Below are 144,179 nucleotides of genomic sequence, written 5' to 3'. Positions count from 1 at the left end.
GAGATAGAGATCTCTATAACAGGAAAGAATCAATGATTAGATGCTTAAAGCCTTGCATAAGATCTTAGTGAATGAGCTAAGTGAAAGTCAGCCACTCAAAAAACAATGTAGGAATGGTCCCGTCCCAATGGAGAGTGAGAGGAGGTAAAGAAAGGCAAAAGCACTGCCTGCTTCAAGAAGTTCAAAGACTACGGGGATCCCCAACATACAAAAAACTGCAAACGCAGGCAAGAGACACATAGTGAGAGAGGCAGAAAGAAACAGAAAATAGAGAGAAGTAAGGATATTGAAGAAGGCATAATATATACATAAAAGAGAAAATGTTTAGATAATGGCTAACAAGCAGAAACATCTTCAAAAAGATAAGACTTTGGCTAAGATCTGAAAAAAGCTGGGCAAGCCAGGACACAGTTATAATGAAAAGTGTAAAAGACTGAATGATTCAAGGAAAATCAAACTAATATTCCTGTATCTTTATTCAGTAATCCAAAAAAAAAATAACATGTCCCATCACAAGGAAAAGGAATAAGGCATCAAATGCCATCTACAACTGGAATTGAATCTGCTCCAGTTCCTCCTGAATATTTCTCAACTCTTCCTGCTCTGGGCTTCACTTCAGGCAGGGCTTCTTAAACGTTTCCCACTTTTAGCCTTTCACCTGAGAAATTTTAATGCTAATTCATATATGGAGATATAAAAATTAAGTATAAAATCCAACAGTTACTGATAGCAATTCATAATTTCATGACAACTACATTCAGTTACCAGGCCCCGAATGGAATTGTGACAATTGTTTAAGAACCATTAACCTTAACTGACTCAAAGGTATAGATCGGTATGAAATTAATAGACAAGAAATTCTGATGCTGAAATATGTTGTCCAAAAAGTATCTGTAAGCACATATATGGCAGGTATTGGTTACATTGGAAGAAGATGGGAAGGGGATACTTTTACTTAGTCTATCACTGTCTTGAGGAATAGCATGTTTGGCATATAAGCCTAGATCTGTTAATGAGCACAGGAATTGCCTCCTGTCTAATGACTTAACCTGGCATGTTGAGAATCAGCAATTTCTCACTGGATTGGGAAAGCACTATGACAATAAAGACCTCTGGCTTCTGTTCTCACCTTTTCCCTGTCCTGATCCATTAACTTTCCTTAATGTTTCTCTCTATTGAAAAAATGGGACAAAATAAAATGATGCAAATACCACTTATTGAGAATACGGGCTCTCCTGTCCCTGTTCTCAGATGCAGAGTCTGCCATTTCAGAAATCAGTACTGATGTGCAAACAGAGTTCTTTCAATCCTGGTTTCTACCACCTAAATAAGGTGATCCCAAAGGATTTTTCCCTACTTCCGCATGGTCCCCGATCCTGTTTGAGTTTAATAATACATGTGATTTAGTTCCTTCTTACATTAAAAATAATGCTCTCTATATGATGCTGAAGAAGTGTTCCCTTCAGGAACAACAATATTACCTAAGCAGCATCAAAATAAGCTGGAAAAAAGACTTCAGAGTTAGACAGCAAGGGTTGAGATTCTTATTCTCCTTCTTGCTGTTCATGATTCTTTGGGTAAATCTTAGCTCTCTGGAAATAATTCATTCTGCATATTCATACTGGAAATCATGGAATTTTTTTGGGAAAATCACAGCATTTCACAAGCATATTTTCATATTTTTACCTTTAGGTCACCTTGAGTTTGGCAGCAAGTCACCTTCATAAGGTAAAGAATGCTGTCCTTGGATGACATTCTGGGGATAGCCTACCTGCAACTAACCGGAATTGGATTCCTGGGGAACTTAACTCTCCTCATCTTAAACAGCTTTACTTTCCTGACTGCTCATACAGTAAGACCCAAAAATGTAATTATCATCCAGTTAGCCTTTTCCAATGCCATGGTACTTCTCTTTGGGGGAATACCTACCATAACAAGGCTTTGGAAGGTAAAATGTGTCCTGGACAGGACTGGGATTAAAATCATTACATACATGCAGAGGCTAAGCCGGGGTCTCTCCTTAAACAGCACCTGCCTCTCGAATGTCTTCCAGGCCATTACTATTAGTCCCAACAAATCCATGTGGGCACAGCTGAAAATTAAAGCACCAAAGACCATCATTAGATGCATTGTTCTATGCTGGATCTTCCATCTGATATTCCATATGCATATATTTCTACGCCATGATATTCCAAAGAACAGCACAGTCAGTAAAGATGGATGCAGGACTGGGTATAGAACTCTAGATGTGTATAATAATAATCATATAAAATTTCAAATTATAACATTTGTCCATGACACTTTCTTTGCAGGTCTCATGACTGCTTCTAGTGTCCATATGGTCTTAATCCTATATAGACACAGGAGAAATCTTAATCACATACATAGTAAGAGCACCTCCACAAAAATATCCCCTGAAATGAGGGCAACCAAAGCTATCCTGCTCCTAGTGGCCACCTTTGTTTTGTTTAATACATTCAGTCCCATTTGTATAATCTGTATGTTGTATTTTAAATCCATAAATGTGTGGATGACACATACCTCAGCGCTACTCGTTCTTTGTTATCCAATAGTCAGCCCATTTATACTGGTCAGCATTAGTAAGCAGGTCCCCAATTCTTGTGCTTGTTAAGCATTTGAAAAGTTACTGAATCTCCATTATCATGTAATGCCTATCCATATAGAATATGTACAGAGGATTCTGGGATGATGGCATAGTAGTTCAAAAATTTCCAAGTTCTTCTGATTTCTTGCACAAACTTGAGTAGTTAAGAACAAATGTAGAGCATGAAAAAAACATTCAAGACTGGGAGCAGAATTGTGCCCTCTGGACAACTAGAGCAGATTGAATATATTTTCAAAATATATCCAAAAGAGTATAAAAATTATTTAAATTTATAAAGAAATAAGAAGAGCAAGGAATACGATGAAGGGCATAGATGGGATTGGTATAAGGTGTGTAGACTATGCAAATTGGATAAAGAAGGAGGAACAGAGTAGGAGTAAGAGAAAAAAAAAGGGAGTGAACCTTGGAGGGAAGATTGTTAAAGTAGTACCAAGGCAAAATAGCTGGTAATAATAAAGCAGAGGAGTCAGCAGTGAAAGAAAATAAGAGATGCAAACAAACATAATAATGATCCGCACAATTTATTACCAAAAAGTGAGGATTAATTTCAGTCACAAATAAAGCTAAAACAGGTTTATTCTAAAGAGAAAAATTGTGCTATAGGTCAACTATATTGACCGATATTGATTTAGCTTGCTTAAAATAGCTGGATAATATAAGGCTAAGTTGTAGCAAAATGATGTCTTGGTAGATTTAGAAAAATATGGAAAGTGTTGAATTTACAAAGGATGATGTTAATCATGTTCAGAGAGACAGGACAAACAAGCTTAGAATGGCATTACAGAAATGTCTACAAATGCATTTATGTCTATGAATATAGGGATCTATTTATATGGATGTGTACCTCTCCCTATATATTTAGTACCACTTTTGAACTTAGAAAAAATTTTCTTTGTTTCAACTGGCCACAGTCTAGGTTGCCATGCACCCATTTCAATCCATTCATACTTGAACTTAGAACTAAGAATAACAAGACCAATTATAAGAAATATATAGGTAATCAAAGCAATTTCCGTATATTGGGTACACGCATACATATATGCATACAGGTCTATGTACATACATATGAACATATTATGTGTATACCTATATATACATACATTCATATAGGCAATCATACACATGTCTTCTTAGAAAGGAGTTAAGCTTGAAGAGAGGTTTACATATGATGTGTTTCTAAAAAGCAATTTAGGAAAGAGGTTTTTTTTTAAAAGTACTTATCTCATATGAAGGAGGTGCTAAAAGAAATGTTACTGAGTAAATAGATAAGGTATTCCCTGCAGGAATAGGTTAAAGACAGAATACATCATGTGTGTCTCTGTGTGCTTGTGTGTGTATAGGAGTGTGTGTTTGTATCTAAAAGGCATAATTTTTTTTTATGAATTTATGGAGGAGAGGGAATATAGTAACACTGATTGAAATAGTATAGATAGGTGTGTAGATTAATAGAAATTGGATCAAGACCATGGGAAAAGGTGAGTGGGATAAGATAACATATAACAAATCAAGATAGAAGGTAAAAGAAGAGGAATTGGGAGAGGAACAAACGCAAAAATAATGATTAAGAGTACAATTATTAGGAAAAAACAAGGGTAAATGATCATTGATCTCAAAGTTAAAGCAAAAATAGATTTATGAAAAAGAAAAATCAGAGAACTACATTAAATGATGGCTCAATGTTGCTTTAGAGTATTTAAAATAACTATATTAGAATGTTTTGGGACATAGCTGTGATGTAGGAAATGATGATGAATTGTTAGATTTAGGAAAATATGCAAAGACTTGTACTTATGAAGGATGATATGATCCACCTTTTAAAAAGAGAGAACAAACAAGCATAGAACTGCCTCATATTGATGTATATGAATGTATATCTTATATATGTGATGATTATAGATATCTATATATGTGTGTATGTATGTAGCAGATGTATATATAAACATGTCTACATTTCATTGAAGTCTTCTGAAGGCAGGGCAAAAAAGGAAGGGAAAATAGAGCAATTCAAAAGGTGCACAGCAGAGAACAAAGAAAACTTACAAGGAAGCAAATGAATAAATCTGAACATAACATAAAGTATTTGTTACATATTTCCTTCAAAATGAAACTTATTGTTTCATATTCTGAATCTTCTCTTATATTCTTCTATGCCCATGAAAATGTATTGATTTTTCTGTATTTTTCTTTTTTATTTAGAATTTAACTTTCAAATAAATAAAATTTTAAAAGAGAACTGGAGTGAAGAGAGAGAATATGATGGACCAAGTATGAATAAAATCAGATTGGATTAGAGGAGGTAGGGAAAAGACACTCTCCACAAATGGCCTCTATTTATAAAGCACCAAGATGCTTGACTAGGAAGATAGGAGAATTTGCTTGTTTGAAACAATTCAGAAAATTCTTAAAGATTTGTCAGAGGCACTGGTGAGAATGAAAGAGTAAGTGGATTCAGAAAGCATGAAATATTTGCCTTTTAATTTTGAAGGGAACAGCTGAGATAACAGATTAAAATTATGCATTAAACTCAGTCATCATGGTATCTCAATTTTATCCAGTTCTTTTCATGAGCACATGATAATACAGAAAGCAAACTTGGGGAAAAGGATGGATGAAGACATGGAGGAGGAGTAATGGAGGTCAAATTCACAGTTCTAAGAAGCAGAGAATAAATGTATACATACTGCTGAGATAATCAGAAATCACAAATGTCTCTTCCCTTTGTAAGCATAGTTCTTGAACAAAGTGATATGTTCCCAAAACTCAATGTTGCTATGTCTTCAAAGGTTGTGTATTTTCACAGGTGAAGAAAAGATGGCCATGCAATAGTGTATGAAGGTTGTAAGAATTCTGAACATCTCAGAAAAAAATGCTTGGAATGCCCAGTTCACTTGTCTAAAGAAAGATACCCAACCTAAATATTGGGCAAAGCCATGTGATCAAAAATGGCAATCGGAAGTAATCATGATTTTTTTATTAATTTTTATATTTAAAACATTTTCTTTGACAGTACATATGCATAGGTAATTTTTTTACATTATCCTTTGTACTCCCTTTTGTTCCGAGTTTTTTCCCTCCTTCCCTCCACCCCTTCCCCTAGATGGCAGGCATTCCCATACATATTAAATATCTTATAGTATATCCTAGGTACAATATATATGTGCAGAACCGAAATTTGTTGTTTTTGTTGTTGCAAAGGAAGGATTGTATTTGCAAGATAAAAATAAACTGGGAAGAGAAACAAAACAAAACAAAACAAAAAAAAAAAAAAAAAAAAAAAAACAACAACAATGCTCACAGTTTACATTCATTTCCCAGTGTTCCTTTTCTGGATGTAGCTGATTCTGTTCATCATTGATCAATTGGAATTGGATTAGCTATTCTCTATGTTGAAGATATCCACTTCCATCAGAATACATCCTCATACAGTATCATTTTTGAAGTGTATAATGATCCCCTACTTCTGCTCGTTTCACTTAGCATCAGTCGATGTAAGTCTCTCCAAGCCTCTCTGTATTCCTCCTGTTGGTCATTTCTTACAGAACAATAATCCATAACATTCATATGCCATAATTTACCCAACCATTCTCCAATTGATGGACAGCCATTCATCTTCCAGCTTCTAGTCACTATGAAAAGGGCTGCCACAAACATTTTGGCACACACAGGTCCCTTTCCCTTCTTTAGTATTTCCTTGGGATATAAGCCCAAGAGTAGCACTGCTGGGTCAAAAGGTATACCCATTTTGATAACTTTTTGGGCATAATTCCAGATTGCTCTCCAGAATGGTTGGATTCTTTCACAGCTCCACCAACAATGCATCAGTGTCCCAGTTTTCACACAGCCCCTCCAATATTCATCATTATTTGTTCCTGTCATCTTAGCTAATCTGACAGGTGTGTAATGATATCTCAGAGTTGTCTTAATTTGCATTTCTCTGATTAATAGTGATTTGAGTAATCATGATTTTTGCCAAAGTGAAATTAGCCATCCTGTGTGTAGTCGATTGTTCAAGGATCTCTCCCTGGAAGTTGCAGAAAAGTGTTTTATTTCACATGTACTGAGTCCCAGCCAAACTCTCATTCTGATTAAGGTTTTTAAATAGCTGGAGATATTCAACCCCATTTAAGAAAATGAGCTATCATTTTTTTTTCCTTTTGGATCTGATTTTTCTTTCATATTTGTGGAAATATGTGTAGAAAAATTGTCCATTTTTAACATATATTGGATCACTTGACAACTCAGGAGAGAGAGGAAAGAGGGAAAATATTTGAACTCAACGTTTTGTAGATGTGAATGTTGAAAATTATCCATGCATATATTTTGAAAATAAAAGGCTATAATAAAAAAGGAAAGAGATCTAAAAAGAGAGGACAGAAACACAGCATGTGGTACCCATCAATTGGGGAATGGCTGAATAAATGATGATAGATAAAGGTAATGGAAAGCTATTATTTTATGAGAAATGGTGATTAGGATGATTTCAGAAAAGCTTGAAAAGATTTAGATGAAATGATGCTTAATAAAACCAGCAGAATCCTGAAAACTTTGAACACAGCAAAAGAAACACTGAGTGATGAAGAACTGTTATGGAACTGGCTCTTCTCAGCAATAGAGTAATCCAAGATGCTTGCAAAAAAGATTTTAGATGGAAAATTCCATCTGCAGAAAAAGAACTATGAAGACTGAATAAGGATTGAAGTATCCTATTTTAATGTTTTTCTTTTGTTTTGTTTCTCATAGTTTTTCTCTTTTGTTCTGATTTTATTTCCCATGGAAATATCTTTAAAATGATTATACATATACAAACCTGTAAAAAATTATTTGCTCTCTTGGGAATGGGGAAAGGAGAAAAAAATGGAACTCCAAATCTTCTAAAAATGAATGTTAAAAACTTTCTCTACATGTATTTGCAAAATTGAAAATTAAAAAAAAAATTGTTAGTACATATTTGGTGTATCTCTCCACATCTCCTGTTCCAGAATGATTTCTAAGATTTAGGGTAATGATAAGCACTAACCACACACAGCATACAAACATACATACACATAATTTATATATGCATATATATATATATACATATATATATATCTCAATAATTTAAAGGTTAAACTATTTACATCCCTAGGTAAGAAAATAATATCTATAAATCTTGAGAACTGTATTTATTCCTGGAGCAGACAGTAGTGGACATCACAGGTACAGAAGGTATAATTCTGAATGTACTCTGGTGTGACAACATCAAAGAAAGATATTATAAAAGGTCTGTACTAAAAGAGGACATGGGAGGTGTAATAGGACAAATTAGATCACATGAAGAGGCACAAAAGACCTATTTGAACCATTGGAAAAGAAGGGGATGAGCATTGTCTGAAGCTTGATCTCATCACTTTTAATTTTAAGAGGGAATAAATTTATATATCCAACTAAGTTATCTAAATATATAAATGTGCAGGACCAGGACATCATTATAAACTTTAACAACAATACTATATGATGATCCGTTCTGATGGACGTGGCCATCTTCAACAATGAGATGAACCAAATCATTTCCATTTGATCAATAAAGAACAGAACCAGCTATATCCAGCAACAAAACTCTGGGAAATGAGTGTGAACCACTACATAGCATTTCCAATCCCTCTCTTTTTGTCTGCTTGAGTTTTTGATTTCCTTTACAGGTTAATTATACATTATTTCAAAGTTTGATTCTTCTTGTACAGCAAAATAAGTGTATGGACATGTATACATATATTGATTTAAAATATACTTTAACATATTTAACATGTATGGGTCCACTTGCCATCTGAGAGAAAGGGTAGCAGGAAGTAGGGAAAAAATTGAAACAAAAGGTTTCTGGTAAATGTCAATGATGAAAAAAAATTACTCATGCATAAATTTTGTAAATAAAAAGCTATATAAATTAAAACATTAAAAAAGAAAAAAAAGAAAACTATCTCTACATTTAATTAATAAATTGAAAATAAATAAAATGAGTTAATACATATTTGAAATATCTTTTCATAACTCCAATTCCACAATTATTTCTGAGCTTTCGGGAAATAGTTAAGCTCTAAGCACACAACCACACAAACACACACACACATATACACATACACACACACACACACACACACATATACATATGTTAATAATTTAAATGTTAAACTATTCACATCCCTAGGTCAGAAAATGGGATCTGTAACTCTTGAGATTTGTATCTATTCCTAGAGCAGACAGTAGGGGGCCTCACATGGACAGAAGGTATAGTTCTGAATGGACTCTGATGTGACAACATCAAAGAAAGATATTAAATAATGGAAAAAGTCTGTACTAAAAGAGGACAGGGGAGGTGTAATGGGACAAATTTGATCACATGAGGGAGCACAAAAGACCTATTACAATCAATGGAAAAGAAGGAAAGGATGAGCATTGCCTGAAACTTGATCTCATCACTTTTGGTTGTAAGAGGGAATAACAAACATTCACTTGGATATAGAAATTTATCTAACCCTATAAAGAAGGAGGAGAAAGAAGGAAGAAAAGGAGATTTCATTGAAAAGAGGGTAGAAGCAATAGTAAAAAAAAATTAAAAAAGGAAAAAAGGAGAGTAATAGAAGAAAAAATACAAGGTGGGATTAGATAAAACACACACAAAAAAAATTGGGGGGGGTGATAGGAAATAAGGGAGAGATGTGATGGTTCAAAAAATGCTACTAAGGACAGGGTCAAAAGAAAGAAAAACGCTATATAGACAGGCAAAAATAGGATGAAGGGAAATACAGAGCCAGTAATCACAACTGTGAATGTGAATGGGATTAACTTTCATACAAAACTGAAGACACACTAGAGTGGATTAAAAAAGAGAATTCTAGAACAAGTTTACAAAAAACACATTGGAAGAAACCCATTTTACAGAGAGATACAGAGTAAAGATAAAAGGAAGAAATATAATTTATTATTGTACTTCAACGGAAATAAAAAAAGCAGCACTAGAACTCTGATCTCAGATAAAGAAAAAACAAAAATAGAAATAACTAAAATGATAAGAAAGGAAAGTACATCTTGATATAGGATTCATGAAAAAATGAAGAATTAATGATATTAAATGTATATGCACCAAATTTGTAAAGCATTCAGATATCTAGAGAAGATATTACATGGAGAAATAGACAATAAAATTATATTTCTGGGAAACCTCAAACTTCCCCTCTCAGAATCATACAAATCTAACCACAAAATAAACAAGAAGAAAGAAATCAGGCACATTAATAGGGTGCTAGAAGATCTAGATAGGATTGACCTAAAGAGAAAATTGAATAGAGTCACAAAAGGAATTAAAGTTTTTTCTTGTCACGATATGTTACCTACAAAAAATGGACCATATCTTAGGTCCATGATGCCCCGTGTATTAGGACATATAAACCTCAAAAAGAAATAGAAAATGTTTGCTTTTCAGACCACAATACAATAAAAATTATATTCAATAAAGGGGAAGAGAAAGGTAGACTAAAAACCAATTGGAAATTAAATAATTTAATTCTAAATTATGATGGGTTACAAAACAAATCACAAAAACAATCCTAAATTTCATCCAAAACAATGACAATAACAAGACAACATACCAAAAAATATGGCATGCAGCCAAAGCAATTTTTTTATTTTATTTTTTTAAATTTTTATTAATAGTTTTACTTATCAGATATATACATGTGTAATTTTAAACACTGACAATTGTCAAGCCTTTTGTTCTAATCTACATATTATATCTTTGAAGAAGGGCCAAGTTCATGAACAATTAAGAAATAGAAGACATTATTAAAGACAAAATGGACAACTTTGATTATATTATATTAACAAAATGCACATACAAAACTGAACAGAAACAAAATTAAAAGGTAACTAAAGAGCTGGGGAAAATATTTAATAGCTAGTGTTTCTGAAAAGGGATAATTTTTTTCAAAATTTTTCTGAACAAAAGTCATTCCACAATGGGCAAATGGTCAGAGGATATGAACAGACAATTTTTAAATGACAAAATTAAAGCCCTTTATACTTGTATGAAAAACATGCTCTAAACCAGTATTAATTTATTACTTTTTTTCTAAAATGCAAAGGAAAACAACTCCAAAGTAGATCCTCATACTTCATAACAGAAAAAGACAATGGTAAGTATTGGAGGGGATATAGGAAAACTGGATCACTAATGAATTGTTAGTGGAGTTATGAAGTGATTCAACATTTTGGAGAGCAATTTGGAACTATGCCCAAAGGGATATAACAATGGGCATACCCTTTCACTCTGTAGTTCCATTATTAGATAAGTACTCCAAGGAAATCATACAGGAGAGGAGAGGACCCACACATGCAAAAATGTTTGTAGCAGCTCTTTGTTTTTTGTTTTTTTGTTTGTTTGTTTTGCTGTTGTTGTTGTTGTTGTTTTGTTTTTTGGGGTTTTTTTTGGTAGCAAAGGATCAGAAAATGAGTAGAAACTTATCCATTAAGAAATCACTGGGAAACTTATAATACATATAAGTAATGAAATATTATTATTCTATACAAAGTGATGAACAAGCTAATGTTAGAAAGCCTAGAAGGATTTACACAAACTAATACTGAGTGAAACAAGCAGAACCAAGAGTACATTATATGCAACAACCTCAAGAATGTGCAAAGATCCACTATGAAAAATGTGGGTGTTCTCAGTAGTTCAATGATTCAAAGCAATTCAGAAAATGCCATCTAAACCCAGAAAAAGAAATACGGAACATGAATGTAAATCAGCACAAACTATTGTTCAATTCTTTCTTCTGTTTTTTTTTGTTGTTGTTTTGTTTTGGTTTTTATATCTTTCATGGTTTTCTTCCATATTGGTCTAATTTTTTCTTTCCAACATGATTCATGAAGCAATGTGTTTAAAATAAAAAATTTTAAAAAAAACAAAACAGACAAGTATTTTGTAATTGTTTTATATATACATATATACAAACAAATGTAAATATATATATATATATATATATATATATATATATATATATATATATATATATATATATAAAAACTCTCATACATTACCAAAAAAATGGAAAATATTTGAGAATAGGAATTGTCCTTTTCTTTTCGTTTGTTATCACAATATATGAACCCAATGACTGGTATATAGTACGGCTGAATACATTTGATTGAGGAGGAATATGAGGCAAGGAGAAATAGCATATGAGAAACTTAGATCAGCAAGGAATGTCACTGTTCTTGTCCATGGAAGACAAGCACTTATTTATCATTCCAAAATGCAGGTCAGGCTCATTACGTGGTGAGGTGGGGAAGAAAAGTAGCCATTGGTAATTAAAGAAATTCTAGAATTAAGAAGTTAGTTCTTCTATCCCCTACAGAAAAGGAGCAACAACACTTGGAACAAATCTCATGAAATCCCCCGTGAATTGAAGAGGTGGGTAAGAACATCACACTTCTTTTCCAAACTTCTTTCCCAATAAGAACAGACAAGAGGGGGAAAATATGTAGAAGTTCAAGTCTGCTTACATAGGGAAAGAAGTTGGGAAAAGAAGTGTGATGTTCCCAACAAAGCAAACCACGGGATATTGCATGAGTTTTATTCCAAGCATTGATCCTCCTTTTCTGTAAGTGTTAGAAGCTGAGGTAACCATGACCAGAGGTGATCATCAGTTCCTAATGTGGAATTAGCCCTCATTTTTTTCTGGGGTTGCACTAGACTTTTAATTTCTTTTCACTTTGTCAGAATACAAAATAGGGAGTTTATTGGGACAGTCCTCAAAGACAGACCCAATGGTATCAATTATACAAGAGAGACTCATCTATAACCAAAGCTGAACATGATCTAGGTGCACAATGCTCTGGCTCACATGTTTTTATTGCATCTTCCTGCAAGTCACTTGACAGATCTTCATTGCTTCGCTCATGGATGCTACATTAGAGACTTTAAGAAATCAACACTCTAGATAATGTAAACACTTGGGATAAAATTTCATTTTCTAATAAATGGGTCCCAGTTAACCCAGGCAAATAGTACCATTTCTCTGCAGATGACATGGTAATTGCAGCCCTAATGGGGAGATGAGCTCAGACACATCCAGCACAATAACTGCAACCCTGACCATCCCCTATATATGAGCCACACAGTCATACAGACATATTTTCCTGCTTCAACACAGATTGCTGCTGTTCTACTTTCTGCTGTAATGACAGAGACTGACCTGGTAAGTGACTGTGCCTTAGTACCTGAGATAGAGATCTCTATAACAGGAAAGAATCAATGATTAGATGCTTAGAGCCTTGCATAAGATCTTACTGCACGAGCTAAGTGAAAGTCAGCCACTCAAAAGCAAAGTAGCAATGGTACTGTCCCAATGATGAGTGAGAGGAGGTAAAGAAAGGAAAAAGCACTGCCTGCTTCAAGAAGTTCAAAGACTACGGGGATCCCCAACATGCAAAAAACGGCAAACGCAGGCAAGAGACAGAAAGTGAGAGAGGCAGAAAGAAAGAAACAGAGACACAGAGAGAGAGAAGGATATTGAAGAAGGCATAATATATACATAAAAGAGAAAATGTTTAAATAATGGCTACCAAGAAGAAACATCTTCAAAAAGATAAGACTTTGGCTAAGATCTGAAGGAATCTGGGCAAACCAGGACATAGTTATAAGGAAAATTGTAAAACACTGAATGATTCAAGGAAAATCAAACTAATATTCCTGTATCTTTATGCAGTAATCCAAAAAATAACACTTCCCATCACAAGGAAAAGGAATAAGGCATCAAATGCCATCTACAACTGGAATTGAATCTGCTCCAGTTCCGCCTGAATATTTCTCAACTCTTCCTGCTCTGGGCTTCACTTCAGGCAGGGCTTCTTAAACGTTTCCCACTTTTAGCCTTTCACCTGAGAAATTTTAATGCTAATTCATATATGGAGATATAAAAATTAAGTATAAAATCCAACAGTTACTGATAGCAATTCATAATTTCATGACAACTACATTCAGCTACCAGGAACCAAATGGGGTTGTGACAGTTGTTTAAGAACCATTAACGTTAACTGAGTCAAAGGCATAGATAGGTATGAAATTAATAGACAAGATATTCTGATGCTGAAATTTTTTGTCCAAAATGTATCTGTAAGCACCTATATGGCAGATATTGGTTACATTGGAAGAAGATGGGAAGGGGATAGTTTTACTTAGTCTATCACTGTCTTGAGAAATAGCATGTTTGGCATATAAGCCTAGATCTGTTACTGAGCACAGGAATTGCCTCCTGTCTAATGACTTAACCTGGCATGTTGAGAATCAGCAATTTCTCCCTGGATTGGGAAAGCACTACGACAATAAAGACCCCTGGCTCCTGTTCTCACCTTTTCCCTGTCCTGATCCATTACCTTTCCTTAATGTTTCTCTCTAATGAAAAAATGGGACAAAATAAAATGATGCAAATACCACTTATTGAGAATACGGGCTCTCCTGTCCCTGTTCTCAGATGCAGAGTCTGCCATTTCAGAAATCAGCACTGATGTGCAAACAGAGTTCTTTGCATCCTCGTTTCTGCCACCTAAATAAGGTGATCCCAAAGGATTTTTCCCTACTTCTGCATGGTCCCCGATCCTGGTTGAGTTTAATAATACATGTGATTTAGTTGTTCATTCATTAAAAATAATCCTCTCCATATAATGCTGAATAAGTGCTCTGCCCTTCAGGAACAACAATATTATCTAAGCAGCATCAAATTAAGCTGGAAAAAAGACTTCAGAGTTGGACAGCAAGGGTTGAGATTCTTATTCTCCTTCTTGCTGTTCATGATTCTTTGGGTAAATCTTAGCTCTCTGGAAATAATTCATTCTGCATATTCATACTGGAAATCATGGAAGTTGTGTGGGAAAATCACAGTATGTCACAAGCATATTTTCATATTTTTACCCATAGGTCGCCTTGAGTTTGGCAGCAAGTCATCTTCATGAGGTAAAGAATGCTGACCTTGGATGACATTCTGGGGATAGTATTCCTGCAACTAACCGGAATTGGATTCCTGGGGAACTTAAAACTCTTCATCCTAAACAGCTTTACTTTCCTGACTGCTCATACAGTAAGACCCAAAAATGTAATTATCATCCAGTTAGCCTTCTCCAATGCCATGGTACTTCTCTTTGGGGGAATACCTACCATAACAAGGCTTTGGAAGGTAAAATGTGTCCTGGACAGGACTGGGATTAAAATCATTACATACATGCAGAGGCTAAGCCGGGGTCTCTCCTTAAACAGCACCTGCCTCTCGAATGTCTTCCAGGCCATTACTATTAGTCCCAACAAGTCCATGTGGGCACAGCTGAAAATTAAAGCACCAAAGACCATCATTAGATGCATTGTTCTATGTTGGATCTTCCATCTAATATTCCATATGCATATATTTCTACGCCATGATGGTCCAAAGAACAGCACAGTCAGTAAAGATGGATGCAGGACTGGGTATGGAACTCTAGATGTGTATAATAATAATCATATAAAATTTCAAATTATAACATTTGTCCATGATGCTTTCTTTGCAGGTCTCATGACTGCTTCTAGTGTCCATATGGTCTTAATCCTATACAGACACAGGAGAAATGTTAATCACATACATAGTAAGAGCACCTCCACAAAAATATCCCCTGAAATGAGGGCAACCAAAGCTATCCTGCTCCTAGTGGCCACCTTTGTTTTGTTTAATACATTCAGTCCCATTTGTATAATCTGTATGTTGTATTTTAAATCCATAAACATGTGGATGATACATACCTCAGCGCTACTCGTTCTTTGTTATCCAACAGTCAGCCCATTTATTCTGGTCAGCATTAGTAAGCAGGTCCCCAATTCTTGTGCTTGTTAAGCATTTGAAAAGTTACTGAATCTCCATTATCATGTAATGCCTATCCATGCAGAATATGTACAGAGGATTCTGGGATGATGGCATAGTAGTTCAAAAATTTCCAAGTTCTTCTGATTTCTTGCACAAACTTGAGTAGTTAAGAACAAATGTAGAGCATGAAAAAAACATTCAAGCCTGGAAGCAGAATTGTGGCCCTCTGGACAACTAGAGCAGATTGAATATATTTTCAAAATATATCCAAAAGAATATAAAAAGTATTTAAATTCATAAAGAAATAAGAGGAGCAAGGAATACGATGGAGGGCATAGATGGGATTGGTATAAGGTTTGTAGACTATGCAAATTGGATAAAGAAGGAGGAACAGAGTAGGAGTTAGAGAAAAAAAGGGAGTGAACCTTGGAGGGAAGATTGTTAAAGTAGTACCAAGGCAAAATACCTGGTAATAATAAAGCAGAAGAGTCAGAAGTGAAAGAAAATAAGAGATGCAAACAAACATAATAATGATCCGCACAATTTATTACCAAAAAGTGAGGATTAATTTCAGTCACAAATAAAGCTAAAACAGTTTTATTCTAAAGAGAAAAATTGTGCTATAGGTCAACTATATTGACCGATATTGTTTTAGCTTGCTTAAAATAGCTGGATAATATAAGGCTAAGTTGTAGCAAAATGATGTCTTGGTGGATTTAGAAAAATATGGAAAGTGTTGAATTTACAAAGGATGATGTTAATCATGTTCAGAGAGACAGGACAAACAAGCTTAGAATGGCATTACAGAAATGTCTACAAATGCATTTATGTCTATGAATATAGGGATCTATTTATATGGATGTGTACCTCTCTCTCTCTCTCTCTTTATATATATATATATATATATATATATATATATATATATATATATATATATATATATATATATATATATATATGTACACATCCATATAAATAGATAGATATATATACATATATATACAGAGAGAGAGAGAGAGAGAGAGAGAGAGAGATGGACGTATGAGTGTATGTATATATATATATATATATATATATATATATATATATATATATATATATATGAATACATCTTTGCTCAATTGTAGAACGCTTGGGGGATAGAAAAGCTTAGAGAAAAGAAGAAAATAAAAAATGTACAAAGAGCAGAAAAACCTACAATGTAGCAAAGAAAAGATGATCCCCTCTGAATATAATACATAGTGTTTATTATATAAGCTTTCTTCAAATTATATTGTTCCACATTTTGAATCTTCTTTGTTCTGCTGTGCACATGGCAAAGATTCTGTCTCTGTGACTCCTGACAACCCAGGAATCTGTGATAGACACCCCATTCTTTCTACTTGGTGAGGAGAGAGGCCATCTCCTTAATATTCCCTGGCTAGAAAGGAGCCTCCAAATCAAGAGAATGAGTGGCTGAGAGGTTCAGTAGTAAATCTGCTGCATATTTTCCTTGTTATATTGTCATCCAATGGATTTAAAAATTACTTCCTGACAAAATCTAAAGTTTTGGCGTCTCTAATCATAGGAAATAATGGTTTTAAATATTTTAGTAACAGTCCTTAGATCATCAAGCTAGATATTTTACATTAACAAAAAACTCAGTGCTTAAGATTCAGAGTAAAAAAGTAAAAACCCAAACTTGTAATGGGAAATAATTGTACAGGGAAAGGCCCCCTCTCTCATGGAATAATCATCATTCATCACCTAAAAATGATTACCACAGTTAAGCCTCTCCTGAGTATGGAGACACTGACATGAGATAGGAGATTACAAAGTAAAAATTATTTTCCTGCTGTCTCAGAACCTAGTGAGAAGCAAATGACAGTAGAGAGCCCAATTATTGTGTGGTTTCCCAAAAATCTGATTATTCCCAAAAGAAGCAATCCAGGAACTAGATAAAACTCATGAAATAAAACTGCGGCATATTCTTTATGTACCCCTTTGAACTTACAAAACATTTTCTCTGTTTTAATTGGCCACAATCTAGGTTCCTATTCACCCACTCTAATCCCTTCACACTTCAACTGAGAACTAAGACAAACAAGACCAATTATAAAAAATAGATAGAAAATCAAAGCAATTTCCCATATTCAGTACACGCATACATATATGCACACATATTTATGCACATACATAAGGATATATATATATGCAAACATTCATACAGACAAACATACACATGGCTTCTTAGAAAGGAGGTAAGCTTGAAGAGGGGTTTACATATGATGTGTTTCGAAAAAGCAATTTAGGAAAAAGTTTTTTTCTAAAAATACTTATGTTATATGAAGGAGGTGCTAGAAAAAATGCTACAGATATTTAGATAAGGGAGGAAGGCTTCTCTATTCCCAGTAGGAATAGGTAAAAGAAGGAAGAATACATCGTGTGTGTGTATGTGTGTATATGTATGTATCTAAAAGGTATATATTTTTTTATTTATAAAGAAGGAGAAAGAATAAGATAACAGTAATTGGAATAGTGTAGACAGGTGTGTGTATATTAACAGAAATTGGCTCAAGAGCAAGGGAAAAAGTGAGTGGGAAAAGATAACATATAGTAAATCAAGATTGAAGGTAGAAGGAAAGGAGAGGAATTGGGAGTGATAGGAAATAAGGGACACAAACAAAGAAAAATAATGATTAAGAGTATAGTTTATTCGGAGAAAAGCAAGGGTAAATGATCATTGATCTTAGACAAAGTTAAAGCAAAATTAGATTTATGAAAAAAGAAAAATCAGAGAATTAACTCTAAATGATTGATCAATATTGCTTTAGAGTATTTAAAAAACTATATTGAATGGTTTTGGAATATTGCTATGTCATAGCAAATGATGATGAATTGGTGGATTTAGGAAAATTAAAAAAGACTTGTATTTATGAAGGATTTTATGACACAACTTCAAAAAAAAAAAGAGGATAAACAAGCATGGAACCGCCTCATATTGATGTATATGAATGTATATATTATATATTTGATATTATAGATATCAGAATATATGTAGAAATGTAGTATATATATATATATATATATATATATACAAATATATATATATATATATATATAAACATGTTTACATTAAATTGAATTCTTCTGAAAGTAGAGAAAAGAAGGAAGGGAAAATAGATGAATGCAAAAAATTTACACGAATAAATAAAACTTACAAGTAAGCAAAGGAAAATTGAATAAATCTGAACATAATATGAACTATTTGTTGCATATTTATTTCAAAATTGCATTTATTGTTTCATATTTTGCATCATGTCATGCTGTGCTATGAACATGGAAATGTATTATTTCTTTTCTGTATTTTGCTTTTTTATTTAGAATTTAACTTTCAAATAAACAAAATTTTAAAAGAGAACTGGAGTTAAGAAAGAGAATGTGATGGACCAAATATGAATAAAATCAGATTAGAGGAGGTAGGGAAAAGAAACTCTCCACAACTGGCCTCCATTTTTTAATCACCAAGATGCTTCACTGGGAGGGAAGAGAATTTGATTGTTTGAGATATTTGAGAAAATTCTTAAAGATTCCTCAGAGGCACTGGTGAGAAGGATAGAGGAAGTGGATTCAGAAAGCACAATATAGTTGCCATTTAATTTGAAGGCTATAGCTAAGATAACGGAACAAAAAATTGCATTAAACTCAATCATCATGGTATGTAAAATTTCATCTAGCTCTTTTCATGAGAACATGATAAGACAGAAAGCAAACTTGGGGAAAAGGATGGATGAAGAGAGGGAGGAGGAGTATGGAGGACAAATTCACAGTTCTAAGAATCAGAGAATATGTTCATAATGCTGACATGATCAGAAATTACAAACATGCCATGCTTCCCTTTGAAAGCATAGTTCTCAGTTAAAGTGATGTATTCCCAAAACCCAATGTTGCTGTGTCTTCAAAGGTTGGATGATATTTTCACAGGTGAAGAATAGATGGCCGTGCAATAGTGTATGAAGATTGTGAGAATTCTGAGCATCTCAAAAACAATGCTAGGAATGGCCAGCTCAGAGATGTTCACTTGTGTATAGAGAGACACAAAGCTAAATATTAAATATTTAATGTGGTCCAAATGGAAATTTGAAGTAATCTTCATTTTTACAAAACTTAAGGAGCCATCCTGTGTGGAGTTAATTTTTTAAGGATCTCTCCCTGGAAGTTGTAGAAAAGTGTTTTATTTCACATTAACTGAGTACCAGTGAAACCATCATTCTGTTTAAGGTTTTTAAATAAATGAAGATATTCACACCATTTAAGAAAATGAGTTAGCATTTTTATTTCCTTTTAGAACTGATTTTTCTTGTGCAGCATCATATATCTGGAAATATGTATAGAGCACATGGTTAACATAAATTGGATCACTTGCCAACTCGGGGAGAGAGGGGAATAGAGATGTAAAAAGAGAGGACAAAAATACAGCAAGATGTACCCATCAATTGGGGAATGGCTGAATAAATGAGGATAGATGAAGGTAATGGAAAGCTATTGTTTTATAAGAAATGGTGATTAGGATGATTTCAGAAAAGCTTGAAAAGAGATAAATGAACTGATGCTTTATAAAACCAGCAGAATCATGGAAACATTGAACTCAGCAAAAGAAACATTGAGTGATAAAGAACTGTGATGGACTTGGCCCTTCTCAGCAATACAGTAATCCAAGAAAATTCCAAAAAAATTTAGATGGAAAATTCCATCTGCAATCACAGAAAAACTATGAAGACTGAATGAGGATGAAATATCCTATTTTAAAATTTGTCTTTTGTTTTGTTTCTCATAGTTTTTCTCCTTTATTCTGATTTTCTTGCCCATGGAAATATGTTTAAAATGATTTTATATATATATATATATATATATATATATATATATATATATATATATATATATATACACACACACACATACATACATACATGTAATAGATTGTTTGCTCTCTTTGGGAGGGGAAGAGAGGAAAAAATTGGAACTCCAAATATCTAAAATTGATATTACTAGAGATATTACTATCTCTACATGTATTTGGAAAATTCAAAAGGAACAAATAAAAAATACGTATTTCGTACATCTCTCCACATCTCCAATTCCAGAATGATATCTGAGCTTTAGGGAAATAGTAAGTACTAACCACACACCCACAACCACACAGACACGTACAATTTATATTTGCATATATGTTAGGATTCTTACAGGGTACTAAGAAAGTGGAACTGAAAGAGATAATAATTATCTAATTATCTAATTTAGCATGATTTAGTATGATTAATCTAATACTACAAGGAGATGTTATAGGGCAGAAATTGAAACAAGGTAGTAAGTGGAATTGAGGAGACAATGTTTAAATCTATTTTAGAATTGATTTAATCCTACAACAAATAATGGTTTGCTTGTGATAAAATGACTTGTGCATAATCAGTGCATAGCATATAAGCAAGAAGCTCTCAGGTCCAGACACAGAAGCCCACTCTCCGAGGCAGAGACAGAGTCATTCCATATTCGGCCTTTGTGCTGGCTGGAGACATTTGGAGGGAGCTAGAGGCAGAAGATGGCAGAGGCAAAGGACTAGAGGTAAGAACCAAGAAGAGAGATAGGCCCTTAAGAAAGCTAATCAGGCCCAAGGAAGGAGACAATACTTGGAAAGAGAAAATAAAGGATTTGGACTTTAACTACTGGCTGAATTTGAGGTGATTATTCCTCTGAACTGAAACTAAGGCTACTCCAGAAGCTCCCCAAGAAACCTGCTCCCAAAGACCATTACACTTTAATTAAGAATATTACACACACACATACACACACACATTATACATATATATATATATATATATGTTTATATACATAATTCATATATATGTATGTATATACATACAAATATATATATACATATATATACAAATCAATAATTTAAGGTTAAACTATTTACATCCTTATGTAAGAAAATGATATCTGTAACTCTTGAGAACTATATCTGTTCCTAGAGCAGACAGTGGGGGACATCACATGGACAGAAGGTATACTTCTAAATGGACTCTGATGTGACATCAAAGAAAGATATTAATGGATGGAAAAGGTCTTTACTAAAAGAGGACAGGGGAGTTGTAAGAACAAATTAGATCACATGAACAGGCACAAAAGACCTATTAAAACCAATGGAAAAGAGGGAAGGGGATGAGCATTGTCTGAAGCTTGATGTCATCACTTTTGTTTTTGTTTTTTTTAAACTATTTTTTTATACTTACTTTTTATTATTCTTATAGCTTTTTATTTACAAGATAGATGCATGGGTAATTTTACAACACTGACAATTGCCAAGCCTTTTGTTCTAATTTTTTCCCTCCTTTCCCCCACCCTCCTCTCCCAGATGGCAGGTTGACCAATACATGTTACATATTTTAAAGTATAAATTATATACAATATATGTATACATGTCCAAACAGTTATTTTGGTGTAAAAAAAGAATCAGACTTTGAAATAGTGTACCATTAGCCCGTAAAGGAAATCAAAAATGCAAGCAGACAAAAATAGGGGTATTGGGAATTCTATGTAGTAGTTCATAGTCATCTCCCTGTTCCACTTTTGTTTTAAGAGGAAAAAATTTAATCATTCAGCTGGATAAATACATTTATCTAAATCTATAAATAAAGAAGAGAAAGTAAGAAGAAAAGGGAGGGGTTGCATATAATGGAGGACAGAAACAATAGGGAAGAAAGGGAAGAGAAGGGAAGAGAGTAATACATAAAGTATTAGGTGGGGTTAATTAAAAAAATAAAACTAAGACAAGAGGGGGAGGGGGATAGGAGATGAAGTAGGGATGTGATAGTTGCAAAATTGCTACTAAGAACAGGGTTGAAAACGAAAATAAAACTATAGAAAGAGGCTAAAATAGGATGAAAGGAAATACAGAGCTGGTAATCACAACTGTGAATGGGATGAACTTTCTCATGAAATTGAAGACACACTAGAGTGGATTAAAAAAGAGAATGCTACAACATATTTACAAAAAACACATTTGAAAGAAAAATACAGAATAAAGGTAAAAGGCTGAAATAGAATTTATTATTGTACTTCAACAGAAGTATTAAAAAAAAGTAGCACTAGGAATTCTAATCTCAAATAAAGGAAAAGTAAAAAGATATAAGTAAAAGAGATAAGAAAGGAAAATACATCTTGATAAAATGTTCATTAAACAATGAAGAATTAATGATAATAAATGTATATGCACCAAGTGGTAGAGCATTCAGATATCTAGAGAAGATATTAAGGCAGTTATGCGAAGAAATAGGCAAAAAATTCCCCACTCAGAGCCATACAAATCTAACCACAAAATAAACAATGAGAAAGAAACCAGGCACATTAATAGGGTGCTAGAAAACCTAGATAGGATAGACCTTTAGAGAAAATTGAATAGAATCATAGAAGGAATTCAAGTTTTTTCTTGGTACTCTATGGCACCTACAAAAAAAATGACCATGTAGTAGGGCCATTGGTATGCACCATGTATTAGGACATATAAACCTGAAAAGGAAGAAATAGAAAATGTTTGCTTTTCAGACCACAATACAATAAAAATTATATTCCATAAAAGGGCATAGAGAGACTAAAATTGGATTGAAAATTAATTAATCTAATTCTAAACAATGATGGGTCACCCAACAAATCGCAGAAACAATCCTCAATTTCATCCAAGACAATGACAATAATGAGGCAACATACGTACATCTATGGCATGTAGTCAAAGGAGTTTTTAGGGGAAATTTTGTATTGATAATAAGTTACTGAATAAAACATAAAGAGAAGATCAAAGAATTGGATATGTACCTAAAACCTCTAGAAAAAGAACACATTTTTAAAAACCCAATTAAATACCAAATTAGAAATTCTGAAACTCTAAGGCTAAATTAATAAAACAGAAACTAATCAAACTAAAGAATGGATAAATGAAATTAAGAGTTGATTTATTTTTTAAAAATCAATAAAATAGTCAAACTATTGGTTTGGAATCCAATAATAGCATCCAAAAGCCTAATGGAAACAATTCACAACTTTAGCAGAGTTGTAGAATATAAAATAAACGAACAAATCATCAGCTTTTCTATATATTACTGACAAAGCCCACCAGATTGAGATAAAAGAGAAATTCGATTTGGAATTACTATTGTCCAAATAAGATATGTGGGTGTCTACCTGTCAAGAGACACACAAGAACTATATGAACATAATTAGAAAATTCTTTGCACACAAGTAAAATCAGAAGTACACAACTGGAAGAAATATATATTGCTCATTGGTAGGCTGAGCTAATATGATACAAATGACAAATCTACCTAAATCGATTTACTTGTTCACTGCAATATCTATCAAACTGCCAAAACATTGTTTTCTAGACAGAAAAAATAATAACAAAATTCATCTGAAAGAGCAAAAAGTCAAGCATGTTAAGGGAATTAATGAAAAAATATATGAAGGATGGTAGCTTAGCAGAACCAAACCTAAAACCATACCATACAGCAACAGCATCAAAACCTTTTGGTACTGGCTAAGAAATATAGTGCCAGATCAGTTAAATAGTTTAGATACACACAACACAATAATAAAAGCCTATAGGAATCAAGTGTTTGATAAACACCTAAACTGAGAATTCACTATTTGACAAAAAATTGCTGGGAAACTAGAAAATAACATGTCAGGAACTAAGCATAGACCTACACTGCACACCCTACACCAAAATAAGGTCAAAATGGGTACATGAATTGGGTATAAAGGAGGAAACCTCAAACAAATTAGGAGAACAAGAGATAATGTACCTATCAGATCTTTAAAGAAGGGAGAAGTTATGAACAAATAAGAAATACACAACATTGTACAAGACAAAATGGGCAACTTTGTTTACATTAAATTAAAAAATGCACAAACAAAATGAAATGGAAAAAAATTAAAAGGTAACTAAAGGGCTGGAGAAAATACTTAACAGCTAGTGTTTCTTAAAAGAACTCATTTCTAAAATATAAAAAGAATTGTGTCAAATGTATCAGAATAAATGTCATTCCTAAATTGACAGAGGATATGAACAATATTCAAATGACAAATTTAAAGCACTCTATAGTTATATTAAAAATGCTCTCAATCAGTAATGATTAATTGCATTTCTCTAAAAAGCAAAGGAAATCAACTCCAAAGTACCTCCTCATACCTCTCAGGTTAACTAAGATAACAGGAAAAGATGATAAGTGTTGGAGGTGATATGGGAAAATTGGATCACTAATGCATTGTTGGTGGAGTTGTGAAGTGATTCAACCCTTTTGGAGCTTAATTCAGCACTACATCCAAAGGGATAGAAGAATGCACATATCCTTTCACTCAGCAATTCCATTGCTGGATAACTACTCCATGGAAATCATAAAGGAGGAAAAAGCATCCACATGTACAAAAATGTTTGTAGCAGCACTTTACTTTTTATTTTTGTTGTTGTTGTTTTTGCAAAGAATCATTAAATGAATAGAAATGCATCCATTGGGATATGGCTGGACAACTTGTGATACATGTAAGTAATGGAATATTACTATTTTATGCAAAGTGATGAATAAGCTGATGTTAGAAATCCTAGAATGATTTACACGAACTAATACTAAGTAAAATAAGCACAGCCAAGAATACATTATATAACAGCAAGAATATGCAAAGATCCACTATGAAAGACTTGGTTCTTCTTAGTGGTTCAGTGCTTCAAAGCAATTCAGAAAATGCCATCTGAACCCAGAAAAAGAAATAAGGAATATTAATGTAAATGAGTATATACTATGTGCACTTCTTTTTTCTGTTTTACTTTTTTGTCTCTTTCATGGTTTTCTTCCATTATTTTTCTAATTTTTCTCTCCCAAAATAATTCATAAAGCAATGTGTTAAAAAGAAAAAAAAAACAAAATAAAACAAAACAAAAAAGAATTATTTTGTAACTGTGTTATATATACATATATACACATATATATACATATATATAAATATATATATATACATATATAAACTCTCATACTTTACCAAAAAAATGGAAAATATTTGAGAACAGAAATTTCATGTTCATTTCGGTCATTATCACCATATGTGAACCCAATGTCTAGTACATAGTAGGGTTTAGTATATTTGATTAAGGAGGAATAAGAGGCAAGGAGAAATAGCATATGAGAAACTTAGATCAGCAAGGAACGTCACTGTTGCTGTCCATGGAAGACAAGCACTTATTTATCATTCCAAAATGAAGGTAAGGCTCATTATGTGGTGAGGTGGGGAAGAAAATCAGGCGCTGGTAATTAAAATAATGGTAGAATTCAGAAGTTAGGTCTTCTATCCCATACAGAAAAGTAGAATCAACACTTGGAATCAAACTCATGAAATACCATTTGGTTTGAGGTGTTTGGTCAGAACATCTTTTCCAAACTTCTTTCCCAATAAGAGCAGACTAGAGGGGGGAAATATATAGAAGTCTCCTCACATAGGGAAAGAAGTTAAGAATAGTATGATGTTCTTTCCCAAAACCTCAAACTACAGAGTATTCCATGAGTTTTGTTCCAAGTATTGAACCTCTTTTTCTATAGGAGATAGAAGTTGAGATATTCTTGACGAGAGATGATCATCAGTTCCTAATGGGGAATTAGACCTCATTTTTTGAGGGGCTACACTTTACTTTTAGTTTCTTTTCAGTTAGAAAGAATACAAAATATGGAACTTATTGGGCCAATCCTAAAAGACATACTGAATGATATCAATTATAAAAGAGAGATTCATCTAAAACCAGAACTGAACATCAACCAGGGGCACAATGCTCTGACTCACAAGTTCTTATTGCATCTTCCTGCAAGTCACTTGACAGGCCTTCATTGCTTCCCTTCTCCTCACCTGCTTATTGATGCTACACTAGAGACTTTAAGCAATCAATATTCTAGATAATGTAAACACTTGGGATAAAAGTTCATTTTCTTTTAAATGGGTCCCAGTTAACCCAGGCAAACAGGACCATTTCTCTGCAGATGACAAGATAATTGCAGCCCTGATGGACAGATGAGCTCAGATACAGCCAACATAATAACCGCATCCCTGAGCATCCCCTATATATGACCCACACATTCATACACGCATATTGCTGCTGTTCTACTTTCTGCTGCATCAACAGAGACCGACCTGGTAAGTGACTGTGCCTTAGGACCTGAGATAGAGATCTGTACAACAGGAGAGAATCAATGATTGCATGCTTGCAGCTTAGCTTAAGATTCCACTGAATGAGCTAAATGAAAGTCAGCCACTCAAAAAGCAAAGTAGACACATAGCAATGGTCCAGTCCCTGTGCTGAGTGAGAGGAGGTAAAAAAAGGCAAAAGCACTGCCTGCTTCAAGAAGTTCAAAGTCTATGGGGATCTCCAACATGCAAAAAACTCCAAACGCAGGCAAGAGACACATAGTGAGAGAGGCAGAAAGAAAGAGACAGAGACACTATAGAGAGATAAGGACAGAGAAGGAGACATAATATATACATAAAAAAGAAGATGTTTAGATAATGGCTAACTGGCAGACTCTTCAAAAAGATAAGACTTTGGCTAAGATCTGAAGGAAGCTGGGCAAGCTACTTATAAGAAAACGTCTAAGAGACTTAGTGATTAAAGATAAATAAACCTAATCTTCCTATATCTGTATGCAGAGGTCTAAGAAATAGCACTCCCAATCACAATAAAAAGGAATAAGGCATCAAATGCCATCCAGAACTGGCATTGAACCTGCTCCAGTGCCGGTTGAATATTTCTCCACCCTTCCTGCTCTGGGCTTCACTTAAGGCAGGCTTCTTAAATGTTTCCCAGTATTGACCCCTTTCACCTGAGAAATTTTAATGCTAATCCATATATGGAACTAGAAAAATTAAGTCTAAAATCCAACATTCATTGATAACAATTCATAAGTTCATGACACCCACATTCAATTACCAGCCCCAAATGGGGTTGTGACAGTTGCTTAAGAATTGTTGACCTTAGCTCAGTGAAAGGTAGAGATCAGTATGAAATTAACTGACAAGAAATTCTGATGTTGAGATATTTTCTCCAAAAAGCATCTGTAGGCACATATATGGCAGGTATTGGTTACATTAGAAGATGGAAAGGGAATAGTTTTCCTTAGTCTGTCTCTGTCTTGATTAATAGCATGTTTGGCATATAAGCCTAGATCTGTTAATGAGCACAGGAATTGCCTCCTCACTACCTAAGATGGCATGTTCAGGGTCTGCAGTTTCTTACTGGATTTGGAAAATAAAGTATAACAATAAAGATCCCTGGCTTCTGTTCTCACTTTTTCTCAACCCTAATCCATTACCTTCCCCTTAATGTGGCCAAGTAATGGGAGATGTTTCTTGAAAAAAGATAGGTTTTTAATTGAAGTTTGCACGAAGCCAGGGAGAGGCAGAGAAGAAAATGGAAAATATCCCAGGCTTGTGAAATATCAAGCAAAAATTTATGGGTACCAAAAAATTAAGTTCTTCTTTAATAAAGTACAAGAAAGCCTGTTTCTCTAGATCACAGTCTATATAGTGGAGAATATGTTTTAAGAAAACTAGAAATGTATGAAGGGGCCAGATTATAAAAGGCTTTGAATTTTTCAAAGTAATTTTATAGCTGAATCTGAATGTAATGAGATGTAATTGTAGTTTACTAAAAAAGGTGTGTTGATAAAATTAGACTAACACTATAGGAAGATCTCTTAGACAGTTGGATATAAAATGAACTAGAGTGGAGACAGATTTTATTCTGAGAATCTATCTAGCATCTATGACATTTGTTTGGGCATGAGGCAATGAAAACACACACCAGGGTGATTCCAATGTCAGAGAGAAAAGTGTCTATGTAAAACATGATATAAATATAAAATGAATGAGATTTGGCAATAAAATGATTATAGGGGCAGGAGTGGGATGGGAACTTGTGAATAAATGACACATTTCAAGCCTAAATAACCAGGATGGTGTTGGCAACCTTAAAAGGAATAGGGAAGTTTAAAAAATGAAAGTTGTGGAGAGAAAGATAATGCATTAAGCTTTTTTAAACATTAAGGTTAAGATTGCTCTGGGACAGTCATTTTCAGATGTAGGAATTCAGTTGTATGTGAGAATGGAGGTCAGGAGGGAAGATAAGTCCAGATAGGTAGATTTTATAATTAATATGGAGATAATTTTTCTATCCATGGAATGCAAATGATCTCAGCAAAGAAAATACCATAGTGAAAAAAAAGATACAGAAGAACTGGGAGACATACATCAACCACCCCTGGTGGATTCTGAGATAGACTAAGATCCAGCAAAGGAGACTAGGAAGTAGCAGTCTAATTAGTAAGAAGGGAATCAAGAGTATAGCCATGAAAAAGCTAGAAAGTAAAGACAATCAACTAAATGGTAATCAACAGTTCCAAAAGATGCAGGTAAATGCCAAAGAATGAGGGCTGAGAAGAGGCCATAAGAGGGACTACCTAAGAGACCATTTATAAAATTGTCCAGAAAAGTTCTGGTTGAATACAAACTCAGAAATCAGATTGTTGGGTGTTAAGACAAGAAGAAGAAAAAAAAGAGGCATCACATGTATAAGATATTCTCAAGGAATTTAGTTATAAAAAAGAGAAAATGTATAATAAGAAAGGGAGTGAAGATGGTTGGATCAAGAGATAATTTGAGGATGGATGAGATATAGGCAAATTTGTAATCAGCAGATAAAAGACCAATAGACAATTGGACAATTGGACAAGGAAAGATGGCAAATAATTGAAAATGAGCATTTTCGAGGGAATAATTTTCTGGGAAAGATGGCACATAATATCATCATGGTTGTATATAGAGGAACTGCCAAGAAAAAAGCCCCATTTATAGAAGAGAAGAATGAAAGGAGTGATTGTTTGGAGAAGGAAAGTTAAGGACATGAGAGACATAAGTAAGGGGGGAATGAATATCTCTAATGGAGTTTGAGTGATATAAAGCCCAAGATTTGTATCCTACAGGGTAGTCATTAGAAAGCCTTGGGACTTCCTGGAAAAGTGAATAGTCAATTATGGATGTTGAAAATATTGTCATTGTTGAGGGATGAAGTCCCACGACGGAGGTTAATTTGCAGTAACTTCAGTCAACAATTTTTCCCAAAAATTCATTGAGAGAAACGTCAGTAGGATCAAATGCAGAAGATGAGAATAATTGATGACTGAGGTTTCTAGGGAAAAAGCCATGATAAAATAATAACTTAAGGGATAATAGAAAACAATGAAGTTGAATAGCTTCATCAAAGAGGAGAAGGTGGACAAATTAAATGAATATAACCAAGAAGAGTTATGATACAAAGTCTTCAACTAAGAAGATCGAAGGATTTGATGCTATGAGACACAAGAAGAGATGTGAAGATTACTTAAAGTAGTTTGAGAGTGAGCTACCAGTTGAAGGATTGTAAAATACAAGATTGATATTGTTGTAAACTAGATTCTGAGTGAGATTAAATATCAAAATTTAGAGCTGTATTTATTTAGGATATATTTTGTATTTCCTGTGAGGTTCTTCTGAGACACATGAACAGGAGCAATAACTGGAGATTATAGAAATCACAGGAATAAATGTATAAGGGAAACAAAAGTAGTTGATAAAGTAGAATTTAATTTCTTGGATATGGACTTTTACTTGTAATATGAATAAAAAAAAAAGAGTATCTGCCACAAGGATGAAGATCTGAGAAACAAAAAAAAAAAGTGACAGGAAGGAAGGTCATTATGATCAAAAAAGTTCAGAGATCATGTTTCATGTTGCTTTCATCACTTAGTTATATCCACATATGTGTGACTTTGTGGGGTTTTCTTGGGAAAGATACTGGACTGGTTTGTAATTTACTTTTGAATGAAGTATGACTAATGAAGGATCGCAGAACTAGTGTGAGAAAACACATCTGAACTGAGAGCTTCTTGACACTCTGTTCAACACTATATTACAGAAATTTTCAGGCATATAGAAAGACAGAATGAACCAGGATTTTCAACTAAGAAGGGAATTTTGAAGTTCAATAGTAAATCATTAGCCCCTGTCAGAGAAACTTTGTTGTTCCTCATGATAGTGGAAAGCATGGAATTTCAGTGGCAAAATCATAGTATGTAACAAGCATATTTTCATATTTTTACCCATAGGTCTCCTTGAGACTGGCAGCAAGTCATCTTCATGAGGTAAAGAATGCTGACCTTGGATGAAATTCTGGGGATAGTATACCTGCAACTAACTGGAATTGGATTTCTGGGGAATTTAACTCTCCTCATCCTAAACAGCTTTACTTTCCTGACTGCTCATACAGTAAGACCTAAAAATGTAATTATCATCCAGTTAGCCTTTTCCAATGCCATGGTACTTCTCTTTAGAGGAATACCTACCATAACAAGGCTTTGGAAGGTAAAATGTGTCCTGGACAGGACTGGGATTAAAATCATTACATATATGCAGACACTAACCCGGAGCCTCTCCTTAAACAGCACTTGCCTCTTGAGTGTCTTCCAGGACATTACTATTAGTAACAACAACTCCATTTGGGCACAGCTGAAATTTAAAGCAACAAAGGGCATTATTAGATGCATTGTTCTATGCTGGATCTTCAATCTAATATCAAATATGCTTATATTTCTACGCCATGATGGTCCAAAGAACAGCACACTCAGAAAAGATGGATGCAGCACTGGGTATAGAGCTCTAGATGTACATAATAATAATCATATAAAATTTGAAATTATAGCATGTGTTCATGATACTTTCTTTGCAGGTCTCATGACTGCTTCTAGTGTCCATATGGTCTTAATTCTATACAAACACAAGACAAATGTCAATTATTTACATAGCACTAGCCCCTCCACAAAAATATCCCCTGAAACGAGGGCAACCCAAGCAATCCTGCTTCTAGTTATCACCTTTTTTTTCTTTAATACATTCAGTCCCATTTGTATTTTCTGTATGTTGTATTTTAAATCCATAAACACTTGGATGATACATACTTCAGCGCTTCTCTCTCTTTGTTATCCAACAGTCAGCCCATTTATTCTCATCAGCATTAATAAGCAGGTCCCCAATTCTTGTGCTTGCTAATAGTTTGAAAAATTACTGACTCTCACTTATCATGGAATGCCTATCCACGCAGAATATGTACAGAGTATTCTGGGAAGATGGCATAGTAGTTCAAAAAATTCAAAGTTCTTCCAATTTCTAGCACAAACTAGAGTAGCTCAGAGCAAATGTAGAGCATGAAAAAAACATTCAAGACTGGGAACAGAACTGTAGCCCTCCTCACAACTAGAACAGATTGAATACATACATACATACATATGTTCATATGTATACATACATATATGATATATATGTATATATCAGAGTTGGCCAGTATGAATTGTAAACTCCTCTGGCATAGAGGAATTATGTGGGGAAGAGAGCTAGTAGTACTGGAATTCTATTTACAGGAAGAATGGATTAGAGGGAACAAAATATATCCAAAAGAATATAAAAAGGATTTAAATTGATCAAGAAATAAGAGGAGCATGGAATAAGATGGAGGACATAGAAGGATAAGTAGATTTACAGAAATTGTATAAAGTATGTAGTCTTTGCAAATTGGATAAAGAATGAGGAACAGAGTAGGGGTAAGAGGAAAAGGGAATGAACCTTGAAGGGGAGATTTTTCAAGTAATAAGGCAAAATAGCTGGTAAGCAGAGGAGTCAACAGTGAAAGAAAATAAAAGATGCAAACATACATAATAATGATCAGCAGAATTTATTATTAAAAAGTGAGGATAGTCATCATTAATTTCAGTCACAGATACAGCTAAAATAGTTTTATTCAAAAGAGAAAAATCAGGAAATTGTCCTGTAGATCAACTATATTGACCAATATTGTTTTAACTTGCTTAAAATAGCTAGATAATATAAGGCTAAGTTGTAGCAAAATGATGTCTTGGTAGATTTAGAAAAATATGGAAAGTGTCGGATTTAAAAAGGATGATGTTAATCATGTTCAGAGACACAGGACTGTTGGGATTACTAGGTGAGGACTCAGGTTGTCTGGAGGGTGACAAGGTGAGAATTCAGGTTTTCTGGACAGTTACAAGGTGAGAACTCAGGTTGACTTGATAAGAGGGGGCAAGCTCATTGGCTGGGGTGGTTCTTCCCAGAAGCCCTTGCATTATCCCACGCCCATTCTCTGGGAGGATAAAAAGAGACAGCATTGGGCGCAAAGGGCAGATCGGCCTGGAGAAGGATAAGAGCTGGAGGAGATTCAGAGCCAGGATTCAAGAAGAAAGACTCTGAATTGCATCAGGCTTGACGGGGCTCTCTGCAGGAAGGGAAGCCACCCTCTGGACTTGAGTCTTCATCATAGATTGATTTTATTACACCACTGAAGAAGAGTTCTATATTCTTTTCAACTAGGCCTGTATCAAAAGGGCACAGATGGCCTAATTTGTCGTAAATACTGAAGTTTATTATTCTGTGTTGTGGGAAATAGTCGTAGTTCTCAAAACCTTTTTCGGTGTGATCAAAAATGCACAATAGTTTGTCAGCCAGCATCTCTGCTTCTTCCACAGCATTATTGGGGTCTCCTATGAAATATTTCAGTTCAGGCTCATCTAGATACTGCTTGCATTGTGAACATTGTGGAAACTTTTTTCTTCCCGAAGCTTTAACAGACTCGGATACTTTTGAAAGAGACTTTTTCTTGACTTGCGTCTTCCTTTTCTTATCGGCTCTTATTCCAGTAGACGTTCCTTCCTCAGGTGAAGAGGAGGTTTCAGAAGACCATTCTCCCTTCCGTTTACTGGCTTTCAAAGATGGTTTCTGTAAAGCCCTGAGGGCTTTTAATCTAGGTGAAGATCTTCTGGTAAAAGACCCCACTGTAATGGTTTTAACTGTCTGCCAATCACTCTCTTCAGAGCTCGATGAGGTCATTCTCCTTCTCTGGGAGAATAAAAGAGAGGACTCTCAGAGAAAGAAGAAGACTCTCTGCATTACATCAGGCCTGACGGGGCTCTCTGCAGGAAGGGAAGTCACTTCTAAGGACAAGAGTTAACAGCAACTACCTGGAGACAATGGTTCACTACAGGAAGAAGAATCTGTCTGAAAGATTTGAGTAGACACAGCAGATCTCTTCCCAGAGAGCGATCCGGCAGCTTCTGGAGACGACAGCTCATTACACAGGACAAACAAGCTTAGAATGACATTACAGAAATGTCTACAAATGCCTTTATGTCTATGAATATAGGGATCTATTCATATGGATGTGTACTTATATGTGTCTATATATACGCATGTATGTGTGTGTGTATATATATATATGAATATACCTTTGCTTAATTGTAGATCACTTGGGGGACTTTGAGGGGTAGGAAAACTGGGAAGGAAGAAGAAAATGTAAAATGCACAGAGAGAAGAAAACCTACAAGGTAGCAAAGAAAAGATGATCCCCTCTGAATATAATACATAGTATTTATTCTATAAGCTTTCTTCAAATTATGTTAATTGTTTCATATTTTGAATCTTCTTTGTTCGGCTGTGCATATGGCAAAGATTCGGTCACTGAGACTCCTGACCACCCAGAAATCTATGATAGACACTCCATTCTTTCTACTTGGGGAGGAGGGAAGGGCCATCTCCTTAGCATTCCCTGGCTAGAAAGGAGCCTCCAAACTAGGATAGTGACTGGCTGAGAAGTTCAGTAGTAAATCTGCTGCATATAAGAATTTTTCTTGTTATATTGTCATCCAATGGATTTAAAAATTACTTCCTGACAAAGTCTAAAGTTTTGGGGTCCCTAATCATAGGAAATAAGGATCTTCAATATTTTAGTAACAGTTCTTACATTATCAAGCTAGATATTTTGCATTAATAAAAAACCTCAATGCTTAAGAACCAGAGCAAAAAAAATAAATAAGCCAGACTTGCAAAGGGGAATAATTGTACAGGGAAAGGCCCCCAGCTCTGATGGAACAGTCATCATTTATCACCTAAAAATGGTCACCACAGTTAAGTCTCTCCTGAGTATGGAGACACTGACAGGATATAGAAGGATACAAAGTTAACATAAGATTCTTCTCTTGCCATCTCAGAACTTGGTGAGAAGCTAATGACTGTAGAGAGCCCAATTATTTTGTGGTTTCCCAAAAATCTGATTATGCCCCTAAGAGGCAATCCAGGAACTAGATAAAACTCATGAAATAAAACTGTGGTGTATTCTTTATGTACCCCTTTTGAACTTAGAAAATATTTTCTCTGTTTTAATTGGCCACAATCTAGGTTCCCATCCACCCATTCCAATCCATTCATACTTGAACTGAGAACTAAGACTAACAAGACCAATAATAAAAAATATATAGGTAATCAAAGGAAATTTCCCATATTGGGTACACACATACATATATGCATACAGGTCTATGTACATACATATGCACATATTATGTATATACCTATATATACACACATTCATACAGACAAACATACACATGGCTTATTAGAAAGGAGTTAAGCTTGAAGAGAGGTTTACATATGATGTGTTTCTAAAATGAAATTAAGGAAAAAGTGTTTTTTAAGTACTTATCTCATATGAAGGAGGCACTAGAAGAAATGTTACTGAGTAAATAGATAAGAGAGGAAAGGAAAATAGAATAATTTAAAAGATGCACAAAAGAGAACAAAGAAAACTTACCAGGAAGCAAAGGAAAGATCAATAAATCTAAATATAATCTGAACTATTTGTTACATATTTTCTTCAAAATGAAACTTGTTTCATATTTTGAATCTTGTCTTATGCACATGAAAATGTATTGTTGTTTTCTGCATTTTTCTTTTTTATTTAGAATTTAACTTCCAAATAAATAAAATTTTAAAAGAGAACTGGAGTGAAGAGAGAGAATATGATGGACCAAGATTGAATCAAATCAGATTAGAGGAGGTAGGGAAAAGACACTCTCCACAAATGGCCTCCATTTTAAAAGCACCAAGATGCTTGACTAGGAAAGTAAGAGAATTTAGTTGTTTGAGACATTTCAGAAAATTCTTAAAGATTTGTCAGAGGCACTGGTGAGAACGAAAGAGTAAGTGGATTCAGAAAGCATGAAATATTTGCCTTTTAGTTTTGAAGGCTACAACTGAGATAACAGAACAAAATTTGCATTAAAGTCAGTTATCATGGTATCTCAATTTCACCCAGCTCTTTTCATGAGCACATGATAATACAGAAAGCAAAGTTGGGGTAAAGGATGGATGAAGAGAAGGAGGAGAAGTAATGGAGGAGAAATTCACAGTTCTAAGAAGCAGAGAATATGTTCATAATGCTGACATGATCAGAAATCACGAACGTCTCTTCCCTTTGAAAGCATAGTTCTCGATCTAAGTGATGTGTTCTCAACACTCAATGTGGCTGTGTTTTCAAAGGTTGGATGATATTTTAACAGGTGAGGAAAAGATGGCCATGCAATAGAGTATGAAGATTGTGAGAATTCTGAACATCTCAAAAACAATACTAGGAATGGCTAGCTCAGAGATGTTTACTTGTGTAAAGAGAGATACCCAAACCTAAATATTATGCAAAGCCATTTGATTAAAATGGCAATTGGAAGTAATCATCATTTTTATCAAAATGAAAAGAGCCATCCTATGTGGAGTCTTCAAGGATGTCTCCCTAGACATTGCAGAAAAGTGTTTTATTTCACATGTACTGAGTACCAGACAAACTATCATTCTGATTAAGGTTTTTAAATAGCTGAAGTTATTCAACCCCATTTAAGAAAATTAGCTAGCAATTTTTTCCTTTTGGATCTGATTTTTCTTGTGCTGCAACATATTTGTGGAAATATGTGTAGAAAAATTGTCCATGTTTAACATATATTGGATCACTTGCCCACTCGGGGAGAGAGGGGAAAGAGAGAAAGTATTTGAACACAAGGTTTTGTAGTCCTGAATGTCAAAAGTTATCCATGCATATATTTTGAAAATAAAAGGGTATAATAAAAAAGGAAAGAGATGTAAAAAGAGAGGATAGAAATACAGCAAGACGTACCCATCAATTGGGGAATGGCTGAATAAATGATGATAGATGAAGGTAATGGAAAGCTATTGTTTTATAAGAAATGATGATTAGGATGGTTTCAGAAAAGTTTGAAAAGACTTAGTTGAACTGATGCTTAATAAAGTCAATAGAATCATGAAAACATTGAATACAGCAAAAGAAACATTGAGTGATGAAGAACTGTGAGGAACGTGGCTCTTCTCAGCAACACAATAGTCCAAGACGATTGCAAAAACATTTTGGATGGAAAATTCCATCTGCAATCAGAGAAAGAACTATGAAGACTGAATGAGGATGGAAGTATCTTATTTTAATGTTTTTCTTTTGTTTTGTTTCTCATAGTTTTTCTCTTTTGTTCTGATTTTATTTCCCATGGAAATATCTTTAAAATGATTATACATATACAAACCTGTAAAAAATTAGTTGCTCTCTTGGGCAGGGGGAAAGAAGAAAAAAATTGGAACTCCAAATCTTCTAAAATTGAATGTTGAAAACTATCTCTACATGTATTTGGAAAATTGAAAATGAAAAAAAAATATTGTTAGCACATATTTGTTATATCTCTCCACATCTCCAGTTCCAAAATTTCTGAGCTTAGGATCAGCATTGTCTGAAGCTTGATCTCATCACTTTTGATTTTAAAAGGGAATAAATTTCTATATCCAACTAAGATATCTAAATATATAAATGAGCAAGACCAGGAAATCATTATATATTTCAACAAATATACAGTAGGATGATCAGTTCCAATGAACATGGCCATCTTCAACAATGAGATGAACCAAATCAGTTCCATTTGTTCAATAATGAACAGAACCAGGTATACCCAGGAACAAAACTCTGGGAAATGAGTGTGAACCACTAATTAGCATTTCCAATCCCTCTCTTTTTGTCCGCTTGCATTTTTGATTTCCTTCACAGGTTAATTGTACATCATTTCAAAGTTTGATTCTTCTTGTACAGCAAAATAAGTTTATGGGCATGTATACATATATTGTATTTAAAATATACTTTAACATATTTAACATGTATTGGTCTACCTGCCATCTGGGGGAAAGGATAGTGGGAAGGAAAAATTGGAACAAAAGGTTTCTGGCAAATGTCAATGCTGAAAAAAATTATCCATGCATAAATTTTGTAAATAAAAAGCAATATAAATTTAAAAAAATTAAAGAGAAAAAAAAAGAAAAATCTCTACATGTATTTGGCAAATTGAAAATGAATTTTAAAAATGAGTTAAAAATGTTTGGCATATCTTTTCATATCTCTAATGACAGAATGATTTCTGAGCTTTTGGGGAATAGTTAAACACTAATCACACAACCACACAAACAAACTTATGTGTATATATATATATATATATATATATATATTACTCAACAATTTAAAGGTTAAACTATTTACACCCCAAGGTAAGACAATGGGATCTGTAACCCTTGAGAACTGTATCTATTCCTAAACCAGACAGTTCAGGATGTCACATGGACAGAAGGTAAAGTTCTGAATGGACTCTGATGTGACAACATCAAAGAAAGATATTAAAGGATGGAAAAGGTCTCTACTAAAAGAGGACAGGGGAGGTGTAACGGGACAAATTTGATCACATGAAAAAGCACAAAAGACCTATTAAAACAAATGGGAAAGAGGGAAAGGATGAGCATTGTCTGAAACTTGATCTCATCCCTTTTGGTTCTAAGAGGGAATAACTTACTCATTCACTTGGATATAGAAATTTATCTAACCCTATAAAGAAGGAGGGAAGGAATGAAGAAAAGGGGATTTCATTGAAGAAAAGGTAGAAGCAATAGTAAAAAAAAAAAAGGAGAAAAGAAAGGAGAGTAATAGAAGAAAAAATAAAAGGTGGGATTAGGTAAAACACACACACACACACAAACACACACACACTCACACACACACACACAAATAATGGGGATGGAGATAGGAGATAAGAAAGTGATGTGATGATTCCAAAAATGCTACTAAAGACAGGGTCTAAAGAAAGAAAAACGCTATATAGAGAGGCAAAAACACGATGAAGGAAAATACAGAGTTGGTAATCACAACTATGAATGTGAATGGGATTAACTTTCTCATAAAACTGAAGACACACTAGAGAGGATTAAAAAAGAGAATGCTACAACATGTTTACAAAAACTCATTGGAAGAAACACATTTGACAGAGAGATACAGAGTAAAGATGAAATAGAATTTTTATTGTACTTCAACATAATTTTTTTAAAAATCAGCACTAGGAACTCTGATCTCAGATAAAGAAAAAATAAAAATATAAATAACTAAAAAATATAAGAAAGGAAAGTACATCTTGATAAAGGATTTATGAAAAAATGAAGAATTAATGATATTAAGTGTATAGTCACCAAGTGGTAGAGCATTCAGATATCTAGAGAAGATATTACATGAAGAAATAAACAACAAAATTATATTACTAGAAAACCTCAAAGTTCCCCTGCCAGAATCATACAAATCTAACCACAAAATAAAGAATAAGAAAGAAACCAGGCACATTAATAGGGTGTTAGAAAACCTAGATGTGATAGAGCTATAGAGAAAATTGAATAGAGTCATAAAAGGAATTCACGTTTTTTCTTAGCACAAAATGGCACCTACAAAAAATTGACATTGTGTTAAGTCCATGATGCTCCATGTATTAGGACATATAAACCTCAAAAGGAGGAAATAGAAAATGTTTGCTTTTCTGACCACAACACAATGAAACTTATGTTCAATAAAGGGGCAGAGAAAGGTAGACTAAACACCGATTGGAAAGTAAATAATCTAATTCTAAATAATGATGGGTTACACAACAAATCACAAAACATTACTCAATTTCATCCAAGACAATAACAATAACAAGACAACATACGAAAAACTATGGGATGCAGCCAAAGCAATTTTTGAGGAAATTGTATATTGATAATTAGTTATAAAACATAAAGAGATCAAAGAATAAGGTATGAGACTAAAAACTCTAGAAAAAGAACAAATTAAATCTCCCCAATTAAATACCAAATTAGAAATTCTGAAACTCCAATGCTAAATTAATAAAACTAAAACTAAGGAAACTATAGAATTAATAAATGAAACTAAAAGTTGATTTTATTTTTCAAAAAAATCAACAAAATAGGTAAACTTTTGGTTTGGAATCCTATAACACCATCCAAAAAACTAAAGGTAACAATTCACAGCTTTAGCAGAGTTGCAGGATATAAAATAAACACACAAATCATCAACTTTTCTATATATTACTGACAAAGACTACCAGCTAGAGATACAAGAGAAATTCCACTTAAAATTAATATTCACAAAATATGATATGTGGGTGTCTATCTGTCAATACAAACTAACAACTATGTGAACATAATTGGAAAACTTTTCATGCAAGTAAAGTCAGAACCAAAAAACTGGAAAAATATAAATAGCACATTTGTAAGCTGAGCTAATATTATAGAAATGACAAATGTACCTAAATCAATTGACTTGTTCACTACAATATGCATTAAACTGCCAAAACATTATTTTCCAAATACAAAAAACATTAACAAAATTCTTCTGGAAGAGCAAGTGTATTAAGGGAATTAATGAAAAAAAATATATGAAGAACCAAACCTAAAACCACATCATACAACAACACCATCAAAACCTTTTAGTATTGGCTAAGAAATACAGTAATGGATAAAAAGTAGAGATGATATAGACAAGGCACAATAATAAAAGCTTATGGGAATTAAGTATTTGATAAACCCTCAAACTCTAGTTTCTATAATAAGAACTCACTATTTGACAAAATTTGCTGGGAAAACTAGAAAATAATATATCAGATACTCAGCATAGACCTACACTGTACACCCCACACCAAAATAAGGTCAATATGGGTACATGATTTGGGTATAAATGATGTTACCTTAAACAAATTAGGAGAATAAGAGATAATTTACCTATTAGATCTTTGAAGAAGGACCAAATTTATGAAAATTAAGAAATAGAGAACATTATTAAAGACAAAATGGGCAACTTTGATTATATTAAATTAAAAAATGCACAGACAAAACCAAACAACAATAAAATTAAAAGGTAAGTAGAGAGGTGGGGAAAATACTTACAGCTAGTGTTTCTGAAAAGAGATCATTTATAAAATATATAAAGAACTCTATTAATTTTTTTTTTCAGAATAAAAGTAATTCCACAATGGACAAATGGTCAGAGGATATGAACAGACAATTTTCAAATGACAAAATTAAAGCCCTCTATACTCATATGAAAAGAAATGCTCTAAACCAGTGTTAATTTATTGTTTTTCTCTAAAAAGCATAGCAAAACAACTCCAAAGTACCTCCTCCTACCTCTCAGGTAGACTAAGATAACAGAAAAAGATAATGGTAAATGTTGGAGGGGATATAGGAAAACTGGATCACTAATGAATTGTTAGTGGAGTTATGAAGTGATTCAACCATTTTGGAGAGCAATTTGGAATTATGCCCAAAGGGATATAAAAATGGGTATACCCTTTCACTCAGTAGTTCCATTACTAGATAAGTACTCAAGGAAATCATAAAGGAGAGGAAAGGACTCACACATGCAAAAATGTTTGTAGCAGCTCTTTGTTTTTGTTTTTTTGTTTGTTTGTTGTTTTGTAGCAAAGAATGGGAAAACAAGTAGAAACCTATCCATTCAAAAATGACTGTTCAACTTGTGATACATGTAAGTATTGGAAAAGTATTATTCTATACAAAGTTATGATCAAGATAATGTAAGAAAGCCTAGAAGAACTTACACAAAATAATGCTGAGTGAAAAAAGCAGAACCAAGATTACATTATATCCAATAAACGCAAGAACGTGCAAATATCCACTATGAAAGACTTCTGTATTCTCAGTGGTTTAGTGATTCAAAGCAATTCAGAAAATGCCATCTGAACCCAGAAAAAGAAATAAGGAACATGAATGTAAATCAGCACATACTATGTTCACTTTTTTTCTGTTTTTTTAATCTCTTTCATGGTTTTCCTTGATATTGTTCTAATTTTTCTCTCCCAATGTCATTCATGAAGCAATGTATTTAAAATAAAAAAAACAAAACAGAAAAGTATTTTGTAATTGTTTTATATACACATATATACACACAAATGTAAATACACACACACACACACACACACACACACACACATATATATATATATATATATATATATATATATATAGTCTCATACTTTACCAAAAATATGGAAAGTATTTGAGGACAGGAATTTTTATTTTCTTTTCGTTTCTTACCATGATATGTGAACCCAATTTTTGGTATATGAGGGACATAATATATTTACTTGTGGAGGAATATGAGGCAAGGAGAAATAGCATATGAGAAACTTAGATCAGCAAGGAATATCACTGTTACTGTACATGGAAGACAAGCACTTATTTATCATTCCAAAAATGCAGGTCAGGCTCATTACTTGGTGAGGTAGGGAAGAAAAGTAGCCATTGGTAAGTAAAGAAATTGTACAATTAAGAAGTTAGGTCTTCTATTCCCTACAGAAAAGGAGGAACAACACTTGGAACAAAACGCATGAAATATCCTGTGGATTGAGGGGGGTGGGTTAGAACATCACACTTCTTTTCCAAACTTCTTTCCCAATAAGAGCAGCCTAGAGGGGGAAAATACATAGAAATTTAAGTCTGCTCACATAGGGAAAGAAGTTGAAAAAAGAAGCATGATATTCTGATCCAACCCCCTCAAACCACAGCACATTTCATGAGTTTTGTTCCAAGAGTTGATCCTCCTTTTCTGTAATAGATGGAAGTTGAGGTAATTTTGACCAGAGGTGATCATCAGTTCCTAATGTGGAATTAGCCCTCCTTTTTTCTAGGGCTACACTTGACTTTTAATTTCTTTTCAATTAGACAGAATACAAAATAGTGAGCTTATTGGGACAGTCCTATAAGACAGACGCAATGGTATCAATTATACAAGAGAGACTGATCTACAACCACAGTAGTACATCAATTGGGTGCACAATCCTCTGGCTCACATGTTCTTATTGCATCTTCCTGTGAGTCACTTGACAAGCCTTCATTGCTTCCCTTCTCCCCACGTGCTCATTGATGCTACACTTTAACCATCAACACTCTAGATAATGTAAACACTTGGGATAAAAGTTAATTTCTAATAAATGGGTCCCAGTTAACCCAGGCAAATAGTACCATTTCTCTGCAGATGACATGATAATTGCAGCCCTAATGGAGAGATGAGCTCAGACACAGCCAGCATAAAAACTGCATTCCTGACCATCCCCTATATAGGACCCACCCGGTCACACAGGCATATTTTGCTGCTTCAACACAGATTGCTGCTGTTCTACTTGTTGCTGTATTGACAGAGACCGACCTGGTAAGTGATTGTGCCTTAGTACCTGAGATAGAGATCTCTATAACAGGAAAGAATCAATAATTAGCTGCTTAGAGCTTTGCATAAGATCTTACTGCATGAGCTAAGTGAAAGTCAGCCACTCAAGCAAAGTAGCAATGGTCCAGACCCAGTGGTGAGTGAGAGGAGGTAAAGAAAGGCAAAAGCACTGCCTGCTTCAAGAAGTTCAAAGACTACAGGGATCCCCAACGTGCAAAAAACTGCAAACGCAGGGAAGGACAGAGAGTGGGAGAGGCAAAAAGAGAGAAAAAGACAGAGACACGAGAGATAAGGACAGAGAAGGAGGCATTATATATACATAAAAGAGAAGATGTTTAGAAAATGGCTAACTGTCAGAAGCTTCTTCAAAAATATAAGACTTTGGCTAAGATCTGAAGGAAGCTGGGCAAGCCAGGACATAGTTATAAGGAAAAGTGTAAGAGACTGAATGATTCAAAGAAAATCAAACTAATATCCCTATATCTTTTTTTCAGTAACCCAAAAAATAACACTTCCCATCACAAGGAAAAGGAATTAGGTGTCAAATAACATCTAGATCTGGCATTGAACCTGCTCCAGTCCTGACTGAATATTTCTCAACTCTTCCTGCTCTGGGCTTCACTTAAGGTAGGGCTTCTTAAATGTTTCCCTCTTTTAACCTTTCACCTGAGAAATTTTGTTGCTAATCCATATATGAAGATATAAAAATTAAGTATAAAATCCGACATTTACTGATAACAATTCATAAGTTCATGACCCCCCCACATTCAGCTACCAGGAACAAAATGGGGTTTTGGCAATTGTTTAAGAACCATTAACCTTAACAGAGTCAAAGGTATAGATCGGTATGAAATTAATAGACAAGAAATTCTGATGCTGAAATATTTTATCCAAAAAGTATCTTTAGGCACATATATGGCAGATATTGGTTACATTGGAAGAAGATGGGAAGGAGATAGTTAAACTTAGTCTATCACTGTCTTGAAAAATAGTATGTTTGGCATACAAGCCTAGATCTGTTAAGGAGCACAGGAATTGCCTCCTGTCTCATAACAACATTGCATGTTCAGCGTCTATAATTTCTTACTGGATTATGAAAGGAGCATGAGAATAAAGACCCTTGGCTTCTGTTCTCACATTTTTCCTGTCCTGATCCATTACCTTTCCTTAATGTGGCCCAACATGCTTCTCTATATTGAAAGAATGGGAGGAAAATAAACTGATGCAAATACCACTTATTGAGAATACAAGCTCCCCTGTCCCTGTTCCCAAATGCAGAGTCTGCCATTTCAGAAAACAGCACTGATGTGCAAACTGAGAGTTCTTTGCATCTTCATTTCTGCCTCCTAAATAAGATGATCCCAAAGTTTTTCCCCTACCTCAGCATGCTCCCTGATCCTGGTTGAGTTTAATAATACATGTGATATAATTTCTTCTTATATTGAAAACAATGTTCTGTATATGGGGCTGAAGAAGTTCTCTGCCCTCCAGGAACAACAATATTATCTAAGCAGCATCAAATTGAGCTGGAAAAAAGACTTCAGAGTTGGACAGCAAGGGTTGAGATTCTTGTGCTCCTTCTGTTTGTTCATGATTCCTTGGGCAAATCTTATCACTCTGGAAATAATTCATTTTGCATATTCATACTGGAAATCATGGAATTTGAGTGGGAAAATAATACCATGAAAAAAGCATATTTTCATGTTTTTACCCATAGGTCTTCCTGACATTGAAAGCAAATCATCTTCATGAGGTAAAGAATGCTGACCTTGGATGAAATTCTGGGGATTGTATACCTGCAACTAACTGGAATTGGATTCCTGGGGAACTTAACTCTCCTCATCCTAAACAGCTTTAATTTCCTGACTGCTCATACAGTAAGACCCAAAAATGTAATTATCATCCAGTTAGCCTTCTCCAATGCCATGGTACTTCTCTTTATGGGAATACCTACCATAACAAGGCTTTGGAAGGTAAAATGTGTCCTGGACAGGACTGGGATTAAAATCATTACATATATGCAGACACTAACCCGGGGTCTCTCCCTAAACATCACCTGCCTCTTGAGTGTCTACCAGGCCATTACTATTAGTCCCAACAACTCCTTATGGGCACAGGTGAAAATTAAAGCACAAAAGTGCATCATTAGATTCACTGTTCTATGCTGGATCTTCCATCTACTATTCCATATGCTTCTATTTCTACGTCATGATAGTCCAAAGAACAGCACAGTCAGTAAAGATGGATGCAGCACTGGGTATAGAGCTCTAGACGTGTATAATAATAATCATATAAAATTTGAAATCATACCATGGGTTCGTGATACTTTCTTTGCAGGTCTCATGACTGCTTCTAGTGTCCATATGGTCTTAATCCTGTACAGACACAAGAGAAATGTCAATCATATACATAAAAAGAGCAGCTCCACAAAAGTATCCCCTGAAACGAGGGCAACCCAAGCTATCCTGCTTCTAGTCACCACCTTTTTTTTCTTTAATATATTCAGTCCTATTTGTATATTCTGTATGTTGTATTTTAAATCCATAAACTTGTGGATGATACATACTTCAGCCCTTCTCTCTCTTTGTTATCCAACAATCAGCCCATTTATTCTGGTCAGCATCAATAAGCAAGTCCCCTATATCTGTGCTTGTAAATAGTTTGAAAAGTTACTGAATCTCCCTTATCTTCTAATGCCTATCCATATAAAATATAGAGAGAGGATTCTGGGAAGATGGCACAGTAGCTCAAAAAATTCCAAGTTCTCCTGATTTCTTCCAGAAACTAGAGTAGCTCACAGTAAATGTAGAGCCAGAAAACAAACAAACAAACAAACAAACAAGACTGGGGGCAGAACTGTGTGCCTCCTCAAAACTAGAGCAGATTGAAAAAAAAAAAAATATATATATATATGAGTGGATATTTGGTCAGTATGAATTGTAAACTCCTCTGACCCAGAGGAATTATGTGGGGAAGAGAGCTAGTAGTACTGGAATTCTATTCATGGAGAGAATGGGTTGAGGAAACAAAATACATCCAGAAGAATATAAAAAAGTAATTAAATTGATAAAGAAATAAGAGGAGCATGGAATAGGATGGAAGGCATAGAAGAATAAGTAAATTAATGGGAATGGTATAAAGTATATAGACTATGGAAATTGGATAAAGAATGAGGAACAGAGTAGGGGTAAGAGGAAAAGGGAATGAACCTTAGAGGGGAGATTGTTCAAGTAATACCAAGGCAAAATAGCTGGTAGAAATAAAGCAGAGGAGTCAGTAATGAAAGAAAATAAGAGATGCAAACAAACATAAAGATGGTGAGCCGAATTTATTACCAAAAAGTGAGGATAGTAAGCATTAATTTCAGTGACAGATAAAGCTAAAATAGGTTTATTCAAAAGAGAAAAATCAGGAACTTATGCTATAGATCAACTATATTGACCAATATTGTTTTAGATTGCTTAAAATAACTAGATAATATAAGGCTACATTTTAGGAAATGAGGTTTTGGTAGATTTAGAAAAAATGGAAAGTGTTGGATTTATAAATGATGATTTTAATCCTGTTCAGAAAAACTGGAGAGATGAGCTTAGAATGGCATCACAGAAATGTCTACGAATGCATTTATGTCTATGAGTATGGGGAGCTATTGATACAGATGTGTACCTGTATGTGTCTATATATATGTGTGTGTGTATACGTATATGTATGTATGTATATATATACATATATATATATATACATATATATGCATATATATATATATTAATGTATGTGTGTATATATATATGTATATATATGAATATATCTTTGCTTAATTGTAAATCACTTGGGGGACATGGAGGGGCAGAAAAGCTTGGAGAGAAGAAGAAAAATAAAAATGCACAAAGAGCAGAAAAACCTACAATGTAGCAAAGAAAAGATGATCCCTCTCAATATAATACATTCATTATGTTTATTATATAAATATTTATTACATAAGCTTTCTTCAAATTATATTAATTGCTTCAAAATTTGAATCTTCTTTATTCTGCTGTGCATATGGCAAAGATTCTGTCCCTGAGACTCCAGACAACCCAGAAATCTATGACAGACACCCCATTCTTTCTACTTGGGGAGGAGAGAAGGCCATCTCCTTAATATTCCCTGGCTAGAAAGGAGCCTCCAAATCAGGAGAGTGACTGGCTGAGAGGTTCAATAGTAAAACTGCTGTATATCAGGATTTTCCTTGTTATATTGTCATCCAATGTATGTAAAAATTACTTCCTGACAAGTCTAAAGTTTGGGGGTCTCTAATCATAGGAAATAAGGATCTTAAATATTTTAGTAACAGTTATCAAGCTAGATCCTCAGTGTTTAAGAATCAGAACAAAAAAGTACAGAAGCCAAACTTGCAATGGGAAATAATTGTACAGGGAAAGGCCCCTAGCTCTCGTGGAATAGTCATCATTCATCACCTAAAAATGGTCACCACAGTTAAGCCTCTCCTGAGTATGGAGACACTGACAGGAGATAGGAGCATACAAAGTTCACATAAGATTCATCTCCTGCTGTCCCATAACCCGAAATCTGGTAAGAAGTAAAAGACTATACAGAGCTCAGTTATTGTGTGGTTCCCAAAAAACCTGATCATGTCCAAAAGAGACAATCCAGGAACTAGATACAACTGAAATAAAACTGCGGCATATTCTTTAAGTACCCCTTTTGAACTTAGAAAATATTTTTTCTGTTTCAATTGGCCACAATCAAGGTTCCCATTCACCCACTCCAATCCATTCACACCTGAACTGAGAACTAAGACAAACAAGACCAATTATTAAAAAAATAGATTATCAAAAGAAATTTCCCATATTGGGCACATGAATATATATATATATATATATATGCACACAGATCTATGTACATAAATATGCACACCTGAATGTATATACCTATAAATACACACATTCATATAGACAAACATACACATGGCTTCTTAGAAAGGAGTTAAGCTTGAATAATGGGTTACATGGGATGTATTTCTAAAAGGAATTTAGGAAAAAGTTTTTTTAAGTACTTATGTTATATGAAGGAGGTGCTAGAAGAGATGTTACTGAGTAATTAGGTAAGGGAGGAGGGCTGATACATTCCCAGCAGGAATAAGTTAAAGACAGAATATATCCTGTCTGTCTCTGTGTGTGGTGGTGTGTGTGTGTGTGTGTATGAGTGTGTGTTTTGTATCTAAAATGTGTAATTTTTTGTGTAACTTTATAGAGGAGAGGGAATATGGTAACAGTGAATGAAATAGTATAGATAGTTGTATAGATTAACAGAAATTTGATAAAGACAAAGGGAAACAGTGAGTGATATAAGATAACATATAAGAAATCAAGATAGTGGTTAAAAGGAGAGGAATTGGGAATGATATGAAGTAAGAGACACAAACAAACAAAAATAATGTTTAAGAGTACAATTTATTAGGAAAAAAGCAAGGGTAAATGATCATTGATCTCAGACAAAGTTAAAGCATAATCAGAGTACTGCTCTAAACGATTGCTCAGTATTGCTTTAGACTATGTAAAAGAACTACATTGGATAGTTTTGGAATATAGCTTTGTTGGAGGAAATGATAATAAATTGGTGGATCTAGGAAAATATGGGAAAACTCGTACTTATAAAGTATGATGATCCAACTTCAAGAAAAGAGAGAATAAATAAGCATAGAAACACCTCCTATTGATGTATATGATTGTGTGTGTGTGTGTGTGTGTATATATATATATATATATATATACATATATATATGACAATTACAGATATCTATATATGTGTATATATGTAGCATATGTATATATAAACATGTCTACATTTTATTGAAGTCTTCTGAAGGCAGAGGAAGAAGGAAGGGAAAATAGAGAAATTCAAAAGGTGCACAGCAGAGAACAAAGAAAACTTAAAAGGAAGCAAAGGAAAAATGAATAAATCTGAACATAATATGTACTATATGTTACATATTTTCTTCAAAATGAAGCTTATTTTTCATATTTTGAAACTTGTTTTATGGTCTGCCATGCACATGAAAATTTATTGCTTTTTTTCTGTATTTTTCTTTTTTGTTTAGAATTTAACTTTCAAATAAATAAAATTTTAAGAGAGAACTGGAGTGAAGAGAGAGAATATGATGGCCCAAGTATGAATAAAATCAGATTAGAGGAAGCAGGGAAAAAACACTCTCCACAAATAGCCTCCATTTTTTAAGCACCAAGATGCTTGACTAGGAAGATAGGAGAATTTGGTTGTTTGAGACATTTCAGAAAATTCTTAAAAATTCCTCGGAGGCACTGGTGAGAAAGAGAGTAAATGGATTCAGAAAGCATAAAATATTTGCCTTTTAATTATGAAGGCTACAGCTGAGATAACAGAACAAAAGTTTCCATAGTGATCATGGTATCTCAATTTCATCCAGCTCTTTTCATGAGCACATGATAATACAGAAAGCAAAGTTGGGGAAAAAGGATGGATGAAGAGAGGGAGGAGGAGTAATGGAGGAGAAATTCACAGTTCTAAGAACCAGAGAATAAATGAATACTGCTGAGATGATCAGAAATCACAAACGTCTCTTCCCTTTGAAAGCATAGTTTCTGATTTAAGTGATGTGTTCCCAACACTCAGTGTTGCTGTGTCTTCAAAGATTGTATGATATTTTCACAGGTGAAGAAAAGATAGCCATTCAATAGAGTATGAAGGTTGTAAGAATTCTGAACTTCTAAAAAACAATGCTAGGAATGCCCAGCTCAGAGATGTTCACTTGTGTACAGAGAGACCCAAACCTAAGTAGTTTGAAAATCCTTCTATTTGATATGTAGTCAAAATGGCAATTTGAAGTAATCATCATTTTTACAAAAGGGAATGAAGCCATGCTGTGTGGAGTCAATTGTTCAAGGATCTCTCCCTGGAAGTTGCAGAAAAGTGTTTTATTTCACATTTATTCAGTACCAGTCAAACTATCAATTGGTTTAAGGTTTTTAATAGTTAAAGACATATAACCCAGAAAATTATTTAGCAATTTTTTCCTTTTGGATATGATTTTTCTTGTGCAGCATCATATTTGTGGAAATATGTGTAGAAAAATTAACATAAATTGGATCACTTGACAACTCAAGGAGAGAAGGGAAGGAGGGAAAACGTTTGAACACAGGTTTTGTAAAGGTGAATGTCAAAAATTATCCATGCATATGTTTTGAAAATAAAAGGCTATAATAAAAAAGAAAATACAGCATAAAGTACAGAAATACAGCAATACGTACCCATCAATTGTAGAATGGTTGAATAAATGATGATAGATAAAGGTAATGGACAGTTATTGTTTTATAAGAAATGGGTGATTAAGATTATTTCTGAAAAGCTTGAAGAGACTTAGATGAAATGATGCTTAATAAAGCCAGGAGAATAATGAAAACATTGAACACACCAAAAGAAACATTGAGTGATGAAGAACTGTGATGGACTTGGGTCTTCTGAGCAATAGAATAGTCCAACACAATTTCAAAAAAATTTAGAGGGAAAATTCCATCTACAATCAGAGAAAGAACTATGAAGACTGAATGAGGATTGAATTATCCTATTTTAACAATTTTTCTTTTGTGTTGTTTCTCATTTTTTTCTCTTTTGTTCTGATTTTCTTTCCCATGGAAATACGTTTTAAATGATTATACATATACAAACTTGTAATAAATTAGTTCCTCTCTTGGGGAAGGGTAAAGGAGAAAAAAATTGGAACTCTAAATCTTCTAAAAACAAATGTTGAAAATTATCTCTACATGTATTTGGAAATTTGAAAATGAAAAAAAAATTAGTATATATTTGGTATATCTCTCCACATATCTAATTCCAGAATAATTTCTGAGCTTTAGGGGAATGGTAAGCACTAACAACACACACACACACATAATTTATATGTATGTATATATATATATATATATAATATATATATATACAAATCAATAATTTAAAGTTTAAATTATTTACATCCCTAGGTAAGAAAATGATATCTGTAACTCTTGAGAACTGTATCTATTCCTAGAACAGAGTGTGCGGGACATCACATGGACAGAAGGTATAATTTTGAATGGACTCTGATGTGACAAAATCAAAGGAATATATTAGAAAAGGTCTGTACTAAAAGAGGACATGGGAGGTGTAATGGGACAAATCAGATCACATGAAGAGGCACAAAAGACCTATTTGAACCAATGGAAAAGAGGGAAGGGATGAGCATTGTCTGAATCTTGATCCCATGACTTTTGGTGCTAAGAGGGAAAAGCTTGATAATTCAGTTGGATATAGAAATTTATCTAAAAATATAAATGAGCAGGACCAAGAGGTCATTATATACTTCAACAACAATACTATATGATGATCAATTCTGAGGGATGTGGCTCTCTTCAACAATAAAATAAACCAAATCAGTTCTATTTGTTCAATAATGCACATAACCAGCTATACCCAGCAACAAAACTCTGGGAAATGAGTGTGAACCATTACATAGCATTTCCAATCCCTCTGTTTTTGTCTGCTTGAGTTTTTGATTTCCTTCACCGGTTAACTGTACATTATTTCAAAGTCTGAGTCTTGTTGTGCAGCAAAACAACTGTATGGACGTGTAGACATATATTGTATTTAAAATATATTTTAACATATTTAACATGTATTGGTCTACCTGCCATCTGGGGGAAAGGGTGGTGCGAAGGAGGGGGGAAATTGGAACAAAAGGTTTCTGGAAATTGTCAATGCTGAAAAAAATTACCCATACATAAATTTTGTAAAAAAAATTAAAAATTAAAAAAGCTATATAAATAAAAAAACTTTAAAAAAGAAAAAAAAAAGAAAAATATCTTTACATGTATTTAAAACACTGAAAATCAAAATAAAAAATAAATTAATACATATTTGGCATATCTTTTCATATCTCTAATTCCAGAATGATTTCTGAGCTGTAGGGGAATAGTTAAGCACTAAGAACACAACCACATACACACACACACACATACACACACACATACACACAAATAAATCAACAATTTAAAGTTTAAACTATGTATTTTCCTAGGTAAGAAAATGGGATCTGTAACTCTTGAGAACTGTATCTATTCCTAGAGCAGATAGTGCGTGGCATCACATGGACAGAAAGTATAGTTCTGAATGGACTCTGATGTGACAACATGAAAGAAAGATATTAAAGGAAGGAAAAGGTCTGCACTAAAAGAGGACAGGGAAGGTGTAATGGGACAAATTCCAGCCCATGAAGAGGCAGAAAAGACCTACAAAAATCAATGGAAAAGGGAAAGGGATGAGCATTGTCCGAAACTGATCTCATCACTTTTGGTTCTAAGAAAGAATAACTTAATCATTCACTTGGATATAGACATTTAGCTAACCCTATGAAGAAGAAGAAGAAAGAAGAAAGAAAAGGGTCTTTCACTAAAAAGAGGGTAGAAGCAATAGTGAAAATAGGAGAATAGAAAAAAGGAAAGTAATAGAAGAAAAAGTAGTAGGTGGGACTAGGTATACACACACAAACACACACACATACACACACACACACACACACACACACAAATAATGGGGAGGGCAATAGGAGATAAGGGAGGGATGTGATGGTTCCAAAAATGCTACTAAGGACAAGGTCCAAAAAAAGTAAAATAGTATATAGAGAGACAAGAATAGGATGAAGGGAAATACAGAGCCAGTAATCACAATTGTGAATGTGAATGGGATTAACTTTCTCATAAAACTGAAAAGCACTAGAGTGGATTAAAAAAGAGAATGCTAGAACATGTTTACAAAAAACACATTTGAAGACATACATTTGACAGAGATACAGAGTAAGGCTAAAAGGATGAAATAGAATTTATTTATTATAGTACTTCAACAGAAGTAAAAAAAAAAAAGCACTGAGAACTCTGATCTCAAAGAAAAAATAAAAATAGAAATAACTAAAAGAGATAAGAAAGGAAAGTACATCTTGATAAAGGATTCATGAAACAATGAAGAATTAATGATATTAAATGTATATGCACCAAGTGGTAGAGCATTCGGATATCTAGGGAAGATATTACATGGAGAAATAGACAACAAAATCATATTACTGGAAAACCTCAAACTTCCCCTCTCAGAATATGAATGTAAATCAAATCATCCTATGTTCAATTCTTTTTTCTGGGTATTTTTTTTTTGTATCACTTTCATGGTTTTCTTCCATATTGTTCTAATTTTTCACTCCCAACATCATTCATAAAGAAATGTGTTTAAAATAAAAGAAAACAAAAGAAAACATAAAAGTATTTTGTAATTGTTTTACATATACATATATACAAAGAAATGTATATATATATATATATAGATAGATAGATAGATACATATATATATATATATATAAACTATCATACTTTATCAAAAAAAAATTGGAAAATATTTGAGAATAGTAATTTTCACTTTCTTTTCATTTGTTATCAAAATATGTGAACACAATGTCTGGTACATTGTACGGCTTCATACATTTGATTGAGGAGGAATATGAGGCAAGGAGAAATAGCATATGAGAAACTTAGATCAGCAAAGAATGTCACTGTTCTTGTATGTGGAAGACAAGTATTTATTTATCATTCCAAAATGCAGGTCAGGCTCATTATGTGGTGAGGTGGGGAAGAAAAGTAGCCATTGGTAATTAAAGAAATTCTAGAATTAAGAAGTTAGGTCTTCTATCTCCAGAAAATAAGGACCAACACTTGGAACAAAACTAATGAAATACCCTGTGGATTAAGGGGGTGGGTAAGAACATCACACTTCTTTTCCAAACTTCTTTCCCAATAAGAGCAGACAAGAGGGGGAAAATATGTAGAAGTTCAAGTCTGCTTACATAGGGAAAGAAGTTGGGAAAAGAAGTATGATGTTCTGACCCAACACCGCAAACCACAGGATATTCCAAGAGTTTTGTTCCAAGTGTTGATCCTCCTTTTGTGTAGAAGATAGAAGTTGAGGTGATCTTGACCAGAGGTGATCATCAGTTCCTAATGTGGAATTAGCCCTCATTTTTTCTGGGGCTACACTAGACTTTTAATTTCTTTTCAATAAGACAGAATACAAAATAGGGAGCTTATTGGGACATTCTTAAAAGACAGACCCAAGGGTATCAATTATACAAGAGAGACTTATCTATAACCAGAGCTGAAGATCAATTAGGTGCACAATGCTCTGGCTCACATGTTCTTATTGCATCTTCCTGTGAGTCACTTGACAGGCCTTCATTGCTTCCCTTCTCCCCACCTGCTCATTGATGCTACACTAGAAACTTTAAGCAATCAATACTCTAGATAATGTAAACACTTGGGATAAAAGTTCATTTTCTAAAAATGGGTCCCAGTTAACCCAGGCAAACAGTACCATTTCTCTGCAGATGACATGATAATTGCAGCCCTAATGGGGAGATGAGCTCAGACACAGCCAGCATAAAAACTGCAACTCTGACCATCCCCTATATATGAGCCACACAGTCATACAGACATATTTTCCTGCTTCGACACAGATTGCTGCTGTTCTACTTTCTGCTGTATTGACAGAGACCAACCTGGTAAGTGACTGTGCCTTAGTACCTGAGATAGAGCTCTGTACAACAGGATAGAATCAATGATTGCATGCTTGCAGCTTAGCTTAAGATTCTACTGAATGAGCTAAATGAAAGTCAGATACTCAAAAACCAAAGTAGGCACATAGCAATGGTCCAGACCCAGTGGTGAGTGAGAGGAGGTAAAGAAAGGCAAAAGCACTGCCTGCTTCAAGAAGTTCAAAGACTATGGGGATTCCCAACATGCAAAAAACTGCAAAAGCAGGCAAGAGACAGAAAGAGAGAAAGAGACAGAGACACAGAGAGAGAGATAGGACAGAGAAGGAGGCATAAGATATACATAAAAGAGATGTTTAGAAAATGGCTAACTGGCAGAAGCTTCTTCTAAAACATAAGACTTTGGCTAAGAACTAAAGGAATCTGGGCAAGCCAAGACATAGTTATAAAGAAAAGTGTAAGAGACTGAGAGATTCAAGGAAAATCAAACTAATATTTCTGAATCTTTATGCAGTAACCCAAAAAATAACACTTCCCATCACAAGGAAAAGGAATAAGGTGTCAAATGCCATCTAGAACTGGCATTGAACCTGCTCAGTTACCAGGCCCCAAATGGGGTTGTGACAATGGCTTAAGAATTGTTAACCTTAAGGGAGTCAAAGGTATAGATCAGCATGAAATTAATAGACAAGAAATTCTGATGCTGAAATATTTTGTCCAAAAAGTATCCATAGGCACATATATGGCAGGTATTGTTTACATTGGAAGAAGATGGGAAGGAGATAGTGTTGCTTCTTCTGCCTCTGCCTTGAGGAATGGCATGTTTGGCATATAAGCCTAGATCTGTTAATGAGCACAGGAATTGCCTCCTGTCTAATGACTTAACCTGGCATGTTCAGAATTTGCAATTTCTCACTGGATTGGGAAAGCACTACGACAATAAAGACCCCTGGCTCCTGTTCTCACCTGTTCCCTGCCCTGATCCATTACCTTTCCTTAATGTAGCCCAATATGCTTCTCTCCATTGAAATAATGGGACAAAATAAAATATTGCAAATAGCACTGACTGAGAATGAGTTCTCTGCTCTCCATGTCCCAAAATGCAAAGTCTGCCATTTCAGAAATCAGCACTGATGTGTAAACTGAGAGTTCTTTGAATCTTCATTTCTTCCTCCTAAATAAGATGGTCTCAAGGTATTTTTCCCTACCTCAGCATGCTCCCTGATGCTAGTTGAGTTCAATAACACATGTGATTTAGTTCCTTCTTACATTAAAAATAATGCTTTGTATGGGGCTGATGACGTGCTCTGCCCTCCAGGAACAACAATATTATCCAAGCAGCATCAAATTGAGTTGGAAAAAAATATGCCAGAGTTAGACAGCAAGGGTTGAGATTCTTATTCTCCTTCTTGTTGTTGATGATTTTTTGGGTAAATCTTATCACTCTGGAAATCATTTAGACTGCATGTTCATACTGGAAATCATGGAATTTCAGTGGGCAAATCACAGTATGTCACAAGCATATTTTCATATTTTTGCATATAGGTTGCCTTGAGTTTGGCAGCAAGTCATCCTCCTGAGGTAAAGAATGCTGACCTTGGATGACATTCTGGGGATAGCCTACCTGCAACTAACCGGAATTGGATTCCTGGGGAACTTAACTCTCCTCATCCTAAACAGCTTTAATTTCCTGACTGCTCATACAGTAAGACCCAAAAATATAATTATCATCCAGTTAGCCTTTTCCAATGCCATGGTACTTCTCTTTAGAGGACTACCTACCATAACAAGGCTTTGGAAGGTAAAATGTGTCCTGGACAGGACTGGGATTAAAATCATTACATATATGCAGGTACTAACCCGGGGTCTCTCCTTAAACAGCACCTGCCTCTTGAGTGTCTTCCAGGCCATTACTATTAGTCCCAACAAATCATTATGGGCACAGCTGAAAATTAAAGCACCAAAGACCATCATTAGATGCATTGTTCTATGCTGGATCTTCCATCTACTATTTCATATGCATATATTTCTACTCCATGATGGTCCAAAGAACAGCACAGTCAGTAAAGATGGATGCAGGACTGGGTATGGAAATCTAGACGTGTATAATAATAATCATATAAAATTTCAAATTATAATATTTGTCCATGATGCTTTCTTTGCAGGTCTCATGACTGCTTCTAGTGTCCATATGGTCTTAATCCTATATAGACACAGGAGAAATGTTAATCACATACATAGTAAGAACAACTCCACAAAAATATGTCCTGAAATGAGGGCAACCAAAGCTATCCTGCTCCTAGTGGCCACCTTTGTTTTGTTTAATACATTCAGTCCCATTTGTATAATCTGTATGTTGTATTTTAAATTGATAAACATGTGGATGATACATACCTCAGCGCTACTCGCTCTTTGTTATCCAATAGTCAGCCCATTTATTCTGGTAAGCATTAGTAAGCAGGTCCCCAATTTTTGTGCTTGTTAAGTGTTTGAAAAGTTACTAAATCTCCCTTATCATGTAATGCCTATCCATACACAATATGTAGAGAGGATTCTGGGGAGATGGCATAGTAATTCAAAAATTCAAAGTTCTCCTGATTTCTTCCACAAACTAGAACAGCTCATAGTAAATGTAGAGCATGAAAAAAAACATATAATAGTGCTGGAAGAACCATAGCCTTCCTCACAACTAGAGCAGATTGGAAAAAAATATTTCAATCTATATCTATATATGGAATTCTATTCACTAGAAGAATGGGTTAGAGGGAACAAAATATATCCAAAAGAATATAAAAAGTATTTAAATTGATGAAGAAATAAGAGGATCATGGAATAAGATGGAGGACATAGAAGGATAAGTAGATTAATAGGAATTGTATAAAGTATGTAGACTTTGAAAATTGGATAAAGAATGAGAAAGAGTAAGGGTAAGAGGAAAAGGGAATGAACCTTGAAGGGGAGATTTTTCAAGTAACAAGGCAAAATAGCTGGTAAGCAGAAGAGTCAGCAGTGAAAGAAAATAAGAGATGCAAACAAACAATAATTATCAGCAGAATTTATTACCAAAAAAGTGAGAATAGTAAGAATTTCAGTCACAATTAAATCTAAAATACGTTTATTGAAAAGAGAAAAATCAAGAAATTGTGCTACAGGTCAACTATATTGATGGATATTGTTTTAGCTTGCTTAAAAGAGCTGGATAATATAAGGCTAAGTTGTAGCAAAATGATGTCTTGGTGGATTTAGAAAAATATGGAAAATGTTGGATTTACAAAGGATGATGTTAATCATGTTCAGAGAGACAGGACAAACAAGCTTAGAATGGCATTACAGAAATGTCTACGAATGCATTTATGTCTATGAATATAGGGATCTATTTATATGGATGTGTACCTATATATGTCTATATATATATATATATATGTATATATATAGACATATATATTTGTGTGTGTACATATGTATATATATATATATATACATTTATATGAATACATCTTTGCTTAATTGTAGATCACTTGGGAGACATGGAGAGGTAGAAAAGCTTGGAGAAGAAGAAAATAAAAAATGCACAAAGAGCAGAAAAACCTATAAAGTTAGCAAAGAAAAGATAATGCCCTCTGAATGTAATACAGAGTATTTGTTCTATAAGCTTTCTTCAAATTATATTGTGTCATATTTTGAATCTTCTTTGTTCTGCTGTGCATATGGCAAAGTTTCTGTCCCTGAGACTCCTGACAGTCCAGAAATCTATGACAGACACCCCATTCTTTCTACTTGGAGAGGAGGAAAAGCCATCTCCTAAATATCTCCTGGCTAGAAAGGAGCCTCCAAATCAGGAGAGTGACTGACTGAGAGGTTCAGTAGTAAAACTGCTGTATATCTGGATTTTCCTTGTTATATTGTCATCCAATGGATTTAAAAATTACTTCCTGACAAAGTCTAAAGTTTTGGCATCTCTAATCATAGGGAATAAGGATCTTAAATATGTTAGTAACAGTTCTTAGATGATCAAGCTAGATATTTTGCATTAACAAAAAATCTAAGTGCTTAAGAACCAGAGCAAAAATGTAAAAAGCCAAAGTTGCAATGGGAAATCATTGTACAGGGAAAGGCCCCCTCTCTCATGGAATAGTCATCATTCATCACCTAAAAATGATCACCACAGTTAAGCCTCTCCTGAGTATGGAGACACTGACAGGAGATAGGAGATTACAAAGTTAACCTAAGATTTTTCTCCTACTGTCTCAGAACCTGGTGAGAAGCAAATTACTGTAGAGAGCCCAATTATTGTGTGGTTTCCCAAAAATCTGATTATGCCCCAAAGAGGCAATCCAGGAACTAGATCAAACTCATGAAATAAAACTGTGGTGTATTCTTTATGTACCCCTTTTGAACTTACAAAATATTTTCTCTGTTTTAATTGGCTACAATCAAGGTTTCCATTCACCCACTCAAATCCATTCACATCTGAACTGAGAACTAACACAAACAAGACCAATTATAAAAAATACCTAAAAAATCAAAGCAATTTCCCATATTTGGTACTCAAATACATATATGCATAGATATCTATGTACATACATATGCACACATACATACACACATATATATGTATGAATTCATACCAATATATACACACATTCATACAGACAAACATATACATGGTTTCTTAGAAAGAAGTTAAGCTTGAAGAGAGGTTTACATATGATGTGTTTCTAAAAGCAATTTAGGATAAAGGTTTTTTCTAAAAGTACTTATGTTATATTAAGGAAGTGCTAGAAAAAAAATGTTGCAGAGTATTTAGATAAGGGAGGAAGGCTTCTATATTCCCAGTAGGAATAGGTTAAAGAATACATTGTGTGTGCCTGTGTGTGTGTGTATGGATCTGAAAGGCATATATATTTTTTAATTTATAAAGAAGGAGAGAGAATAAGATAACAGGGAGTGGAATAGTATAGACAGGTGTGTATATTAACAGAAATTGGATCAACAGCAAGGGAAAAGGTGAGTGGGAGAAGATAACATATAGTGAATAAAGATAGAAGGAAAGGAGAGAATTTGGGAGTGATAGGAAATAAGACATACAAACAAAGAAAAATAATGATTAAGAGTACAATTTATTCGGAGAAAAGCAAGGGTAAATGATCATTGATCTCAAAGTTAAAGCAAAAATAGATTTATGAAAAGAGAAAAATCAGAGAAGTACTCTAAATGATTGCTCAATATTGCTTGAGAGTATTTAAAAACTATATTGAGTAGTTTTGGAAGATTGTTATGTTGTAGCAAATGACAATGAAATGGTGGATTTAAGAAAATAAAAAAGACTTGTACTTATGAAGGATTATGACACAACTCCAAAAAGAAAGAGAAACAAGCTTAGAACAGCCTCTCATAGATGAATATGAATTTATATATTGGATATGTGATGATTATAGATATCTGAATATATGTATATATGTAGTATATGTATATATAAACATGTCTATATTATATTGAATTCTTCTGAAAGTAGGGCAAAGAAGGAAGGGAAATTAGCTTAATGGAAAAATTGCACAGGAACAAATAAAACTTACAAGGAAGCAAAGGAAAATTGAATAAATCTTAACATAATATGAACTATTTCTTGCATATTTTTTTCAAAATTCAATTTGTTGTTTCATATTTTAAATCAGGCCATGCTCTGTTATGCACATAAAAATAAATTGTTTCTTTTCTGAATTTTTCTTTTTTATTTAGAATTTAACTTGTAGATTGTGAGAATTCTAAACATCTCAAAAACAATGCTAGGTATAGCCAGCTCAGAGATGTTGACTTGTGTATAGAAAGACACAAAGCTAAAAATTTACCATGTGGTCCAAATGGCAATTTGAAGTAATCATCATTTTTACAAAAGTGAAGGAAGCCATCCTATGTGGAGTTAATTTTTCAGGAATCTCTCCCTGGAAGCTGCAGAAAAGTGTTTTATTTCACATTAACTGAGTACCAGTGAAACTATCATTCTGTTTAAGGTTTTTAAATAGCTGAAGATATTCAACCCCATTTAAGAAAATTAGCTAGCAATTTTTTTTCCTTTTGGATCTGATTTTTCTTGTGCAACATCATATTTGTGGAAATATGTGTAGAAGAATAGCCCATGTTTAACATATATTGGATCACTTGCCAACTTGGGGAGAGAGGGGAAGGAGGGAAACTATTTGAACACAAGGTTTTGTAGTCTTGAATGTCAAAAATTATCCATAAATATATTTTCAACATAAAAGATTATAATAAAAAAGGAAAGAGATGTAAAAAGAGAGAACATATAAATACAGCAAAATGTACCCATCAATTGGGGAATGGCTGATTAAATGATGATAGATGAAGGTAATGGAAAGCTATTTTTTTATAAGCAATGGTGATTAGGATGTTTCAGAAAAGCTTGAAAAGACTTAGATGAACTGATGCTTAATAAAGCCACCAGAATCATGAAAACATTGAACACAGCAAAAGAAACATTGAGTGATGAAGAATTGTGATGGACTTGGCCCTTCTCAGCAATACAGTAATCCAAGAAAATTCCACAAAAAATTTAGATGGAAAATTCCATCTGCAATCACAGAAAAACTATGAGGACTGAATGAGGATGAAATATCCTATTTTAACATTTGTCTTTTGTTTTGTTTCTCATAGTTTTTCTCCTTTATTCTGATTTTCTTTCCCATGGAAATATGTTTGAAATGATTACATATATATATATATATATATATATATATATATATATATATATATATATATATATATATATATATATATATATATATATATATATATATATATATATATATATATATATATACATATATATACATACACATACATGTATACATGTAATGGATTGTTTGCTCTCTTGGCAAGGGGGAAAAGAAAAAAAATTGGAACTCCAAATTTCTAAAATTGAATGTTGAAAACTATCTCTACATGTATTTGGAAAATTGAAAATGAAAAAAAAAAAAGATTGTGTATTTGGTACATCTCTCCACATCTCCAATTCCAGAATGATATCTGAGCTTTAGGGGAATAGTAAGGACTAACCACACACATACACACACACACACACACACACACACACACACACACACACACACACACACATACAATTTATGTGTGCATATATGTTAGGATTCTTACAGGGTACTAAGAAAGTGGAATTGATAAAGACAATAATTATCTAATTATCTAATTTAGCATAGTTCAGTATGATTGATCTGATACTACCAGGAGATGTTATAGGGCAGAACTTGAAACAAAGTAGTAAGTGGAATTGTGGAGACAATGTTTAAATCTAGTTTAGAATTGATTTAATCTTACAACAAATAATGGTTTCCTTGTGATATAATGATTGGTGTATAATCAGTGCATAGCATATAAGCAAGAGGCTCTCAGGGCCAGACAGAGAAGCCCACTCTCCGAGGCAGAGACAGACTCATTCCATATTCCACCTTTGTGCTGGCTGGAGACATTGGGAGGGAGCTAGAGGCAGAAGATGGCAGAGGCAACGGACTAGAGGTAAGAACCAAGAAGAGAGATAGGCCCTTAAGAAAGCTAACCGGGCTGAAGGAAGGAGACAATACTTGGAACAGAAAATAAAGGATTTGGACTTTAACTACTGGCTGAATTTGAGGTGATTATTCCTCTGAACTGAAACTAAGGCTGCTGCCAGAAGCTCCCCAAGAAACCAGCTCCCAGAGAACATTACACTTTAATTAAGAATATTACATATATATGTGTGTGTGTATATATATATACATATATATATATATGTACAAATCAATAATTTAAAGGTTAAACTATTTACATCCCTAGGTAAGAAAATGATATCTGTAACTCTTGAGAACTGTATCTATTCCTAGAGCAGGCAGTGGGGGACATCACATGGACAGAAGGTATACTTCTGAATGGACTCTGATGTGACATCAAAGAAAGATATTAATGGATGGAAAAGGTCTTTACTAAAAGAGGACAGGGGAGGTGTAATGGGACAAATTAGATCACATGAAGAGATACAAAAGACCTATTACAATCAATGGAAAAGAGGGAAGGAGGTGAGCATTGTCTGAAGCTTGATGTCATCACTTTTTTTTAATTATATTTTTTTATTTTTTATTTTTATTTTTATTATTATTATTATAGCTTTTTATTTACAGGATATATGCATGGGTAATTTTACAACACTGACAATTGCCAAGGCTTTTGTTTCAATTTTTCCCCTCCTTCCCCCCACTCCCTCTCCCAGATGGCAGGTTGACCAATACATATTACATATGTTAAAGTATAAATTATATGCAATATATGTATACATATCTAAACAGTTATTTTGGTGTACAAGAAGACTCAGACTTTGAAATAGTGTACCATTAGCCTGTAAAGGAAATCAAAAATGCAAGCAGACAAAAATAGGGGTATTGAGAATTCTATGTAGTAGTTCATAGTCATCTCCCTGTTCCACTTTTGGTTTTAAGAGGAAAAAATTTAATCATTCAGCTGGATAAAGAAAATTATCTAAATCTATAAATAAGGAAGAGAAAGAAAGAAGACAAGGGAGGGGTTGCATAAAATAGAGGACAGAAACAATAGGGGGGGAAGGAAAAGAAAGGGAAGAGAATAATAAAGTATTAGACAGGGTTAGTTTAAAAAAAAACTAAGACAAGAGGGGGAGGGTGATAGGAGATAAAATAGGGATGTGATAGTTGCAAGAATGCTAAGAGAAAATAAAACTATAAAAAGAGACAAAAATAGGATGAAGGGAAATAAAGAGCTGACAATCACAAATGTGAATGGGATGAACTTTCTCATGAAATTGAAGACACACTAGAGTGGATTTAAAAAGAGAATGCTACAACATGTTTACAAAAAACACATTTGACAGAGAAATACAGAATAAAGGTAAAAGGCTGAAATAGAATTTATTATTGTACTTCAACAGAAGTAAAAAAAATGTAGCATTAGGCATTCTAATCTCAAATAAAGGAAAAGTAAAAACGGATATAAGTAAAACAGATAAGAGAGGAAAATACATCTTGATAAAGAGTTCATTAAACAATGAAGAATTAATGATATTAAATGTACCAAGCGGTAGAACATTTGGATATCTAGAAAAGATATTAAGGCAGTTACACGAAGAAAAAGACAAAAAATTCCCCACTCAGAATCATACAAATCTAACAACAAAATAAACAATGAGAAAGAAACCAGGCACATTAATAGGGTGCTAGAAAACCTAGATAGGATAGACCTTTAGAGAAAATTGAATAGAATCATAGCAGGAATTCAAATTTTTTCTTGGTACTATATGGCACCTACAAAAAAATTGACCATGTAGTAGGGCCATTATGCACCATGTATTAGGACATATAAACCTGAAAAAGAAGAAATAGAAAATGTTTGCTTTTCAGACCACAATGCAATAAAAATTATATTCCATAAAGGGGCAGAGAGAGACTAAAATTGGATTGAAAATTAAATAATCTAATTCTAAACAATGATGGGTCACCCTACAAATCGCAGAAACAATCCTCAATTTCATCCAAGACACTGATAATAATTAGGCAACATACCTAAAACTATGGGATGTAGCCAAAGGAGTTTTTAGGGGAAATTTTGTATTGATAATCAGTACCTGAATAAAACATAAAGAGAAGATCAAGGAATTGGATATGTACCTAAAATCTCTAGAAAAAGAACAAATTTTAAAAAACCCAATTAAATACCAAATTAGAAATTCTGAAACTCCAAGGCTAAATTAATAAAACAGAAACTAAAAAAACTACAGAATTTATAAATGAAACTGAGTTGATTTTATTTTTAAAAAATCAATAAAATAGGCAAACTTTTGGTTTGGAATCCAATAATAGCATCCAAAAGCCTAATGGAAACAATTCACAACTTTAGCAGAGTTGCAGAATATAAATTAAACACACAAATCATCAGCTTTTCTATATATCCACATAGAGATAGAAGAGAAATTAGATTTGAAATTACTGTTATCAAAATAAGTTATGGGGGTGTCTACCTGTCAAGAGAAACCTAAGAAATCTATGAACATAATTAGAAAATTCTTTTCTTATAAGTAAAGTCAGAAGTACACAACTGGAAAAAATATAAATTGCTCATTTGTAGATAAACTGAGCTAATATTATACAAATGGCAAATCTACTAAAATCAATTTACTTGTTCACTGAAATATCCATCAAACTGCCAAAACATTATTTTCTAGATAGAAAAAAATAATAATAAAATTCATATGGAAGAGCAAAAAGTCAAGCATATTACGGGAATTGATGAAAAAATATATGAAGGATGGTAGCTTAGCAGAATCAAACCTAAAACCATATCATACAACAACAGCATCAAAATCTTTTGGTACTGGCTAAGAAATATAGTGCTAGATCAGTTAATTAGATTAGATACACACAACACAATAATAAAAGCCTATAGGAATCAAGTGTTTGATAAAAACCCAAACTCCAGCTTCCATAATGAGAACTCACTATTTGACAAAAAATATCTTGGAAAACTCAGCATAGACCTGCACTGCACCCCCTATACCAAAATAAGGTCAAAATGGGTACATGATTTGAGTATAAAGAAGGAAAGCTTAAACAAATTAGGAGAACAAGAGATAATGTACCTATCAGATCTTTAAAGAAGGGAGAAGTTATGAACAAATAAGAAATAGAGAACATTATAATAGACAAAATGGACAATTTTGATTTCATTAAATTAAAAAAAAAAGCACAAACAAAACCAAATAGAAAAAAAATTTAAAAGGTAACTAAAGAGCTGGGGAAAATACTTAACAGCTAGTGGTTCTGAAAAGAACTCATTTCTAAAATGTAAAAAGAATTGTGTCAAATTTATCAGAATAAATGTCATTCCAAAATTGACAAATTGTCAAAGGATATGAACAATATTCAAATGACAAATTTAAAGCACTCTATATTTATATGAAAAAATGCTCTAAATCAGTAATAATTAATTGCATTTCTCTGAAAAGCAAAGGAAAATAACTCCAATGTACCTCCTCATACCTCTCAGGTTAACTAAGATAACAGAAAAAGATGATAAGTGTTGGAGGTGATATGGAAAAACTGGATCACTAATGCATTGTTGGTGGAGTTGTGAAGTGATTCAACCCTTTTGGAGCTTAATTCGGAATTATGCCCAAAGGGATAGAAAAATGCACATACCCTTTCACTCAGCAGTTCCATAGCTGGATAACTACTCCATGGAAATCATAAAGGAGGAAAAAGGACGCACACATACAACAAATGTTTGTAGCAGCCCTTTTTTTGTTTTTGTTTTTGTTTTGTAGCAAAGAATCAGTAAATGAGTAGAAATGCATCCATTGGGATATGGCTGGACAACTTGTGCTACAAGTAAGTAATGCAATAGTATTATTTTATGCAAAGTGATGAAAAAGTTGATGTTAGAAAGCCTAGAATGTTTTACATGAACTAATACTGAGTAAGCCAAGCAGAGCCATATATACATTATATACAATAACAGCAAGAATGTGCAAAGATCCACTAAGAAAGCAATTCAGAAAATGCCATCTGAATCAAGAAAAAGAAATAAGAATCATGAACAAACTATGTTCACTTCTTTTTTCTATTTTTCTTTTTTATCTCTTTCATGGTTTTCTTCCATATTTTTCAATTTTTTCTCTCCCAACATAATTCATAAAGCAATGTGTTAAAAAGAAAATAAAACAAAATAAAACAAAACAAAAAAGTATTTTGTAATTTTAATATATACCCATATGCGTACATATAGATAGATAGATAGATAGATATAGATATAGATATAGATATAGATATATATACACATATATAAACCCTCATTACCAAAAAGACAGAAAATATTTGAGAACAGAAATTTCATTTCGGTCATCATCACCATATGTGAACCCAATGTCTGGTACATAGTAGGGCTTAATATATTTGATTAAGAAGGGATATGAAGCAAGGAGAAATAGCATATGAGAAACTTAGATCAGCAAGGAACATCACTGTTGCTGTCTATGGAAGACAAGTACTTATTTGTCATTCCAAAATGCAGGTCAGGCTCATTATGTGGTGATGTGGGGGAAAAAAAGTAGGTGCTGGTAATTAAAGAAATTGTAGAATTCAGAAGTTGGGTCTTCTATCCCCTACAAAAAGCAGAATCAACACTTGGAATCAAACTCATGAAATAACCTGTGGTTTGAGGACTTTGGTCAGAACATTTTTCTCAACTTCTTTCCCAATAAGAAGAGATTAGAGGGGGAAAATATATAGAAGTTTAAGTCTGCTCACATAGGGAAAGAAGTTGAGAAAAGAAGTGTGATGTTCTGACTCAACCCCTCAAACCACAGGGTATTCCATGAGTTTAATTCCAAGTATTGATCCTCCTTTTCTATAGGAAATAGAAGTTGATGTATTCTTAACGAGAGATGATCATCAATTTCTATGTGGAATTAGCCCTCATTTTTTTCTGGGGATACACTTTACTTTTAATTTCTTATCAGTTAGAATACAAAATATGGAGCTTATTGGGACAGTCATAAAAGACAGACTGAATGATATCAATTATAAAAGAGAAACTCATCTATAATCAGAACTGAACATCAACCAGGGGCACAATGCTCTGGCTCACAAGTTCTTATTGCATCTTCCTGCAAGTCACTTGACAGATGTTCATTGCTTCCCCTCTCCCCCACGTGCTCATTAATGCTGCACTAGAGACTTTAAGCAATCAGTAGTCTAGTTAATGTAAACACTTGGGATAAAAGTTCATTTTCTAATAAATGGGTCCCAGTTAACCCAGGCAAACAGTACCATTTCTCTGAAGGTGACATGATAATTGTAGTCCTGCTGGAGAGATGAGCTCAGACAGCGCCAGCATAATAACTGCAATTCCTGACCATCTACTATATATGACCCACACAGCCATACAGTCATATTTTCCTGCTTCAACACAGATTGCTGCTGTTCTACTTTCTGCTGTAGTGAGAGAGACCGACCTGGTAAATGACTGTGCCTTAGTACCTGAGACAGATCTGTACAACAGGAGAGAATCAATGATTGCATGCTTACAGCTTAGCGTAAGATCTTACTGAATGAGCTGAATGAAAGTCAGACACTTAAAAAGCAAAGTAGACACATAGCAATGGTCCAGTCCCTGTGCTGAGTGAGAGGAGGTAAAGAAAGGCAAAAGCACTGCCTGCTTCAAGAAGGGATCCCCAACATGCAAAAACCTGCAAACGCAGGCAAGAGACAGAGAGTGAGAGGCAGAAAGAGAGAAAGAGACAGAGACACTAGAGAGAGATAAGGACAGAGAAGGAGGCATTATATATACATAAAAGAGAAGATGTTTAGATAATGGCTAACTGGCAGAAGCTTCTTCAAAAAGACAAGGCTTTGGCTAAGGATCTGAAGGAAGCTGCGCAAGCCAGTTATAAGGAAAAGTGTAAGAGACTGAATGATTAAAGATAAATAAACCTAATCTTCCTGTATCTGTATGCAGAGGTCCAAGAAATAGCACTCCCAACCACAATAAAAAGGAATAAGGCATCAAATGCCATCTAGAACTGGCATTGAACCTGCTCCAGTTCCGGCTGAATATTTCTCAACCGTTCCTGCTCTGGGCTTCACTTAAGGCAGGGCTTCTTAAACGTTTCCCATTTTGACCCCTTTCACCTGAGAAATTTTAATGCTAATCTATATATGGAGCTACAAAAATTAAGTATAAAATCCAACATTCACTGATAACAGTTCATAATTTCATGACCCCCACATACAGTTAACAAGCCTTAAATGGGTTTGTGACAGTTTGCTCAAGAATTGTTGGTGTTAGCTTTGTTAAAGGTACAGAACAGTGTGAAATTAACTGACAAGAAATTCTGCCGCTGAGATATCTTATCCAAAACGTATGTCTAGGCATATATGTGCCAGGGGTTGGTTACATTGGAAGAAGATGGGAAGGAGATAGTTTTCCTTATTCTGTCTCTGTCTTGAGGAATAGCATGTTTGGCATATAAGTCTAGATCTGTTAATGAGCACAAGAATTGCCTCCTCGTTACTTAACATGGCAAGTCCAGGGTCTGAAACTTCTTACTGGATTTAGAAAGGACCTCTGGCTTCTGTTCTCACTTTTTCCCAATCCTAATCATTACCTTCCCTTAATGTAGACAAATAATGGGAGATGTTTCTTGAAAAAAGATATGATTTTAATTGAAGTTTGCAAGAAGCCAGAGAGAGGCAGAGAAGTCAGAAAAGAAGATGAAAAACATCCCAGGTTTGTGAAATATTAAGCAAAAATTTTTATCAAACAAAGATTTAGGTTCTTGTTTAAGGAAGTAGAAGAAAGCCTTTTCCCTGGATCTCAGTCTATATAGTAGGGAATATGTTTTAAGAAAACTAGAAATGTATGGAGGGGCTAGATTATGAAAGGCTTTGAATATTTCAAAGTAATTTTATATCTGAATCTGAATGTAATGAGATGTAATTGTAATTTAATAAAAAGGTGTATTGATAAAACTAGACTAACACGATAGGAAGATCTCTTAGTTGAACATAAAATGAACTAGAGTGGGGGCAGATTTTATTTTGAGAAACTATCTAGAGTCTATGACACTTGTTTGGGCATGAGGCAATGAAAACACACACCAGGGTGATTCCAATGTCAGAGAGAAAAGTGTCTATGTAAAACATGATATAAATATGAAATGAATGAGATTTGGCAATAAAATGATTATGAGGGTAGGAGTGGGGTGGAAACTTGTGAATAAATGACACATTTCAAGCCTAAATAACCAGGATGGTGTTGGCAACCTTAAAAGGAATAGGGAAGTTTAAAAAACGAAAGTTGTGGAGAGAAAGATAATGCATTAAGCTTTTTTAAACATTAAGGTTAAGATTGCTCTGGGACAGTCATTTTCAGATGTAGGAATTCAGTTGTATGTGAGAATGGAGGTCAGGAGGGAAGATAAGTCCAGACAGGTAGATTATATAATTAATATGGAGATAATTTTTCTATCCATGGAATGCAAATGATCTCAGCAAAGGAAATACCATAGAGGAAAAAAAAGATACAGAAGAACTGGGAGACATACATCAACCACCCCTGGTGGATTCTGAGATAGACTAAGATCCAGCAAAGGAGACTAGGAAGTAACAGTCTAATTAGTAACAAGGTAATCAAGAGTATAACCATGAAAAAGCTAGAAAGTAAAGACAATCAACTAAATGGTAATCAACAGTTCCAAAAGATGCAGGTAAATGCCAAAGAATGAGGGCTGAGAAGAGGCCATAAGAGGGACTACCTAAGAGACCATTTATAAAATTGTCCAGAAAAGTTCTGGTTGAATACAAACTCAGAAATCAGATTGTTGGGTGTTAAGACAAGAAGAAGAAAAAAGAGGCATCAGTTCTATAACATATTCTCAAGGAATTTAGTTATAAAAAGAAGAAAAGGTATAATAAGAAAGGGAGTGAAGATGGTTGGATCAAGAGATAATTTGAGGATGGATTTGATATAGGCAAATTTGTAATCAGCAGATAAAATACCAGTAGATAAGGAATGATGGAAAATAATTGAAAATGAGCATTTTCGAGGGAATAATATTCTGGGAAAGATGGCACATAATATCATCATGGTTATATATAGAGGAACTGCCAAGGAAAAAGCCCCATTTATAAAAGAGAAAAATGAAAGGGGTGATAGTTTGGAGAAGGAAAGTTAAGGATATAAGGGACACAAGTAAGGGGGGAATGAATATCTCTAATGGAGTTTCAGTGATATAAAGCCCAAGATTTGTATCTGAGAGGGTAGTCATTAGAAAGCCTTGGGACTTCCTAGAAAAGTGAATAGTCAATTATGGATGATGAAAATATTGTCTTTGTTGTAGGGATGAAGTCTCCACAATGGAGGTTAATTTGCAGTAACTTCAGTCAACAAGTTTTCTCAAAAATTCATTGAGAGAAACGTCAGTAGGATCAAATGCAGAAGCTGATGAGAATAAGTGATGACTGAGGTTTCTAGGAAAAAAGCCGTGATAAAATAATAACTCAAGGGATCATAGATATGAAAACAGTGGAGTTGAATAACTTCATCAAAGAGGAGAAGGTGGACAAATTAAATTAATATAACCAAGAAGAGTTATGATACAAAGTCTCCAACTAAGAAGATCGAAGGATTTGATGCTATGAGACACAAGAAGAGATGTGAAGATTACTTAAAGTAGTTTGAGAGTAAGCTACCAGTTGAAGGATTTTAAAATACAAAATTGATATTGTTGTAAACTAGATTCTGAGTGGGATTAAATATCAAAATTTGGAGATGGATTTATTTAGGAAATTTTTTGTATTTCCTATGAGGTTCTTCTGAGACACATGAACAGGAGCAATACTGGAGATTATAGAAGTCACAGGAATAAATGTAGAAGGGACACAAAAATAGTTGATAAAGTAGAATTTAATTTCCCGGATATGGACTTTTACTTGTAATATGAAGAAAAAAAAAGCCTTTATCTGCCATAAGGATGAATATCTGAGAAAAAAAGGGGGGATAGGAAGGAAGGTCACTGTGAACAAGAAACAAGTTCAGAGATCATGTTTCATGTTGCTTTCATCACTTAGTTACATCCACATATGTGTGACTTTGTGGGGTTTTCTTGGGAAAGATACTGGACTGGTTTGTAATTTACTTTTGAATGAAGTATGACTAATGAAGGATCGCAGAACTAGTGTGAGAAAATACATCTGAACTCAGATCTTCTTGACACTATGGTCAACACTGTATTACAGAAATTTTCAGGCATATAGAAAGACAGAATGAAAGAAGATTTTCAACTAAGAAGGGAATTTTGAAGTTCAATAGTAAATCATTAGCCCCTGTCAGAGAAACTTTGTTGTTCCTCATGATAGTGGAAAGCATGGAATTTCAGTGGAAAAATCATAGTATGTAACAAGCATATTTTCATGTTTTTACCCATAGGTCTCCTTGAGACTGGCAGCAAATCATCTTCATGAGGTAAAGAATGCTGACCTTGGATGAAATTCTGGGGATAGTATACCTGCAACTAACTGGAATTGGATTCCTGGGGAACTTAACTCTCCTCATCCTAAACAGCTTTAATTTCCTGACTGCTCATACAGTAAGACCTAAAAATGTACTTATCATCCAGTTGGCCTTTTCCAATGTCATGGTACTTCTCTTTAGAGGAATATCTACCATCACAAGGCTTTGGAAGGTAAAATGTGTCCTGGACAGGACTGGGATTAAAATCATAACCTACATGCAGACAGTAACTCGGGGTCTCTCATTAATTACCACCAGTCTCTTGAGTTTCTTCCAGGCCATTACTATTAGTCCCAACAACTCCATGTGGTCACAGCTAAAATTTAAAGCAACAAAGAGCATTATTAGATGCATTGTTCTATGCTGGATCTTCAATCTAATATTCAATATGCTTATATTTCTACGCCATGATGGTCCAAATAACAGCACAGTCAGTAAAGACGGATGCAGCACTGGGTATAGAGCTCTAGATGTACATAATAATAATCATATAAAATTTGAAATTATAGCATGTGTTCATGATACTTTCTTTGCATGCCTCATGACTGCTTCTAGTGTCCACATGGTCATAACCCTATACAGACACAAGAGAAATGTCAATTATATACATAGTACTAGCCCCTCCACAAAAATATCCCCTGAAAGTAGGGCAACCCAAGCTATCCTGCTTCTAGTCACCACCTTTTTTTTCTTTAATACATTCAGTCCCATTTGTATTTTCTGTATGTTGTATTTTAAATCCATAAACATGTGGATGATACATACCTCAGCGCTTCTCTCTCTTTGTTATCCAACAGTCAGCCCATTTATTCTGGTCAGCATTAATAAGCAGATGCCCAATTCCTGTGCTTGTTAATAGTTTGAAAAGTTACTGAATCTCCCTTATCTTGTAATGCCTATCCATACACAATATGTACAGAGGATTCTGGGAAGATGCCATAGTAGTTCAAAAAGTTCCAAGTTCTCCTGATTTCTTCCACAACTAGAACAGCTAGTAAATGTAGAGCATAAAAAAAACATATAAGACTGGTGGCAGCACCATGGCCTCCTCACAACTAGAGTAGATTGGGGGAAAAAAAAGAAAAAATATATATATATATATATATATATCAGAGTTGATGTTTGGCCAGTATGCATTGTAAACTCCTCTGGCCTAGAGGAATTAGGGGAATTCATATGGGAAGCGAGCAAGTAGTACTGGAATTCTATTCACCAAAGAATGGGTTAGATGGAACAAAATATATCCAAAAGAATATAAAAAGGATTTAAATTGATGAAGAAATAAGAGGAGCATGGAATAAGATGGAGGACATAGAAGGATAAGTAGATTTACAGAAATTGTATAAAGTATGTAGTCTTTGCAAATTGGATTAAGAATGAGGAACAGAGTAAGGGTAAGAGGAAAAGGGAATGAACCTTGAAAGGGAGATTTTTCAAGTAATAAGGCAAAATAGCTGGTAAGCAGAGGAGTCAGCAGTGAAAAAAATAAGAGATGCAAACAAACGTAATAATGATCAGCAGAATTTATTACTAAAAAGTGAGGATATTAAGCATTAATTTCAGTCACAGATAAAGCTAAAGTTTATTCAAAAGAGAAAAATCAGAAAATTGTGCTATAGGTCAACTATATTGACCAATATTGTTTTAGCTTGATTAAAATAGTTAGATAATATGAGGCTAAGTTGTAGCAAAATGATGTCTTGGTAGATTTAGAAAAATATGGAAAGTGTTGGATTTATAAAGGATGATATTAACCGTGTTCTGAGAAACAGGATGAACAAGCTTAGAATGACATTACAGAAATGTCTACAAATGCCTTTATGTCTATGAATATAGGGATCTATTCATATGGATGTGTACCTGTATGTGTCTATATATATGCATGTATGTGTGTGTGTATATATAGGAATATATCTTTGCTTAATTGTAGATCGCTTGGGGGACATGGAGGGTAGGAAAACTGGGAGAGAAGAAGAAAATTTAAAATGACCAGAGAGAAGAAAAACCCTCAAGGTAGCAAAGAAAAGATGATCCCCTCTGAATATAATACATAGTGTTTATTATATAAGCTTTCTTCAAATTATATTAATTGTTTCATATTTTGAATTTTCTTTGTTTTGTTGTATATATGGCAAAGATTCGGTCACTGAGACTCCTGACAATCCAGAAATCTGTGATAAACAACCCATTCTTTCTACTTGGGGAGGAGGGAAGGGCCATCTCCTTAACATTTCCTGGCTAGAAAGGAGCCAACAAATCAGGAGAGTGACTGGCTGAGAAGTTCAGTGGTAAAACTGCTGTATATTGAGATATCCCTTGTTATATTACCATCCAATGAATTTAAAAATTACTTCCTGACAAAGTCTAAAGTTTTGGGGTCCCTAATCATAGGAAATAAGGATCTTCAATATTTTAGTACCAGTTCTTGGATTATCCAGCTAGATATTTTGCATTAACAAAAAACTTCAATGCTTAAGAACCAGAGCAAAAAAAAAAAAATAATAATAATAATAATAAATAAGCCAGACTTGCAAAGGGGAATAATTGTACAGGGAAAGGCCCCCAGTTCTCATGGAATATTCATCATCCATCACCTAAAAATGATCACCACATTTAGGTCTCTCCTGAGTATGGAGACACTGACAGGATAGAGGATGGAAAAAGTTAACATAAGATTCATGCTGTCTCAGAACCTGGTGATAAAAAAATGACAATAGAAAGCCCAAATATTGTGTAATTTCCACAAAATCTTATTATGCCCCAAAGAGGCAATCGAGGAACTAGATGAAACTCATGAAATAAGACTGATATATTCTTCAAGTACCACTTTTGAACTTAGAAAATATTTTCTTTACTTTAATTGGCCATAATCTAGCTTCCCATCTACCCATTCCAATCCATTCATACTTGAACTAAGAGCTAAGACGAATAAGACCAATTATAAAAAATATATAGGTGATCAAAGCAAATTTCCCATATTGGGTACAGGCATACATATATGCATACAGGCGTATGTACATACATATGCACACATATATGTATATACCTATAAATACACACATTCATGCAAACATACACATGGCTTCTTAGAAAGGAGTTAAGCTTGAAGAGAGGTTTCCATATGATGTGTTTCTAAAAAGCAATTTAGGAAAAAGGTTTTTTTTAAAGTACTTATGTCATATGAAAGAGGTGCTAGAAGAAATATTACTGAGTCAATAGATAAGAGGAGGGCTGCTACATTCCCAGAAGGAATAGGTTAAAGAAAGAATACATCATATGTTTGTGTGTGTGTAGGTGTAGGAGTCTAAAAGGTATAATTATTTTTTTATAAATTTATGTAGCAGAGGGAATATAGTAACACTAATTGAAATATTATAGATGGATGTGTAGATTAACAGAAATTGGATCAAGACCACGGGAAAAGGTGAGTGGGATAAGATAACATATAACAAATCAAGATAGAAGATAAACGGAGAGGAATTTGGAGAGGAACAAAAACAAAAATAATGATTGAGTACAATTTATTAGGAAAAAACAAGGGTAAATGATCATTGATCTCAAAGTTAAAGCAAAAATCGATTTATGGAAAAAGAAAATTCAAAGAACTGCTCTAAATGATTGCTCAGTATTGCTTTAGATTATTTAAAATAACTACATTGGAATGTTTTGAAATATAGCTATGATGTAGAAAATGATGATGAATTGGTGGATTTAGGAAAATATGCAAAGACTTCTATTTATGAAGGATATGACCCAACATTAAAAAAGAGAACAAACAAGCATAGAACTGACTCATATTGATGAATATGGATGTATATATTCTATATGTGATTATTATAGATATCTATATGTGTGTGTATATATATATATATATATATATATATGTAGCAGATGTATATATAAACATGTCTACATTTCATTGAAGTCTTCAGAAGGCAGGGGGAAGAAGGGAAAATGGAGTAATTCAAAAGGTGCACAGCAGAGAACAAAGAAAACTTACAAGGAAGCAAAGGAAAAATGAATAAATCTAAACATAATATAAAGTATTTGTTACATATTTCCTTCGAAAGGAAACTTATTGTTTCATATTCTGAATCTTCTCTAATAGTCTTCTATGCCCATGAAAATGTATTGGGTTTTTTTCTATATTTTTCTTTTTATTTAGAATTTAATTTTCAAATAAATAAAATTTTAAAAGAGAACTGGAGTGAAGAGAGAGAATATAATGGACAAAGTATGAATAAAATCAGATTAGATTAGAGGAGGTAGTGAAAAGACACTCTCCACAAATGGCCTCCATTTTTAAAGCACTAAGATGCTTGACTAGGAAGATAGGAGAATTTGGTTGTTTGAGACATTTCAGAAAATTCTAAAAGATTACTCACAGGCATTGGTGAGAATATAGAGTAAGTGGATTCAGAAAGCATGAAATATTTGCCTTTCAATTTTGAAGGCTTCAGCTGAGATAACAGAATAAAAATTTGCATTAAACTCAGTCATCATGGTATCTCAATTTCATCCAGCTCTTTTCATGAGCACATGATAATACAGAAAGCAAACTTGGGGAAAAGGATGGATGAAGAGATGGAGGAGGAGGAATGGAGGACAAATTCACAGTTCTAAGTAAATGTATGCTGCTGAGATGATTAGAAATGACAAATGTCTTTTCCCTTTGTAAGCATAGTTCTTGAACAAAGTGATATGTTCCCAAGACTCAATGTTGCTATGTCTTCAAAGGTTGTATATTTTCACAGGTGAAGAAAAGATGGCCATGCAATAGTGTATAAAGATTGTAAGAATTCTGAAAATCTCAGAAAAAAATTCTAGGAATTCCCAGTTCAGAGATGTTAACTTGTGCAAAGAAAGTTACCCAAACCTAAATATTGTGCAAAGCCATGTGATCAAAATGGCAATCAGAAATAATCATGATTTTTACCAAAGTGAAAGAAGCCATCCTGTGTGGAGTCAATTGTTCAAGGATCTATCCCTGGAAGTTGCAGGAAAATGTTTTATTTCACATTTACTGGGTATCAGCCAAACGATCATTGTGGCTAAGGTTTTTAAATAGCTGAAAATATTCAACCCCATTTAAGAAAATGAGCTAGAATTTTTTTTTCTTTTGGATCTGATTTTTCTTGTACAGCATCATATTTGTGGAAATATGTGTAGAAAAATTGTCCATGTTTAGCATATATTGGATCACTTACCAACTCGGGGAGAGAGGGGAAGGAGGGAAAATATTTGAACTCAAGGTTTTGTAGGGGAGAATGCTGAAAATTATCCATGCATATATTTTGAAAATAAAAGGCTATAATAAAAAAGAAAGAGATGTAAAAAGAGAGGACAGAAATACAGCAAGATGTACCCATGAATTGGGGAATGGCTGAATAAATGATAATATATGAAGATAATGGAATGCTATTGTTTATAACAAATGGTGATTAGAATAATTTCAGATAATCTTGAAAAGATTTAGATGAAATGATGCTTAATAAAACCAGCAGAATCCTGAAAACTTTGAACACAGCAAAAGAAACATTAAGTGATGGAGAATTGTGATGGACGTGACTCTTCTCAACAATAGAATAATCCAAGACGTTTGCAAAAAAAAATTTTGGATGGAAAATTCCATCTGCAATCAGAGGAAGAACTATAAAGACTGAATGAGGATTGAAGTATCCTATTTTAATGTTTTTCTTTTGTTTTGTTTCACATAGTTTTTCTCTTTTGCTCTGATTTTCTTTCTCATGGAAACATGTTTAAAATTATTGTACATATACAAACCTGTAAAAAATTAGTTGCTCTCTTGGGGAGGAAAGGAAAAAAAATTGGAACACCAAAACTTCTAAAAATGAATGTTGAAAACTATCTCTACATGTATTTGGAAAATAGAAAATTAAAAAAAAATTGTTAGTACGTATTTGGTATATCTCTCCACATCTCCAGTTCTAATATGATTTCTGAACTTTAGGGAAATGATAACCACTAACCACACGAAGACACACATACACACACATACACACACACACACACACACACAATTTATATATGCATATATATAAAACAATAATTTAATAGTTAAACTATTTACATCCCTAGATAAAAAATAATATATGACTCTTGAGAACTGTATCTATTCCTAGAGCAGACAGTGGTGGACATCTTATGTACAGAAGGTATAATTCTGAATGGACTCTGATGTGACAACATCAAAGAAAGATATTAGAAAATGCCTGAACTAAATTAGGACAAGGGAGGTGTAATGGGGCAAATCAGATCACATGAAGAGGGACAAAATACCTATTAGAACCAAAGGAAAAGAGGGAAGGGGATGAGGATTGTCTGAAGCTTGATCTCATCACTTTTGATTTTAAGAGGGAATAAATTTCTATATGCAATTGAATGATTAAATTATCTGAATATATAAATGAGCAGGACCAGGAGATCATTATCTACTTCAACAACAATACTATATGATGATCAATTCTGATGGATGTGGCCCGCTTGAACAACGAGATGAACCAAATCAGTTCCATTTGTTCAATAATGAACAGAACCAGATATATCCAGCAACAAAACTCTGGGAAATGAATGTGAACCACTACATAGCATTTGCAATAATTTTCTTTTTCTCCACTTGCATTTTTTATTTCCTTCAAAGGTTAATTGTACATCATTTCAAAGTTTGAATCTTCTTGTACAGCACAACAATACATATATGGACATGTATACATATATTGTATTTAAAATATACTTTAACATATTTAACATATATTGGTGCACCTGCCATGTGGGGGAAAGGGTGGTGGGAAGGAAAGGGAAAATTGGAACAAAAAAGGCTTCTGGAAACTGTCAATGCTGAAAAAAGTTATCCATGCATAAATTTTGTAAATAAAAAGCTAAATAAATAAAAAAAAATTAAAAAGGAAACTATCTTTATATGTATTTGGAAAATTTAAAATCAAAAAATAAATAAGTTAATACATATTTGGCATATCTTTTCATATCTCCAATTCCAGAATGATTTCTGAGCTTTCGGGGAATAATTAAGCACTAAGCACACAAACACACAAACACACACACATATATATAAGTCAATAATTGAAATGTTAAACTATTTACATCCCTAGGTAAGAAAATGGGATATGTTACTCTTGAGAACTGTATCTATTCCTAGAGCAGACAGTGGGGGACATCACATGTATAGAAGGTATACTTCTGAATGGATTCTGATGTGACAACATCAAAGAAAGATATTAAAGGATGGAAAAGGTCTGTAGTAAAAGAGGACAGGGGAGGTGTGATGGGATAAATTTGATCACATGAAGAAGCACAAAAGACTTATTACAATCAGTGGAAAACAGGGAAAGGATGAGTATTGTCTAAAACTTGATCTTATCACTTTTAGTTCTAAGAGGGAATAACTTACTCATTCACTTGGATATAGAAATTTATCTAATCCTATAAAGAAGGAGCAGAAAGAAGGAAGAAAAGGGGATTTCATTAAAGAGAGGGTAGAAGCAATAGTTAAAAAAAAAAGGAGAAGAGAAAAGGAGAATAATACAAGAAAAAATAAAAGGTGGGATTAGGTAAAACACACACACACACACACACACACACACACAAATAATTGGGAGGGTGATAGGAGATAAGGGAGGGATGTGATGGTTCCAAAAATGCTACTAAGGACAGGGTCCAAAGAAAAACGCTATATAGAGAAACAAAAATAGGATGAAGGGAAATACAGAGCCAGTAATCATAACTGTGAATGTGAATGGGATTAATTTTCTCATAAAACTGAAGATACACTAGAGTGGATTAAAAAAGAGAATGCTAAAACATGGTTTACAAAAAAAAACACATTGGAAGAAACAAATTTGACAGAGATACAGAGAAAAGCTAAAAGGATAAAATAGAATTTATTATTGTACTTCAACAGAAGTAAAAAAAATAAAAAAGCAGCACTAGGAACTCTGATCTCAGATAAAGAAAAAAAAATAAAAATAGAAATAACTAAAAAAGATAAGAAAGGAAAGCACATTTTTATAAATGATTCATGAAACAATGAAGAATTCATGATATTAAATGTATAGCACCAAGTGGTAGAGCATTCAGATATCTAGAGTAGATATTACATGGAGAAATAGATAACAAAAGTATATTTCTGGGAAACCTCAAACTTCCCCTCTCAGAATCATACAAATCTAACCACAAAATAAACAATAAGAAAGAAACCAGGCACATTAATAGGGTGCTATAAAACCTAGATATGATATACCTATAGACAAAAATTGAATAGAGTCATAAAAGGAATTCACGTTTTTTTCTTGGCACGAAATGGCACCTACAAAAAATGGACCATGTATTAGGTCCACGATACCCCCTATATTAGGACATATAAACCTCAAAAGGAAGAAATAGAAAATGTTTGCTTTTCTGACCACAACACAATAAAAATTATGTTCAATAAAGGGGAAGAGAAAGGTAGATTAAAAACCAATTGGAAAGTTAATAATCTAATTCTAATAATAATGGGTTACTCAATAAATCGCAGAAACAATCCTCAGTTTCCTCCAATACAATGACAATAATACGACAACATACCAAAAACTATGGGTTACAGCTAAAACAATTTTTAGGTGAAATTTTATATTAATAATTAGTAATAAAATATAAAGAGATCAAAGAATTGGTCATGCAACTAAAAACTCTAGAAAAAGAACAAGTTAAAACCCCTCAATTAAATAACAAATTAGAAATTCTGAAACTCCAAGGCTAAATTAATAAAACTAAAATTAAGCAAACTATAGAACTAATAAATGAAACTAAAACTTTATTTTATTTTTAAAAAATCAACAAAATAGGTAAATTTTTTGTTTGAAATCCTATATCAGCATCCAAAAACCTAAAGGAAACAATTCACAGCTTTAGCAGAGTTGCAGGCTATAAAATAAACACACAAATCATCAGCTTTTCTATATATTACTGACAAAGACTAGCAGCTAGAGATAGAAGAGAAATTCCATTTGAAATTGATATTCACAAAATAAGACATATGGGTGTCTACCTGTCAATACAAACTAAGAACTAAATGAATATAATTAGAAAATTATTTTCATACAAGTAAAGTCAGAACCAAAAAACTGGAAAAATATAAATAGCTCATTAGTGAGCTGAGCTAATATGATACAAATGACAAATGTACCTAAATTAATTTACTTCTTCACTACAATATCCATCAAACTGGCAAAACATTCTTTTCCAAATAGAAAAAAACAGTAACAAAGTTCATCTGGAAGAGCAAAAAGTCAAGTATTTTAAATTAATGAAAAAAATATATGAAGGATGGTAGCTTAGCAGAACCAAACCTAAAATCATGTCATACAGCAACAACATCAAAACCTTTTGGTAGTGGCTAAGAAATATAGTGTTGGATAAAAGGTAGAGATTATATAGACACGACACAATAATAAAAGCCTATAGGAATCTAGTGTTTAATAAACTTCCAAACTCCAGTTTTTATAATGAGAACTCACTATTTGACAAAAATTGCTGGAAAAACTGGAAAATAATATGTCAGTAACTCAGCATAGACCTATAACTGCATACCCCACACCAAAATTAGGTCAAAATGGGTACGTGGTTACATCATAAAGGATAATACCTTAAACAAATTAGGAGAACAAGGGAAATTTTACCTATTAGATCTTTGAAGAAAGGGCCAAATTTATGAATAAAGAAATAGAAGACATTATTAAAGACTAAATGGACAACTTTGTTTATATGATGTTAAAAAAATGCACCAACAAAACTGAACAGAAACAAAATTAAAAGGTAACTAAATACTTAATAGCTACTGTTTCTGAAAAGGGCTAATTTTTTTTCAGAATTTTTCAGAATAAAAGTCATTCCACAATGGAAAAATGGTCAAAGGATATGAATAGACAATTTTCAAATGACAAAATTAAAGCCCTCTATACTTATATGAAAAAAGACAGTATTAATTTATTATTTATTATTTTTTTTCTAAAATGCAAAGGAAAACAACTCCAAAGTACATCCTCATACCTCTCAGGTTGACTAAGATAACAGAAAAAGATAATGATAAGTGTTGGAGGGGATATAGGAAAACTGGATCACTAATGAATTGTTGGTGGAGTTATGAAGTGATTCAACCATTTTGGAGAGCTGTTTGGAACTATGCCCAAAGGGATATAACAATGGGCATACCCTTTCACTCAGTAGTTCCATTATTAGATAAGTACTCCAAGGAAATCATAAAGGAGAGGAGAGGATCCACACATGCAAAAAGGTTTGCAGCAGCTCTTTGTTTTTTTTTTTGTTTTGTTTTGTTTTGTTTTGTTTTTGTTTTTGTTTTTTTGTTTTTTGTTGTTTTTGTTGTTGTTGTTGTTGTTGTTGTTGTTTTGTTTTTGTTTTTTGGGGGTTTTTTTGGTAGCAAAGGATAAGAAAATGAGTAGAAACCTATCCATTCAGAAATCACTGGGCAACTTATAATACATGTAAGTAATGAAATATTATTATTCTATACAAAGTAATGAAAAAGCTAATGTTAGAAAGCCTAAAAGGACTTACACAAACTAATACTGAGTGGAACAAGCAGAACCAAGAGTACATTATGTACAATATCCCCAAGAATGTGCAAAGATCCACTATGAAAAACTTGGGTGTTCTCAGTAGTTCAATGATTCAAAGCAATTCAGAAAATGCCATCTGAACCCAGAAAAGAAACCAGGAACATAAATGTAAATCAGCACAAATTAAGTTCAATTGTTTTTTCTGTTGTTTTGTTTTGTTTTTTATCTCTTTCATGGTTTTCTTCCATATTGGTCTAATTTTTCTTTCCAACATCATTCATGAAGCAATGTGTTTAAAATAAAAAGTAAAAAAAAAACAACAAAACAGAAAAGTATTTTGTAATTGTTTTATATATATATACATATATACACACAAATGTAAATATATATATATTTATACAAACTCTCATACATTTCCAAAAAAATAGAAAATATTTGAGAATAGGAATTGTCCTTTTCTTTTCATTTGTTATCACCATATATGAACCCAATGTCTGGTACATAGTACGGCTTCATACATTTGATTGAGGAGGAATATGAGGCAAGGAGAAATAGCATATGAGAAACTTAGATCAGCAAGGAATGTCACTGTTCTTGTCCATGGAAGACAAGTACTTATTTATCATTCCAAAATGCAGGTCAGGCTCATTACATGGTGAGGTGGGGAAGAAAAGTAGCCATTGGTAATTAAAGAAATTCTAGAATTAAGAAGTTAGTTCTTCTTTCCCCTACAGAAAGGAGCAACAACACTTGGAACAAATCTCATGAAATCCCCTGTGGATTGAGGAGGTGGGTAAGAACATCACACTTCTTTTCCAAACTTCTTTCCCAATAAGAGCAGACAAGAGGGGGGAAATATGTAGAAGTTCAAGTCTGCGTACATAGGGAAAGAAGTTGGGAAAAGAAGTATGATGTTCTGGCCCAATAACGCAAACCACAGGATATTCCATGAGTTTTGTTCCAAGCGTTGATCCTCCTTTTCTGTAAGTGTTAGAAGCTGAGGTAACCTTGACCAGAGGTGATGATCAGTTCCTAATGTGGAATTAGCCCTCATTTTTTCTGGGGTTGCACTAGACTTTTAATTTCTTTTCACTTTGTCAGAATACAAAATAGGGAGTTTATTGGGACAGTCCTCAAAGACAGACCCAATGGTGTAAATTATACAAGAGAGACTCATCTATAACCAAAGCTAAACATGAACTAGGTGCACAATGCTCTGGCTCACTTGTTTTCATTGCATCTTCCTGCAAGTCACTTGACAGATCTTCATTGCTTCGCTCATGGATGCTACACTAGAGACTTTAAGAAATCAACACTCTAGATAATGTAAACACTTGGGATAAAAGTTCATTTTCTAATAAATGGGTCCCAGTTAACCCAGGCAAGCAGGACCATTTCTCTGCAGATGACATGATAATTGCAACCCTAATGGGGAGATGAGGTCAGACAAGCCAGCATAATACCTGCAATCCTGACCATCCCCTATATATGAGCCACACAGTCATACAGACATATTTTCCTGCTTCAACACAGATTGCTGCTGTTCTACTTTCTGCTGTATTGACAGAGACTGACCTGGTAAGTGACTGTGCCTTAGTAGCTGAGACAGATTTGTACAACAGTAAAGAATCAATAATTTGCTCCTTAGAGCCTTGCATAAGATCTTACTGAATGAGCTAAATGAAAGTCAGCCACTCAAAAAGCAAAGTAGCAATGGTCCCGTCCCAATGGAGAGTGAGAGGAGGTAAAGAAAGGCAAAAGCACTGCCTGCTTCAAGAAGTTCAAAGACTACGGGGATCCCCAACATGCAAAATACTGCAAATGCAGGCAAGGACAGAGAGTGGGAGAGACAGAAAGAGAGAAAGAGACAGAGACATGAGAGAGAGAGATGAGGACAGAGAAGGAGGCATAATATATACATAAAAGAAGAAGATTAGATAATGGCTAACGGGCAGAAGCTTTTTCAAAAATATAAGACTTTGGCTAAGATCTGAAGGAAGCTGGGCAATCCAGGACACAGGTATAAGGAAAAGTGTAAGAGATTGAGTGATTCAAGGAAAATCAACGTAATATTCCTGTATCTTTATGCAGTAATACAAAAAATAACACTTCCCATCATAAGGAAAAGGAATAAGCTATCAAATGCCATGTAGAACTGGCATTGAACCTGCTCCAGTGCTGCCTAAATATTTCTCCACTCTTCCTGCTTTGGGCGTCACTTGAGGCAGGACTTCTTAAATGTTTTCCACTTTTGACCCCTTTCACCTGAGAAATTTTTATGCTTATCCATATGTGGAGGTATAAAAATTAAGTATAAAATCCAACATTCACTCAAAACAATTAATAATTTCATGACTCTTATTCAGTTACTAGGATCCAAATGGGGTTGTGACAATTGCTTAAGAATTTTTTACCTTAACTGAGTCAAAGATATAGATCAGTATGAAATTAATAGACAAGAAATTCTTATGCTGGAATATTTTGTCATAAAAGTATCCATAGGCACATATATGGCAAGTATTGGTTACTTTGGAAGAACATGGGAAGGAGGTAGTATTCCTTCTTCGGTCTCTGTTTGAGAAATAGCATGTTTGTCATATAAGGAATTGGCTCCTCTCTAATGACCTAACCTGGCATATTCAGAATCTGCAATTTCTCACTGGATTGGGAAAGCACTATGAAAATGAAGACTCTTGGCTTCTGTTCTCATCTGTTCCCTGCCCTGATCCATTACCTTTCCTTAATGTGGCCCAACATGCTTCACTATATTGAGAGAATGGGACAAAATAAAATGATGCAAATAGCACTGATTGAGGATGCGGGCTCTCCTGTCCCTGTCCCAAAACGCAAAGTCTGCCATTTCAGAAATCAACACTGATGTGCAAACTAGAGTTCTTTCAATCTTCATTTCTTCCTCCTAAATAAGATGGTCTCAAGGTATTTTTCCCTACCTCAGCATGCTCCCTGATCCTAGTTGAGTTTAATAACACATGTGATTTAGTTCCTTCTTACATTAAAAATAATGCTTTGTATGGGGCTGAAGAAGTGCTCTGCCCTCCAGGAACAACAATATTATCCAAGCAGCACCAAACTGAGCTGGAAAAAAGACTTCAGAGTTAGACAACAAGGGTTGAGATTCTTATTCTCTTTCTTGCTGTTCATGATTCTTTGGGTAAATCTTATCACTCTGGAAATCATTTACACTGCATGTTCATACTAGAAATCATGGAATTTCAGTGGGAAAATCATAGTATGTAACAAGCATATTTTCATGTTTTTACCCATAGGTCTCCTTGAGACTAGCAGCAAATCATCTTCATGAGGTAAAGAATGCTGACCTTGGATGACATTCTGGGGATAGTATACCTGCAACTAACCGGAATTGGATTCCTGGGGAACTTAACTCTCCTCATCCTAAACAGCTTTACTTTCCTGACTGCTCATACAGTAAGACCTAAAAATGTAATTATCATCCAGTTAGCCTTTTCCAATGCCATGGTACTTCTCTTTAGGGGAATACCTACCATAACAAGGCTTTGGAAGGTAAAATGTGTCCTGGACAGGACTGGGATTAAAATCATTACATATATGCAGATACTAACCCGGGGTCTCTCCTTAAACAGCACCTGCCTCTTGAGTGTCTTCCAGGCCATTACTATTAGTCCTAATAACTCCTTATGGGCACAGCTGAAAATTAAGACCATCATTAGATGCACTGTTCTATGCTGGATCTTCCATCTAATATTCCATATGCTTCTATTTCTACGTCATGATAGTCCAAAGAACAGCACAGTCAGTAAAGATGGATGCAGCACTGGGTATAGAGCTCTAGATGTGTATAATAATAATCATATAAAATTTGAAATTATAACATTTGTCCATGATGCTTTCTTTGCAGGTCTCATGACTACTTCTAGTGTCCATATGGTCTTAATCTTATATAGACACAGGAGAAATGTTAATCATATACATAGTAAGAGCACCTCCACAAAAATATCCCCTGAAACTACAGCAACCCAAGCTATCCTGCTTCTAGTGGCCAGCTTTGTTTTGTTTAATACATTCAGTCCCATTTGTATAATCTGTATGTTGTATTTTAAATCCATAAACATGTGGATGATACATACCTCAGCGCTTCTCTCTCTTTGTTATCCAACAGTCAGCCCATTTATTCTCGTCAGCATTAATAAGCAGGTCCCCAATTCTTGTGGTTGTTAATAGTTTGAAAAGTTACTGAATCTCCCTTATCATGTAATGCCTATCCACGCAGAATATGTACAGAGGATTCTGGGAAGATGGCATAGTCATTCAAAAAGTTCCAAGTTCTCCTGATTTCTTGCACAAACTAGAGTAGCTCAGAGTGAATGTAGAGCATGAAAAAAACATTCAAGACTGGGAGCAGAACTGTAGCCCTCCTCACAACTAGAGCAGATTGAATATATATATATATATGTATATATATATGTATATGTGTGTATGTATTATATATATATATATATGTATATATGTGTAATACATATATATGTATGTATGTATGTATCAGAGTGGATATTTGGCCAGTAGGAATTGTAAACTCCTCTGGCCTAGAGGAATTATGTGGGAAGACAGCTAATGGTACTGAAATTCTATTCACAGGAAGAATGCATTAGAGGGAACAAAATATATCCAAAAGAATATAAAAAGGATTTAATTTTATGAAGAAATAAGAGGAGCATGGAATAGGATGGAGGACATAGATGGGGATGTTATAAGGTGTGTAGACTATGCAAATTGGATAAAGAATGAGGAGCAGAGTAGGAGTAAGATAAAAAGGGAGTAAATCTTGGAGGAAAGATTGTTAAAGTAGTAACAAGGCAAAATAGCTAGTAAAAATAAATTAGAGCTGTCAGAGGTGAAAGAAAATAACAGATGCAAACAAACATAATAATGATCAGCAGAATTAATTACCAAAAAAGGGAGGATAGTAAGCATTAATTTAAGTCACAATTAAAGCTAAAATAGGTTTATTAAAAAGAGAAAAATCAGGAAATTGTGCTATAGGTAAACTACATTGACCAATATTGTTTTAGATTGCTTAAAATAGCTTGATACTATAGGGCTAAGTTGTAGCAAAATGATATCTTGGTGAATTTAGAAAAATATTGAAAGTGTCAGATTTATAAAGGATGATGTTAATCATGTTCAGAGACACAGGACAAACAAGCTTAGAGTGGCATTACAGAAATGTCTACAAATGCATTTATGTCTATGAATATAAGGATCTATTTAAATGGATGTGTACCTATATATGTCTATATATATGCATATATATTATATATATATGTATATATATATATATATATATCAATATCAATACATGTTTGCTTAATTATAGATCGCTTGGGGGACATGGAGGGGTAGAAAAGCTTGGAGAGAAGAAGAAAATAAAAAATGCACAAAGAGTACAAAAACCAAAAAAAGTAAGCAAAGAAAAGATGATCCCCTCTGAATATAATACATAGTATTTATTCTATAAGATTTCTTCAAATTATATTATTTCATATTTTGAATCTTCGTTGTTCTGCTGTGCATATGGCAAAGATTCTGTCCCTGAGACTCCTGAAAATCTAGAAATCTGTGAGAGACATCCCATTCTTTCTACTTGGGGAGGAGGGAAGGTCATCTCCTTAATATTCCCTGGCTACATATATATATATTGATACCTATATATACACACATTCATACAGATAAACATACACATGTCTTCTTATAAAGGAGTGAAGCCAGAAGAGAGGTTTACATAAGATGTGTTTCTAAAAAGCAATTTAGGAAAAATGTTTTTTTTCCTAAAATTACTTATGTTATATGAAGAAGGTACTAGAAAAAAATGTTGCAGAATATTTAGATAAGGGAGGAAGGCTTCTATATTCCCAGTAAGAATAGGTAAGAGAAGGAATAATACATCATGTGTGTGTGTGTGTGTATCTAAAAGTTACAATTTTTTTAATTTATAAAGAAGGAGAGAGAATAAGAGAATATTCCACAGTGAATGGCATAGTATAGACAGGTGTGTATATTAACAGAAATTGGATAAAGAGCAAGAGAAAAGGTGAGTGGGAAAAGATAACATATAGTGAATCAAGATTGAAGGTAGAAGGAAAGGACAGGAATTGTGAGTGATAGGAAATAAGAGACACAAACAAAGAAAAAATAATGATTAAAAGTACAATTTATTAGGAAAAACGTAAGGGTAAATGATCATTGATCTCAGATAAAGTTAAAGCAAAAATAGATTTATGAAAAAAAATCAGAGAACTCTAAATGATTGTTCAATATTGCTTGAGAGTATTTAAAAAACTATATTGAATAGTTTTGGAAGATTGCTGTCATAGCAAATGATGATGAGTTAGTGGATTTAAGAAAATAAAAAAGACTTGTATTTATGAACGATGTTATGATGCAACTGCAAAAAAAAGAGTAGAAACAAGCATGGAACAGCCTCTCATAGATGAATATGAATGTATATATTATATGTGTGATGATTATTGATATCTGAATATATGTATATATATAGTATATGTATATATAAACATGGCTACATTAAATTGAATTCTTCTGAAAGTAGAGCAAAGAAGGAAGGGAAAATAGATGAATGCAAAAACTGTACAGGAACAAATAAAACTTACAAATAAGCAAAGGAAAATTGAATCAATCTGTACATAATATGAACTATTTGTTGCATATTTTCTTCAAAATTGTATTTATTGTTTCATATTTTGAATCATGTCATGCTGTGCTATAAACATGAAAATATATTGTTTCTTTTCTGTATTTTTCTTTTTTATTTAGAATTTAACTTTCAAATAAACAAAATTTTAAAAGAGAACTGGAATGAAGAAAGCGAATGTGATGGACTAAATATGAATACAATCACATTACAGGAGGTAGGGAAAAGAAACTCTCCACAACTGGCCTCCATTTTTAAATCACCAAAATGCTTGACTGGGAGGTAAGAGAATTTGATTCAGATATTTCAGAAAATTCTTAAAGATTCCTCAGAAGCACTGGTGAGAATGATAGAGAAAGTGGATTCAGAAAGCACAATATAGTTGCCATTTAATTTGAAGGCTACAGATAAGATAACAGAAAAAATTGCATTAAACTCTGTCATCATATTATCTAAAATTTCACCCAGCTCTTTTCATGAGCTCATGATAATACAGAAAGCAAACTTGGGGAAAAGGATGGATAAAGCAAGGGAGGAGGAGTATTGGAGGACAAATTCACAGTTCTAAAAACCAGAGAATAAGTTTATAATGCTGACATGATCAGAAATCACAAATGTCTCTTCCCTTTGAAAGCATAGTTCTTGATCAAAGTGATGTATTCCAAAAACCCAATGTTGCTAAGTCTTCAAAGGTTGGATGATATTTTCACAGGTGAAGAAAATATGGCCATGCAATAGTGTATGAAGATTGTGAGAATTCTGAACATCTCAAAAAACAATGCTAGGAATGGCCAGCTCAGAGATGTTCACTTGTGTATAGAGAGACACAAAGCTAAATATTTACCATGTGCTCCAAATGGCAATTTGAAGTAATCATCATTTTTACAAAACTGAAGGAAGCCATCCTGTGTGGAGTTACTTTTTCAAGGATCTCTCCCTGGAAGTTGCAGAAAAGTGTTTTATTTCACATTAACTGAGTACCAGTGAAACCATCATTCTGCTTAAGGTTATTAAATAGCTGAAGATATTCAACCCCATTTAAGAAAATGAGTTAGCAATTTTTTCCTTTTGGATCTGATTTTTCTTGTGCAGCATCATATTTGTGGAAATATGTGTAGAAGAATAGCCCATATCTAACATATATTAGATCAATTGCGAACTCGGGGAGAGAGGGGAAGGAAAGTATTTGAACACAAGGTTTTGTAGTCCTGAATGTCAAAAATTATCCATGCATATATTTTGAAAATAAAATGCTAGAATAAAAAAGAAAAGAAATGTAAAAAGAGACAACACAAAAATATTGATTTTACATAAATATATATGTATATGTATATATATATACATACATACATACATGTAATAGAGTGTTTGATCTCTTGAGGAGGGGGAAAAGAGAAAAAAATTGGAACTCAAAATTTCTAAAAATGAATGTTGAAAACTATCTCTACTTATATTTGAAAAATTGAAAATGGAAAAAAATTCATATTTGGTACATCTCTCCACATCTCCAATTCCAGAATGATATCTGAGCTTTAGGGGAAGAGTAAGCACTAACCACACATCCATACCCATACCTCCTCACACACACACATACAATTTATATATGCATATATGTTAGGATTCTTACAGGGTACTAAGAAAGTGGAATTGATAGAGACAATAATTGTCTAATTTAGCACGGTTCAGTATGATTGATCTGACCCTACAAAGAGATGTTATAGGCCAAAACTTTAAACAAGGCACTAAGTGAAATTGAGGAGACAATGTTTAAATCTAGTTTAGAATGGATTTAATTCTAAACAAATAATGGTTTCCTTGTGATATAATGACTTGTGCATAATCAGTGCATAGCATATAAGCAAGAAGCTCTCAGGGCCAGACACAGAAGCCCACTCTCAGAGGCAGAGACAGAGTCATTCCATATTCGGCCTTTGTGCTGGCTGGAGACATTTGGAGGGAGCTAGAGGCAGAAGATGGCAGAGGCAAAGGACTAGAGGTAAGAACCAAGAAAAGAGATAGGCCCTTAAGAAAGCTAACTGGGCCGAAGGAAGGAGACAATACTCGGAAAGAGAAAATAAAGGATTTGGACTTTAACTACTGGCTGAATTTGAGGTGATTATTCCTCTGAACTGAAACTAAGGCTGCCTCCAGAATCTCCCTAAAGAACGTCCTCCCAGAAAATATTACACTTTAGTTAAGAATATTACATACACATATATATGTATATGTATATACATATATATATATATACATATATATACATAATTTATATATGCATACATACACACACACACACACACACATATATATATATATATATATATATATATATATATATATATACAAATCAATAATTTAAAGGTTAAACTATTTACATCCCTAGGTAAGAAAATGATATCTGTAACTCTTGAGAACTATATCTATCCCTAGAGCAGACAGAGGGGGACCTCACATGGACAGAAGGTATACTTCTGAATGGACTCTGATGTGATATCAAAGAAAGATATTAATGGATGGAAAAGGTCTGTACTAAAAGAGGACAGGGGAGGATTAATGGAACAAATTAGATCACATGAACAGGTACAAAAGACCTATTACAATCAATGGAAAAGAGGGAAGGGGATTAGCATTGTCTGTTTTATATATATATATATATATATATATATATATATATATATATATATATATATATATATATATATATATTCATATTTTTTTATTTTTTACTTTTTATTACTATTATAGCTTTTTATTTACAAGATATATGCATGGGTAATTTTACAACACTGACAATTGTCAAGCTTTTTGTTCCAATTTTTCCCCTCCTTCTACCCACCCCCTTCTCCTAAATGACAGGTTGACCAACACATGTTACATATGTTAAAGTATAAATTATATACAATATATGTATGCATGTCCAAACAGTTATTTTTATTGTACAAAAAAAATCAGACATTGAAATAGCGTACCATTAGCCTTTGAAGGAAATAAAAATGCTAGTGGACAAAAATAGGGGTATTGGGAATTCTTTGTAGTGGTTCATAGTCATTTCCCTGTTCCACTTTTGGTTTTAAGAGGGAATAACTTAATCATTCAGCTGGATAAAGAAATGTATCTAAACCTATAAATAAGGAAGAGAAAGAAAGAAGAAAAGGGAGGGGTTGCATAGAATAGAGGACAGAAACAAGAGGGAAGAAAGGGAAGAGAAGGGAAGAGAGTAATAGATAAAGTATTAGGCTGGGTTAGTAAAAAAAAAAAAAACTAAGAAAAGAGGGGGAGAGTGATAGGAGATAAGATAGGGATGTGATAGTTGCAAAAATGCTAAGAGAAAATAAAACTATAGAAAGTGTTGAAAATCAGATGAAGGGAAATACAGAGCTGGTAATCACAACTGTGAATGGGATGAACTTTCTCATGAAACTGAAGAAACACTAGAGTAGATTAAAAAAGGGAATGCTAGAACATGTTTACAAAAAACACATTTGACAGAGAGATACAGAGTAAAGTTTAAGGCTGAAATTAAATTTATTATTGTTCTTCAATGGAAATAAAAAAGTAGCATTAGGAACTGTAATCTCAAATACAGTAAAAGTAAAAACAGATATAACTAAAAGATAAGAAAGCAAAGCACCTCTTGTTAAAGGGTTCATTAAACAATGAAGAATTAATTATATTAAATGTATATGCACGAAGTGGTAGAGCATTCAGATATCTAGAGAAGATATTAAGGCAGTTACAGGGAGAAATAGACAACAACTTCCCCTCTCAGAAGCATGCAAATCTAACCACAAAATAAACAATGAGAAAGAAACCAGGCACATTAATAGGGTGCTAGAAAACCTAGATATGATAGACCTATAGACAAAATTGAATAGAGACATCAAAGGAATTCAAGTGTTTTCTTGGTACTATATGGTACCTACAAAAGATTGACCATGTATTAGGGCCATTATGCACCATGTATTAGGACATATAAATCTGAAAAGGAAGAAACAGAAAAGGTTTGCTTTACAAACACAATACAATAAAAATTATATTCTATAAAAGGGCAGAGAAAGATAGACTAAAAATGGATTAGAATTTACATAATCTAATTCAAAATAATGATGGGTCACACAACAAATCACAGAAACAATCCTCAATTTCATCTGAGACAATGACAATAATGAGGCAACACACCTGAAACTATGGGATGTAGCCCAAGAAGTGTTTAGAGGAAATTTTGTATTAATAATTAGTACCTGAATAAAACATAAAGAGAAGATCAAAGAATTGGATATGTACCTAAAACCTCTAGAAAAAGAACAAATTAAAAAACCCCAATTAAATACCAAATTAGAAATTCTGAAACTCCAAGGCTAAATTAATAAAACAGAAACTAAAAACCTAGAGAACTCATAAATGAAACTAAGAGTTGATTTTATTTTTAAAATTCAATAAAATAGGCAAACTTTTGTTTAGAATCCAATAACAGCATCCAAAAATCTAATAGAAACAATTCACAAATTTAGCAGAGTTATAGAATATAAAATAAACGAACAAATCATCAGCTTTTCTATATATTACTGACAAAGCCCACCAGATAGAGATACAAGAGAAATTCGATTTGGAATTACTATTGTCCAAATAAGATGTGGGTGTCTACCTGTCAAGACACATTTAAGAACTATATGAACATAATTAGAAAATTCTTTGCACACAGTTAAGTCAGAAGTACACAACTGGAAAAAATATATATTGCTCATTGGTATGCTGAGTTAATATGATACAAATGGCAAATCTACCAAAATCGATTTACTTGTTCACTGCAATATCCATCAAACTGCCAAAACATTATTTTCTAGATAGAAAAAATAATAACAAGATTCATCTGGAAGAGCAAAAATCAAGGATATTAAGGGAATTAATGGAAAAAAAAAATGACGGATGGTAGCTTAGCAGAACCAAACCTAAAACCATATCATACAGCAACACCATCAAATACTTTTGGTACTGGCTAAGAAATATAGTGCCAGATCAGTGAAATAGATTAGATGTACAGAACACATGAATAAAATTCCTACAGGAATCAAGTGTTTGATAAACGCTTAAACTCCATCTTCTTTTTTTTTTTGGGGGGGAGTAAACAATCAGTAAGTGAGTAGAAATGCATCCACTGGGGAATGGCTGGACAACTTGTGATATATGTAAGTAATGGAATATTATTATTCTATACAAAGTGATGAACAAGCCAATGTTAGAAAGCCTAGAAGGACTGGAACAAATTAATACTGAGTGAAACAAGCAGAACCAAGAATACATTATATACAATAACAGCAAAAATGTGCAAAGATCCACTATGAAAGACTTCAATCTTCTCAGTGGTTCAGTGCTTCAAAGCAATTCAGAAAATGCCATCTGAACCCAGAAAAAGAAATAAGGAACATTAATATTAAATCAACACATACTCTTTTCACTTCTTTTTTCTGTTTTTTTTAATCTCTTTCATGGTTTTCTTCCATATTGTTCTAATTTTTCTCTCCCAATATAATTCATAAATCAATGTGATAAAAATAAAAAAAGAAAATAAAACAAAACAAAAAAGAAGTATTTTGTAATTGTGTTATATATACACACAGATACATATATATGTATATATATATATATATATACACACACACACACACACACACACACACACACACACACACACACATACATAAACTCTTACACTTTACCAAAAAAACCCAAAATATTTGAGAACAGAAATTTCATTTTCATTTTGGTCATCATCACCATATGTGAACCCAATGTCTGATACATAGTAGGAATTAATATATTTGATTGAGAAAGAATAAGAGGCAAGGATAAATAGAATATTAGAAACTTAGATCAGCAAGGAATATCACTGTTCCTGTACATGGAAGACAAGTAGTTATTTATCATTCCAAAATGAAGGTTAGGCTCATTATGTGGTGAGGTGGGGAAGAAAAGTAGGTGCTGGTAATAAAGAAATTGTAGATGATTTGGGCATAAAGAATGAGATCATAAATAGATTAGAAGAACATAGGATAGTTTACCTCTCAGACTTGTGGAGGACAAAGGAATTTGTGACCAAAGGAGAACTAGAGATCATTATTGATCACAAAATAGAAAATTTTGATTACATCAAATTAAAAAGCTATTGTACAAACAAAACTAATGCAAACAAGATTAGAAGTGAAGTAACAAATTGGGAAAATATTTTTACAGTTAAAGGTTCTTATAAAGGCTTCATTTCCAAAATATATAGAGAACTGATTCTAATTTATAAGAAATCAAACCATTCTCCAATTGATAAATGGTCAAAGGATATAAACAGACAATTTTCAGATGATGAAATTGAAACTATTTCCATTCATATAAAAGAGTGTTCCAAATCACTATTAATCAGAGAAATGAAAATTAAGACAACTATGAAATAACAATACATACCTGTAAGATTGGGTAACATGACGGGAAAAAATAATGATGACTGTTGGAGGGGCTGTGGGAAAATTGAGACACTGATGCATTGTTGGTAGAGTTGTGAAAGAATACAACCATTCTGGAGAGCAATTTAGAACTAGGCCCAAAAAGTTATCAAACTGTGCATACCCTTTGATCCAGCAGTGCTACTACTGGGCTTATATCACAAAGAAATACTAAAGAAGGGAAAGGGACCTGTATGTGCCAAAATGTTTGTGGCAGCTCTTTTTGCAGTGGCTAGAGACTGTAAAAAGAAAGGATGCCCATCAATTGGAGAATGGCTGGGTAAATTATAGTATCTGAAGGTTATGGAATATTATTGCTCTGTTAGAAATGACCAGTAGGATGAATACAGAGAGGTTTGGAGAGACTTTCATGAACTGATGCTGAGTGAAATGAGCAGAACTAGGAGATCATTATACATTTCAACAACAATACTGTATGAGGATGTATTCTGATTGAAGTGGATATCTTCAACATAGAGAAGGTCTAATTCAGTTCCAATTGATCAATGATGGACAAAATCAGCTATACCCAGAGAAGGAATACTGGGAATTAATTGTAAACTGTTGACACTATTGTCTTTCTACCCAGTTTACTTTTACCTTCTGAATCCCATTCTTAGCATGCAACAAGAAATTCAGTTTTGCACATATATATTATATCTAAGATATACTGTAACACATTTAACATTGCCGGTTATCTACAGGAGGGTGTAGAGGAAGAGAGGGGAAAATTCGGTTAAGAAGTGAGTACAAGGGATAATGTGAAAAAGTACCCATGCATATGTACAGTCAAAAATTATAATTATAAAATTAATTGAAAAAAAGAAATTGTAGAATTAAAAGTTAGGTCTTCTATCCTCTACAGAAAAGGAAGACCAACACTTGGAACAAATGAATTACCCTGTGGAATGAGGAGGTGGGTCAGAACATCACACTTCTGTCCCAATAAGAGCAGACTAGAGGGGGGAAATATATAGAAGTTTAAGTCTGCTCACATAGGAAAAGAATTTGAGAAAAGAAGTGTGATGTTCTGACCTAAGCCCTCAAATCACAGGGTATTCCATGAGTTTTGTTCCAAATATTGATCCTCCTTTTCTGTAAGAGATGGAAGTTGAGGTAATTTTGACCAGAGGTGATCATTAGTTCCTAATGTTGAATTAGCCCTCATTTTTTCTGGGGCTACACTAGACTTTTAATTTCTTTTCAATTAGACAGAATAGAAAATTGGGAGCTTATTGGGACAGTCCTAAAAGACAGACCCAATGGTATCAATTATAAAAGAGAGACGTATCTATAACCAGAGCTGAACATCAATCAGGGGCACAATGCTCTGGCTCACATGTTCTTATTGCATCTTCCTGTGAGTCACTTGACAGGCCTCCATTGCTTCCCTTCTCCCCACCTGCTCATTGATGCTACACTAGAGACTTTAAGCAATCAATAATCTAAATAATGTAAACACTTGGGATAAAAGTTCATTTTCTAAAAATGGGTCCCAGTTAACCCAGGCAAACAGCACCATTTCTCTGCAGATGACATGATAATTGCAGCCCTGATGGAAAGATGAGCTCAGACACAGCCAGCATAATAACTGCATCCCTGACCATTCCCTATATGAGACCCACACAGTCAGACAGGCATGTTTTCCTGCTTCAACACGAATTGCTGCTGTTCTGCTTTCTGCTGTATTGACAAAGACCGACCAGGTAAGTGACTGTGCCTCAGGACCTGAGACAGAGATCTCTACAACAGAAGAGAATCAATGATTAGATGCTCAACTGCCTAGCTTAAAATCTTACTGAATGAGCTAAGTGAAAGTCAGCCACTCAAAAAGCAAAGTAGCAATGGTCCCGTCCCAGTGGTGAGTGAGAGGAGGTAAAGAAAGGCAAAAGCACTGCCTGCTTCAAGAAGTTCAAAGATTACGGGATCCTGAACATGCAAAAACCTGCAAATGCAGGGAAGAGGCAGAAAGAGAAAGAGACAGAGACACTAGAGAGAAAGAAGGACAGAGGAGGAGGCACATGATATACATAAAAGAGATGTTTAGATAATGGCTAACTGGCATATGCTTCAGAAAATTATAAGACTTTGGCTAAGATCTGAAGGAAGCTGGGCAAGCCAGGGCATAGTTACAAGGAAAAGTGTAAGAGACTGAGTGATTCAAGGAAAATCAACCTAATATTCCTTTATCTTTATGCAGTAATCCAAAAAATAACACTTCCCATCACAAAAAAAGGAATAAGGCATCAAATGCCATCTAGAACTGGCATTGAACCTGCTCCAGTGCTGGCTGAATATTTCTCAACCCTTCCTGCTCTGGGCTTCACTTAAGGCAGGGCTTCTTAAATGGTTCCCACTTTTAATCTTTCACCTGAGAAATTTCAATGCATATCCATATATGGAGGTATAAAAATTAAGTATAAAATCCAACATTCACTGATAACAATTCATAATTTCATGACACCAACATTCAGCTACCAGGAACCAAATGGGGTTGTGACAATTGCTTAAGAAATTTCGACCTTAACTGAGTCAAAGGTCAGTATGAAATTAATGGACAAGAAATTCTGACGCTGAAATATTTTGTCCAAAAAGTATCCCTAGGTACATATAGGGCAGGCATTGGTTACATTGGAAGAAGATGGGAAGGAGATAGTGTTCCTTCTTCTGTCTCTGTCTTGAGCACGTTTGGCATATAAACCGAGATCTGTTAATGAGCACAGGAAATGCCTCCTCTCTAATGACTTAACCTGGCATGTTCAGAATCTGCAATTTCTCACTGGATTGGGAAAGCACTACCACAGTAAAGATCCTTGGCTCCTATTCTCACCTTTTCCCTGTTCTGATCCATTACCTTTCCTTAATGTGGCCCAACATGCTTCTCTCCTTTGAGATAATGGGACAAAATAAAATGATGCAAACAGCACTGCTTGAGGATGTGGGCTCTCCTGTCCCTGTCCCCAAATGCAGAGTCTGCCATTTCAGAAATCAACACTGATGTGCAAACTGAGAGTTCTTTGAATCTTCATTTCTTCCTCCTAAATAAGATGGTCTTAAGGTATTTTCTCCAACCTCAGCATGTTCCCCAATCCTGGTGGAGTTTTATAATACATATGATTTAGTTTCTTCTTACATTAAAAATAATGCTTTGTATGGGGCTGAAGAAGTGCTCTGCCCTCCGGGAACAACAATATTATCCAAGCAGCACCAAACTGAACTGGAAAAAAGACTTCAGAGTTAGACAACAAGGGTTGAGATTCTTATTCTCCTTCTTGCTGTTCATGATTCTTTGGGTAAATCTTATCACTCTGGAAATCATTTACACTGCATATTTATACTGGAAATCATGGAATTTCAGTGGGCAAATCACAGTATGTCATTAGCATATTTTCATATTTTTACCCATAGGTCTCCTCGAGATTGGCAGCAAATCATCTTCATGAGGTAAAAAATGCTGACCTTGGATGAAATTCTGGGGATAGCCTACCTGCAACTAACCGGAATTGGATTCCTGGGGAACTTAACTCTCCTCCTCCTAAACAACTTTAATTTCCTGACTGCTCATACAGTAAGACCCAAAAATGTAATTATCATCCAGTTAGCCTTTTCCAATGCCATGGTACTTCTCTTTAGAGGAATAACTACCATAACAAGGCTTTGGAAGGTAAAATGTGTCCTGGACAGGACTGGGATTAAAATCATAACATATATGCAGATACTAACCCGGGGTCTCTCCTTAAACAGCACCTGCCTCTTGAGTGTCTTCCAGGCCATTACTATTAGTCCCAACAACTCTTTATGGGCACAAGTGAAAATTAAAGGACCAAAGAGCATCATTAGATGCACTGTTCTATGCTGGATCTTCCATCTAATATTCGATATGCTTATATTTCTACGCCATGATAGTCCAAAGAACAGCACAGTCAGTAAAGATGGATGCAGCACTGGGTATGGAACTCTAGATGTGTATAATAATAATCATATAAAATTTGAAATTATAATATTTGTCCATGATGCTTTCTTTGCAGGTCTCATGACTGCTTCTAGTGTCCATATGGTCTTAATCCTATATAGACACAGGAGAAATGTTAATCACATACATAGTAAGAGCACCTCCACAAAAATATCCCCTGAAACAAGGGCAACCCAAGCTATCCTGCTTCTAGTGGCCACCTTTTTTTTCTTTAATACATTCAGTCCCATTTGTATAATCTGTATGTTGTATTTTAAATCCATAAACATGTGGATGATACATACCTCAGCGCTTCTCTCTCTTTGTTATCCAACAGTCAGCCCATTTATTCTCGTCAGCATTAATAAGCAGGTCCCCAATTCTTGTGCTTGTTAAGCATTTGAAAAGTTACTGAATCTCCATTATCATGTAATGTCTATCCATACACAATATGTACAGAGGATTCTGGGAAGGTGGCATAGTAATTCAAAAAGTTCCAAGTTCTCCTGATTTCTTGCACAAACTAGAGTAGCTCAGAGTGAATGTAGAGCATGAAAAAACATTCAAGACTGGGAGCAGAACTCTGTGGCACTCCTCACAACTAGAGCAGATTGAATATATATATATATGCATTATATATATATGTATTATATATGTATATATATATATGCATTATATATATATGTATTATATATGTATATATGTATTATATATATGTCCATATGTATTTTATATATATATATATATAATACATAATGTATATATAGTACATGTATGTATCAGAGTGGATGTTTGGCCAGTATGAATTGTAAACTCCTCTGGCCTAGAGGAATTATGTGGGGAAGAGAGCTAGTAGTACTGGAATTCTATTCACAGGAAAAATTGGTTAGAGGGAACGAAATATATCCAGAAGAGTATAAAAAAGTATTTAAATTTATAAAGAAATAAGAGGAGCAAGGAATAGGATGGAGGACATAGATGGGCATGATATAAGGTGTGTAGACTATGCAAATTGGATAAAGAATGAGGGACAGAGTGGGAGTAAGAGAAAAAGGGAGTGACACTTGGAGGGAAGATTGTTAAAGTAGTAACAAGGCAAAAAAGCTGGTAGAAATAAAGCAGAGCTGTCAGCAGTGAAAGAAAATAAGAGCTGCAAACAAACATAATAATGATCAGCAGAATTTATTACCAAAAAGTGAGAATTAATTTCAGTCACAAATAAAGCTAAAACAGGTTTATTCAAAAGAGAAAAATCAGGAACTTGTGCTATAGGTCAACTATATTGACTTATATTGTTTTAGCTTGCTGAAAATAGCTAGAAAATATAAGGCTAAGTTGTAGCAAAATGATATCTTGGTGGATTTAGAAAAATATGAAAAGTGTCGGATTTATAAAGGATGATGTTCACCGTGTTCAGAGACAGGACAAACAAGCTTAGAATGGCATTACAAAAATGTCTACGAATGCATTTATGTCTATGAAAATAAGGATCTATTTATATCGATGTGTACCTATATATGTCTATATATATGCATGTATATGTGTATATATATGAACATATCTTTGCTTAATTGTAGATCGCTTGGAGTACATGGAGGGGTAGGAAAGCTTGCAGAGAAGAAAATAAAAAATGCACAAAGAGCAGAAAAACCTACAATATAGCAAAGAAAAGATGATCCCCCTGAATATAATACATAGAATTTATTCTATAAGCTTTTTAAAAAATTATATTGTTTCATATTTTGAATCTTCTTTGTTCTGCTGCGCATATGGCAAAGATTCTGTCCCTGAGAGTCCTGACAACCCACGAATCTGTGATAGACACCCCATTCTTTCTACTTGGGGAGGAGAGAAGGGCCATTTCCTTAATATTCCCTGGCTAGAAAGGAGCCAAAAAATCAAGAGAATGACTGGCTGAGAGGTTCAGTAGTAAATCTGCTGCCAATAAGAATTGTCCTTGTTATATTTTCATCCAATGAATTTAAAAATTACTTCCTGACAAAGTCTAAAGTTTTGGCATCTCTAATCATAGGAAATAAGGATCTTAAATATTTTAGTAACATTCCTTAGATGATCAAGCTAGATATTTTGCATTTAACAAATAATCTCAGTGTTTAGGAACCAGAGCAAAAAAGTAAAAGCCAAACTTGCAATGGGAAATAATTGTACAGGGAAAGGCCCCCTCTCTCATGGAATAGTCATCATTCATCACCTAAAAATGATTACCACAGTTAAGCCTCTCCTGAGTAAGGAGACACTCACAGTAGATAGGAGATTACAAAGTTAACCTAAGATTTTTCTCCTACTGTCTCAGAACCTGGTGAGAAGCAAATGACAGTAGAGAGCCCAATTATTGTGTGGTTTCCCAAAAATCTGATTATGCCCCTAAGAGGCAATCCAAGAACTAGATCAAACTCATGAAATGTAACTGTGGTGTATTCTTTATGTACCCCTTTTGAACTTAGAAAATATTTTCTCTGTTTAATTGGCCACAATTTAGGTTCCCATTCACCCATTTCAATCCATTCATACTTGAACTAGGAGCTAAGACAATTATAAAAAATAAATAGAAAATCAAAGCAGTTTCCCATATTCAGTACACACATACATATATGCATACAGGTCTATTCACATATACAAACAAATACACACATACACACACACACACACACACACACACACACACACACATATATATATACACAAATATTCATACAGGCAAACAAACACATGGCTTCTTAGAAAGGAGGAAAGCTTGAAGGGAGGCTTATATATGATGTGTTTCTAAAAAACCTTTTAGGAAAAAAAGGTTTTTTAAAAGTACTTATGTTATATGAAGGACGTGCTAGAAAAAAATGTTACATAGTATATAGATAAGGGAGGCTTCTTTATTCCAGTAGGAATAGGTTAAAGAACGAAGAATATATCATTTGTGTGTGTGTGTATCTAAAAGATATATATATATTTTTAATTTATAAAGAAGGAGAGAGAATAAGATAACATGGAGTGGAATAGTATAGACAAGTGTGTATATTAACAGAAATTGGATCAACAGCAAGGGAAAATGTGAGTGGGAGAAGGTAGAGTAAATCAAGATACAAGGTAGAAGGAAAGGAGAAGAATTCAGAGTGATAAAAAATAAGAGGCACAAACAAAGAAAAATAATGATTAAGAGTATAATTTATTAGGAGAAAAGCAAGGGTAAGTGATCATTGATCTCAAAGTTAAAGCATAAATAGATTTATGAAAAAGGAAAAATCAGAAAATTACTCTAAATGATTGATCAATATTGCTTTAGAGTATTTAAAAAACTATATTGCATAGTTTTGGAAGATTGCTATGTCGTAGCAAATGATGATGAATTGGTGGATTTAGGAAAATAAAAAACACTTGTATTTTTGAAGGATGTTATGATGCAATTTCAAATAAAAGAGGAGAAAACAATCATAGAACAGGAGTCTGATTGGTATAGCACTAAATAAATAGATTAGTTTGGGGAGTATTGTCATCTTAATTATATTCGCTCGGCCTATCCAAGAGCACTGAATGTCTTTCCAATTATTTAAATCTGACTTTATTTTTGTGGCAAGTGTTTTGTAATTTTGCTCATATAATTCCTGACTCTCCTTTGGTAGATATATTCCCAAATATTTTATACTATCGACCATTATTTTGAATGGAATTTCTCTTTGTATCTCTTGCTGTTGGATTATGTTGGTGATATCTGTAACTCTTGAGAACTGTATCTATTTCTAGAGCAGACAGTGTGGAAATTACATGGACAGAAGGTATACTTCTGAATGGACTCTGATGTGACATCAAAGAAAGATATTAATGGATGGAAAAGGTCTTTACTAAAAGAGGACAGGGAGATGTAATGGAACAAATTAGATGACATGAACAGGCACAAAAGAATTATTAAAACCAATGGAAAAGAAGGAAGGGGATTAGCATTATCTGAAGCTTGATCTCATCACTTTTGTTTGTTTGTTGCTTGATTTGTTTGTTTAATATATATTTTATTATTTTTATTACTATTATAGTTTTTTTTTATTTGCAAGATATATGCATGGGTAATTTTACAACACTGATAATTTCCAAGCCTTTTGTTCCAATTTTTCCCCTCTTTCCCCCAACCCCCCTCTCCCAGATAGCAGGTTGACCAAAACATGTTACATATGTTAAAGTATAAATTATATACAACATATGTATACATGTCCAAACAGTTATTTTGCTGTACAAAAAGAATCGGACATTAAAATAGTGTACCATTAGCCTGTGAAGGAAATCAAAAATGCAAGTGGACAAAAATAGGGGTATTGGGAATTCTATGTGGTGGTTCATAGTCATTTCCCTGTTCCACTTTTGGTTTTAAGAGGGAATAATTTAATCATTCAGCTGGATAAAGAAACCTATAAATAAGGAAGCGAAAGAAAGAAGAAAAGGGAGGGGTTGCATAGAATAGAGGACAGAAACAAGAGGGAAGAAAGGGAAGAGAAGGGAAGAGAGTAATAGATAAAATATTAGGCAGGGTTAGTTGAAAAAAAACTAAGACAAGAGGGGAAGAGTGATAGGAGATAAGGCAGGGATGTAATAGTTGCAAAAAATGATACTAAGAACAGGGTCCAAAGAGAAAATAAAACTATAGAAAGAGGCAAAAATAGGATGAGGGGAAACACAGAGCTAGTAATCACAACTGTGAATGGCATGAACTTTCTCATGAAACTGAAGAAACACTAGAGTGGATTAAAAAAGAGAATGAGGGGGCAGCTAGGTGGCACAGTGGATAGAACACCAGCCTTGAATTCAGGAGTACCCAAGTTCAAATTTGATCTCAGACACTTAACACTTCCTTGCAGTGTGACCCTGGGCAAGTCACTTAACCCAAGTCTCAAAAAGGAAAAAAAGAGAGAGAGAGAGAGAGAGAGAGAGAGAGAGAGAGAGAGAGAGAGAGAGAGAGAGAGCGCTAGATCATGTGTACAAAAAACACATTTGACAGAGAGATACAGAGTAAAGTTTAAGGCTGAAATAGAATTTATTATAGTACTTCAACGGAAATAAAAAAAAGTAGCCCTAGGAACTCTGATCTCAAATAAAGGAAAAGTAAAAACATATATAACTAAAAGATAAGAAAGGAAAGTACCTCTTGATAAAGGGTTCATTAACAATGAAGAATTAATGATATTTAATGTATATGCACCAAGTGGTAGAGAATTCAGATATCTAGAGAAGATATTAAGGCAGTTATACAAAGAAATAGACAACTTCTCCTCTCAGAATCATGCAAATCGAACCACAAAATAAACAATGAGAAAGAAACCAGGCACATTAATAGATATGATAGATCTATAGTCAAAATTGAATAGAGACATCAAAGGAATTCAAGTTTTTTCTTGGTACTATATGGTACCTACAAAAGATTGACCATGTATTAGGGCCATTATGCACCATGTATTAGGACATATAAATCTGAAAAGGAAGAAACAGAAAAGGTTTGCTTTACAAACACAATACAATAAAAATTATATTCTATAAAAGGGCAGAGAAAGATAGACTAAAAATGGATGAGAATTTACATAATCTAATTCAAAATAATGATGGGTCACACAACAAATCACAGAAACAATCCTCAATTTTATCTGAGACAATGACAATAATGAGGCAACAGACCTGAAACTATGGGATGTAGCCCAAGAAGTGTTTAGAGGAAATTTTGTATTAATAATTAGTACCTGAATAAAACATAAAGAGAAGATCAAAGAATTGGATATGTACCTAAAACCTCTAGAAAAAGAACAAATTAAAAAACCCCAATTAAATACCAAATTAGAAATTCTGAAACTCCAAGGCTAAATTAATAAAAAAGAAACTAAAAAACTAGAGAACTCATAAATGAAACTAAGAGTTGATTTTATTTTAAAAATTCAATAAAATAGGCAAACTTTTGTTTGGAATCCAATAACAGCATCCAAAAATCTAATGGAAACAATTTGCAACTTTAGCAGAGTTGTAGAATATAAAATAAACGAACAAATCATCAGCTTTTCTATATATTACTGACAAAGCCCACCAGATAGAGATACAAGAGAAATTCGATTTGGAATTCCTATTGTCCAAATAAGATAGGTGGGTGTCTACCTGTCAAGACACATTTAAGAACTATATGAACATAATTAGAAAATTCTTTGCACACAGTTAAGTCAGAAGTACACAACTGGAAAAAATATATATTGCTCATTGGTAGGCTGAGCTAATATGATACAAATGGCAAATCTACCTAAATCGACTTATTTGTTCACTGCAATATCCATCAAACTGCCAAAACATTATTTTCTAGATAGAAAAAATAATAACAAGATTCATCTGGAAGAGCAAAAATCAAGGATATTAAGGGTATTAATGGAAAAAAAATATGAAGGATGGTAGCTTAGCAGAACCAAACCTAAAACCATATCATACAACAACACCATCAAATCCTTTTGGTGCTGGCTAAAAAATATAGTGCCAGATCAGTGAAATAGATTAGATGTACAGAACACATGAATAAAATTACTATAGGAATCAAGTGTTTGATAAACCCTTAAACACCAGCTTCTATAATGAGAACTCACTGTTTGACAAAAATTGCTGGGAAAACTAGAAAATAATAAGTCAGGAACTCAGCATAGACCTACACTGTGCACCCTACACCAAAATAAGGTCAAAATGGGTACATGATTTGGGTATAAATGATGAAGCCTTAAACCATTAGGAGAACAAGAGGTAATGTACTTATCAGATCTTTAAAGAAGGGAGAAGTTATGAACAAATAAGAAATAGAGAACATTGTACAAGACAAAATGGACAACTTTACATTAAATTAAAAATGCACAAACAAAAAGAAACAGAAAAAAATTAAAAGGTAACTAAAGAGCTGGGGAAAATACTTAACAGCTAGGGTTTTTTAAAAGAACTTATTTCTAAAATGTAAAAAGAATTGTGTCAAATTTATCAGAATAAATGCCATTCCTCAATTTACAGAGGATATGAACAATATTCAAATGACAAATTTAAAGCCCGCTATACTTATATGAAAAAAAATGCTCTAAAACAATAATAATTAGTTGCATTTCTCTAAAAAGCAAAGGAAAACAACTCTAAAGTGCCACCTCATACCTCTCAGTTTAACTAAGATAACAGGAAAAGATGATAAGTATTGGAGGTGGATCACTAATGCATTGTTGGAGGAGTTGTGAAGTGATTCAACCAATTTATAAAACAATTTGGAATTATGCCCAAAGGAATATAACAATGTGCATATCCTTTCACTCAGCAGTTCCATTACTAGATAACTACTCCATGGAAATCATAAAGGAGGAAAAAGTCCCACACATGCAAAACTGGTTGTAGCAGCTCTTTTTTTTTTTTTGGGGGGGAGTAAACAATCAGTAAGTGAGTAGAAATGCATCCACTGGGGAATGGCTGGACAACTTGTGATATATGTAAGTAATGGAATATTATTATTCTATACAAAGTGATGAACAAGCCAATGTTAGAAAGCCTAGAAGGACTTACACAAATTAATACTGAGTGAAACCAGCAGAACCAAGAATACATTATATACAATAACAGCAAGAATGTGCAAAGATCCACTATGAAAGACTTCAATCTTCTCAGTGGTTCAGTGCTTCAAAGCAATTCAGAAAATGCCATCTGAACCCAGCAAAAGAAATAAGGAACATTAATAGTAAATCAACACATACTCTTTTCACCTCTTTTTTCTGTTTTTTTTTTATCTCTTTCATGGTTTTCTTCCATATTGTTCTAATTTTTCTCTCCCAATATAATTCATAAAGCAAGGTGATAAAAATAAAAAAAGAAAATAAAAGAAAACAAAAAAGAAGTATTTTGTAATTGTGTTATATATACACACAGTTATATATATATATATGTATACACACACACACACACACACACACACACACACACACACACACACATACACACACATACATAAACTCTTACACTTTACCAAAAAAACCCAAAATATTTGAGAAGAGAAATTTCATTTTCATTTTGGTCATCATCACCATATGTGAACCCAATGTCTGATACATAGTAGGGATTAATATATTTGATTGAGAAAGAATAAGAGGCAAGGAGAAATAGAATATTAGAAACTTAGATCAGCAAGGAATATCACTGTTCCTGTACATGGAAGATGAGTAGTTATTTATTATTCCAAAATGAAGGTTAGGCTCATTATGTGGTGAGGTGGGGAAGAAAAGTAGGTGCTGGTAATAAAGAAATTGTAGATGATTTGGGCATAAAGAATGAGATCATAAATAGATTAGAAGAACATAGGATAGTTTACCTCTCAGACTTGTGGAGGACGAAGGAATTTGTGACCAAAGGAGAACTAGAGATCATTATTGATCACAAAATAGAAAATTTTGATTACATCAAATTAAAAAGCTATTGTACAAACAAAACTAATGCAAACAAGATTAGAAGTGAAGTAACAAATTGGGAAAATATTTTTACAGTTAAAGGTTCTTATAAAGGCTTCATTTCCAAAATATATAGAGAACTGATTCTAATTTATAAGAAATCAAACCATTCTCCAATTGATAAATGGTCAAAGGATATAAACAGACAATTTTCAGATGATGAAATTGAAACTATTTCCATTCATATAAAAGAGTGTTCCAAATCACTATTAATCAGAGAAATGAAAATTAAGACAACTATGAAATAACAATACATACCTGTAAGATTGGGTAACATGACGGGAAAAAATAATGATGACTGTTGGAGGGGCTGTGGGAAAATTGAGACACTGATGCATTGTTGGTAGAGTTGTGAAAGAATACAACCATTCTGGAGAGCAATTTAGAACTAGGCCCAAAAAGTTATCAAACTGTGCATACCCTTTGATCCAGCAGTGCTACTACTGGGCTTATATCACAAAGAAATACTAAAGAAGGGAAAGGGACCTGTATGTGCCAAAATGTTTGTGGCAGCTCTTTTTGTAGTGGCTAGAGACTGTAAAAAGAAAGGATGCCCATCAATTGGAGAATGGTTGGGTAAATTATAGTATCTGAAGGTTATGAAATATTATTGCTCTGTAAGAAATGACCAGTAGGATGAATACAGAGAGGTTTGGAGACATTTCAACAACAATACTGTATGAGGATGTATTCTGATTGAAGTGGATATCTTCAACATAGAGAAGGTCTAATTCAGTTCCAATTGATCAATGATGGACAAAATCAGCTATACCCAGAGAAGGAACACTGGGAATTAATTGTAAACTGTTGACACTATTGTCTTTCTACCCAGTTTACTTTTACCTTCTGAATCCCATTCTTAGCATGCAACAAGAAATTCAGTTTTCCACATATATATTATATCTAAGATATACTGTAACACATTTAACATTGCCGGTTATCTACAGGAGGGTGTAGAGGAAGAGAGGGGAAAATTCGGTTAAGAAGTGAATACAAGGGATAATGTGAAAAAAAGTACCCATGCATATGTACAGTCAAAAATTATAATTATAAAATTAATTGAAAAAAAGAAATTGTAGAATTAAAAGTTAGGTCTTCTATCCCCTACAGAAAAGGAAGACCAACACTTAGAACAAATGAATTACCCTGTGGAATGAGGAGGTGGGTCAGAACATCACACTTCTGTCCCAATAAGAGCAGACTAGAGAGGGAAAATATATAGAAGTTTAAGTCTGCTCACATAGGAAAAGAATTTGAGAAAAGAAGTGTGATGTTCTGACCCAAGCCCTCAAATCACAGGGTATTCCATGAGTTTTGTTCCAAATGTTGATCCTCCTTTTCTGTAAGAGATGGAAGTTGAGGTAATTTTGACCAGAGGTGATCATTAGTTCCTAATGTTGAATTAGCCCTCATTTTTTCTGGGGCTACACTAGACTTTTAATTTCTTTTCAATTAGACAGAATAGAAAATTGGGAGCTTATTGGGACAGTCCTAAAAGACAGACCCAATGGTATCAATTATAAAAGAGAGACGTATCTATAACCAGAGCTGAACATCAATCAGGGGCACAATGCTCTGGCTCACATGTTCTTATTGCATCTTCCTGTGAGTCACTTGACAGGCCTCCATTGCTTCCCTTCTCCCCACCTGCTCATTGATGCTACACTAGAGACTTTAAGCAATCAATAATCTAAATAATGTAAACACTTGGGATAAAAGTTCATTTTCTTTTAAATGGGTCCCAGTTAACCCAGGCAAACAGCACCATTTCTCTGCAGATGACATGATAATTGCAGCCCTGATGGAAAGATGAGCTCAGACACAGCCAGCATAATAACTGCATCCCTGACCATCCCCTATATGAGACCCACACAGTCAGACAAGCATGTTTTCCTGCTTCAACACGAATTGCTGCTGTTCTGCTTTCTGCTGTATTGACAAAGACCGACCAGGTAAGTGACTGTGCCTCAGGACCTGAGACAGAGATCTCTACAACAGAAGAGAATCAATGATTAGATGCTCAACTGCCTAGCTTAAAATCTTACTGAATGAGCTAAGAGAAAGTCAGCCACTCAAAAAGCAAAGTAGCAATGGTCCCGTCCCAGTGGTGAGTGAGAGGAGGTAAAGAAAGGCAAAAGCACTGCCTGCTTCAAGAAGTTCAAAGACTACGGGATCCTGAACATGCAAAAACCTGCAAATGCAGGGAAGAGGCAGAAAGAGAAAGAGACAGAGACACTAGAGAGAAAGAAGGACAGAGGAGGAGGCACATTATATACATAAAAGAGATGTTTAGATAATGACTAACTGGCATATGCTTCAGAAAATTATTAGACTTTGGCTAAGATCTGAAGGAAGCTGGGCAAGCCAGGGCATAGTTATAAGGAAAGTGTAAGAGACTGAGTGATTCAAGGAAAATCAACCTAATATTCCTGTATCTTTATGCACTAATCCAAAAAAAATAACACTTCCCATCACAAAAAAAAGGAATAAGGCATCAAATGCCATCTAGAACTGGCATTGAACCTGCTCCAGTGCTGGCTGAATATTTCTCAACCCTTCCTGCTCTGGGCTTCACTTAAGGCAGGGCTTCTTAAATGGTTCCCACTTTTAATCTTTCACCTGAGAAATTTCAATGCTTATCCATATGTGGAGGTATAAAAATTAAGTATAAAATCCAACATTCACTGATAACAATTCATAATTTCATGACACCAACATTCAGCTACCAGGAACCAAATGGGGTTGTGACAATTGCTTAAGAAATTTCGACCTTAACTGAGTCAAAGGTCAGTATGAAATTAATGGACAAGAAATTCTGACGCTGAAATATTTTGTCCAAAAAGTATCCCTAGGTACATATAGGGCAGGCATTGGTTACATTGGAAGAAGATGGGAAAGAGATAGTATTACTTCTTCTGTCTCTGTCTTGAGCACGTTTTGGCATATAAACCGAGATCTGTTAATGAGCACAGGAATTGCCTCCTGTCTAATGACTTAATCTGGCATGTTCAGAATCTGTAATTTCTCACTGGATTGGGAAAGCACTACCACAGTAAAGATCCTTGGCTCCTATTCTCACCTTTTCCCTGTTCTGATCCATTACCTTTTCTTAATGTGGCCCAACATGCTTCTCTCCTTTGAGATAATGGGACAAAATAAAATGATGCAAATAGCACTGATTGAGGATGTGGGCTCTCCTGTCCCTGTCCCCAAATGCAGAGTCTGCCATTTCAGAAATCAATACTGATGTGCAAACTGAGAGTTCTTTGAATCTTCATTTCTTCCTCCTAAATAAGATGGTCTTAAGGTATTTTCTCCTACCTCAGCATGTTCCCCAATCCTGGTGGAGTTTTATAATACATATGATTTAGTTTCTTCTTACATTAAAAACAATGCTTTGTATGGGGCTGAAGAAGTGCTCTGCCCTCCGGGAACAACAATATTATCCAAGCAGCACCAAACTGAGCTGGAAAAAGGACTTCAGAGTTACATAGAAAGGGTTGAGATTCTTATTCTCCTTCTTGCTGTTCATGATTCTTTGGGTAAATCTTATCACTCTGGAAATCCTTTACACTGCATATTTATACTGGAAATCATGGAATTTCAGTGGGCAAATCACAGTATGTCATTAGCATATTTTCATGTTTTTACCCATAGGTCTCCTCGAGATTGGCAGCAAATCATCTTCATGAGGTAAAAAATGCTGACCTTGGATGAAATTCTGGGGATAGTATACCTGCAACTAACCGGAATTGGATTCCTGGGGAACTTAACTCTCCTCATCCTAAACAGCTTTAATTTCCTGACTGCTCATACAGTAAGACCCAAAAATATAGTTATCATCCAGTTAGCCTTTTCCAATGCCATGGTACTTCTCTTTAGAGGAATACCTACCATAACAAGGCTTTGGAAGGTAAAATGTGTCCTGGACAGGACTGGGATTATAATCATTACATATATGCAGATACTAACCCGGGGTCTCTCCTTAAACAGCACCTGCCTCTTGAGTGTCTTCCAGGCCATTACTATTAGTCCCAATAACTCCTTATGGGCACAGGTGAAAATTAAAGGACCAAAGAGCATCATTAGATGCACTGTTCTATGCTGGATCTTCCATCTAATATTCGATATGCTTCTATTTCTACGTCATGATAGTCCAAAGAACAGCACAGTCAGTAAAGATGGATGCAGCACTGGGTATAGAACTCTAGATGTGTATAATAATAATCATATAAAATTTCAAATTATAACATTTGTCCATGATGCTTTCTTTGCAGGTCTCATGACTGCTTCTAGTGTCCATATGGTCTTAATCTTATATAGACACAGGAGAAATGTTAATCATATACATAGTAAGAGCACCTCCACAAAAGTATCCCCTGAAACGAGGGCAACCCAAACTATCCTGCTTCTAGTGGCCACCTTTTTTTTCTTTAATACATTCAGTCCCATTTGTATAATCTGTATGTTGTATTTTAAATCCATAAACATGTGGATGATACATACCTCAGCGCTTCTCTCTCTTTGTTATCCAACAGTCAGCCCATTTATTCTGGTCAGCATTAATAAGCAGGTCCCCAATTCTTGTGCTTGTTAAGCATTTGAAAAGTTACTGAATCTCCCTTATTATGTAATGTCTATCCATGCAGAATATGTACAGAGGATTCTGGGAAGATGGCATAGTAATTCAAAAAGTTCCAAGTTCTCCTGATTTCTTGCACAAACTAGAGTAGCTCAGAGTGAATGTAGAGCATGAAAAAACATTCAAGACTGGGAGCAGAACTGTGGCCCTCCTCACAACTAGAGCTGATTGAATATATATATATGCATTTTATATATATATATGTATTATATATGTATATATGTATATATATATATATATATATATTATATATGTGTATATATGTATTTTATATATATATAAAATACATAATGTATATATGATACATGTATGTATCAGAGTGGATGTTTGGCCAGTATGAATTGTAAACTCCTCTGGCCTAGAGGAATTATGTGGGGAAGAGAGCTAGTAGTACTGGAATTCTATTCACAAGAATATATATATATATATATATATATATATATATATATATATATATATATATATATATATATATATATATATATATATATATGTATGTATATATATAGACATATATATATGTCTATATATATAGACATATATATGTATATATATATGTCTATATATAGACATATATATATGTCTATATATATGCATGTATGTGTGTATATATATGAATATATCTTTGCTTAATTGTAGATCGCTTGGAGTACATGGACGGGTAGGAAAGCTTGGAGAGAAGAAAATAAAAAATGCACAAAGAGCAGAAAAACCTACAATATATCAAAGAAAAGATGATCCCCCCTGAATATAATACATAGAATTTATTCTATAAGCTTTTAAAAAAATTATATTGTTTCATATTTTGAATCTTCTTTGTTCTGCTGTGCATATGGCAAAGATTCTGTCCCTGAGAGTCCTGACAACCCAGGAATCTGTGATAGACACCCCATTCTTTCTACTTGGGGAGGAGAGAGGCCATCTCCTTAATATTCCCTGGCTAGAAAGGAGCCAAAAAATCAGGAGAGTGACTGGCTGAGAGGTTCAGTAGTAAATCTGCTGCATATAAGAATTGTCCTTGTTATATTTTCATCCAATGAATTTAAAAATTACTTCCTGACAAAGTCTAAATTTTGGGGTCTCTAATCATAGGAAATAAGGATCTTAAATATTTTAGTAACAGTTCTTAGATGATCAAGCCAGATATTTTGCATTTAACAAAAAATCTCAGTGTTTAGGAACCAGAGCAAAAAAGTAAAAAGCCAAACTTGCAATGGGAAATAATTGTACAGGGAAAGGCCCCCTCTCTCATGGAATAGTCATCATTCATCACCTAAAAATGATCACCACAGTTAAGCCTCTCCTAAGTATGGAGACACTGACAGGAGATAGGAGATTACAAAGTAAACATAAAATTCTTCTCCTGCTGTCTCAGAACCTGGTGAGAAGCAAATGACAGTAGAGAGCCCAATTATTATGTGGTTTCCCAAAAATCTGATTATGCCCCTAAGAGGCAATCCAAGAACTAGATCAAACTCATGAAATAAAACTGTGGTGTATTCTTTATGTACCCCTTTTGAACTTAGAAAATATTTTCTCTGTTTAATTGGCCACAATTTAGGTTCCCATTCATCCATTTCAATCCATTCATACTTGAACTAGGAGCTAAGACAATTATAAAAAATAAATAGAAAATCAAAGCAGTTTCCCATATTCAGTACACACATACATATATGCATACAGGTCTATTCACATATACAAACAAATACACACACACACACACACACACACACACATATATATACACACACACACACACACATATATATACACACACACACACACACACACACACAAACATTCATACAGGCAAACAAACACATGGCTTCTTAGAAAGGAGGAAAGCTTGAAGAGAGGTTTATATATGATGTGTTTCTAAAAAACCTTTTAGGAAAAAAAAGGTTTTTTAAAAGTACTTATGTTATATGAAGGACGTGCTAGAAAAAATGTTACATAGTATATAGATAAGGGAGGCTTCTTTATTCCCAGTAGGAATATGTCAAAGAACGAAGAATATATCATTTGTGTGTGTGCATCTAAAAGATATATATATTTTTAATTTATAAAGAAGGAGAGAGAATAAGATAACAGGGAGTGGAATAGTATAGAGAAGTGTGTATATTAACAGAAATTGGATCAACAGCAAAGGAAAATGTGAGTGGGAGAAGGTAGAGTAAATCAAGATACAAGGTAGAAGGAAAGGAGAAGAATTCAGAGTGATAAAAAATAAGAGGCACAAACAAAGAAAAATAATGATTAAGAGTATAATTTATTAGGAGAAAAGCAAGGGTAAGTGATCATTGATCTCAAAGTTAAAGCATAAATAGATTTATGAAAAAGGAAAAATCAGAAAATTACTCTAAATGATTGATCAATATTGCTTTAGAGTATTTAAAAAACTATATTGCATAGTTTTGGAAGATTGCTATGTCGTAGCAAATGATGATGAATTGGTGGATTTAGGAAAATAAAAAACACTTGTATTTTTGAAGGATGTTATGATGCAATTTCAAATAAAAGAGGAGAAACAATCATAGAACAGGAGTCTGATTGGTATAGCACTAAATAAATAGATTAGTTTGGGGAGTATTGTCATCTTAATTATATTCGCTCGGCCTATCCAAGAGCACTGAATGTCTTTCCAATTATTTAAATCTGACTTTATTTTTGTGGCAAGTGTTTTGTAATTTTGCTCATATAATTCCTGACTCTCCTTTGGTAGATATATTCCCAAATATTTTATACTATCGACCATTATTTTGAATGGAATTTCTCTTTGTATCTCTTGCTGTTGGATTATGTTGGTGATATCTGTAACTCTTGAGAACTGTATCTATTTCTAGAGCAGACAGTGTGGAAATTACATGGACAGAAGGTATACTTCTGAATGGACTCTGATGTGACATCAAAGAAAGATATTAATGGATGGAAAAGGTCTTTACTAAAAGAGGACAGGGAGATGTAATGGAACAAATTAGATGACATGAACAGGCACAAAAGAATTATTAAAACCAATGGAAAAGAAGGAAGGGGATTAGCATTATCTGAAGCTTGATCTCATCACTTTTGTTTGTTTGTTGGTTGGTTTGTTTGTTTAATATATGTTTTATTATTTTTATTACTATTATAGTTTTTTTTTATTTGCAAGATATATGCATGGGTAATTTTACAACACTGATAATTTCCAAGCCTTTTGTTCCAATTTTTCCCCTCTTTCCCCCAACCCCCCTCTCCCAGATGGCAGGTTGACCAAAACATGTTACATATGTTAAAGTATAAATTATATACAATATATGTATACATGTCCAAACAGTTATTTTGCTGTACAAAAAGAATCGGACATTAAAATAGTGTACCATTAGCCTGTGAAGGAAATCAAAAATGCAAGTGGACAAAAATAGGGGTATTGGGAATACTATGTGGTGGTTCATAGTCATTTCCCTGTTCCACTTTTGGTTTTAAGAGGGAATAATTTAATCATTCAGCTGGATAAAGAAATGTATCTAAACCTATAAATAAGGAAGCGAAAGAAAGAAGAAAAGGGAGGGGTTGCATAGAATAGAGGACAGAAACAAGAGGGAAGAAAGGGAAGAGAAGGGAAGAGAGTAATAGATAAAATATTAGGCAGGGTTAGTTGAAAAAAAACTAAGACAAGAGGGGAAGAGTGATAGGAGATAAGGCAGGGATGTAATAGTTGCAAAAAATGATACTAAGAACAGGGTCCAAAGAGAAAATAAAACTATAGAAAGAGGCAAAAATAGGATGAGGGGAAACACAGAGCTAGTAATCACAACTGTGAATGGCATGAACTTTCTCATGAAACTGAAGAAACACTAGAGTGGATTAAAAAAGAGAATGAGGGGGCAGCTAGGTGGCACAGTGGATAGAACACCAGCCTTGAATTCAGGAGTACCCAAGTTCAAATTTGATCTCAGACACTTAACACTTCCTTGCAGTGTGACCCTGGGCAAGTCACTTAACCCAAGTCTCAAAAAGGAAAAAAAGAGAGAGAGAGAGAGAGAGAGAGAGAGAGAGAGAGAGAGAGAGAGAGAGAGAGAGAGAGAGAGAGAGAGAGAGCGCTAGATCATGTGTACAAAAAACACATTTGACAGAGAGATACAGAGTAAAGTTTAAGGCTGAAATAGAATTTATTATAGTACTTCAAACGGAAATAAAAAAAAGTAGCCCTAGGAACTCTGATCTCAAATAAAGGAAAAGTAAAAACATATATAACTAAAAGATAAGAAAGGAAAGTACCTCTTGATAAAGGGTTCATTAACAATGAAGAATTAATGATATTAAATGTATATGCACCAAGTGGTAGAGAATTCAGATATCTAGAGAAGATATTAAGGCAGTTATACAAAGAAATAGACAACTTCCCCTCTCAGAATCATGCAAATCGAACCACAAAATAAACAATGAGAAAGAAACCAGGCACATTAATAGATATGATAGATCTACAGTCAAAATTGAATAGAGACATCAAAGGAATTCAAGTTTTTTCTTGGTACTATATGGTACCTACAAAAGATTGACCATGTATTAGGGCCATTATGTACCATGTATTAGGACATATAAATCTGAAAAGGAAGAAATAGAAAATGTTTGCTTTTCAGACCACAATGCAATAAAAATTATATTCTATAAAAGGGCAGAGAAAGATAGACTAAAATGGATTAGAAATCAAATAATCAAATTCTACATAATGATGTGTCACACAACAAATCACAGAAACAATCCTCAATTTTATCCGAGACAATGACAATAATGAGACAACATACCTAAAACTATGGGATGTAGCCCAAGAAGTTTTTAGAGGAAATTTTGTATTGATAATTAGTACCTGAATAAAACATAAAGAGAAGATCAAAAAATTGGATATGTACTTAAAACCTCTAGAAAAAGAACAAATTTAAAAACCCCAATTAAATACCAAATTAGAAATTCTGAAACTCCAAGGCTAAATTAATAAAACAGAAACTAAACAAACTAGAGAACTCATAAATGAAACTAAGAGTTGATTTTATTTTTAAAAATCAATAAAATAGGCAAACTTTTGGTTTGGAATCCAATAACAGGATCCAAAAACCTAATGGAAACAATTCACAACTTTAGCAGAGTTGCAGAATATAAAATAAACAAACAAATCATCAGATTTTCTATATATTACTGAAAAAGCCCAGCAGATAGAGATACAAGAGAAATTCGATTTGGAATTAATATTGTCCAAATAAGATATGTGGGTGTCTACCTGTCAAGACGCACCTAAGAACTATATGAACATAATTAGAAAATTATTTTTATACAAGTAAAGTCAGAAGTACACAACTGGAAAAATATAAATTGCTCATTGATAAACTGAGCTAATATGATACAAATGGCAAGTCTACCTAAATCGATTTACTTGTTCACTGCAATATCCATCAAGCTGCCAAAACATGATTTTCTAGATAGAAAAAATAATAACAACATTCATCTGGAAGAGCAAAAAGTCAAGCATATTATGGGAATTAATGAAAAAAAATGACGGATGGTAGCTTAGCAGAACCAAACCTAAAACCATATCATACGGCAACAGCATCAAAACCTTTTGGTACTGGAAAAGAAATATAGTGTCGGATCAGTGGAATCGATTAGATACACACAACACTATAATAAAAGCCTAGAGGGATCAAGTGTTTGATAGACCCCCAAATTCCAGCTTCTATAATGAGAACTAACTATTTGACAAAAATTGCTGGGAAAACTAGAAAATAACATGTCAGGAACTAAGCATAGACCTACACTGCACATCCTACACCAAAATAAGGTCAAAATGGGTACATGATTTGGGTATAAAGAAGGAAACCTTAAACAATTAGGAGAACAAGAGATAATGTACCTATCGGATCGTTAAAGAAGTGAGAAGTTATGAACAAATAAGAAATAGAGAACCTTGTGAAAGACAAAATGGACAACTTTGTTTACATTAAATTTAAAAATGCGCAAACAAAATGAAACAGAAAAAAAATTAAAAGGTAACTAAAGACCTGGGGAAAATATTTAACAGCTAGTGTTTCTGAAAAGAACTCATTTCTAAAATGTAAAAAGAACTGTGTCAAATTTATCAGAATAAATGTCATTCCACAATTGACAAATGGTCAGAGGATATGAACAATATTCAAATGACAAATTTAAAGCACTCTATACTTATATGAAAAAAATGCTCTAAACCAATAATAATTAATTGCATTTCTCTAAAAAGCAAAGGAAAACAACTCAAAAGTACCTCTCAGTTTAACTAATATAACTATCCCCTACAGAAAAGGAAGACCAACACTTGGAACAAATGAATTACCCTGTGGAATGAGGAGGTGGGTCAGAACATCAAACTTATTTCCCAATAATAGCAGACTAGAGGGGGAAAATATATAGAAGTTTAAGTCTGCTCACACAGGGAAAAATTGAGAAAAGAAGTGTGATGTTCTGGCCCAACCACTGAAACTACAGGGTATTCCATGACTTTTGTTCCAAGTGTTGATCCTCCTTTTCTGTAGGAGATAGAATTTGAGATAGTCTTGACCAGAGATAATTATCAGTGCCTAATGTGTAATTAGCCCTCATTTTTTCTAGGGATACAGTTGACTTTTAATTTATTTTCAATTAGACAGAATACAAAATTGGGAGCTTATTGGGACAGTCCTAAAAAACAGACCCAATGGTGTCAATTATACAAGAGAGACTCATCTATAACCAAAGCTAAACATGAACTAGGTGCACAATGCTCTGGCTCACTTGTTTTCATTGCATCTTCCTGCAAGTCACTTGACAGATCTTCATTGCTTCGCTCATTGATGCTACACTAGAGACTTTAAGAAATCAACACTCTAGATAATGTAAACACTTGGGATAAAAGTTCATTTTCTAATAAATGGGTCCCAGTTAACCCAGGCAAGCAGGACCATTTCTCTGCAGATGACATGATAATTGCAACCCTAATGGGGAGATGAGGTCAGACAAGCCAGCATAATACCTGCAATCCTGACCATCCCCTATATATGAGCCACACAGTCATACAGACATATTTTCCTGCTTCAACACAGATTGCTGCTGTTCTACTTTCTGCTGTATTGACAGAGTCTGACCTGGTAAGTGACTGTGCCTTAGTAGCTGAGACAGATTTGTACAAAAGTAAAGAATCAATAATTTGCTCCTTAGAGCCTTGCATAAGATCTTACTGAATGAGCTAAATGAAAGTCAGCCAGTCAAAAAGCAAAGTAGCAATGGTCCAGTCCCAATGGTGAGTGAGAGGAGGAAAAGAAAGGCAAAAGCACTGCCTGCTTCAAGAAGTTCAAAGACTACAGGGATCCCCAACGTGCAAAATACTGCAAATGCAGGCAAGGACAGAGAGTGGGAGAGACAGAAAGAGAGAAAGAGACAGAGACATGAGAGAGAGATGAGGACAGAGAAGGAGGCATAATATATACATAAAAGAAGATTAGATAATGGCTAACGGGCAGAAGCTTTTTCAAAAATATAAGACTTTGGCTAAGATCTGAAGGAAGCTGGGCAAGCCAGGACACAGGTATAAGGAAAAGTGTAAGAGATTGAGTGATTCAAGGAAAATCAACGTAATATTCCTGTATCTTTATGCAGTAATACAAAAAATAACACTTCCCATCATAAGGAAAAGGAATAAGCTATCAAATGCCATGTAGAACTGGCATTGAACCTGCTCCAGTGCTGCCTAAATATTTCTCCACTCTTCCTGCTTTGGGCGTCACTTGAGGCAGGACTTCTTAAATGTTTTCCACTTTTGACCCCTTTCACCTGAGAAATTTTTATGCTTATCCATATGTGGAGGTATACAAATTAAGTATAAAATCCAACATTCACTCAAAACAATTAATAATTTCATGACTCTTATTCAGTTACTAGGATCCAAATGGGGTTGTGACAATTGCTTAAGAATTTTTTACCTTAACTGAGTCAAAGATATAGATCCGTATGAAATTAATAGACAAGAAATTCTGATGCTGGAATATTTTGTCATAAAAGTATCCATAGGCACATATATGGCAAGTATTGGTTACTTTGGAAGAACATGGGAAGGAGGTAGTATTCCTTCTTCGGTCTCTGTTTGAGAAATAGCATGTTTGTCATATAAGGAATTGGCTCCTCTCTAATGACCTAACCTGGCATATTCAGAATCTGCAATTTCTCAGTGGATTGGGAAAGCACTATGAAAATGAAGACTCTTGGCTTCTGTTCTCATCTGTTCCCTGCCCTGATCCATTACCTTTCCTTAATGTGGCCCAACATGCTTCACTATATTGAAAGAATGGGACAAAATAAAATGATGCAAATAGCACTGATTGAGGATGCGGGCTCTCCTGTCCCTGTCCCAAAACGCAAAGTCTGCCATTTCAGAAATCAACACTGATGTGCAAACTGAGAGTTCTTTCAATCTTCATTTCTTCCTCCTAAATAAGATGGTCTCAAGGTATTTTTCCCTACCTCAGCATGCTCCCTGATCCTAGTTGAGTTTAATAACACATGTGATTTAGTTCCTTCTTACATTAAAAATAATGCTTTGTATGGGGCTGAAGAAGTGCTCTGCCCTCCAGGAACAACAATATTATCCAAGCAGCATCAAATTGAGCTGGAAAAAAGACTTCAGAGTTAGACAACAAGGGTTGAGATTCTTATTCTCTTTCTTGCTGTTCATGATTCTTTGGGTAAATCTTATCACTCTGGAAATCATTTACACTTCATTTTCATACTAGAAATCATGGAATTTCAGTGGGAAAATCACAGTATGTCACAAGCATATTTTCATGTTTTTACCCATAGGTCTTCTTGAGACTAGCAGCAAATCATCTTCATGAGGTAAAGAATGCTGACCTTGGATGAAATTCTGGGGATAGCCTACCTGCAACTAACTGGAACTGGATTCCTGGGTAACTTAACTCTCCTCATCCTAAACAGCTTTAATTTCCTCACTGCTCATACAGTAAGACCCAAAAATGTACTTATCATCCAGTTGGCCTTTTCCAATGCCATGGTACTTCTCTTTAGAGGAATACCTACCATAACAAGGCTTTGGAAGGTAAAATGTGTCCTGGACAGGACTGGGATTAAAATCATAACATATATGCAGATACTAACCCGGGGTCTCTCCTTAAACAGCACCTGCCTCTTGAGTGTCTTCCAAGCCATTACTATTAGTCCCAACAACTCCTTATGGGCACAAGTGAAAATTAAAGCACCAAAGAGCATCATTAGATGCACTGTTCTATGCTGGATCTTCCATCTAATAATCCATATGCTTCTATTTCTACGTCATGATAGTCCAAAGAACAGCACAGTCAGTAAAGATGGATGCAGCACTGGGTATAGAGCTCTAGATGTGTATAATAATAATCATATAAAATTTGAAATTATAACATTTGTCCATGATGCTTTCTTTGCAGGTCTCATGACTGCTTCTAGTGTCCATATGGTCTTAATCCTATATAGACACAGGAGAAATGTTAATCACATACATAGTAAGAGCACCTCCACAAAAATATCCCCTGAAACGAGGGCAACCCAAGCTATCCTGCTCCTAGTGGCCACCTTTGTTTTGTTTAATACATTCAGTCCCATTTGTATAATCTGTATGTTGTATTTTAAATCCATAAACATGTGGATGATACATACCTCAGCGCTTCTCTCTCTTTGTTATCCAACAGTCAGCCCATTTATACTCGTCAGCATTAATAAGCCTATGCCCAATTCTTGTGGTTGTTAATAGTTTGAAAAGTTACTGAATCTCCCTTATCATGTAATGCCTATCCACGCAGAATATGTACAGAGGATTCTGGGAAGATGGCATAGTAATTCAAAAAGTTCCAAGTTCTCCTGATTTCTTGCACAAACTAGAGTAGCTCAGAGTGAATGTAGAGCATGAAAAAAACATTCAAGACTGGGAGCAGAACTGTAGCCCTCCTCACAACTAGAGCAGATTGAATATATATATATATATATATACTTATACATATATATATATATACATATACATATATATATGTGTGTGTGTATATGTATATGTGTATATATGTGTATATATAGGTATATGTATGTATGTGTGTATTATATATATGTATATATGAATGTTTGTATGTATGTATGTATCAGAGTGGATATTTGGCCAGTAGGAATTGTAAACTCCTCTGGCCTAGAGGAATTATGTGGGAAGATAGCTAATGGTACTGAAATTCTATTCACAGGAAGAATGCATTAGAGGGAACAAAATATATCCAAAAGAATATAAAAAGGATTTAAATTGATCAAGAAATAAGAGGAGCATGGAATAGGATGGAGGACATAGATGGGGATGTTATAAGGTGTGTAGACTATGCAAATTGGATAAAGAATGAGGAGCAGAGTAGGAGTAAGATAAAAAGGGAGTAAATCTTGGAGGAAAGATTGTTAAAGTAGTAACAAGGCAAAATAGCTAGTAAAAATAAATTAGAGCTGTCAGCAGTGAAAGAAAATAACAGATGCAAACAAACATAATAATGATCAGCAGAATTAATTACCAAAAAAGGGAGGATAGTAAGCATTAATTTAAGTCACAATTAAAGCTAAAATAGGTTTATTCAAAAGAGAAAAATCAGGAAATTGTGCTATAGGTAAACTATATTGACCAATATTGTTTTAGATTGCTTAAAATAGCTTGATACTATAGGGCTAAGTTGTAGCAAAATGATATCTTGGTGAATTTAGAAAAATATTGAAAGTGTCAGATTTATAAAGGATGATGTTAATCATGTTCAGAGACACAGGACAAACAAGCTTAGAGTGGCATTACAGAAATGTCTACGAATGCATTTATGTCTATGAATATAAGGATCTATTTAAATGGATGTGTACCTATATATGTCTATATATATGCATATATATTATATATATATGTATATATATATATATATATATATATATATATATATATATATATATATATATCAATAAATGTTTGCTTAATTATAGATCGCTTGGGGGACATGGAGGGGTAGAAAAGCTTGGAGAGAAGAAGAAAATAAAAAATGCACAAAAAGTACAAAAACCAAAAAAGTAAGCAAAGAAAAGATGATCCCCTCTGAATATAATACATAGTATTTATTCTATAAGATTTCTTCAAATTATATTATTTCATATTTTGAATCTTTTTTGTTCTGCAGTGCATATGGCAAAGATTCTGTCCCTGAGACTCCTGAAAATCTAGAAATCTGTGAGAGACATCCCATTCTTTCTACTTGGGGAGGAGGGAAGGTCATCTCCTTAATATTCCCTGGCTACATATATATATTGATACCTATATATACACACATTCATACAGATAAACATACACATGTCTTCTTATAAAGGAGTGAAGCCAGAAGAGAGGTTTACATAAGATGTGTTTCTAAAAAGCAATTTAGGAAAAATGTTTTTTTCCTAAAATTACTTATGTTATATGAAGAAGGTACTAGAAAAAAAAAATGTTGCAGAATATTTAGATAAGGGAGGAAGGCTTCTATATTCCCAGTAAGAATAGGTAAAAGAAGGAATAATACAGCATGTGTGTGTGTGTGTGTGTATCTAAAAGTTACAATTTTTTTAATTTATAAAGAAGGAGAGAGAATAAGAGAATATTCCACAGTGAATGGCATAGTATAGACAGGTGTGTATATTAACAGAAATTGGATAAAGAGCAAGAGAAAAGGTGAGTGGGAAAAGATAACATATAGTGAATCAAGACTGAAGGTAGAAGGAAAGGACAGGAATTGTGAGTGATAGGAAATAAGAGACACAAACAAAGAAAAAATAATGATTAAAAGTACAATTTATTAGGAAAAACGTAAGGGTAAATGATCATTGATCTCAGATAAAGTTAAAGCAAAAATAGATTTATGAAAAAAAATCAGAGAACTCTAAATGATTGTTCAATATTGCTTGAGAGTATTTAAAAAACTATATTGAATAGTTTTGGAAGATTGCTATGTCGTAGCAAATGATGATGAGTTAGTGGATTTAAGAAAATAAAAAAGACTTGTATTTATGAACGATGTTATGATGCAACTGCAAAAAAAAGAGTAGAAACAAGCATGGAACAGCCTCTCATAGATGAATATGAATGTATATATTATATGTGTGATGATTATTGATATCTGAATATATGTATATATATAGTATATGTATATATAAACATGTCTACATTAAATTGAATTCTTCTGAAAGTAGAGCAAAGAAGGAAGGGAAAATAGATGAATGCAAAAACTGTACAGGAACAAATAAAACTTACAAATAAGCAAAGGAAAATTGAATCAATCTGTACATAATATGAACTATTTGTTGCATATTTTCTTCAAAATTGTATTTATTGTTTCATATTTTGAATCATGTCATGCTGTGCTATAAACATGAAAATATATTGTTTCTTTTCTGTATTTTTCTTTTTTATTTAGAATTTAACTTTCAAATAAACAAAATTTTAAAAGAGAACTGGAATGAAGAAAGAGAATGTGATGGACTAAATATGAATACAATCACATTACAGGAGGTAGGGAAAAGAAACTCTCCACAACTGGCCTCCATTTTTAAATCACCAAAATGCTTGACTGGGAGGTAAGAGAATTTGATTCAGATATTTGAGAAAATTCTTAAAGATTCCTCAGAAGCACTGGTGAGAATGATAGAGAAAGTGGATTCAGAAAGCACAATATAGTTGCCATTTAATTTGAAGGCTACAGATAAGATAACAGAAAAAATTGCATTAAACTCTGTCATCATATTATCTAAAATTTCACCCAGCTCTTTTCATGAGCACATGGTAATACAGAAAGCAAACTTGGGGAAAAGGATGGATAAAGCAAGGGAGGAGGAGTATTGGAGGACAAATTCACAGTTCTAAAAACCAGAGAATAAGTTTATAATGCTGACATGATCAGAAATCACAAATGTCTCTTCCCTTTGAAAGCATAGTTCTTGATCAAAGTGATGTATTCCAAAAACCCAATGTTGCTAAGTCTTCAAAGGTTGGATGATATTTTCACAGGTGAAGAAAAGATGGCCATGCAATAGTGTATGAAGATTGTGAGAATTCTGAACATCTCAAAAAACAATGCTAGGAATGGCCAGCTCAGAGATGTTCACTTGTGTATAGAGAGACACAAAGCTAAATATTTACCATGTGCTCCAAATGGCAATTTGAAGTAATCATCATTTTTACAAAACTGAAGGAAGCCACCCTGTGTGGAGTTACTTTTTCAAGGATCTCTCCCTGGAAGTTGCAGAAAAGTGTTTTATTTCACATTAACTGAGTACCAGTGAAACCATCATTCTGCTTAAGGTTATTAAATAGCTGAAGATATTCAACCCCATTTAAGAAAATGAGTTAGCAATTTTTTCCTTTTGGATCTGATTTTTCTTGTGCAGCATCATATTTGTGGAAATATGTGTAGAAGAATAGCCCATATTTAACATATATTAGATCAATTGCGAACTCGGGGAGAGAGGGGAAGGAAAGTATTTGAACACAAGGTTTTGTAGTCCTGAATGTCAAAAATTATCCATGCATATATTTTGAAAATAAAATGCTAGAATAAAAAAGAAAAGAAATGTAAAAAGAGACAACACAAAAATACTGATTTTACATAAATATATATGTATATGTATATGTATATATATATACATACATACATACATGTAATAGAGTGTTTGATCTCTTGAGGAGGGGGAAAAGAGAAAAAAATTGGAACTCAAAATTTCTAAAAATGAATGTTGAAAACTATCTCTACTTATATTTGAAAAATTGAAAATGGAAAAAAATTCATATTTGGTACATCTCTCCACATCTCCAATTCCAGAATGATATCTGAGCTTTAGGGGAAGAGTAAGCACTAACCACACATCCATATCCATACCTCCTCACACACACACATACAATTTATATATGCATATATGTTAGGATTCTTACAGGGTACTAAGAAAGTGGAATTGATAGAGACAATAATTGTCTAATTTAGCACGGTTCAGTATGATTGATCTGATCCTACAAAGAGATGTTATAGGCCAAAACTTTAAACAAGGCACTAAGTGAAATTGAGGAGACAATGTTTAAATCTAGTTTAGAATGGATTTAATTCTAAACAAATAATGATTTCCTTGTGATATAATGACTTGTGCATAATCAGTGCATAGCATATAAGCGAGAAGCTCTCAGGGCCAGACACAGAAGCCCACTCTCAGAGGCAGAGACAGAGTCATTCCATATTCGGCCTTTGTGCTGGCTGGAGACATTTGGAGGGAGCTAGAGGCAGAAGATGGCAGAGGCAAAGGACTAGAGGTAAGAACCAAGAAAAGAGATAGGCCCTTAAGAAAGCTAACTGGGCCGAAGGAAGGAGACAATACTTGGAAAGAGAAAATAAAGGATTTGGACTTTAACTACTGGCTGAATTTGAGGTGATTATTCCTCTGAACTGAAACTAAGGCTGCCTCCAGAAGCTCCCCAAGAAACCTGCTCCCAGAGACCATTACACTTTAGTTAAGAATATTACATACACATATATATGTATATGTATATACATATATATATACATAATTTATATATGCATACATACACACACACATATATATATATATACATATATATATATACAAATCAATAATTTAAAGGTTAAACTATTTACATCCCTAGGTAAGAAAATGGGATCTGTAACTCTTGAGAACTATATCTATTCCTAGAGCAGACAGTGGGGGACCTCACATGGACAGAAGGTATACTTCTGAATGGACTCTGATGTGATATCAAAGAAAGATATTAATGGATGGCAAAGGTCTGTACTAAAAGAGGACAGGGGAGGATTAATGGAACAAATTAGATCACATTAACAGGTACAAAAGACCTATTACAATCAATGAAAAAGAGGGAAGGGGATTAGCATTGTCTGTTTGTTATATATATATATATATATATATATATATATATATATATATATATATATATATATATATATATATATATATATATATATATATATATATATATATGCATATATATATATAATTTCTATATATATGCATATATATATAATAATATATCATATATATATATTTCATATATATATAATTTCTATATATATGCATATATATATAATTTCTATATATGCATATATATATTTCATTATTTTTTTTATTTTTTACTTTTTATTACTATTATAGCTTTTTATTTACAAGATATATGCATGGGTAATTTTACAACACTGACAATTGTCAAGCTTTTTGTTCCAATTTTTCCCCTCCTTCTACCCACGCCCTTCTCCTAGATGGCAGGTTGACCAATACATGTTACATATGTTAAAGTATAAATTATATACAATATATGTATGCATTCCAAACAGTTATTTTTTCTGTACAAAAAAAATCAGGCATTGAAATAACGTACCATTAGCATTTGAAGGAAATAAAAATGCTAGTGGACAAAAATAGGGGTATTGGGAATTCTATATAGTGGTTCATAGTGATTTCCCTGTTCCACTTTTGGTTTTAAGAGGGAATAACTTAATCATTCAGCTGGATAAAGAAATGTATGTAAACCTATAAATGAGGAAGAGAAAGAAAGAAGAAAAGGGAGGGGTTGCATAGAATGGAGGACAGAAACAAGAGGGAAGAAAGGGAAGAGAAGGGAAGAGAGTAATAGATAAAGTATTAGGCTGGGTTAGTAAAAAAAAAAACTAAGACAAGAGGGGGAGAGTGATAGGAGATAAGATAGGGATGTGATAGTTGCAAAAATGCTAAGAGAAAATAAAACTATAGAAAGTGTTGAAAATCGGATGAAGGGAAATACAGAGCTGGTAATCACAACTGTGAATGGGATGAACTTTCTCATGAAACTGAAGAAACACTAGAGTAGATTAAAAAAGGGAATGCTAGAACATGTTTACAAAAAACACATTTGACAGAGAGATACAGAGTAAAGTTTAAGGCTGAAATTAAATTTATTATTGTTCTTCAATGGAAATTAAAAAGTAGCATTAGGAACTATAATCTCAAATACAGTAAAAGTAAAAACAGATATAACTAAAAGATAAGAAAGCAAAGCACCTCTTGTTAAAGGGTTCATTAAACAATGAAGAATTAATTATATTAAATGTATATGCACCAAGTGGTAGAGCATTTAGATATCTAGAGAAGATATTAAGGCAGTTACAGGGAGAAATAGACAACAACTTCCCCTCTCAGAAGCATGCAAATCTAACCACAAAATAAACAATGAGAAAGAAACCAGGCACATTAATAAGGTGCTAGAAAACCTAGATATAATAGACCTATAGAGAAAATTGAATAGAGACATCAAAGGAATTCAAGTGTTTTCTTGGTACTACATGGTACCTACAAAAGATCGACCATGTATTAGGGCCATTATGCACCATGTATTAGGACATATAAATCTGAAAAGGAAGAAACAGAAAAGGTTTGCTTTACAAACACAGTACAATAAAAATTATATTCTATAAAAGGGCAGAGAAAGATAGACTAAAAATGGATGAGAATTTACATAATCTAATTCAAAATAATGATGGGTCACACAACAAATCACAGAAACAATCCTCAATTTCATCTGAGACAATGACAATAATGAGGCAACACACCTGAAACTATGGGATGTAGCCCAAGAAGTGTTTAGAGGAAATTTTGTATTAATAATTAGTACCTGAATAAAACATAAAGAGAAGATCAAAGAATTGGATATGTACCTAAAACCTCTAGAAAAAGAACAAATTAAAAAACCCCAATTAAATACCAAATTAGAAATTCTGAAACTCCAAGGCTAAATTAATAAAACAGAAACTAAAAAACTAGAGAACTCATAAATGAAACTAAGAGTTGATTTTATTTTAAAAATTCAATAAAATAGGCAAACTTTTGTTTGGAATCCAATAACAGCATCCAAAAACCTAATAGAAACAATTCACAACTTTAGCAGAGTTATAGAATATAAAATAAACGAACAAATCATCAGCTTTTCTATATATTACTGACAAAGCCCACCAGATAGAGATACAAGAGAAATTCGATTTGGAATTACTATTGTCCAAATAAGATATGTGGGTGTCTACCTGTCAAGACACATTTAAGAACTATATGAACATAATTAGAAAATTCTTTGCACACAGTTAAGTCAGAAGTACACAACTGGAAAAAATATATATTGCTCATTGGTATGCTGAGTTAATATGATACAAATGGCAAATCTACCAAAATCGATTTACTTGTTCACTGCAATATCCATCAAACTGCCAAAACATTATTTTCTAGATAGAAAAAAATAATAACAAGATTCATCTGGAAGAGCAAAAATCAAGGATATTAAGGGAATTAATGGAAAAAAAAATATGAAGGATGGTAGCTTAGCAGAACCAAACCTAAAACCATATCATACAGCAACACCATCAAATCCTTTTGGTACTGGCTAAGAAATATAGTGCCAGATCAGTGAAATAGATTACATGTACAGAACACATGAATAAAATTCCTATAGGAATCAAGTGTTTGATAAACGCTTAAACTCCATCTTCTATAATGAGAACTCACTATTTGACAAAAATTGCGGGAAAACTAGAAAATAATAAATCAGGAACTCAGCATAGAACTACACTGCACACCCTACATCAAAATAAGGTCAAAATGGGTACATGATTTGGGTATAAACGATGAAGCCTTAAACCATTAGGAGAACAAGAGGTAATGTACCCATTGGATCTTTAAAGAAGGGAGAAGTTATGAACAAATAAGAAATAGAGAACATTGTACAAGACAAAATGGACAACTTTATTTACATTAAATTAAAAATGCACAAACAAAATGAAACAGAAAAAAATTAAAAGGTAACTAAAGAGCTGGGGAAAATACTTAACAGCTAGGGTTTTTTAAAAGAACTCATTTCTAAAATGTAAAAAGAATTGTGTCAAATTTATCAGAATAAATGCCATTCCTCAATTTACAGAGGATATGAACAATATTCAAATGACAAATTTAAAGCCCGCTATACTTATATGAAAAAAATGCTCTAAATCAATAATAATTAATTGCATTTCTCTAAAAAGCAAAGGATAACAACTCTAAAGTACCTCCTCATACCTCTCAGTTTAACTAAGATAACAGGAAAAGATGATAAGTGTTGGAGGTGATATGGGAAAATTGGATCACTAATGCATTGTTGGAGGAGTTGTGAAGTGATTCAACCAATTTGGAAAACAATTTGGAATTAAGCCAAAGGAATATAATAATGTGCATACCCTTTCACTCAGCAGTTCCATTACTAGATAACTACTCCATGGAAATCATAAAGGAGGAAAAAGTCCCACACATGCAAAACTGGTTGTAGCAGCTCTTTTTTTTTTTTTTTTTTTTGGGGGGGGGGGAGTAAACAATCAGTAAGTGAGTAGAAATGCATCCACTGGGGAATGGCTGGACAACTTGTGATATATGTAAGTAATGAAATATTATTATTCTATACAAAGTGATGAACAAGCCAATGTTAGAAAGCCTAGAAGGACTGACACAAATTAATACTGAGTGAAACCAGCAGAACCAAGAATACATTATATACAATAACAGCAAGAATGTGCAAAGATCCACTATGAAAGACTTCAATCTTCTCAGTGGTTCAGTGCTTCAAAGCAATTCAGAAAATTCCATCTGAACCCAGAAAAAGAAATAAGGAACATTAATATTAAATCAACACATACTCTTTTCACTTCTTTTTTCTGTTTTTTTTATCTCTTTCATGGTTTTCTTCCATATTGTTCTAATTTTTCTCTCCCAATATAATTCATAAAGCAAGGTGATAAAAATAAAAAAAGAAAATAAAACAAAACAAAAAAGAAGTATTTTGTAATTGTGTTATATATACACACAGATACATATATATATGTATATACACACACACACACACACACACACACACACACACATAAACTCTTACACTTTACCAAAAAAACCCAAAATATTTGAGAACAGAAATTTCATTTTCATTTTGGTCATCATCACCATATGTGAACCCAATGTCTGATACATAGTGGGAATTAATATATTTGATTGAGAAAGAAAAAGAGGCAAGGATAAATAGAATATTAGAAACTTAGATCAGCAAGGAATATCACTGTTCCTGTACATGGAAGACAAGTAGTTATTTATCATTTCAAAATGAAGGTTAGGCTCATTATGTGGTGAGGTGGGAAAGAAAAATAGGTGCTGGTAATAAAGAAATTGTAGAGACTTCCGGCCAAGATGGCGGCGTGGAGGCAGACAGCTGCTTGAGCTCCTCGTTTTCTCTCAGAACTTACTTCATGACAAGCCTCTGACTTAATGCTTGACCCAGAAAGAAATCCACAAATTATCACCAAGAGAAGACATCCTTGAAAGTCGCCAGAAAAGGTCTGTGTTTGTTCGGGGGAGGGTCAATCAGACTGGGCGCAGACTGAGGGCAGACAGCCAGAGCAAGACAGGCAGCCCACACAGCTCAGACCGGAGGGGGAGGGGTGTGATCTCTGCTGTTTCTGCGAAAGGGCTTTTGCCCCAGTGTGGATGCTCCGTCTTGGCAGCAAGCCAGGAGCAGGGGAGAGGGTGTAAACACAGGAGGTGAAGATTAAAACCCCAGAAAGCCAGCGTATCTCAGAGCCCGGCCACCCCCAACCCCCACCTGGACTGACTCAGTGCGTTCTCAGAGCCTCAGAGCGCAGACTCAGTACAGTCATTGCTGTTCTGTTAGTGGCTCTCTGCTGCCCTGCCCCCAGTCTGTAGAGGAAGCCCATTAATAACATCCAGCCCTATCCCCCGCAAAACAGACCAATTGTTTCTCTTGTCAGTTTGTTTTCTTTGATTCCTGCTCTGACAAAATGAACAAAAAATTCAAAAGGGCTCTAACCATTGACAGCTTCTGTGTGGAGAGGGAGCAGACTTCAAATGCTGAGGAGACTAGGAACAGACTGTCCCCAGATGTATCCCCTGGGAGGGATATGAGCTGCTCCTCAATACAAAAGAACCTCATAGAGGAAATCAAAAAGGCTCTCACAAGAGAGCTGGAAGAGAAATGGGAAAAGGAAAGGGAAGCTTGGCAAGAGAGCCTGGAGAAGTCATCCCATGCATTCAAAGACAGAGTGGATAAAGAAATCAAATCATTGAGAAACAAGATTAGTGAGCTGGAAAAGGTAAACAACTCCAAGGAAAACAGGATTAGTGAGCTGGAAAAGGTAAACAACTCCAAGGAAAACAGGATTAGAGAGCTGGAAAAAGAAATCAGCTCTCTAAAAAATAAAATGGATAAAATGGAAAAAAATTCCATAGAAGATAAAAACTCAATTGGACAATTACAAAGAGATATAAAAAAAGTGAGTGAAGAAAATACATCATTGAAAATTAGACTGGAACAAGTAGAAATGAATGACTCAAGGAGAAACCAAGAGGGAGTCAAGCAAAACCAGAGAAATGAAACAATTGAAAAGACTGTCAAGTACCTTACCAGAAAGACAACAGACCTGGAAAACAGATCCAGGAGAGACAATTTGAGAATAATCGGACTCCCTGAAAAATGGGAGGAAAAAAAAGAGCTTGGACACCATTTTCGAGGAAATTATCAAAGAGAACTGCCCAGACGTTTTGGAAACAGAGGGTAAAATAGACATTGAGAAAATTCATCGATCACCTACTGAAAGGGACCCTAAAATCAAAACGCCAAGAAATATAGTGGCCAAGTTCAAGAACCATCAGACAAAGGAAAAGATATTGGAAGCTGCTAGAAAAAAACAATTCAGATATGGAGGATCCACAATAAGGATAACTCAGGATCTAGCAGCGTCCACATTAAAAGAACGCAGGGCCTGGAACATGATATTCCGAAAGGCTAAGGAACTTGGTATGCAGCCAAGAATAACTTACCCAGCAAGAATGAGCATCGTTTTCCAGGGAAGAAGATGGACATTTAACGAAATAAATGAATTCCATCTATTTTTGATGAAAAAACCAGACCTACATAAGAGGTTTGATCTTCAAATACAGAACTCAAGAGACTTCTAAAAAAGATAAAAAGAAATCTTGAGAACTATATTTCTGTCAAAAAAATATGTAAAGAACATATGTACAATTTGTCTTAGAAACTAGAGGTGGAAAGGAGATTATATCATAAAAAAGTATAAAGTGGTGGTACTACATCTCATGAAGAGGCAAAGGTAACCTATTATATCTGAGAGAAAGAAAGGAGGGAGATGAACATAGCGTGTATCAATAGACATATTCGATTTATGGTGAAACTTCTTCCACTTCATTGAAAAGTGAAAGGGAAGGAGTAAGCTAAGGGGAAGGGAATACAGTAATTTCTAGGAAAAGGGGTAAAATAAGGGGAGGATCTTTAAGGTGGGGGAGGGATCCACAAAAGGGAGGGCTGTGAAAAGCAAGTGGTGTTTACCAGTTTAATACTGGATAGGAGGGTAAAAGGGAAGGAAAGGGGAAAAGCATAAGCAGGGGTTAATAGGATGGCAAGCAATATAGAATTAGTCCTTCTAACCATAAATGTGAATGGGCAAACTGCCTCATAAAGAGGAAGCAGTTAGCAGACTGGATTAAAAGTCAGAATCCTACTATATGTTGTTTACAGGAAACACACCTGAAACAGGATGAGACATTCAAACTAAAAGTAAAAGGGTGGAGCAGAATCTATTATGCTTCAGGCAAAACCAAAAAAGCAGGAGTAGCCATCCTCATCTCAGATCAAGCAAAAACAAAAATTGATCTAATTAAAAGAGATAAGGAAGGGCATTATATCCTGCTAAAGGGAAGCATCAATAGTGAAGCAGTATCAATATTAAACATGTATGCACCAAGTGGTGCAGCATCTAAATTCTTAAAAGAGAAATTAAGAGAGCTGCAAGAGGAAATAGATAGCCAAACTATAATAGCGGGAGATCTCAACCTTGCACTCTCAGAATTAGATAAATCAAACCACAAAATAAATAAGAAAGAAGTCAAAGAGGTAAATAGAATACTAGAAAAGTTTGATATGATAGATCTTTGGCGAAAGCTAAATGGAGACAGAAAGGAATATACTTTCTTCTCAGCAGTTCATGGAACCTATACAAAAATTGATCATATACTAGGGCATAAAAACCTCAAAATCAAATGCAGTAAGGCAGAAATAGTAAATGCATCCTTTTCAGACCATAATGCAATCAAAATAACATTTAATAAAAAGCCAGGGGAAAATAGACCAAAAAATAATTGGAAAATAAATAATCTTATACTAAAGAATGATTGGGTAAAACAGCAAATCATAGACATAATTAATAACTTCACCCAAGAAAATGACAATAATGAGACATCATACCAAAATGTGTGGGATACAGCCAAAGCAGTAATTAGGGGAAGTTTTATATCTCTACAGGCCTACCTGCATAAAAGAGAGAAAGAGAGGGCCAACGAATTGGGTTTACAACTAAAATTGCTAGAAAAGGAACAAATTAAAAACCCCCAGACAAACACAAAACTTGAAATTCAAAAAATAAAAGGTGAGATTAATAAAATTGAAAGCAAAAAAACTATTGAATTAATTAATAAAACTAAGAGTTGGTTTTATGAAAAAACCAACAAAATAGACAAACCCTTAGTAAACCTGATTAAAAAAAGGAAAGAGAAAAAGCAAATTGATAGTCTTGAAAATGAAAAGGGTGAACTCACCACTAATGAAGAGGAAATTAGAACAATTGTTAGGAGCTACTTTGCTCAACTTTATGCCGATAAATTCGATAACTTAAATGAAATGGAAGAATACCTTCAAAAATATAGCTTGCCCAGATTAACAGAGGAAGAAGTAAGTAGTCTAAATAGTCCCATCTCAGAAAAAGAAATAGACCAAGCTATTAACCAACTTCCTAAGAAAAAGTCCCCAGGACCAGATGGATTTACAGGTGAATTCTACCAAACATTTAAAGAACAACTAAATCCAATGCTATGTAAACTATTTGAAAAAATAGGGATTGAAGGAGTCCTACCAAATTCCTTCTATGACACAGACATGGTACTGATACCTAAACCAGGTAGATCGAAAACTGAGAAAGAAAACTATAGACCAATTTCCTTAATGAATATTGATGCTAAAATCTTAAATAAGATATTAGCAAATAGACTTCCGAAAATCATCCCCAGGATAATACACTATGACCAAGTGGGATTTATACCAGGAATGCAGGGCTGGTTTAATATTAGGAAAACTATTAGTATAATTGACCATATTAATAATCAAATTAATAAAAACCATATGATCATCTCAATAGATGCAGAAAAGGCATTTGATAAAATCCAACATCCATTCCTACTAAAAACGCTTGAGAGTATAGGAATAAATGGACTATTCCTTAAAATAATAAGGAGCATATATTTAAAACCTACAGTAAACATCATATGTAATGGTGATAAACTAAAACCTTTCCCTGTAAGATCAGGAGTGAAACAAGGTTGCCCACTATCACCATTACTATTCAATATAGTACTAGAAACTCTAGCCTTGGCAATAAGAGCCGAGAAAGAGATCCAAGGAATTAGAGTAGGAAATGAAGAAATCAAATTGTCACTTTTCGCAGATGACATGATGGTATACTTAGAGAACCCCAAAGACTCTGCTAAAAAGCTATTAGAAATAATTCAGAATTTTAGCAAAGTCGCAGGATACAAAATAAATCCACATAAATCCTCAGGATTTTTATACATTACCAACACAATCCAACAGCAAGAGATACAAAGAGAAATTCCATTCAAAATAACAGTCGATAGTATCAAATATTTGGGAATATATCTACCAAAGGAGAGTCAGGAATTATATGAGCAAAATTACAAAATACTTGCCACAAAAATAAAGTCAGATTTAAATAATTGGAAAGACATTCAATGTTCTTGGATAGGCCGAGCGAATATAATAAAGATGACAATACTCCCCAAACTAATCTATTTATTTAGTGCTATACCAATCAGACTCCCAAGAAACTATTTTAATGACCTAGAAAAAATAACAACAAAATTCATATGGAAGAATAAAAGGTCGAGAATTGCAAGGGAACTAATGAAAAAAAAGTCAGAGGAAGGTGGTCTGTGTACCTGATTTAAAGCTATATTATAAAGCAACAGTCACCAAAACCATTTGGTATTGGCTAAGAAATAGACTAGTTGATCAGTGGCATAGGTTAGGTTCACAGGACAAGATAGTGAATAAAAATAGCAATCTAATCTTTGACAAACCCAAAGATCCCAAATTTTGGGATAAGAATTCATTATTTGACAAAAACTGCTGGGAAAACTGGAAATTAGTATGGCAGAAACTAGGCATGGACCCACATTTAACACCACATACTAAGATTAGATCAAAATGGGTCCAAGATTTAGGCATAAAGAACGAAATCATAAATAAATTGGAGGAACATGGGATGGTTTACCTCTCAGACTTGTGGAGGAGGAAGGAGTTTGTGTCCAAGGGAGAACTAGAGACCATTATTGATCACAAAATAGAACATTTTGAATACACCAAATTAAAAAGTTTCTGCACAAACAAAACTAATGCAAACAAGATTAGAAGGGAAGTAACAAATTGGGAAAACATTTTTACAGTTCAAGGTTCTGATAAAGGCCTCATCTCCAAAATATACAGAGAATTGACTTTAATTTATAAGAAATCAAGCCATTCTCCAATTGATAAATGGTCAAAGGATATGAACAGACAATTTTCAGATGATGAAATTAAAACTATTTCCACTCATATGAAAGAGTGTTCCAAATCACTATTGATCAGAGAAATGCAAATTAAGACAACTCTGAGGTATCATTACACACCTGTCAGATTGGCTAAGATGACAGGAACAAATAACGATGAATGTTGGAGGGGCTGTGGGAAAACTGGGACACTGATGCATTGTTGGTGGAGTTGTGAAAGAATCCAACCATTCTGGAGAGCAATCTGGAATTATGCGCAAAAAGTTATCAAAATGTGCATACCCTTTGACCCAGCCATACTACTACTGGGCTTATACCCCAAGGAACTACTAGAGAAGGGAAAGGGTCCTGTATGTGCCAAAATGTTTGTGGCAGCCCTTTTCATAGTGGCTAGAAGCTGGAAGATGAATGGATGTCCATCAATTGGAGAATGGTTGGGTAAACTATGGTATATGAATGTTATGGAATATTATTGTTCTATAAGAAATGACCAACAGGAGAAATACAGAGAGGCTTGGAGAGACTTACATCAACTGATGCTGAGTGAAACGAGCAGAACCAGAAGATCATTGTACACTTCAACAATGATACTGTACGAGGATGTATGCTGATGGAAGTGGATTTCTTCAACATAGAGAAGAACTAATCCAATTCCAATTGATTAATGATGGACAGAACCAGCTACATCCAGAAAAGGAACACTGGGAAATGAGTGTAAACTGTTATTTTTACCTTCTGAATCCAATTCTTCCTGTGCAACAAAAAATTCGGTTCTACACACATATATTGTATCTAGAATATACTGTAATATATTTAACATATATAAGACTGCTTGCCATCTGGGGGAGGGGGTTGGGGGAGGAAGGGAAAAAATCTGAATAGAAGTAAGTGCAAGGGATAATGTTGTAAAAAATTACCCATGCATATGTACTTTCGAAAAATGTTATAATTATAAAATAAAATAAAAAATTAAAAAAAAAAAAAAAAGAAAGAAAAAAAAAATAAATAAAATAAAGAAATTGTAGATGATTTAGACATAAAGAATGAGATCATAAATAGATTAGAAGAACATAGGATAGTTTACCTCTCAGACTTGTGGAGGACGAAGGAATTTGTGACCAAAGGAGAACTAGAGATCATTATTGATCACAAAATAGAAAATTTTTATTACATCAAATTAAAAAGCTATTGTACAAACAAAACTAATGCAAACAAGATTAGAAGTGAAGTAACAAATTGGGAAAATATTTTTACAGTTAAAGGTTCTTATAAAGGCTTCATTTCCAAAATATATAGAGAACTGATTCTAATTTTTAAGAAATCAAACCATTCTCCAATTGATAAATGGTCAAAGGATATGAACAGACAATTCTCAGATGATGAAATTGAAACTATTTCTATTCATATAAAAGAGTGTTCCAAATCACTATTAATCAGAGAAATGAAAATTAAGACAACTATGAAATAACAATACATACCTGTAAGATTGGGTAACATGACAGGAAAAAATAATGATGACTGTTGGAGGGGCTGTGGGAAAACTGAGACACTGATGCATTGTTGGTGGAGTTGTGAAAGAATACAACCATTCTGGAGAGCAATTTAGAACTAGGCCCAAAAAGTTATCAAACTGTGCATACCCTTTGATCCAGCAGTGCTACTACTGGGCTTATATCACAAAGAAATACTAAAGAAGGGAAAGGGACCTGTATGTGCCAAAATGTTTGTGGCAGCTCTTTTTGTAGTGGCTAGAGACTGTAAAAAGAAAGGATGCCCATCAATTGGAGAATGGTTGGGTAAATTATAGTATCTGAAGGTTATGGAATATTATTGCTCTGTAAGAAATGACCAGTAGGATGAATACAGAGAGGTTTGGAGAGACTTTCATGAACTGATGCTGAGTAAAATGAGCAGAACTAGGAGATCATTATACATTTCAACAACAATACTGTATGAGGTCTAATTCAGTTCCAATTGATCAATGATGGACAAAATCAGCTACACCCAGAGAAGGAATACTGGGAATTAATTGTAAACTGTTGACACTATTGTCTTTCTACCCAGTTTACTTTTACCTTCTGAATCCCATTCTTAGCATGCAACAAGAAATTCAGTTTTGCACATATATATTATATCTAAGATATACTGTAACACATTTAACATTGCCGGTTATCTACAGGAGGGTGTAGAGGAAGAGAGGGGAAAATTCGGTTAAGAAGTGAGTACAAGGGATAATGTGAAAAAAGTACCCATGCATATGTGCAGTCAAAAATTATAATTATAAAATTAATTGAAAAAAAGAAATTGTAGAATTAAAAGTTAGGTCTTCTATCCCCTACAGAAAAGGAAGACCAACACTTGGAACAAATGAATTACCCTGTGGAATGAGGAGGTGGGTCAGAACATCACACTTCTGTCCCAATAAGAGCAGACTAGAGGGGGGAAATATATAGAAGTTTAAGTCTGCTCACATAGGAAAAGAATTTGAGAAAAGAAGTGTGATGTTCTGACCTAAGCCCTCAAATCACAGGGTATTCCATGAGTTTTGTTCCAAATATTGATCCTCCTTTTCTGTAAGAGATGGAAGTTGAGGTAATTTTGACCAGAGGTGATCATCAGTTCCTAATGTGGAATTAGCCCTCATTTTTTCTGGGGCTACACTAGACTTTTAATTTCTTTTCAATTAGACAGAATAGAAAATTGGGAGCTTATTGGGACAGTCCTAAAAGACAGGCCCAATGGTATCAATTATAAAAGAGAGACGTATCTATAACCAGAGCTGAAGATCAATTAGGTGCACAATGCTCTGGCTCATATGTTCTTATTGCATCTTCCTGCGAGTCACTTGACAGGCCTCCATTGCTTCCCTTCTCCCCACCTGCTCATTGATGCTACACTAGAGACTTTAAGCAATCAATAATCTAAATAATGTAAACACTTGGGATAAAAGTTCATTTTCTTTTAAATGGGTCCCAGTTAACCCAGGCAAACAGCACCATTTCTCTGCAGATGACATGATAATTGCAGCCCTGATGGAAAGATGAGCTCAGACACAGCCAGCATAATAACTGCATCCCTGACCATCCCCTATATGAGACCCACACAGTCAGACAGGCATGTTTTCCTGCTTCAACACGAATTGCTGCTGTTCTGCTTTCTGCTGTATTGACAAAGACCGACCAGGTAAGTGACTGTGCCTCAGGACCTGAGACAGAGATCTCTACAACAGAAGAGAATCAATGATTAGATGCTCAACAGCCTAGCTTAAAATCTTACTGAATGAGCTAAGTGAAAGTCAGCCACTCAAAAAGCAAAGTAGCAATGGTCCCGTCCCAGTGGTGAGTGAGAGGAGGTAAAGAAAGGCAAAAGCACTGCCTGCTTCAAGAAGTTCAAAGATTATGGGATCCTGAACATGCAAAAACCTGCAAATGCAGGGAAGAGGCAGAAAGAGAAAGAGACAGAGACACTAGAGAGAAAGAAGGACAGAGGAGGAGGCACATGATATACATAAAAGAGATGTTTAGATAATGGCTAACTGGCATATGCTTCAGAAAATTATAAGACTTTGCCTAAGATCTGAAGGAAGCTGGGCAAGCCAGGGCATAGTTATAAGGAAAAGTGTAAGAGACTGAGTGATTCAAGGAAAATCAACCTAATATTCCTGTATCTTTATGCACTAATCCAAAAAATAACACTTCCCATCACAAAAAAAGGAATAAGGCATCAAATACCACCTAGAACTGGCATTGAACTTGCTCCAGTGCTGGCTGAATATTTCTCAACCCTTCCTGCTCTGGGCTTCACTTAAGGCAGGGCTTCTTAAATGGTTCCCACTTTTAATCTTTCACCTGAGAAATTTCAATGCATATCCATATGTGGAGGTATAAAAATTAAGTATAAAATCCAACATTCAGTGATAACAATTCATAATTTCATGAACATTCAGCTACCAGGAACCAAATGGGGTTGTGACAATTGCTTAAGAAATTTCGACCTTAACTGAGTCAAAGGTCAGTATGAAATTAATGGACAAGAAATTCTGACGCTGAAATATTTTGTCCAAAAAGTATCCCTAGGTACATATAGGGCAGGCATTGGTTACATTGGAAGAAGATGGGAAGGAGATAGTGTTCCTTCTTCTGTCTCTGTCTTGAGCACGTTTGGCATATAAACCGAGATCTGTTAATGAGCACAGGAATTGCCTCCTGTCTAATGACTTAATCTGGCATGTTCAGAATCTGCAATTTCTCACTGGATTGGGAAAGCACTACCACAGTAAAGATCCTTGGCTCCTATTCTCACCTTTTCCCTGTTCTGATCCATTACCTTTTCTTAATGTGGCCCAACATGCTTCTCTCCTTTGAGATAATGGGACAAAATAAAATGATGCAAATAGCACTGATTGAGGATGCGGGCTCTCCTGTCCCTGTCCCCAAATGCAGAGTCTGCCATTTCAGAAATCAGCACTGATGTGCAAACTGAGAGTTCTTTGAATCTTCATTTCTTCCTCCTAAATAAGATGGTCTTAAGGTATTTTCTCCTACCTCAGCATGTTCCCCAATCCTGGTGGAGTTTTATAATACATATGATTTAGTTTCTTCTTACATTAAAAATAATGCTTTGTATGGGGCTGAAGAAGTGCTCTGCCCTCCGGGAACAACAATATTATCCAAGCAGCACCAAACTGAGCTGGAAAAAGGACTTCAGAGTTACATAGAAAGGGTTGAGATTCTTATTCTCCTTCTTGCTGTTCATGATTCTTTGGGTAAATCTTATCACTCTGGAAATCATTTACACTGCATATTTATACTGGAAATCATGGAATTTCAGTGGGCAAATCATAGTATGTAACAAGCATATTTTCATGTTTTTACCCATAGGTCTCCTTGAGACTAGTAGCAAATCATCTTCATGAGGTAAAGAATGCTGACCTTGGATGACATTCTGGGGATAGCCTACCTGCAACTAACTGGAATTGGATTCCTGGGGAACTTAACTCTCCTCATCCTAAACAGCTTTACTTTCCTGACTGCTCATACAGTAAGACCTAAAAATGTACTTATCATCCAGTTAGCCTTTTCCAATGTCATGGTACTTCTCTTTGTGGGAATACCTACCATAACAAGGCTTTGGAAGGTAAAATGTGTCCTGGGCAGGACTGGGATTAAAATCATTACATATATGCAGATACTAACCCGGGGTCTCTCCTTAAACAGCACCTGCCTCTTGAGTGTCTTCCAGGCCATTACTATTAGTCCCAACAACTCCTTATGGGCACAGCTGAAAATTAAAGCACCAAAGACCATCATTAGATGCATTGTTCTATGCTGGATCTTCCATCTAATAATCCATATGCTTCTATTTCTACGTCATGATAGTCCAAAGAACAGCACAGTCAGTAAAGATGGATGCAGCACTGGGTATAGAGCTCTAGACGTGTATAATAATAATCATATAAAATTTGAAATTATAACATTTGTCCATGATGCTTTCTTTGCAGTTCTCATGACTGCTTCTAGTGTCCATATGGTCTTAATCCTATATAGACACAGGAGAAATGTTAATCACATACATAGTAAGAGCACCTCCACAAAAATACCCCCTGAAACGAGGGCAACCCAAGCTATCCTGCTCCTAGTGGCCACCTTTGTTTTGTTTAATACATTCAGTCCCATTTGTATATTCTGTATGTTGTATTTTAAATCCATAAACATGTGGATGATACATACCTCAGCGCTTCTCTCTCTTTGTTATCCAACAGTCAGCCCATTTATTCTCGTCAGCATTAATAAGCAGATGCCCAATTCTTGTGGTTGTTAATAGTTTGAAAAGTTACTGAATCTCCCTTATCATGTAATGCCTATCCATGCAGAATATGTACAGAGGATTCTGGGAAGATGGCATAGTAATTCTAAAAGTTCCAAGTTCTCTTGATTTCTTGCACAAACTAGAGTAGCTCAGAGTGAATGTAGAGCATGAAAAAATATTCAAGACTGGGAGCAGAACTGTAGCCCTCCTCACAACTAGAGCAGATTGAATATATGTATATATGTATATGTATGTATGTGTGTATTATATATATATGTATATATGAATGTTTGTATGTATGTATGTATCAGAGTGGATATTTGGCCAGTAGGAATTGTAAACCCCTCTGGCCTAGAGGAATTATGTGGGAAGACAGCTAATGGTACTGAAATTCTATTCACAGGAAGAATGCATTAGAGGGAACAAAATATATCCAAAAGAATATAAAAAGGATTTAATTTTATGAAGAAATAAGAGGAGCATGGAATAGGATGGAGGACATAGATGGGGATGTTATAAGGTGTGTAGACTATGCAAATTGGATAAAGAATGAGGAGCAGAGTAGGAGTAAGATAAAAAGGGAGTAAATCTTGGAGGAAAGATTGCTAAAGTAGTAACAAGGCAAAATAGCTAGTAAAAATAAATTAGAGCTGTCAGCAGTGAAAGAAAATAACAGATACCAACAAACATAATAATGATCAGCAGAATTAATTACCAAAAAAGGGAGGATAGTAAGCATTAATTTAAGTCACAATTAAAGCTAAAATAGGTTTATTCAAAAGAGAAAAATCAGGAAATTGTGCTATAGGTAAACTACATTGACCAATATTGTTTTAGATTGCTTAAAATAGCTTGATACTATAGGGCTAAGTTGTAGCAAAATGATATCTTGGTGAATTTAGAAAAATATTGAAAGTGTCAGATTTATAAAGGATGATGTTAATCATGTTCAGAGACACAGGACAAACAAGCTTAGAGTGGCATTACAGAAATGTCTACAAATGCATTTATGTCTATGAATATAAG

General features: G+C 34.1%; 10 protein-coding genes across 10 annotated transcripts; all 10 read left to right on the top strand.

Moving 5' to 3' along the window:
• The first annotated feature begins 14,619 nt into the window (after positions 1-14,619).
• Positions 14,620-15,516, top strand: LOC141547381 (vomeronasal type-1 receptor 1-like). Its single transcript, XM_074275825.1, has one exon. It carries the CDS (start codon positions 14,620-14,622, stop codon positions 15,514-15,516), a length of 897 nt encoding a protein of 298 aa, XP_074131926.1.
• Positions 15,517-30,735: 15,219 nt separating this feature from the next.
• LOC141547380 (vomeronasal type-1 receptor 3-like) lies at positions 30,736-31,632 on the top strand. Its single transcript, XM_074275824.1, has one exon. The coding sequence runs from the start codon at positions 30,736-30,738 to the stop codon at positions 31,630-31,632; it is 897 nt and encodes a 298-aa protein (XP_074131925.1).
• Positions 31,633-44,772: 13,140 nt separating this feature from the next.
• LOC141547379 (vomeronasal type-1 receptor 3-like) lies at positions 44,773-45,672 on the top strand. The gene has a single exon (XM_074275823.1). The coding sequence runs from the start codon at positions 44,773-44,775 to the stop codon at positions 45,670-45,672; it is 900 nt and encodes a 299-aa protein (XP_074131924.1).
• Positions 45,673-56,199: 10,527 nt separating this feature from the next.
• LOC141547378 (vomeronasal type-1 receptor 1-like) lies at positions 56,200-57,096 on the top strand. The gene has a single exon (XM_074275822.1). The coding sequence runs from the start codon at positions 56,200-56,202 to the stop codon at positions 57,094-57,096; it is 897 nt and encodes a 298-aa protein (XP_074131923.1).
• A 14,574-nt stretch (positions 57,097-71,670) lies between these two features.
• LOC141547377 (vomeronasal type-1 receptor 3-like) lies at positions 71,671-72,567 on the top strand. The gene has a single exon (XM_074275821.1). It carries the CDS (start codon positions 71,671-71,673, stop codon positions 72,565-72,567), a length of 897 nt encoding a protein of 298 aa, XP_074131922.1.
• A 13,069-nt stretch (positions 72,568-85,636) lies between these two features.
• LOC141547376 (vomeronasal type-1 receptor 1-like) lies at positions 85,637-86,524 on the top strand. Its single transcript, XM_074275820.1, has one exon. It carries the CDS (start codon positions 85,637-85,639, stop codon positions 86,522-86,524), a length of 888 nt encoding a protein of 295 aa, XP_074131921.1.
• Positions 86,525-98,954: 12,430 nt separating this feature from the next.
• LOC141547375 (vomeronasal type-1 receptor 1-like) lies at positions 98,955-99,851 on the top strand. The gene has a single exon (XM_074275819.1). It carries the CDS (start codon positions 98,955-98,957, stop codon positions 99,849-99,851), a length of 897 nt encoding a protein of 298 aa, XP_074131920.1.
• An 11,793-nt stretch (positions 99,852-111,644) lies between these two features.
• On the top strand, positions 111,645-112,541 carry LOC141547374 (vomeronasal type-1 receptor 1-like). Its single transcript, XM_074275818.1, has one exon. The coding sequence runs from the start codon at positions 111,645-111,647 to the stop codon at positions 112,539-112,541; it is 897 nt and encodes a 298-aa protein (XP_074131919.1).
• An 8,923-nt stretch (positions 112,542-121,464) lies between these two features.
• On the top strand, positions 121,465-122,361 carry LOC141547373 (vomeronasal type-1 receptor 1-like). The gene has a single exon (XM_074275817.1). It carries the CDS (start codon positions 121,465-121,467, stop codon positions 122,359-122,361), a length of 897 nt encoding a protein of 298 aa, XP_074131918.1.
• A 19,907-nt stretch (positions 122,362-142,268) lies between these two features.
• LOC141547372 (vomeronasal type-1 receptor 1-like) lies at positions 142,269-143,165 on the top strand. The gene has a single exon (XM_074275816.1). It carries the CDS (start codon positions 142,269-142,271, stop codon positions 143,163-143,165), a length of 897 nt encoding a protein of 298 aa, XP_074131917.1.
• The last annotated feature ends 1,014 nt before the right edge of the window (positions 143,166-144,179 follow it).

This window comes from Sminthopsis crassicaudata, chromosome 6 (assembly GCF_048593235.1).
Source record: "Sminthopsis crassicaudata isolate SCR6 chromosome 6, ASM4859323v1, whole genome shotgun sequence".
Taxonomy (NCBI): Eukaryota; Metazoa; Chordata; class Mammalia; order Dasyuromorphia; family Dasyuridae; genus Sminthopsis; species Sminthopsis crassicaudata.
This window is presented reverse-complemented; position numbering and strand designations above follow the sequence as displayed.

Excerpts from the sequence above, each read along its gene's own strand:
- LOC141547381 (XM_074275825.1), top strand. The coding sequence starts at position 14,620 with ATGCTGACCTTGGATGACATTCTGGGGATAGTATTCCTGCAACTAACC.
- LOC141547380 (XM_074275824.1), top strand. The coding sequence starts at position 30,736 with ATGCTGACCTTGGATGAAATTCTGGGGATAGTATACCTGCAACTAACT.
- LOC141547379 (XM_074275823.1), top strand. The coding sequence starts at position 44,773 with ATGCTGACCTTGGATGAAATTCTGGGGATTGTATACCTGCAACTAACT.
- LOC141547378 (XM_074275822.1), top strand. The coding sequence starts at position 56,200 with ATGCTGACCTTGGATGACATTCTGGGGATAGCCTACCTGCAACTAACC.
- LOC141547377 (XM_074275821.1), top strand. The coding sequence starts at position 71,671 with ATGCTGACCTTGGATGAAATTCTGGGGATAGTATACCTGCAACTAACT.
- LOC141547376 (XM_074275820.1), top strand. The coding sequence starts at position 85,637 with ATGCTGACCTTGGATGACATTCTGGGGATAGTATACCTGCAACTAACC.
- LOC141547375 (XM_074275819.1), top strand. The coding sequence starts at position 98,955 with ATGCTGACCTTGGATGAAATTCTGGGGATAGCCTACCTGCAACTAACC.
- LOC141547374 (XM_074275818.1), top strand. The coding sequence starts at position 111,645 with ATGCTGACCTTGGATGAAATTCTGGGGATAGTATACCTGCAACTAACC.
- LOC141547373 (XM_074275817.1), top strand. The coding sequence starts at position 121,465 with ATGCTGACCTTGGATGAAATTCTGGGGATAGCCTACCTGCAACTAACT.
- LOC141547372 (XM_074275816.1), top strand. The coding sequence starts at position 142,269 with ATGCTGACCTTGGATGACATTCTGGGGATAGCCTACCTGCAACTAACT.